The 139,155-nt window shown below is 57.8% G+C and overlaps 3 protein-coding genes across 6 annotated transcripts; 2 read left to right on the forward strand and 1 right to left on the reverse strand.

Moving 5' to 3' along the window:
* Positions 1-6,847: 6,847 nt before the first annotated feature.
* On the forward strand, positions 6,848-27,345 carry DRC7 (dynein regulatory complex subunit 7). The gene is given in 18 exon segments (XM_056136740.1): positions 6,848-6,927; positions 6,929-7,042; positions 7,286-7,460; positions 8,831-8,956; positions 9,739-9,933; positions 12,061-12,219; positions 12,911-13,129; positions 14,275-14,403; positions 16,785-16,857; positions 17,587-17,715; positions 17,893-18,021; positions 20,940-21,160; positions 22,383-22,598; positions 23,829-23,939; positions 24,037-24,147; positions 25,319-25,513; positions 27,018-27,157; positions 27,250-27,345. Coding segments are annotated over 18 exon segments (2,604 nt in total). The 3' UTR covers positions 27,332-27,345.
* A 9,150-nt stretch (positions 27,346-36,495) lies between these two features.
* KATNB1 (katanin regulatory subunit B1) lies at positions 36,496-53,415 on the forward strand. The gene is made up of 20 exons (XM_056136118.1): positions 36,496-36,601; positions 37,647-37,937; positions 41,775-41,905; positions 43,989-44,106; positions 48,469-48,569; positions 48,776-48,817; positions 49,275-49,358; positions 49,456-49,571; positions 49,890-49,961; positions 50,047-50,197; positions 50,309-50,499; positions 50,658-50,788; positions 51,058-51,108; positions 51,367-51,434; positions 51,544-51,663; positions 51,753-51,902; positions 52,341-52,417; positions 52,501-52,575; positions 52,722-52,838; positions 52,977-53,415. The coding sequence occupies exons 2-20, from the start codon at positions 37,898-37,900 to the stop codon at positions 53,107-53,109; spliced, it is 1,968 nt and encodes a 655-aa protein (XP_055992093.1). The 5' UTR covers positions 36,496-36,601; positions 37,647-37,897; the 3' UTR covers positions 53,110-53,415.
* A 524-nt stretch (positions 53,416-53,939) lies between these two features.
* KIFC3 (kinesin family member C3) lies at positions 53,940-82,603 on the reverse strand. Of its 4 annotated transcripts, none has more exons than XM_056137129.1 (21): positions 82,396-82,603; positions 79,533-79,678; positions 75,555-75,690; positions 72,354-72,538; positions 66,807-66,872; positions 66,264-66,407; positions 65,924-66,163; positions 64,806-64,979; positions 64,231-64,378; positions 63,987-64,117; positions 62,547-62,658; positions 60,385-60,566; positions 58,400-58,504; positions 57,072-57,202; positions 56,415-56,538; positions 56,022-56,151; positions 55,607-55,836; positions 55,365-55,499; positions 55,012-55,120; positions 54,688-54,715; positions 53,940-54,507 (listed from the first exon to the last, which is right to left on the reverse strand). In XM_056137129.1, exons 1-20 carry the CDS (start codon positions 82,559-82,561, stop codon positions 54,711-54,713), a joined length of 2,799 nt encoding a protein of 932 aa, XP_055993104.1. In that variant the 5' UTR covers positions 82,562-82,603; the 3' UTR covers positions 53,940-54,507; positions 54,688-54,710. The 4 variants fall into 4 exon arrangements, with proteins under 4 accessions (XP_055993104.1, XP_055993103.1, XP_055993105.1 ...); XM_056137128.1 differs by having other exon boundaries at positions 75,555-75,693; XM_056137130.1 differs by lacking the exons at positions 72,354-72,538; positions 75,555-75,690.
* Positions 82,604-139,155: the final 56,552 nt, after the last annotated feature.

Below are 139,155 nucleotides of genomic sequence, written 5' to 3' on the forward strand. Positions count from 1 at the left end.
TGCACCACCACCCGCAGCCCCCCGGACGGTACATTCAGACGAAAAAGTAGTTTGAGGGAGAGGGAGGGAGAGGGAAGGAGTAGGGAGGAGAAAGAGAGAGACAGAGACAGAGACAGAGATGGACACGGAGGGGGGAGGAAAGAGAAACAGAAAGAAGGGGAGTGAGAGAGAGACAGAGAGAGAGAGGAATTCAGAGAGACAGGGAGAAGGAAGGAGAGAGAGACAGAAAGACAGAGAGGGAGACAGGAGAGAGAGGGAGCGGGAAGGAGAGAGTGACAGAGACACACAGAGAGAGAAGAGAGAGACAGAGACAGAGAGACAGAGAGATAGAGGGAAAGGGAAGAGGAGAGAGACAGAGAAACAGAGAGAGAGAGAGGGAGAAGTGACTGCCATAGAGGCAGACTCTGGGGGGAGGAATTGGGGGTGATGGGAGGGACACTAGGGACACTGATGCTGAGAAATGTACACTAGGGGAGGGATGGGTGTTGGAACACTGTAAGACTCAAACCCAATCATGAACAGTTTTGTAATGAGCTATCTCCCGGAAATTCAATGAAATTTTTTTTAATTAAATTTTTTTTAATTTTAAAATTAAAAAAAAAAAGGAAATACACTTACGAAAATTTTGATTTTTAGAAAATAATTCTAAAATGTATAGGAAAGCTTAGAGTCCCCAAATTGCTATGGATCTTGGAGATTTTTGTTTGTTTGTTTTGGGCCCACCTGGCGTGCTCAGGAGTTCCTCCTGGCTCTGTGGTAAGGATCAGTCCTGGTGGTGCTGGGGGGGGGGGGGGCAGGCATGGAGAACGTGGGGAATCGAACCTGGGTAACCCGCATGCAAGGCAAACACCCACTCACTGTGCTATCCCTTCTGGCCCCAGACAGCTGTGTCAGTGGGCAAACTCATCAGGCGTTGGCCTGCAGAAACAACAAAACAATGGTGGAAATCCAATGTTGGATCATGCAGAGATAGGCAAGAAGACCAGTGGGACAGCACTGAGGGCTCAGGGCATACGCCAAGATACCTAGAGAGCTTGCCACACAGAAAGAGTGTCATCACCAGGAAGGAGTACGTGGTTTCACGCAAGCGGTGGAAACTTGGTTTATTGAGAGAAGATAAATAAAAGTCCCCCGACTGACCAACACCTCATGCAGAGATGGGCTATGTGTGAAAGGTCTGGGGGAAGGCAAAAACCTTTGTGGTTAGTTTAGAAGCATCTATTCAGAACCTCATGAAAGGAAGGAGCTCTAAAAAAAAATTATATGCTCTAAAGATCAGCCCCAAGTGTTGGAATGATAACACCGCAGGGAGAGCATTTGCCTCGCTCACACCCCGGGTTTGATCCCCACATCCCATAATGGTGCCCCGAACATGGTAGGAATGATCCCTGGGTGCAGAGCCAGGACTAAGCCCTGAGCACCTCCAGGTGTGGTCTCCAAACACACACACACACACACACACACACACACACACACACACACACTAAAAATACCAGCATGCCATGAAACACCCATTCACAGATAATGGACACAGGTCAAAATGGCTGTTACTTGGGGCAGGGTCTGGGGTGGGCTCAAAGCTGAAGAGGATAAATGCAGACAAAGGAAGTGAGAGGGGGCTGGGCATGAAGGGAATTACCTGCCTCCCTGCAGGAGCGACCCCTCCCTTCCCCTCCTCTGCCTTCCTGCCCTCACCTGGAGGCTTCCCAAGGGGAGCCGAGGCCACCCCAGCCTCTGACCACACTGTCTCCTGACCTCTCAATATCCTAACTCAACCTCACACATTCTCCTGGTCACTTGCGAGAACTCCAGCCTGAACTTAACATGCCTGTCGCTGAGAAAGGGGGAAACCCCTCCATTCCTGCCAGAAACAGCAGCTCCATAAACCTGGGCTCGCCTGTATCAGGCTTTTGGGGGTGGGCGGCTGCCCTCTTCCCCCCAACAGTAAAAGGAATCATTTCTGTGGCTGGAGAGATAGGGCTGGTAGGGCAGGTAGGGCTCTTCTTTTCGTGCAGCCAACTCGGGTTTAATGCCCAACACCCCATATGGTCCCTTGAGCACTGCCAGGAGTGACCTGAGCACAGAGCCAGGAGCAAGCCCTTAATATTGCATGGTGTAATAAGAAAGAAAGAAAGAAAGAAAGAAAGAAAGAAAGAAAGAAAGAGAGAGAGAGAAAAGGAAGCAAGGAAGGAGAGAGAGAAAGAAAGAGAGGGAAGGAAGGGAGGGAAGAAGGAAGGAAGGAAGGAAGGAAGGAAGGAAGGAAGGAAGGAAGGAAGGAGAAAGAGAGAAAGAAAGAAAGAAAGAAAGAGGGAAGGAAGGAAAGAAGGAAGGAAGGGAAGAAGAGAAAGAAAGGGAGGAAGGAAGAAGAAAGGAAGGAAGGAAAGGGAGAGAAAAAAGAAAGAACGAAAGAAAGAAAGAAAGAAAGAAAGAGAAAGACATAGACAGAAAGGAAAGAAGGATGGAAGGAAGGAAGGAAGGAAGGAAGGAAGGAAGGAAGGAAGGAAAAAGAAAGTGATTATTTCCAAATGCCCAGGTACAAAACTAATCCAGAAGGGCTGAGACATTCGTTGTTGTCTACTCATTTCCCCCCGGAATCTAAAAGACTTACAATCAGGGTCCCTGGGGTTCACTCACCCTCTCCTGGTACGATTCCCTGTCCCTTGAGTTAGTGCCTGAACCAGCCCCAGGACTTCAAACAGTGCCCATGCCCGGGTTGTGCCAGGGTCAAGGCCACACTGTCCGGCGGGACCAGAGGTGACAGCGTCCAGGAACGTCCCTGCGGTGCGGGAAAGCCTTGCTGCGTGGCGCTGGCCAGTTCCCAGATGTCATGAGCCCCGGCCCACTGCGGGGCAGCCAGGGGACACCCTTGGACACCGGCTGGGAGGAGAAGCTGAGGGACTCCCCCTCAGACTCCTCCCGTCACACAAATGACCCCGAGGGCCTGCAACAGAACAGAAGTGTGTGAAAGGCCTTGGGAGGAAGGCTTCGCGTGTTTATGTTCCATTTCTTATTACGTGTCTGTCAAACTTCATTTGTAATAATGTCTGCTCTTCAACTGACTTACAAACATTCCTAAAATTTCAAGAATCAGCTTTTTCTAGCTGGTCCAAGCCGGTTCCAGCTCACTGCCGGCCAAGGGACCCCGAGGAGCCTGGGGTCTTCTGGGCCCAGACAAACTGAGAGAAGACTACATTTCCCAGAAGTCTCCTCTCCCCAGAGGCCCTCCATGCTGACGCTGTTGCCATGGAGACAGGGTAACAGTCCAGACTACAGGGTAACTACTGTCCAGAGAGAGGTGAGGGGGCATCAGGGACGAGGGGTGGGGTGCGGGGGTCCTCAACCCTGTCTGGCAGAAGGAGAGTGGGGTGCTGTTGGTAAGGGGCTTCCGGCTCTTCTCTTTCTGGGGGTATCTGTGTTAGTGTGTATTTGCTTGTATGTGTCTATGTGAGCGCGTGTATACGGGAGTGTGTGAGTGCATGAATGTGTAGAGGGGTGTCCGGGTGTATGGGGTGTGTGTCTCTAGGTGTGAGTGTGAGAGTGTGCGTGTGTGAGGGTGTGAAAGGACAAGTGCTGTGAGAGTGAGTGTATACACACATGGTGTGTGCTGAGAAGGTGTATGTGAGACTGTGCACACATGTGTAGTGATGCATGTATGTGAGTGTGTGCGTGCGGGCATGTGTGGTATGTGCTGTGTGTGTTTGTGAGTGTATGAGTGTATTCTTGTGTGTGCATGAGTGTGTACACACAGTGGTTTGTGTTGTTGAGTGTGTGTGAGAATATGTGTACATGTGAGTGTGTGTTCTTGTGTATGTGTGAGTGTATGTGTGCAAGTGTGGTTGTGTTGTGTGAATGTGTGTGAGTATGTGTGAATATATGAGTGTGCATGTGAGTATATGAGTGTATGTGGATGTGTGTGTGAGTGCATATGAGCATGTGGCGAGTATGAGAGAGTATATATGGGTGTGTGTGTGTGATTGCGTATATGTGCGTGTATATGCGAGTTTGCATGAGTGTGTGAGAGCATGTGTGTATGAGTGTGTGTGACAGTATGTCAACGTATGAGTGTGTGAGTACATGTGAGTGTATGAGTGTGTATATGTGCTGTGTGTGTGAGTGTATGAGTGTATGTGAAACTGAGTGCATATATTGTGTGTACGTGTGTGTACATGTGAGTGTATGAGAAAGGGAGTGTATGAATGTGTGTACATGTGGATGTGTGTACATGTGAGTGTGTGTGCGTGAAAGGGAGTATATGAGTGTGTGTACACCTGCGTGTTCATGTAAGTGTAGGAGTATTGTGAAAGTGAGCGTGCCTGTGTGTACATGAGTGTGCATATGTATGAATGTGTATATACTTGAGAGTTTATGAGTATGTGTACATCTGTGTGTCCGTATGGGTGTATGCGTGTTGTGAAAGTGAGTGTACATATGTGTACGTGAATGTATGTACATGTGAGTGCAGGAGTGTACGTGTGAGTGTGTGAGTGTGTGTACATGAGAGTTTACGAGTGTGTGTGCGTGTGTGAGTGTGAGTGTGTGTGCCAGGCACCTCGCCTTGTGCTGGGGAGCAGGAGGTGCTGCAGGGTAGGTGCGAGGGTCTCTGTCAGGGGTGGGAGCTGGGGGTGAGAGCCGTCCCCAGCCTTCAGGGGCCCCGCCTCTTCCTGGTGGCCGTGCCTGTCCCCATGCTCCGGTATCGCCCACACACACCAGTAGCAGGGCTCAGAGCCACACTGAGGTGCTGCCACCCTGTGCGCTCGCCCTGGGGTTGAGTCTCCTTCCCCCGCCTCCGTCGCCTCCTGCCGAGTGGGCGTCACAGAGGGCAAACACGATGGTCCCTGTGAAAGTGTCAGCAGTGTCGGGGAGCAGAGGCTGGGGAAACCGCGGGTGCCTTGCAGCGGTCAGTGTGGCCTCTCTCGGGGCAGCCTCTCTGGCCCGCGGCAGGCAGGGGGTCTGGGCGCTGGGCTGTGCTTCCTCGGCTGCAAGCATGGGAGTTGTTATTGTTGTTGTTGTTAGCCTGGGGCCTGCCTGGCGGTGCTGCCGCCTGCTCCCTGGGTGCCGAGGTGGAACCCCGGTTTCTGCCCCCCTCCCCAGCCTCTCCTCCAGCTTAGGGGGTGCTGCTCGGACCCCAAGGTATGAGGCCTGTCCACAGAGAAGTGAGGGGCCCGGCAGGGTCTGCAGGGATCCCTGGGGTCTTGGCCTCCAAGAGCAAGATTGTTCCGCTAAGACTCACGTGTCGTCGTTTCCTCTAACAGGGTGGAAACTGAGGCCCCGGGAAGGGGTGGGAGCTTCCAGAGTCCCGGCCGAGACAGAGCTCAGCGCCCTTCCCCGGGGGCCAGACAGAGCCGGGGCGGGCGCCCAGGGGCCCAGCCTTTGCTCTGGGGCCCTTTGGTCCTCTTGCTCCCACCCCATCTGCACCAGGGGTCGGTGAGAATCTGGGGTGGCCCCGTCTTTGTCTCCGCTGCCTTGGGGACCCTCCTCACCCTCTGCCGTCCACAGGGCTGGTTCTGCTGGTCTTTGCCCTGTTTGCTGTAAGAGAACAGATGTGGGTGGTGGGGCGTTCACAGGGCAGGCTGGCTGTGCAGTGGCGTGGGCAGGCTGGTCCCGGGAAGGTGCGGAGCCGTGGGTGCCAGCACCCGACCCTGCCTGCGAATGTGAGGTCGAGTCTCCCCAAGTTTCCCCAGTGGGTGGGCTCTGGGCGCTCAGCTCTGCAGTCACCTGGTCTCCTTGGTGGTCATCCCCTGGCTCTGGGGCGCCCAGCCCACCCTGTGTCCCTGTTCCGGTGGTGAGAGCCCCCTCCCACCCTCCGGAGGCTCCTCCATGCCTCCCCTCACGCTCCGGGGCACCTGCAGCCCACGAGGGCAGCCAGGATCCGGCTCGGCCGGGCACTGGCCGAGTATCCGCGTGGTCAGCCTTGGGGAGCTGGTAACCCGCTCCCCACCCTCTCACCATCAGAGGCTTCTCTGGGCCGCCCCCAAACTGACCTCGGGCCTGGGGGCTGACTGTCCCCCACCCCTGCTGCCCCTTGTCCCGGTGCTGTGGTAGTGGCAGCCCCTGCCTGATCCCACTGCCCCTCCCTACCTCCCCTCCTCTTCCTCTCTTCCTCTTCCCCCCTTTCCTCCCTCCCCTCCTCCTTCCTTTCCTCCTCTCCTCCCCCTTCCCCTCCCCATCCTCCCTATTCCCTCCTCCCCTTTTCCCCCTCCTCCCCTCCTCCTTCCCCTCCCCCTCTTCCTCCTCTCCCTCCCCCTCCTCCCCTCTTCCCCCTCCCCCTCCTCCCCTCTTCCTCCTCCCCCTCCCCCTCCTCCTGCCCCTCCCCTCTCTTCCCCCCCCCTCCTCCTCCTCCCCATTTCCTCCTCTCTCACCCTCATCCCCGCCCCATCTTTCTTCTCCTTTGGGAAAGGCAGGGGTGACTTGTTGGGGGCACACCTGCAGTGCTCAGGGCTGACTCCTGGCTCAGTGCTCAGGAATCCTTCCTGGCGGTCCTGGGGGGACCCAACGGGGATCGAACCAGGGTGATGGCGTGCGAAGCAGCGTCCTGCCCACGGTCCGACGGCGCCAACCCCTCTCTCCTTTCTGCGAACTTCACCTCCTTTTACTATTGCCAACAAAGGCTTTTATTCCAATTCACTGCCGGACCCGAATGCCCAGAGGGGGCTTTGCGACCAGCCAGCCCACCCCCACCCCCCAGCGCCCAGCTGGCCTGCGCTCTGGGCCCAGGGAGACTGGACTCAGTGTCCGGGGGCTGGCGCCTTCTCGGTGGGCCTGAACCCCCGGCATCCTGGGTCCTGCCAGCCCCCAGGCTGACGCTCGACCGTGGTGGGCACGTTTGTCCCAGCACAGAGTCCCCGGGATGGAGGTGCTGAGTGAGAAGGTGGAGGAGGAGGAGCAGGCCGAGCGGGAGGACGCGGCCGAGCGGGCCGAGCGGGGGCGAGAAACCGATGCCGAGACCCCCGGAGCCTCGCTGGGAGGGGACCATCATGTCGCAGGAGACCGTGCGGGAGCTGGAGAAGAAGCTGCAGGATGTGGACGTCCCCACGCCCAGCGAGTGAGCGGGGACCAGGGCGTCAGACTCCCCTTCGTGAGCTGTGTGACCTGGGGCTGCTCCCACAACCTCTCTGTTCCCTCTGGGCCTCTGCCCCAGGAGGAAGCTCCGTCCTGGGCGGGCGCTGTGAGGAGTGAGGGCAGAACAGAGCCAGGGGCAGGGGCGGCTCAGCTGACCCGTGGGGTGGGCTCCACGGGACGGGGCGGGGGGGCACCGTCTGATCCTCCCGTTATCCGGTGGCCACAGGACGCCTCCCAGAGCTGCCCTGGACACCTCCAAGCTGCCGCTCTCCTACCGGAGCAACTCGCCCAAGGAGGAGCGGCTGCTGCAGGTGGCCGACAACTTCTCCAGGCAGTACAGCCACCTGTGCCCCGACCGCGTGCCGCTCTTCCTGCACCCGCTCAACGAGTGCCAAGTGCCCGTAAGGCTCCGGAGGCGGGTGGGCAGGGGGGAGGCGGGGGAGAGGAGTGCGAGGGGCAGGGGAGGGGGAGGGCCAGGGGAGGGGGAGGGGAGGGCCAGGGGAGGGGGAGGGGCAGAGGAGGGGAAGGGCCAGGGAAGGGGGAGGGGTAGATGGGGGGGAGGCAGGGGCACAGGAGGGGGAGGGGCGGAGAGGGCGGGGGGGGGGGCGGGGGGGAGGAGTTGGGGGAAGGGGAGGGGAGGAATCAGAAGCAGGGGAGGGGCAGGGGGAGGGGCAGGGGAAGGGGGGCAGAGGCAAAGGACAAAGCTTAGGGCCGCACAGCTCAAGGCTACAGAACCCCACCTGAGTCCGGCACAGGGCAGGGGCCTAGCAGGACTGGACTCGCCCCCCGAGCCCCTCCCCAGAGCAGTCGGACTCCCACTGCAGTGCCCAACCCAGAGGCCAGCGCTGCCAGGGCAGGGCAGAGACACCAGAGGCAGCTGGCAGGCCCGGGCACCGCCCCGTCCGAGTGTCTCTGAGTGCATCTGCCCATGGCCTGGTGGGCGTGACTCCTGGGCCCTCGGGGTGAGCTTCGGCCGCCTCCTGACAGTGCTCGGGAGCCCAGGGGGGCCTCGCAGCGCCAGGAACCAAACAGGGCCTTGTGCATGTCACACAGGTACCCCACCCGGAGTGGCCTGGGGGCTCCGGCAGTGGGATTTGCTGCCAGCATCTGAAACAGCCCTGCCTGGGCGGGGGAGGGGGGGGCATAGCAGGGAGGCCCCACCTGGCTTCATTCCCGGTATCCCCCCACCACCGGGAGGATTACGGAGCACAGAGGCAGGAGTCAGCCCTGAACACCGCTGCGTGTGGCCCGCGAACAGAGACAGTTAGGGCCGAGATTCCCAGGCAGCCCCCGCCATCTACGGCCTCATTTGCTCTGGAAGCCGCATTTCCCCCATTTCCCCTGCAGGGGGCACTGGGGGCTGTCCGGGTGGGGCCTGCAGGGAGAGAGGCCAAGGAGGCCGTGCTAGGGGACCCTGCCCCTCTGGAACCATCAGAGCCACCCTGGGGGCGCTGGTCTCCACTGAGGGTTTCCACCCGTCTCAAGCCCCTGCCCAGCGGCCACCAACCCCAGAGCCCGGACCCTCGCTCCGTGCACCCAGACATGCCCCCTCCCCTCCCGGACCCGCCCCTCTGCTCTGGGGACCTGCTGCTGGGTTTGGAGGTCCCCCTTGCCAAGTGGGGGGTCCAGCCAGGCTGCCCCCAGGGGGAAGTAGTGATGGCAGGTGGGGGTTTGTGGGGGGCAGCACACGCTCATTCTGCGTGAGGGGCCTGTGGGGTCCGGGCCCTGCGGCACCGGGCAGCTTCCCAGTGTGGCTATGCTCTCCCCACAGAAGTTCGTGAGCACCACGCTCCGGCCCACCCTGATGCCCTTCCCCGAGCTCTATAACTGGGACACCTGCGCCCAGTTCGTCTCCGACTTCCTCTCCATGGAGCCCCTGCCGGACCCCCTCAAGCCGGTGAGTGGCCCGCACCCTCATCCCCCGCTCCCCGGGATCTCCTTCCCTCAGCTCATGGACCCATGAGAGGCAGACAGGGGCCCCACTGGGCTCTGGCTGCAGTCATGAGTGTGCCCCAGAGTCCCACTGGGCTGGTGACAGGGGCCCAGGCCCAGAGAGAGGCTGACACCTGCCTGAGGGCGCACAGCAGGCCTGGTCTCCCACCCCTACCCCTGCCCACCGCTCCTCCTGGCCCCAGAGTCTTCCTCTCCTGATTGCAGGGGGGGAGGATGGAGGAGGAGGTGGAAGGAGGTGACCAGCTTTGTGGCTTCACCTCAAGAAGGGAAGGAGGAGGGGCCGGAGCAATAGCACAGTGGGGAGGGCGGTTGCCTTGCACGCGGCCGACCCAGGTTCGATTCCCAGCATCCAGCATCCCATGTGGTCCCCTGAGCACCGCCAGGAGTAATTCCTGAGTGCAGAGACAGGAGTAACCCCTATGCGTCGCTGGGTGTAACGCAAAAAAAAAAAAAAAAAAAGGAAAGAAGGGAAGGAGGACGGTGGGGGGGTCTGAGACCGGAAAGGGTGGGCTGCAAGGCGGCCCATAAACCAGAGCCAGAGCAGCCTTCCAGAAGCTTCCGCCGCCTACTAGGTCACCCCGTGGGTCCCAGAATATTAAGGGACCAGCCTGGCCCGCCCTTCCCAGACGCCCCACCCACCCACCCAGTGGAGACAAGGAGCCAGCCCCGGGCACGGGGGCCGCGGGGGGCCGCAGGGCCGGCTGTGCTGAGCCGTTGCCTTGGCAGCCCCCGTCCCTGTACTCCTCGACCACAGTGCTCAGAGAGCAGAAGGGGAACTGCTTCGACTTCAGCGTGCTGCTGTGCTCCTTACTCATCGGCGCCGGCTACGACGCGTACTGCGTCAACGGCTACGCCTCCAGGAACCTGTGTGCCATGGACCTCACCCGGGAGGTGTGCCCGCTCACCGTGAAGCCTGAAGAGGTACCAGCCCCGCCATGGCCTGGGGATGGGGGGGGGGGGGTCAGCTGCCACCCTCAGGCAGTGCCTCAGGACCCGGGGTCACTTCCTGTGGCACTCAGCCAGCCAGGCCAGGTGGCTCAGTGCTCAGGCTAGCAGGGCTGTGGGACAGGGGGTGTCCTCTGGGGCCACAGCCTGGTGGGGAGGGGGTCTGGGGAGAGCCTTGGGGTGGGGAAGCTGCTTCTTCCTAGCCAGGGGTTTGAAAGGGCGGCGGGTGGAGTGGTCGAGCCATTTGGTCTTAATGAAACACTTAAACTCTGAAAGGATGGAAGAAGCCGCCAGCAGGTTACACGGAGGGGGAAAGCGGACGGGTGGGCGTATTTAGGGGGTATCCGGGGAGGAAGGTCTCCGAGTTGAACCAGCCCAGCTGGCCCCCTCCTATCATCGCTGTGTCTGTCTGTCTGTTGGCCGAGGGGCATAGAGTGAGCTTAAGCCGTCACAAAGCGTCTCTTTGTCTTTAGCGAAGAGCTGTTCCACAGATAGAAAATACCTTTCCTGAGCCGAATTCAGCCCAGGATTCAGGGGCTGGAGCAATAGCACAGCGGGGAGGGCGCTTGCCTTGCACGCGGCTGACCGGGTCGATCTTTGCACCCTCTATGGTCCCTTGAGCATGCCAGCAGTGACCCCCTGAGCATCACTGGGTGTGGCCAAACCAACCCAACGACAAACCTCGGAGGATTCAGGGTCAAGGCTGGAGGCGCATGTAGTTAAGGGCTGGGCATGGGTGCTGGCGTGGGAGCGCCCTCTGCTGGCGGGAGGAAAGAAAGCGTCTCAAGGTCCGGGTCCTGGAGAGTCACGGGTCACCGTCCTCCTCCGGTTATTCATCGATTTGCTCGAGAGAGCCCAGTAACGTCTCCATCGTGAGACTTGTTGTTACTGTGTTTGGCATATTGAATACGTCACGGGGAGCTTGCCAGGTTTTGCTGTGCGGCCGAGATACTCTCGGTAGCTCTCCGAGAGGGGTGGAGGAATCAAACCTGGCTCGGCCGCCAGGCTGGCTGCGCGCAAGGCAAACGCCCTACCGCTGTGCTATCACTCCAGCCCTGGAGAAAGGGTTAGAAATATGCCTCTCATCACTTTGGACTCCCAAGACTTGTTACTCATACAATGGCCTCTCAGCTCCCCGAGAAGTGCCCCCAGTAGGAATCAGAGGTAGGTGGGCATCTGGCTTTCAGCCCACTGGCCTGGCTAGTCCTCACAGTAGTGCTCTTGGCTGGTAGCCCCCGCGCCCGTAGGGAACGTGGGCACCGGGGAGCAGAGGAAACGTGACCCAGGGTAGACAGCGGGAGCTGGGGTGGAATCTGGAGGCCTCGAAACCCAGAACTCCCCTGCAATTCCCTAAAACCTCCCCAAGCCCCTCATCCCCACCCATTTTTCTTGCCACCTACTGTACATTCATATAACACATGCACACACATGCACACACACGTACATGCATGCACTCACACACAAAGTCACACACAGGCGCACAGAAGCACACAGGCACACACATGTGCACACACACAGGCACACACACACGTACACACATGCACACATGCAAAGGCACACTCAGGCACAAAGCCATGCACACATGTGTGCTCTCTGGATCTCTCTCTTCTTCCTTGTTCCCAGTAATCTTTTTCAGGGAGTGGGACACACCCAGTGGTGCTCAGGGGTTCCTCCTGTCTCTGCACACTCAGGAATTACTCTTGTGCTCAGGGGGCCAAGTGCTCAGGGGGACCATCTGGGATGCCGGAGATCAAACCCCAGTCAGTTGTGGGCGAGGCAAATGCCCTCCCTGCTGTGCTATCACTCTGGCCCACCCCATAATCTTGTTAAGTCAATACAGGAAACCTTGCAATGATCAGACTGGAAACCTCCATGACAATGGTTTGCCTCCATCTGAGGACAGCACCTAGCAGGGTGTGCGGACAGCATGTGGCCAGACGTGGGAACAGCACGTGGCAAGGCGTGCCCCCTTCTCTGAGCAGCACTTGGGGCCCTTTCTGCATCAGGGCCAGGGGGTCCAGGGCTAGAGGAGCAGCAGGGACCACCCTGAATGAGAATCACCCGGCGCCTGGGAACCCTGACCTTCCCCCCTCTCCGGTGCAGGTAGTCCAGGAGAAGGAGAAGGTGCCAACGAAGAAGTACACCATCAAGCCCCCCAAGGACCTGACCAGCAGGTTTGAGCACGACCAGGAGGAGAAGAGGAAGAAGGCGATCCGAGAGGAGGAGGAGAAGCAGAGGAGGATGGAGGAGGAGAAGCTCCTGGTGGGCCCGGGGCCCTTGCTGTAGCCCTGAGTTCAGCTGGCGGTGGGGGCGGGACTCGGAGAGCTCATGCCCCCCTCCCCTGGGCCTGCTGGGCCATGTCGGGACCCGTGGGTGGGAGCTTCTTTCCGTGTCAGGGTGTGTGGTTTACACGTCACTCCCAGAGGAGTTGCTGGCCCACAGTGTCCCGCCACCGTGAAAGGGGTTTCTGGGGTTGGGGCTCACCCCATTCCAACCTGGGGCTGAAGACGTGCCTGTGGCCCTCGCCCCACCATCCTCCAGGCTCCCCAACTCGCTCCATCCCCCCTAACTCCCCCTACTTCCCTCCTTCCTTCCTTCTTCCCTTCCTCCCTCCCTTCCTCCCTCCCGTCCACCCCCAGTTCTCTGTCCTCCCATGCTGCTCCCAACTTTGTCCTTCCATTCCTCCTCCGGAACATCCTTTTATCCTCCCAGCTCATGCCCAGTTTTCAGCTCAGCATCTGGGGGCGGGGGGAGGTCACAGGCACCTAGACCTCCCAGAGCTGAAGTCCAGCCTGGCCTCTTAGGGAGGAGGCTCCATGGGAGAATAACGGCCGGCTCAGCCAGCAGAGTGCCGTCCGGGTCAGACCCCAGCTCTCTCCCTGAACTCGGGGCAGGGGCCCTTGATGCTCCTCCCTCCCCCCACCAGGCCGCCACTGCCCCCTTCCCCGTGCAGGAGCTGGAGAAGGAGGGTGCGGATCCCCTGCACGGCCTGCGGGTGCACTCCTGGGTCCTGGTGCTGTCGGGGAAGCGCGAGGTGCCCGAGACCTTCTTCATCGACCCATTCACGGCTTACAGCTACAGTCCTGAGGACGACAACTTCCTGGGCATCGAGTGCATCTGGAACCACAAGAACTACTGGATCAACATGCAGGACTGCTGGAACGGCTGCAAGGTGCTGGGCAGGGCTGGTGGGGGTGGGGGGGGCGGCGTGGAGAGACGCAGCCACCGTGGGGGCAGGGGGTGGCCGGGGACTGGGGCAGCCACCAGCCACGGTCCCTTCCTGGGCGTCTCTCCAGCGCCCTCACACCCCACTCCCCTTCCGTGGCTGGAACTCAGCCTGGAGGGGACCCTGTAAAAACTACCCTGAGGGAACCACAGGCTGAACAAAGATATGGGGGTCCCCAGAGAGAGTCCCGGGGTGAGAGCCACAGGAGGAGCCCCTGGGCAATGCCGGGTGAGGCTCAGCCCCAGCCCAGGGAAGCTCAGAAGGGCTCTGGGACCCGGGCCACGGCGAGGCAGGAGGCTGTGAGGATGCGCTGTGTTCCGGGCTTTGCTGTTTCATCTTGATCTGGAGAAGAAAGCAGAGCATGGGGGGTGTGGGGGGAGGAGTGATAGTGCAGCAAGGAGGGAGTTTGCCTTGCACATGGCCGACATGGGTTCGATTCCCAGCATCCCATAGGGTCCCCCCCCCCACTTCCCAACCACCGCCAGGAGTGATTCCTGAGTGCAGAGCCAGGAGTAACCCCTGAGCATCGCCAGGTGTGACCAAAAAAATAAAAGAAAAGAAAAGAAAAAAAGAAAACAGAGTGTCTAGCCGGCTCATACCGCTAAGGAGGCCCCAGAAGTGGGCGCACCCTGAGGAAGCCTGCCCACCCCCCACCTCCCAGCCAGAGTCTAGCTCTGAGGGGACCCAACCTCCCCCAGGGTCAGACACACAGTGAGGACCAGGAAGATGCCCTTGGGCTCTGGGCTCTTTCCTGAGTGGGGGAGGGGCGCGCTCTGCCAGGGGCGGTGGATGGGAAATAAGGGGGTTGGGGGTTGGGGGTCCCTCCACAACTGAGAGAGACCTCTTGGCAGGAGAGCCCCAGCTCAGGGGTGCCGAGACGGTCAGACGGCAGCGGCATGGAGGCGTGGCTCCCCTGCACCTCTGCCATCCGCCCTGCACGGCGTGGCCTCTCAGGAGACCACCAACCCAAGGGGCGGGGGGTGTTTCTTGACGGGGACCAGGACCCCACCTCCCCAGCTGCTGGGGCAGAGGGGGCGTGGCGGCTGTGAGAGGGCTACTCAACCAGGCCCCCCGTTTCCCCCTATCCCTAGGACATGGTCTTTGACCTGGGCGACAACGTGCAGTGGGAATACATGCTGGCGGGCACCGACAAGCCCCAGCTGGCCCTGGCCGAGGAGGAGGACGAGACCATGATTGAAGACGAAGACCTCCAGAACCTGGTGCGTCTCCCTCCCCGCCTCCTGCAGGCCAGGTTGGCCTGCGCCCGTGATCCTGGGTCGGGGCCATCGGGCTTGCTATTCGAGACCCCTCAAGGCGGCAGGGTCTGGCCAGGCTGGCATCATTCCATGGTCGGGCACCCCGAGGCCCGGGTGAGAAGGGAGGGCGGGGACAGTCATCCGGGGACCCATTTCCTCTCACCTTAAGCTGAGGCACTGCCTTCACACACCTCGGGGGGCCCTGAGGCCGGAGAGGTCTTGCTTCCAGACCCCCTGCATGCCTGGCCACTGGGGTCCCACTCATGTTCCCAGACCCCTCCCTCCTTGTCCCATCTCTCCTGGCCAGGGGCCTCCCCTAGAGGGCAGAGGCCTTGGCTCTCGGTGAATGCCCTGCTGCTCGAAGTTTTTGTTCCCCCGAGGTTGTGTGTGTGTGTGTGTGTTCATGCCAACCTGAGTCAGTGTGCCCATCTGCTGCTGCCCAAAGTAGCCGGCTACAGACCATGACTAGAAAGACTAAGAATCTGAAATCAAAGGGTCCCTGAAGTTGGGTTTCCTTTTTGCAGGGAGGGTTGGTGGGCCACAGTGCTCACGGGGTTCCTCCTGGCTCTGCACTCAGGAATCACTCCTGGCGTTGCTCCGGGGAACCGTATGGGGTCCCAGGGATTAAACCTGGGTTGGCCACGTGCAAAGCTAGCACCCTCCCCGCTGTACTACCTCTCCAGCCTTCCGCAGGGTCAGTTCTGTCTGAGGTTTCCTGTCCATTTGTGGACGGTCATCTTCCCCTCGATGGCCCCAACTCCTTCTTCCCTCTCTGCCCACATCCTGTTCGTGTGTGCTGTGGTCTGTGGGGCTGAGGCTGAGCTAAGGCCTCCCCGTCTCCACGACCACTAAAAGGGGGCCTGGGTCTCAAGCTGCCCCTGCACAAGGGAAAGGAGCTCGCCCCGGGTGCCCGGCAGCCTGTGGTTGCAGAACTGGGGCTCAAGTCTGCGATTCCAGAGCCCGGCTCCCAAAAGCAGGTTCTGTGCCGCCAGAAGGAGACTCGGCAGAGCCCGGTGGATGTGCTTGGAAACAGTTCCATCTCAGGGTCTCTGGAGATGCCAGAGGGCTGGAGGGGGGGCGGCGCACATCAAAGTCCTTTGGACTGGGCACAGAGCTCTGCTGTAAGACTCACTGGATGCTCAGGCTGCCTGGCTGTGACTAGGGCGCCCCCTGCTGGCCACAAGGTGCATTGTGATGAGATGGGTCAAGGCTGAGAGAAGTTTGGAGAAAAGGGTTTGATGATGATGGTGATGGTGATGGTGATGATGATTATTTTGCTTTTTTGGGTGGTCACACCCGGCAATGCACAGGGGTTACTCCTCACTCTGCACTCAGGAATTACTCCTGGTGGTGCTCAGGGGACCATATGGGATGCTGGGAATCAAACCCGGGTTAGCCGCATGCAAGGCAAATGCCCTACCCGTTGTGCTAATCACCCCAGCCCCGAGCATCCAGTCTTCCTCAGAAGCCAGTGCCACACAATAGCTGCCAGGTTCTCCATACAGGCTCCGGGCAGGGCAGCCTGAGGCCGTGGTGACTTGGCCCCTATGCCAGGGACAGCCTTGTCTTCCGTGGTGGACACCAGACCACAGCCCCCTGGAGAAAAGCTTTACCAAGAGAAAAAAAAAATTTTTTTCTTTCTTTCTTCAACTAGTTTTGTTTTGGGGACCATTAGAAGGGAGTAATGTTTTTCAAAAGAGAACGTGGTTTCTTCAGATGGCAAAGAACCAAGGGCACTGGGCTCAAATTGAGACGCAGACAAATCCCCGAGCGGGGAATGGGCCGGAACTGAGCAGATGTTACCCGGGTCGGTGCCACCACCGAGCCGGAGGGCCCCGTGACGAGATCGGGCCTCCTCTCCCGGGCAGGCGCGAGTGTGCAGAGAGAGGCAGAAGGAGCAGCCACTGAGTCTCCAGAGCCCGGGCTGCTCAGTGTCAGGGAACTGAGGCTCAGAGACACTCAGGCCCCCGGGCCCCGGTGCTGGCTCGCATGCAGGCAGACCCCTCTGGGCTCCAGGAGGACCTGCCCCGTCTCTGCTCTCTGAGCCACATCCAATGGTGCCCACAGGTTAATCCCATCTTGGTGCTCCGGAGTCACTCCTGGTGGTGCTCTGGGGACCGTGTGGAACCGGGGATGGGGCATGGTCCCTCAGGCCCGAAGCCCCTCTCTCAAAGGGTCCAAAGGAGGTTGGGGGGTGGGCAGGCAGGGTCGGGGCACGCTGGGCTGTCCTGAGGCAAGGCTCTGTGTCCAGTCAGAAGGACTACTGATGTGGCCTGCAGCTGCCCGGGGGAAACCGAGGACCCAGCCTGCTGCGGCCTCTGAGCTGTCCTCACCATTCCCAGCAGGGCAAGGAGGAGGAGAGCCTGGGCCTGGACATGCCGCCCTCGTGGGTGGAGCAGATCCAGATCTCCGAGGAGGGTGAGTGTGTGCGGGGGCGGGGGGGATCCTGCCGGCCTGGGATGGGGGCAGGGGGCAGGGGTGGGACTCGGGAGGCCCTGGCCACTCCCCTCCACCTGCCGCCAAGGCAGAGTGAGGGCCGAGCAGGGGTGCGGCTGCTACTGGGTGGGAAGGAGAGCGGTGGCCTGAGAGCCAGGCGTGGGGTTATGGGTGGGGGGAATGGGGTGGGGGGGAGATGAATGGGTACGAAGGGTTGTTTGTGCAGGACGTGGCTCCCAGGCTGAGTTCTCTGAAGAACCGTGTGCAGATAAACACAGAGGAGATGGAGGGTGGGGTGCAGGGGAGGACGTACGAGGCCTGGGGGTGAGGCCGTGGAGTGGCAAGTCCCCTTGGTGTGGGGGCAGGGGTTGGAGAGCTGCTGCCTGGCCCGACATCCCCTCCAGGGCAGGGACCCCTGGGGACTGGGCAGGGCGGGACTTGAAACGGCTTGGCCCACCTGCTTGGGAGTGTGTGGGTGTGGGTGGGTGTGGGAAAGGCAGGCATGCATCTGTGTGCACATGCGTGCATGAGTGCATACGTGATGCGTCTATGTGTGTGCAGTGATGCATCTATGTGCACATGCATCTGTGTCGGTGTGTGCATGTGTGTGCGTGTGCGCAGGCGGGCATGCGTGCAGGTGTGTGCGTGCGTGGACCAGCCCCACGCACCCAAGGGCCAGCTGGGAGGCCCAGCACACTCCTGTGTCCACAGCCTTCGAGACCCGCTGCCCCCAGGGGACGAAGGTGATCCATTACAGGAAAGCCAAGCTGGAGAAGTGGTGCCCGTATCTCAACAGCAACGGGCTGGTGTCCCGCCTCACCACCTACCAGGACCTGGAGTGTAAGGGCAGCTGCCCAGCCATGGCGGCTGGCGGGCAGGGGGGATCCTGGCATGGGGACCCTGGGCCCACCGACTCTGCTGGTGTGTGTGTGTGTGTGTGTGTGTGTGTGTGTTGGGGGGGGTTGGGCTGGAGGTGGGTGCTGCTCCGGACAGCAGTGACCACCCAGGGGCCCCCAGGCACGCAGGTCCTGGAGGTGAAGGAGTGGTTCGAGAACCGTGAGGACAAGCTGGAGCTGAAGCACACGGACCACACCACGGGGCTCATCACCGACTACTTCAAGCCCGGCCACCTCCAGGCCCTGCGAGGTGTGTGTCCATGAGAAGCCGGGTAGGCCTGGAGCCCGCGGGAAGGGAACCTACACCAGAGACCCTCCCAGAGTGGCTTCGGGCGGGGGCGGTGGAGAAGCCGCTCCTGCAAGAGGGAACTGGTCTCCAAGTATCTACTCGGCTCTCCCGTCCCAGCTGCAAAAATGCCCCGCAGGCCTGCAGACCCGGGTGGGTGGGAGTCCGGGGGCTGGGGGAACCCAGGGAGCCAGCAGGTACCAGGAAAGCCTGAGCTGAGCCCCCTGCCCCCACTGAGGCTGGGGCCACATTCAGGCAGGCCCCTTTCCAGGAGTTGGGGCACAGGACAGTCAATCAGAGGTGGAGGCCGGGAGGCCGCCAGGGAGGGCAGGACCTGACTCAGCAGAGAATCAAAGATTCCTACCTAGAGGTCACGTGTTTGCGAGGGTCAGGATGGTTGGTGGGTGGATGAGCAGCCTCACTTGGTGGATGATGTGTTTGGTCAAAACGAGACAGAACCTTAGGGGTGGGACAATAGCACAGTGGTAGGAAACTTCCCTTGCACACAGCCGATCTGGGTTCGATCCCAGAGCCTGCCAGGAGTGATCCCTGAGCTCAGAACCAGGAGCACTGCCGGGCGTGGCTCCAAAATTAAAATAACACAGGGCCGGAGTGGTAGTGCAGCAGGTAAGGGCGTTTGCCTTGCACAAGGTTGACCTGGGTTTGGTTCTTGGCATCCCATAATGGTCCCCCGAGCCTCACCAGGACTAGTCCCTGAGCACAGAGTCTGGAGTAACCCCTGCACATCGCTGGGTGTGGGCCAAAAACAGAACAGCAAGAACAAAAAAAGCACGCATGGAGCATGAGTTAGCATGACAGGGCGGTGCCAAAGATGTCCGTGTGTGTAAGGACGACATGTGACATGCTTGCTGATATACAATGCAGGTATCACTAGCCTCTAAGGATGTGGCCAGGGGCTGGGCTAAGAAGCATTTGGGCTTAGGGGAAAATAGGGCTAGGGTTCCGGGTTCGAAGCATGCTTCAGTAACTGGTTGGAGCCTGGTTTTCCAAAGTCCTTACCTTATCAGGAAGCTGATAGCCATGAGGCTGGGGTGGGGTGGGGGTCTCCAGGCCCCTTCTGTTCCCTTCAGTCACGTGAGAGAGGTCTTCGGTTTCTGAGTTTTCCATTCTTCACTCCAACAGTAGAGCCTTTTCGGGAAGTCTAAGGTCTGTGGGAAGAGGCTGGAATGACAGTTGAGCAAAATATATCAATATGAGTCTTTTAAAATGCATGCTTGGGACTGGAGCAATAGCACAGCGGGTAGGGCGTTTGCCTTGCACGCGGCAGACCCGGGTTCGATCCCCTGCATCCCATATGGTCTCCCAAGAACCACCAGGAGTAATTCCTGAATGCAGAGCTAGGAGTAACCCCTGGGCATTGCTGGGTATAACCCAAAAAGCAAAAAAAAAAAAGCATGCTTGGGACTGGAGCAATAGCACAGCAGGTAGGGCGTTTGCCTTGCATGCGGCAGACCCGGGTTCGATCCCTGGCATCCCATATGGTCCCCCAAGAACCACCAGGAGTAATTCCTGAGTGCAGAGCCAGGAGTAACCCCTGAGCATCACCAGGTGTGATCCAAAGAGCAAATAAATAAATAAAATAATACAAATGCATGCTTGATGCCAGAGTAACAATTTTTGTGCAGCAGGGATAGCGTTTGCTTTGCATGTAGCCAACTCGGGTTGGATCACTGGCGTCTTATATGGTCCCCCAGCACCACCAGGAGTGATTCCTGAGTGCAGAGCCAGGAGTAAACCCTGAGCATCACTGGGTGTGACCTAAAAAAATTAACAAACTGACTGGAGCGATAGCACAGTGGGTAGGGCGTTTCCCTTGCACACAGCCAACATGGTCGACCCGGGTTCGATTCCCAGCATCCGATATGGTCCCCCGAGCACCGCCAGGAGTAATTCCTGAGTGCATAGGCCAGGAGTAACCCCTGAGCATTGCTGGGTGTGACCCAAAAAAGCAAAAAAAAAAAAATGTCTTGAGCAAAAGCCAGGCAAGGATGAAAAAAAAAATGCATGCGACATCTCTTCCCTTTAGTACTGTCTTTGCCAGAGGTTCTCAGCCAGGAGACCCAGGCTCTCTGTGGGCACCCCAGGATATGCCAAGGGTCCACAGGCGGAAACTGGAATCATGAGGGGCCACAGCATGAAACTCGAGGCCTGCCCTGTACATCAGGAGGCCTGAGGAAGGAAACTAGCCAGAAAGAGGCCACAATCTGACAAAGGTGGCTGACGCATGCTCTCAATCAGACACAGAGTGAGGCTGGAACCTGGGGACCAAACCAATAGTACAGCGGGGAGGGCACTTGCCTTGCACACAGCTGGCCAAGGTTCGATTCCCATCATCCCCTATGGTTCCCTGAGAATCCAGGAGTGATTTGGAGCCAGGAGTAAGCCCTGAGCATGGTCAGATGTAGCACTGTAGCACTGTCTTCCCGTTGTTCATCAATTTGCTCGAGCGGGCACCAATAACACCTCCATTGTGAGACTTGCTGTTACTGTTTTTGGCATATTGAATATGCCACAGGAAGCCTGCCAGGCTTTGCCATGAGGGCGGGATACTCTCGGTAGCTTGCCGGGCTCTCCGAGAGGGATGGAGGAATCGAACCCGGGTTGGCTCCATGCAAGGCAAATGCCCTACCCGCTGTGCTATCGCTCCAGATGTATCCCCCCCCTCACACACACACACACACACACACACACACACACACACACAAAAACAGAACAATAAGGTTGGAACCCACTTCCGTACCCAGCTAGTCGGGGACTAGTCACAAATCTGATTATCGCTCCCAGGTTGCTTGGGGTGGTGGGGCAGTGGGGTTCTGGGTGCCCACCGTCCCTCTCCAGACCCCCTTCTCCGCCCCCCGCAGTGCACGCTTACAAGTCGCTGCAGCCCGAGATGGACCGTGTCATGGAGTTTCATGTGTCGGCCCGTGTGGACGGCCTGGTGAGGCGGGAGGAGACACCCAGGACCATGACGGAGCACTACCAGGGCCGGTCCGACTTCCTCACCTACCGTCACGTCACCTTTGGGCCCCGGACCAAGAAACCGCCGGGGAACAGCTCTGAGTCGAACCCCCGGTTCGTAGTGGTACGCACTATCTGTCGGGGGCTCAGCTTCCCAGGCTCCCAACCGGTAACAGCACCCGAGTGCTCTACTCAGCACCTAGCCTCCCAGGGCTGCCTCGAGTCTGACGGGCCTCCCGGTCCCTGGACCCAGGCAGAGCGTCTCATGTCCTCACGGTGCTACAAAGCACCCACTTGTGACTGAACATTTAGGAAACACAGAAAAATACCAAGGGGAAAACAGTTGTAACTTAGAATGGCATCTCTTGGCTATTTCACATTTGAGTTTCGCAGGGTTAGCTTTCTCATTTAGTTTTTGTTTTTTTTTGGGGGGGGGCAGGGGACACGTGGATGATGCTCAGGGTTTTATTTCTGGCTCTGCATTCAGGGATCACTCCTGGCAAGCTCGGGGGACCATATGGGAGGCCTGGGACCGAACCCGGGTCGGCTGCGTGCTAGGTAAATACCCTACCCACTGTACCATCTCTCTGGCCCCACACAGGTTTGGTTTTTAAGAGCCTTTTCGAATTTGATCAAAAAGATGTGTGCAGGGCTGGAGAGATAGTCCAGAGAGTAGGGTGCTGCTTGCCTTGTCTGCAGCCCACCTGGGTTTGGTTCCCGTCATCCCATATGGTACAACAAGGAGTCATTCCTGAGAGCAGAGTGAGGAGTAAGCCCTGAGCATAGCCAGGTGTGCCTCCTTCCTGGGGGGGGGGGGCCGGGGAAGGTGTATGGGGGCTGGAGTGATAGCACAGCGGGTAGGGCGTTTGCTCTGCACGTGGCTGACCCGGGTTCAATCCTCAGCATCCCATATGGTCCCCCGAGCATCGCCAGGAGTAATTCCTGAGTGCAGACCCAGGTGCAACCCCTGAGCATTGCTGGATGTGACCCCCCCCCCAAAAAAAAGAAAAGAAAAAAAAAAAAGAGAAAAAAACAGTGTGGGTGGGTGTGGGGGGTGTAGTGTGTGTGTGTGTGTGTGTGTGTGTGTGTGTGTGTGTGTGTGACCCTCGATGAATACAGAGTCCTGGGGAGGTAGGGGGCCCCGGTGCCTGGAAGAGAGCAGGCAGAATCTGGGGGGAGCGAGAGAGGAAGATTCTGGGGGCCAGGAGCAGCCGCTGGTGGGTGGGCTAGGAGGACCTGCCTTGTGTGAGCCCTGGGTCGTCCATCCCACCCTGGGGGTCGGGACTGGGCACACTCACGCAGGAATCTCCCTCTCCCATCCTCCGTGTGTCCCGGTCCCCCCCCAGAAAATCACGGAGCGCTTCTCCCGCAACCCCGCCGTGCCGGCCGACGAGGACGTGCAGGAGCGCACCTTCTTCATCCCGGAGGAGCGCATCCAGCTGCGCTTCCACTGCCGCGACGACCACATCACCACGTCCAAGCGCGAGTACCTGCGGCGCCTGGACGTGGACAGCAAAGGCAACAAGATCATCATGACGCCCGAGATGTGCGTGAGCTACGAGGTGAGGAGCCGCGCCCCCATCCCCAACTCCAGATGGAAGCTCGGGGTTGCCGCCCAGAAATTCATCTCTGGATTTCTCGGGGCGGGGGGCGGGGGAAAAATCCAGAGCTCCAGCCGGGGTTCCCATCTCTTTGCAGCCCCTGGGTAGGTTGGGGGGGGGGGAAGCACCTCCCTCCCCCACGACCCCCTCCCACTTTTCCACCCAGAAAGCCAATCTTGTAGGCCGAGACGCCGCTGCATTTCCCCGACCTGCCAGCAGGGGGCGAGGCTGCCTCCCTTCCCCGCCACACACACCTGGACCAATAGGCTCACTCCTTGGGTCTGCTTTCAAACCCTCACTCGCTCTCCCTGCTCCTCCTCAGGCCCTCTGGTTCCTCTTTTCATAGTATCAGTAGCTGCTGTGTTTGGGGCCACATACCAGTCGGGCTACTCCTGGCTTAGTGCTCAGAGGGTATTCCTGGCTTAGTGCTCAGAGGGGGTCCCCTGGCAGTGCTAAGTATTGGGCTAACCCAAGCACCTGTGTGTTGAGAAGGCCCTCTCTGGCCTATGACACTTTCTCTTTGGTGCCTGATCACTGTTTCCTTGCCTGAGGAAACTGAGACCCAGAGAGTTGAAGTGACTTCCCTGAGCTCCCATGGCTCAAACTTGGGCCAAGGGACCAGAGCGAGAGTATGGGGTGGGGAGTGTACTTTTTTTTTTTTTAATTTTTAATAGTGAAACACCATGAGGTACAGTTGTAGACTTACAAATTTTTGTGCTTGGGTTTCAGTTATACAATGATCAAGTACCCTCCACCATCCCTCCACCAGTGCCCATTTTCCACCACCACGGATCCCAGTATCCCTCCCCCCCCCATCCCACCCTCCCTCTGTGGCAGGGCATTCCCTTTTGTTCTCTCTCTCCTTTGGGGTGCTGTGGTTTGCAAAAGAGGCATTGAGTGGCCAACATGTTCGGTCTATAGACTACTTTCAGCATGCTTCTCCCATCCTGGGAGGATCCTCCCAACAGGGGAGGGCACTTTTTTGGCACACGGCTGATGCAGGTTCAATCCCAGCCCCCCAGATGGTCCTCTGAGCCCTGCCCCGGTGGTGATTCCTGAGTGCAGAGCAGGGATAACCGCTGAGCACTGCCAGGGGTGGCCCCCAAACCACCACCACAAAGCTCAGACCTGGGCTGAGGTTTGGCCCCTGGCCCCGGCTGCCTCTGCATCGTGTGGCATCTGGGGTCCCAGGTGGAGCCCCTGGAGCACACCAAGAAGCTCCTGTACCAGTACGAGACCATGATGCAGCTCAAGAAGGAGGAGAAGCAGTCCCGGCACCAGGCCTGGGAGTCCGAGGTGGAGGTGCGTGTGGGCGCACACCCGGCCGGGGGCCGGGGGGCGGGGTGCTGCCTCCCTCTCACTGGAAAGCCCCCCCATGCCGCCTGGCCTCCCCACACAGGTGCTGGAGATCCTGAAGCTCCGTGAGGAAGAGGAGGAGGAGCACAAACTGACCGTCTCCATCTACGACAACAAGCGGAACGGCAAGAGCAAGGAGTACCGGGAGGCCATGGTGAGCACCTCTGCCTGCTCCCGCCGGCCTGGCGCTGCCCGGGCATCCCCACCCCCCACCCCCTGCCCTGCCCAGGCCAGGACTCGGCCGGAAGCAGTGTTATGGGGCCCCATTATGGTCCTTCTCGCTGTAGTTCGACCCAGAGAGCCCTCAGGATCTAGGCCAGCTGTCCATGGCCCTCCTGGGGCCGTGGCCAAGCTCGGGTCTCAACTCTGTGTGTGTGTGTGTGTATGTGTGTGTGTGTGTGTGTGTGTGTCTGTTGGGGTTGTGGAAGGTGAAGAAGGGGGAGAATTAAAATTGTGACCACGGGACCGGAGCAATAGCACAGCGGGTACAGCGTTTGCCTTGCATGCAGCCGACCCAGGTTTGATTCCCAGTATCCCATATAGTCTCCCAAGCACCGTCAGGAGTAATTCCTGAGTGCAGAGCCAGGAGTAACCCCTGTGCATCACTGGGTGTGACCCAAAAGCAGAAAAAAATAGAATAAAATAAAATTGTGACCATGTCCCCCTGGGAAGCTCTTCCAGGGCCTGCAGCCCAGCAAACCAGCTCTGCCCTGAGGCCTGGAGCATGAAAACTCAGGGACCCCATCTACCTACTCTCTCTTGGCCCCTTCTGAACCCTCTTCCTGGCAAGAGGAGATTATTGAGAAGAGCTGGAGGGGGGAGAGGGAGCAGGAAATTAGATGTTGGGGTCTCGGGGCCAGAAAAATAGCACAGTGGGTAGGGAGTGCGGCTGACTCAGGTTCAATTCCCGGCATCCCATATGGTCCTTCGAGCACCGCCAGGAGTAATTCCTGAGTGCAGAGCCAGGAGTAAGCCCCTTAGCATTGCTAGGTGTGACCTAAAATGTTCCCCCCCCCAAAAAAAGGTGTTATGGTCTCAGACCCCCTGGACACAGGTCCCGACTTCACATCGTCACAGGTTCACGGACCTGTGTCCTAATTCCCAAAGGACACGAGGTTCCGGGGTGAATGAGGGAAAGGAACGGGTGCCGGCAGTTCCGTTTTGTGCGTGTGGCATTGGGGTGGGAAGCCAGGGTCGCACCTGGGGACAGGCAGATGCAGACACCCTGAGTCTTGCTTTTGCGGGATACGGCAGCGGGCTGAGAGCCACGGCAGCACCCCCGGTCGATCTCACCACTTCTTCCTCCCCCCCAACCCCCCCACCAGGAGCGCGTGATGCACGAGGAGCACCTGCGGCAGGTGGAGACCCAGTTGGACTACCTGGCCCCGTTCCTGGCCCAGCTGCCCCCCGGGGAGAAGCTGACTCGCTGGCAGGCCCTGCACGTCAAGGACGAGTGCCTCAGTGACTTCAAGGAGCGGCTCATCGAGAAGGCCAACCTCATCCAGGCGCGTTTCGAGAAGGTGAGTGTGTCTGCCGGGCAGGGCAGCCTTGGGACCGCCCTCTGAATAGCTTCTCTCCATCTCACGGGCCTGCGGGGGACCAACCGGGGGTCCGTCGGGCTGTGCTTGGGGCTTGCAATGGACTGAGCTGTTCTTTCTCTTATTCATCAGGCGGAAATATACGGGTGGGAGAGAGCAGGATGGAGTGATGGAGGGAGGGATGCGTGGAAGGATGATGTTCCTCCCAACCACCCAGGGGACAGGAGGATGGATGGATAATGAAGAGACAGAGGGGTAGAAGGCTGGCAGGATGTGCGAAATAGGTGGAGAAATAGCAGATGGGTGATAGGAGGGAGGAAAAGATGGACAGAGACCTGGAGGATAGGATGGAGGGTGAACAGATCTATGCGGTGGAGAGGAAGCTGGATCATTGGATGATAGGGAGCTAGGATGGTGGGATGGAGGGAGGGTGCATGGAGAGATGGACAGATGAGTGCCTGGAAGGAGAGAGGGAGGGAGGGCAAAGGAATAGAAGGAGAGGTGGAGAGAGAGACGGCAGATGGATAGGGCCAAAGCAGGAAGAGTTCTTTCCTTGCATGTGGCCGACCCAAGTTCAATCCCTGTACTCCATGTGGTCCCCTATACCTGCCCGGAGTAATCCCTGAGTGCAGAGCCAGGAGTAAGCCCTGAACACTGCTGGGAGTGGAACAAAAATGAAAAAGATGGATACAAGAATGGATGGTTGATGGAGAGATGGATGGATGGAATGATGGATGGATGGATAAATGGATGGATGATAGATGGATTATGGAAAGATGAATGGATGATTAGACTATGGAGATATGGGTAGATGATGGATGGATGATGGAGAGATGAATGGATGTATGATAGAGAGATGGATGAATGGATAGATAATGGATGGATGATGGATAGATGGTGGGGAGATGAATGGATGAATAGATGATGGAGGGATGGGTGGATGATGGGTGGATGATGGAGAGATGGACGGAGAAATGATGGAGAAATGGATGATGGATGGATGAAAGATGGATACCTAGAGATACCAGAATGTGGGTGGATGATTGGATGTGTCAAAGACAGAGGAAGGGATTAACAGTGATGGAGGGTGGGCGGGGGCAGTGGTGGGAGGGGAGAAAGCAGGTGGTTTATGACATCTTAGTCATCGCTTTTCTTGGTCTCTCTCTCTCTCTCTCTCTCTCTCTCTCTCTCACACACACACACACACACACACACACACACACATCTTCCTGAGCATCATCTCACCCTCTCTTTACAAAGGAGGAGGGAGGGCTGTGTATGTGCCTCATGCTGACAAGAGATTGGAGGCTTTGGAAATATCAGTGACCTGTCCAGGTGTCCATGGAACGGTCTCCACCTTGGTCCCTGCCTGCCCTGAGCATGATTTCAGATTTCAGAGTGACCCCCACCCCCAGGGCGGGGCAGTGGCCGCTGGGTGGGGGCATGAGCCCCCCTCAGTACTCCTCTCCCCTCCCTGGGCCCGCAGGAGACCCAGGAGCTCCAGAAGAAGCAGCTGTGGTACCAGGAGAACCAGATGACGCTGACGACCGAGGACGAGGACATGTACCTGAGTTACTGTTCCCAGGCCATGTTCCGCATCCGCATCCTGGAGCAGCGGCTGAACCGGTGAGGGGCCGGGCTGGCCGGGTGGACCTCTGGGGACCCGGGGACCCTCTACTTGGCAACCCCACCCCACCACTTGTCTTTCCCCGGCCCAGGCACAAGGAGCTGGCCCCGCTCAAGTACATGGCCCTGGAGGAGAAGCTGTGCAAGGACCCCCGCCTGCTGGAGTTCCTGTGACCCTCCGGCGCGTGTTCCCTGCTGGGCGGGGCTGGGGGATGTGTCTGCTCCAGCCACTGGCCTCTCAGGCACCCGCCTCACTGCCATGCCACCAGCCACAACTGTTCCTGCTGCTCCCCATTCCCGGACAAATAAACACGTCCTGACTTGGCGTTTCCCTGTCGGTCTCACGCGCTCGGGCATCTGCTCTCTCTCCCACCTGCCCACTCCATCGCGGGCACCTCATCCGCACCACCACAGGGACCACCTTCCTCCCCTGCTCCCAGGCCTCTCAGTGGGGGGGAGGTGGTTGTGTGGGCAGCGCCTCCCCTAGTCCCTGACACACCCGCTAGATCTCTGTGTGGCTCGAGCATTCCAGCTCCCACTCCGGACCTGGCGAGTGTGTGCCCTGGAGGACCCGTTAGATTGCACGTCAGCAGTCCTCCTCCTCAGTCTCTATGTAACCATCTTTGAAAGGGGACATTTGATTATTAAGATTTGTAGAGCAGCGGGGCTGGAGCAATAGCACAGCGGGTAGGGCGTTTGCCCTGCACACGGCCGACCCGGGTTCCATTCCCAGCATCCCATATGGTCCCCCGAGCACTGTCAGGAGTAATTCCTGAGTGCAGAGCCAGGAGTAACCCCTGTGTATCACTGGGTATGACCCCCAAACCTCTCCCCCCCCAAAAAAAAAACCCCAAACAAACAAACACAAATATTTGCAGAGCAGCAAGAGGGTTCAAAGGGCTAGAAATTGCTGGTTTTGTGTTTGTTTGTTTGTTTTTGTTTGTTTGGTTTTTTGGGGGAACACACCCAGAGATGCTTAGAGGTTGCTTCTGGCTCTGTGCTCAGGAATTACTCCTGTCGGTGCTCAGGGGATTGTATGAGAAGCTGGGGACCAAGCCCAGGTCTGCCTCATGCAAGGCAAGTGCCGTATCTGCTGTATTATCTCTCTGGCTCCTGGAGCTCATGTTTTGCAGGAGAGAGGCCTGGTCTAGATCGGCAGCACTGCATGGTCCCCTGAGTACCGTAGGTGAATGACCTTTGAGCACCAAGCCAGGAGTAGCTTTTGAGAAACAGAGGGTGTCACCCCAAAGACTGAAAGCAAATAAAGGATTTGTAAGGCAGAAAGAAAGTAGTCACTAAGGTTAGCTTTAAAAAATAAATTAACAAAATAAAATAAACTCTTTGAAATAAGACACTTAAATTATCTAATTACTTGAAATATATCATTTTTCTTCAATAAAGATGATACCTTCTCTTTATTTTTTTTTTATGTAGGAGTACTGCTATTTATTCAGCCACTGATTAGGCTGATTGAATTGTCCATGAACTCCACGATACCTTCTCTTTCATGATAAATGATCATGTTTGCTATCAACAAACAAATAGTAAGAAATAACAAGTACTATATTATTTGAGACTATTAAAGTGTTGTGACACTTTTACAATGATTTCACATTGACTGATATAACAAATATACCACAAAACACCATGCTGCATGTTCTAAATGGATGAATTGCACAGTATGTGAATAATATCAATGAATTTACCAAATTAAAGTCAATACATTATGCTAACAAATAACAATAATAATAGACAAAACAGAGGAGGGAAATTTTCCAGCCATCTAGCAGTATGTCTAAAATGAGTGAATGGAACACAGAATCTCCCGCACCCGTGCCAGGCTGTCTTCACTGGGGTCCCTCGGAGGGGGGGGCGGGTTGAATTTCCCTCTCCACCCCAAGCAGAACCCCGGCAGCCAAAAACCTCCAGAACCCGGCACAGTCATGCTCAAGGCCACTCTCCACATACTCAGAAGAGCCTCACACATGAAGGAACTAGCAGAGGAACCCAGGTATGCGAGATCCGTGGCTGAGATCTCCAAGCCTGCTCGGATCAAGACTGGGCCTCCTCCACCAAGCTCCCCCGTTTTCCAGTAGCTTGGCAATCACACCCACAAATTGCCGCCAGCACCATGTAATCTCATCAACGGCCAAGATCCAGAGACTATAAAAGAAAGCTCCCGGAAGAGAGTGATGCAGTATTTCCTGAAGCACAGGCTGCATTTGTGGCCGCGTGACCTCTTATACTCTAGCCCACTGATGTACCTAAAGCAGCACACATGTGTTTGGTTTTAACATACTTGCTTGTATTCTCTTATATACGGGCTTAAATTGCCCCAGAATAAAATATAACAACCTTCACACACCTCCCTCTTACTGTGGTGGGAAGACACTCGCTGGTTGGGTGGGTGTTTGAATGCTATCTGTAATGAACTATCGTGAACTACTTTATGAAAATAAAATGTATAAAAATCGCAATAAAATAAAATAATGAATGAATGCTGGATAGAGGAGAAGCAAGTGGGAACCCTGCCCGCAGCTTTGGGAATGCTGGTTGGCAGAATCTGCTCAAAGGACATGATGACCCAGGGTTGGCACAGCCCAAGGGGAGCATAGAATGCTCGCAGCACCGCTATGAACACTGCAGCAAACTGAAAACAGCCCAAATGCCCTTCCGGAGTGGGTCGGATGTGGACATGAGAAGTGAGTCAGTCTTGTCCCAGGGAGGGATGAGTGTAGGACACAGAGGGTGAGGCGGGCAGGGCGGGGCGGGTGGGGGATGTTGTCATCCTGTGCACAGGGCCTGGCACACTGGAGAAGAACAATGCCGCAGTGTGATACCCAGACTAAAGCACCAGACACCAAGACTGGGCCTCTCGAGGGTTTGTGCGCCCGTGACTGCTCCGTGGAAAAAGGGAGTACGGCTGTAATGACAGGGATGGACTGCCAGCAGAGGGGAGTGGGGCGGGGGGCGGGGGGTTGCTGGTTATGCATATGAGGGACAGCACAGCCCCAAAGCACGAAGGCCTTTGAGGTTTAAGCCCCATCCACAGTGTCTAATCACTGCAGGCCCAAACCTGACTGTCAAGTGGCCTCTGGAGGATGGTGGCCACCGAGCCGTCTAGGGGGAGCAGGCGGAGGGACAACATCCTTTCCCATCTGGGGTGGCTCAGCGACAGTAACCAACTGCAGGGTCTGGATGCATTTCTGCCAAAAGCCACTGGGTTCTGAGACTTGTTTCTGAGTCTCTGGGATCATGGCCGTTAAGCAGCTTGATCAGGAGCCATAGAGGCTGTTCGTAGGTGGACACTCGGGGTCTCATTGGGGTGGGGAGGAAAGGACCGGTTCCACCCCCATCCCGTAGGCCCCACATGTCTCGTCACTGAAGGCCCAAACCTGACTGTCCAATGGCCTCTGGAGGATGGTGGCCACTGAGCCGCCTAGGGGGAGCAGGCGGAGGGACAGCACCCTTTCTCCCCTGAGATGGCCCAGCGACAGTAACCTACTGCAGGAACTGGACGCATTTCTGCCAAAAGCCACTGGGTTTTGAGATTTGTTTCTGAGTCTCTGGGATCATGGCCGTTAAGCAGCTTGATCAGGAGCCATAGAAGCCGTACATGGGTGGCAACTTGGGGTCTCGTTGGGGTGGGGAGGAAAGGACCAGATCCACCCCCATCCCGTGAGGCCCCGCGTGTCTCATCACTGCGGGCCCTAACCTGACTGTCCAGTGGCCTCTGGAGGATGATGGCCACTGTGTCGCCAGGGGGAACAGGCCAAGGCACGAAATCTATTCCCACCTGGGGTGGCCCAGCGCCGGTAACCTACTGCAGGAACTGGACGCATTTCTGCCAAAAGCCATTGGGTTTCGAGATTTGTTTCTGAGTTTCTGGGATCATGGCCGTTAAGATCAGGAACCAGAGAGGCCATGCCTCCAATTATATAGCTGAGCCTGAGGTGGTTTATGGGTGTGTCTCCCACATACCTAATTTTTGGCCGTCTACTTTCTTGGTAAACTTTGCCCCAAGTTTTTGGGGTCTGGCCAAAGGCACAGCAGCAATTTTGGGGTATCTGGAAGTCTGAAAGTGCCATCAGGCTGCTGATGCACTCGCCTCACAGGTACAAATTGACCTGCTGACGGCGTAACTTTTATTTTTCTACAAGGAGCAATTCCTCGCCCTAGCCTGAGTCCATGGCTCCCCGCAGACTTGGTGGCTGGGTCGTTTCCCGTAGCAAGCTGACCACAGGGAATTCAGGGCCAGTTTGCTGACTGCCGTGTGGGCCACATGCATCTATGCCATGCAGGGGTTCATAGCAGACTGTCTTCATTAGTCCAAACTTCCTCGGGCACTGCCCCAGGTGTCTGAGGTGGACAGAGGGCAGCAAGAGACTCCCCCTCCAGGCGACTGCTCTGTGCCCCTTCACAGTGAGAAATAGAGAAAGCAAAGGCAGCGCCATGACAGGCTCATAAAGGAGCCAGAGGAAGCCTGAGAATTATGAGAATTCCTGAAATTGAGTGCAGAGACCTGGAACTGAGTCATGATTTCCCCGACGTGAGATAGCCATGGTGAGGTTAACTAAGGGTTACCAATCGGCTAGAGCGATAGCACAGCGGTAGGGTGTTTGCCTTGCACGCAGCCAACACGGCCGACCCGAGTTCGATTCCTCCCCCCCTCTCGGAGAGTCCGGCAAGCTACTGAGAGTATCTCGCCCGCACGGCACAGAGCCTGGCAAGCTCACCGTGACGTATTCGATATGCCAAACACAGTAACAACAAAGTCTCCAATGGAGACGTTACTGGGCCCGCCTGAGCAAGTCCATGATCAATGGGAGGGCCTTTACCTTTTTACCTTTTTACCAATCGGATGCAGGTAGGAAAGCCTCCCCCCCCCCCCCCCATAACCCTTATGTATCTCTTAGGCAACCCCTATGTAACTCCAACTTATAACCAAGCAGCTAAGTACAAGTAATGGAAAGCCTCTAAGACTGCGGCCAAAAGGGTGGTCTGCAAAAAGTCCCTGTTATATAATGCTATGGTATAAAAGCCCCTCACTTTGGAGACTCGGGGCCGCTTGTTCTGAGCAGGCTGCCACTGTGTCGGTGAGCCGGACAAGGGTCCTAGCTCGAGCTAGCCAATAAAGACCCTCTGTTATTGCATCGCAATTTGTCTTTGTGTCATTCCTCTGGGGAGATCTCGGCCTGGTTTAACACCCCACTTCACTTCTGTTATCCACACCAGATGGATTTCTCAAACATAGTATCAAGTCCAGATGTAAAAACAATTATATTTGTATGATTTCATTTATATCAAGAACAAAAACACACCAAGCTAAGCAGTATTAGAAGTCAGGACAGTAGGGTGTGAGGGTTAGTGGGAGAAGGGAGCGTCAGACTAACCTCTGCGCTCCTGATTGATTTTTTTTAGGGCTGTGGGAGACCTTGTGATGCCGGGGATGAAACCTGGACCTCCTACATACTCATCTCACTGGCCCTTGGTCATGTTCTTCTTCACCTGAGTATGCCCAGTTTGTGAAAACTCATCATCTTTATATACTTAAGAGAGCCCTTTGGGATGTGCGTATGTGTGTATGTGCTTAAAAGCACAGCAAAGTGCTTCTAAGAAGCTGTCATGAATCTAATCAGACTTTAACTTCCACTTACCAAGACATACAGGGGAAGAGGAACAGGATCAAAATAAGAATTTTTTTTTTTAAAAAAGAAAGGAAGAAATACAAGAACTGAAGAGTAAGCAAAACTAGATGGTCATTATCAGACCAGATCATCACATGCTTGGGTCAACTTCTTGATCTTTTCAGAATATCAATGTTATTAAAAAAAAAATGGGGTCCGGATTAATAGTTCAGAGTAAGATGCTTGTCTTGCATGTGGCCAACATGGGTTCAATCCTCTACAACACATATAGTCCCCCAAGCCCACCAGGAGTAATCCCTGAGCACTGATCCAGGAGTAACCCTGTGCTCGACTGGGTGCAGCCCAAACAAAACCAAAAATAAATGGTTTAGAACCAGAAAGAGTACTGTTGGCAAGGCACTTGCTCTGCATGCAGCCAACCCTGATTTGAGTCCCAATAGTGCATATGGAGCCCCTCCAGTCCCCAAAAGGAGTGATTCCTGTGGCCAAAAACCTTCCCCACCTACAACCCCCCCCCCCAAAAAAAAAGACTGGAATAAATTTAAGAGCCAAATATATTGAATCTGACTGTTTCCTGTGCGAATTGAGGAACCATTTTAAAAATGGAGCCAAGCTGCCATTACAGAAAACCTACGTGATCTGTCTGGTTGAACGACATCAGATGCCTTTGGACTGTGCCCAGACCCAGGCTGTTTTAAGCAACCATCCAGCAAATCACTGGTTGGATTTTTGCTGGAGGTATGACTCTATAACCAACTAAACTCTTTTCTCTGCCCACTTGAAACCTTTGGGACACATTTTAGATTTGAGGGCGTGTGCCCCAAATTGCAGTTCCTTGGTCTCAAGCAAGCACCATTTGTCTTTTACTGGCTTCCTTGGATTTTAGGCAGATACCTTAGTGAGGCGTGGGAAGGATGGGCGGGGATCACCAGAGGGCTGGAAATGTAAGAAAGCACAAGCCACAGCAATAAAAAGGAAAATAAGAGCAGCAGCAAAAACAAAAGCGTTTCAAGATCATTGAGTATATCTCTGGGTTGGGGCCAGAACCATAATACAGCGGTTAAGGCGCTTTCTTTGCATGCAGCCAACCTGGGTCCAACCCCTGGCACCCCATATGGTGCCCCCGAGTCCCTCCAGGAATGATTCCTGAGCACAGAGCCAGCAGCAAGCCTTGGACACCACCAGGTATGGCTAAAAAACAAACAAACAAACAAAGAAACAAACAAAAAAACCCTAAAAAGATGTTCCGGTTGACAGAGAGAATCTGAACACAGATTGGCTGGTAGGCAAAGATTTGTTTTGTTGCAGTGTCCTACCAGAAGGCAGGATAGGGGCTTGCAAATTCTGTTGCAGGCTCCTGATGCCCACTGCCAGGGGATGCATGTGACTTGGGTGAAGTGTGAAGCAGGGGAGGGAGGCTTAAGAACACAGCCACTGGACATGAGGCTGACACCTAAGGATAGTAGATATATGGGGCAGGAAGATTGCTCGATAGCTGGAAGCCTGCCTCATGAGCAAAAGGGAGAAGGCAGCTGGAATAGAGAAGGGATCACTAAGAAAATGATGGCTTGAGGAACCGGTTGGGATGGGAAATGTGTGCAGAAAATAGATAAAGGACCAAACATGATAACCTCTCAGTGTCTGTATTGCAAACCATAATGCTCAAAAGTAGAGAGAGAGTATGCGAAATATTGTCTGCCATGGAGGCAGAGGAAGGGTGGGAAAGGGGGGGATATTGGTGGTAGGGAACGTGCACTGGTGGAGGGATGGGTGTTTGATCATTGTGTGATTGTAACCCAAACATGAAAGCTTGTAACTATCTCATGGTAATTCAATAAAATTAAAAAAAAAAAGAAGAAAAGAAAGAAAACAGGCCATCCAGGAAAATGCCAGGCGTGGAGCATCCATGCAGCAGCAGGGCGCTCATGTCCCACCAGCCCTCCAAGCTGTGTCTGAAACCCTTTCCATCTACACAGCATTGGAATGTGCCCACTACCCAAGCCCTCAAGGAGCCGTGGACACAGGCTGGAGGGAGGGATTATTCTTGGTAGGAAAAGGAAAGTTGGTCTTCACATTAGCACAGATGGTCCAGGTCTGTCTCGACGGGGAAAAAGCCTCCAGTAGCTTTGGGGAGGTTGTATATACTTCCTCCAACTTGTCTTGGCCAGGACTTTTTCCTGCTTACAGAAAAATTAATCTGTAATCTGGCTGTTGTCACAAGGCAACCGTTGGACTCTTAAGGGCCTTGAACATTCTCATCTTGAGCTTCAGATTCTTCTGTAGCTTCTTCCTTTCTGAGGGGTCCACTGTTGGGGCCTTGGATTTCTGCATTGGGTGGTATCCCCCATTTCTCCGCTCCCAGCAGCTCAGGATTTGCATGTCAAAGGGTTGTGGTCGGGACTGGAGTGATAGTACAGTGGGTAGGGCGTTTGCTTTGCACGCGGCCAACCCAGGTTTGATCCCCAGCATCCCATATGGTTTCCCAAGCACTGCCAGGAGTAATTCCTGAGTGCATGAGCCAGAAGTAACTCCTGAGCATTGCAGGATGTCACCCAAAAAAAGCAAAAAAAAAAAGGGGGGGGGGTTGTGGTCTTCGTGCCTTTGGGCTACTTCGGGGCTGTCAGATTTAAGTTTTATTTCCCCGAAAATACATCACCTTGGGCCGGCTACACAGGCTGGAGGAGGGGTTGTTGGAAAAATGGGAACAAAGGTGGAGGGAAGGTGACAGTGGTGGTGGGGCGGGGGCATAACTACCTTCCTAGGGCCCCTCCTGATCTGCCTGAAGTTCCTACTGTGACCGCCAACGTGAGCGTTGGGTGCGAGGCCGGGATCTCGACCTGCAGAGGGCTGTCCTGTGCAGGGCACTGGGGTGTAGAGGGGCTGGTGTCCAGGGTCCTGGCCCAGAGGGTCAAGGCCTGACCCCAGAGGCGGCGTCCGTGGACCCCAGACTCTGGGCGATGCGAGTCCTTCCCTGAGCTCTAACCCATCCTCCGACGAAGTAGGGTACCCCGGGGCGGGGCCACGAGGCAGCCGACTCATTCATCTGCCCAGCCGAAATCAAGGCGGACAAAGACCCGGGACCAGGCTCTCCCGTGCCCCGCGAGTCATCCCCGCGTTCCACTCCCGGGCGGCGCAGCCCGAGAGGGAGAGCAAAGTCCTCACGCCAAGGGGGCTCCACCGCGAGCAAAGGGGAAACCGGCAAATCGCTGACTAAGGGCGCGTCCTCGTTTCGCCCCACTCCAAGATGGCGAACGCGGCTTCGCGCTGCTCCCCACGTCCCCTTCCCATTGGGTCGCTGGCAAGTGGGGTTTCAATAAGACGGACGCTGATTGGTCAAGCCAGCACGGTTCTGGACGTGATTGGTGCAGCCTCATTGGAGGGCGTCTCGCAAATTCTTTTGAAGCGCCGAGTTAGCTCCAGGGAGGGACGAAAAAGAGGAGGAAAGGGAAAGCTTTGGGGCGAAGGCGGGACCCGGAAAAAACGTAGCCCGCATTGGTTCTTCAGAGACCGAGGGGCGGTGCTTGACGGCTCCTGTCTCCTGATTCGTTCAATTCAGGACGAGGGGGCGGGTACTTTAGAAAAGCGGCACAAGAGCCTGCATCGATTGGCCAAGCCTGGCGGGAGGCGGGGCGCCCACGGCTGGTAATTGGCGGAGAAGGTGAAGGGGCGGGTCTCTAGGCCGGAGGTTTTGTTGTGAGGGTTCGGTTGTCAAGCAGCGGCCAATCAGGGCCGGGGATGGAGGCAAGTGGGGGTCGCGTCTGGAGCTGAGCCTCGGCCTCCGGAGCCGCCGCTGCAGGTGGAGTGGGCAAGGGGCGAGGAAGGGACGCGAGGATGGGCTGGGCCGGGCCGAGCCCGGCGGAGGGCGACCGGTCTGGGCCGGAGAGGGCGCCGGGCGTGGGAAGGCTGGAGCCTGTGCCCCACAGGCTGCGGCTTGGGAGGGTCCGGCGAGGCCGGGAGCTCAGCGCCAGCCTCGGGACGGGACGGGTGGGCGGGCGTGGGGGCTGGAGGGGGGCCAGCCCGGAGGCCGGAAGTGGAGCCGGGTGGTCTGCAGGGGGCACGGCTGATGGACACCGGGAGCAGGAGGGCGAATGAATGGGGATGCTGATTCCAGAAAGGGGGCTCGCAGGGGCCAGCCGAGGGAGCCCAGAGGTGCAGGAACGGGGGGCGCTGGCGACTGCGAGAAGGGAAAGGGGACGCAGAAGAGGGGCGCTGGGAAGAGAGGAGAAGGCCGGGAGTGGGGGGTGGGAAGCGGCTTGTGGGGGACGCAGGAAGGCGGCCCCGCCAGTGGCCCTTGGAAGGAGGCAGCCCTCCCAGGCAGCCTGGGGACCCGTTCCCAGCACAGGGAACTGCGGGGACCACCCCGGACGAGCTGCCCTGCCACATGCTGGAGGGGGGCTGGGTCCTGAGAGCTCTAATCTTAGAGACTCTCCTCCTGGAGAGGCTTTAGTTGCCTGTTCCTGGGATGCCTCTCATGGGTCCCTGAGCCCCGGACTCCACCCCGTTCCCTTACGTCATGCAAAACAGTGACTCCCAGAAATCTGAACTGCAGACACGAGGCCTCCCCGGGCTGCTGCGTCTACTGCACTGATGATGACAAGCCGGCTTCCGGGACCCTGCTTCCTGGCCCTCGGGGACGCTGCTTTCCCCCCGGGCCAGTGGTGGCCTTTCTCCAGATTTGCAGACCAGCTTATAATGCCGCCCCTGGATCCCGTCCGGGGGTAGGGTGGAGTCTCTCTTTTGCTCATGGTATCATGGGGACCTCAGGAGGGGCAACTGCAGCCCCCCTACCCCCAGGTTGTGGGGACTGTCCGCTGACAAGCCCCTCTTCTTGTGCATTCCAGCCCCGTGGAACTGACATGGCTCAAGCCTGACATCCCATGATCTGAGACTCTGGACCGACGCACATCGGCTGCTGCTGTGGCCGGTCTAGGACCACGAGGTGGTCCACGGGCGGGAGACAAGCCGAGGCATTTCCTCTGCCTGAATGTGTGACAACTCCCTACCAACTTGATTGGAGGATCTGGGGGGGACCCGCCCCCACCCCAGGAGGAAAGCACCGTCTACTTTGCAGGGGGCTCCGGCCAGCTGAAGGATGGCCACCCCTGTGGTCACCAAGACAGCGTGGAAGTTGCGTGAGTGTTTTTTTCCCCCCGGTGTTTTTCTCTCTCCACTCACTGTTCCCTTAGGCTGTCTCCTGTCTGCGGCTCTGGGGCGGGCTTCAGAGATGGAGCAAGAGGCACGGCAGGTCTTTCCTTGCTGGGTGACCTGGGGAGGGTGACTTAACCTCCCTGACCTGATTCCCGTCTGCACTGTGAGATCATCACACACGCGCGTTCTCGAGTGGCTGGGTGGTGCCAGCGAGGTGTCAGGCTGAGTGCAGGACACAGTGTGCTTATCGATGCACAGGGGGACTGGGACAGCAGCCCCGAAGGGTGTCCCAGCATCTTGTATTTACCAGTTTGGGGGCCACATACGGCAGAGCTTGGAGCTGACTCCAGCTGGTGCTTGGGAGACCAGAGGCGGGGCTGGGGGTTTAACTAGGCCAGTGCCCTAACACCCCCCCCCCCCCACCACGCCACCCCTCCCATCCCAATGCCTCCGGCCCATGTCCTGTGAAAACGTCATGTTTCACCCTCAGTAGAGGACCTTCCAGGACTGGGACGAGGGCAGAGGGATGTAGAGGAATCAGAGCGTGGAATGCGAGGGGGCATGGACACCCCTACCTCCCTCCGCACTCTGAGCTGAGGGTCACTCTGTCCTGTTAGAAAGTGTGGGCACCCTCCAAGGCTTTGTGCTGAGGGGAGTTGGTCCACTCAGTGTGTCCCCTGTTAGGAATGAAGACTACCACTCTTTTTTTCTTTGTTTGTTTGGGGGTCACACCGGTGATGCTCAGGGCTGGCTCTGCACCCAGGGATCACTCCTTGGCGGTGCTGGGGGGAGACCATAGGGGATGCCGGGGATCGAACCCGGCTCAGCCACGTGCAAGGCAAAGCACTCTGCTTGCTCTACTATGACCCCGGCCCAATACTGGTGCTCTTAATACCCGAGGCCATGCAAGCATGCCACCGGTGGTGATGGCATCGCATGCCACGTGTCCTCTGGGCAGCCCTATGTGCTGTGAGCCCGGGAGAGAACGAAAGGAAGGCTCAGCCGCCTCTACAGTCTCCTGAGAACAGTCTCAATCTCTTGGGCCCCTGAGGGGACCCAGGGGATGACCCCAAGGGGGTCTACCTGGTCGCCTATTTGAGAACTGCTGTCCCGCATGTTGTGGGGGTCTCTGAAGCCTCACCTCAGCGTGTCTCACACTGGCTACCCTCTTGCCCATGTATCCCCGAGCTGTTTGCAGGAGCAGGGAGCGGCAGGGGGCGGCCACACCACCTTCAGCTGTGACTCTCTGCTGGGCCTTGGGGTTGTGAAAAGTGAGAGGTTTGGGCCATTTCACATTGTTCCTAAGAGCTCTGTACCTTGTAGTTCCGGGAGGCCCATTGTAAGTTCTTTCTTTCTTTCTTTCTTTCTTTCTTTCTTTCTTTTTTGCTTTTTGGGTCACACCCAGCAATGCACAGGGATTACTCCTGGTTCTGCAAGGCAAACACCCTACCCGCTGTGCTATCTCCCTAGCCCCTCATTGTAAGTTCTCATGGAGGGGATACTTTATTTTTTGGTCTTTGGGCCACTCCCTGCAGCCCTCAGAGCTGACTCTTGGCTCTGGGCTCAGGGATCACTCCTGAGTGGGCTCTGGGGACCGCGTGGGGTGTCGGGGGTCAGCCTACCTGCCCCTGCTGTATCATTGCTGCAGCCCCAGAACGGGTGTTTGGAGAGTGACTTTGCGCTTTGATGTGGGGTTGGGGGGTTTGTTACGGGCCTGTCCATTCAACAGTGGGTTCTTTCCTGAGCGTAGAACCAGGGTGGTGCTGCCTTGGAGAAAATGTGGGAGGGGTGTGCGGGGTGGGGGTGGGGGTGCAGGCAAGATGTACCGTGGGCTGACTTCAGGGAGGGAAGGAGCTAGGTAATCTTGTTCCCTGCATCTCCCACCGAGGCGGGGCGTGTGCTTGAACCCGGCAACTGGCTACTGCACCCGGCGAGGGGCATGCAAAGGCCCTGGAGTCGAGCCGGCAGTTGGGTGTGGGAAGGCTCGAGAGAGGCCAGACTTAGGAGCCAGCAGTGAGAGACTGTCCTGCCTCACGGGGCTGTGGAGGTCGTGGGGGGTGCTTGCCCATAGCTACCCGGCCCCTCTGGCGCTTCTGGCCTGGCCACTAGGGGACTGATTGAATCAGACATCTGCTGACCACGCCTGCAGTATGGTAGCTTCTGGCTGCTGCTCTCTGCAGCTGGGCCCCTGCACCTCCGAGGGCGATGCTGGTCCTCAGTGTCCCTTCTGGAACCTCCTCGGCTCGGGCTGGCACATGGGGCCCGAGATGAGTCTTCTGAGCCTGGGGAACTGATGTGGGGCGGACTGATGTTGGCATTGGACCAGGTGTGGGGGACTCTGGGACTAGCACCCACGGTGTCCGGCCTCTGCCAGCTCTTTCCCTCCCATTCCTCGCCAGCCCCAGTGAGCCCCTTGCCTGGGGGTGACCTGGGGCTCGCCTCCAGATCCTTCTCACCCTACCCCAGGCCCCGGGCCTTGGGCTGAAGTGTGAGGGACTTTTCCCCTTTCCCTCCTTCTCATCCTGTGTGTCACGGAGTAATGGCTGACCCCAGGTGCGGTGGTCCTCTGAGGCCCCAGGAGGCAGGTGTGCGTGCGGGGATGCTTGGGTGGAGAGCTGAACCCCAGAGCACCCCAAACCATGCCCCTGCCATGCCCAGAGGACGGATGGGCCGTTCCTCGGTTGAGATGCGGATGGGACAGGGCCCGGCCCCTGAATGCGGGCGGTGGGGTCCTGGTTGAGCACTCCCGCTGGGAGCTCCCAGCCTTGCGGGGACGGGTGGTGCTGAGCATCTGCCTGGGCAGGATCCCCTCTGGGCCAGGCTGCTGGCTACATTGCTTCCTGGGCTGCCCTGGGCCCGCGGGCAAGGGGGCTTCCTCTGCCCTTCCCCCAGGCTGTTTACGGGGGACTGACTGCCCTGACTGCCTCTTGGTGCCTTCTTTTTTTTTTGGCTTTTTGGGTCATACCTGGCAATAGTCAGGGTTACTCCTGGCTCTGCACTCAGGAATTGCTTCTGGTGGTGCTCAGGGGACCATATGGGAAGCCAGGGATCGCACCCGGGTTGGCTACGTGCAAGACAAATGCCCTCCCAGCTGCACTGTCACTCCGGCCCCTCTCAGTGCCTCCTTGTCCACCTTTGTGCCCTCAGGAGCACTGACGTTGCTCCTCCCGGCCAGGCACCCAAGCTGGTGGCTGCCCACAATGGCCTTTGTCTCATCTGTGCTCTCACTTAGAAATAGGGTTTCCGCCTCTGGTCCCTCCCCAGCCACCTCCCGGGCACTGGGTCCCTGTCTCCATGGCAGCCAACCCTGAGTTACCTCCCCGGGGCACCCAGCCCACACTGCGACCCCGTGGGCCGGTGCTCTGGGCCCCTTTCCAGACAGAACACAGCCTGCAGTGACAGACCATGGCCAGGAAAGCTCCCGTGCCCGGACAGCGGGTTCTACCTTGACGCGCCTGGTCCCCAAAGATGGCAGGGGGCCCACTCAGCTGGTCCGTGGGTTACTTTCTTTATTTTAGCGATTGTTTTCATTTCTCTTTGCATCATAGGAAAATTATGATGTGCTTTTCAGACCTGTTGGCTCTGCCCCCTCCCCCCAAAAAAAACTAACAGGAGTGACCATGTTGAGAGGGTCATTTCCGTCCCGAGCACCACCCTGTCTGTGGCCCTGCAGCCCACCAGGGGCGTCTGGGCACCAGCGGGCAGCTGGAGGGTCAGCGGCCGTTGCTGAGCGGGGTGTGAGCGGGCGAGGCCTACCCCTCTGCCTGTGCCCCACTTAGCCCCCCTAACGCCTCTCTCTCTCTGCCCTTCTTTCCCCACAGAGGAGATCGTTGCCCACGCCAGCAATGTGTCCTCGTTGGTGCTGGGCAAGGCGTCCGGGCGGCTGCTGGCCACGGGCGGAGATGACTGCCGGGTCAACCTCTGGTCCATCAACAAACCCAATTGCATCATGGTGAGCCGTGCCACAGCAGTGGCTGGGGACGGGGTGGGGGTGACGGCTGGGTCTGGTGGGCCCGGGACTCCCTGCTCCCTGGGGGCCTGGCTTGGGGGCGGGGGCGGGGGGCACCGAGCACAGCATCAGTGCCGCCGCCCCCAGGGTAGTGGGGAGAGCGCCCAGCCCTCAGGAGGAGTCGGGTACCACCTGGCCGTGGGCAGAAGTCCCGGGCTTCCAGTGAGCTATATATACAGGGAGGTTTATTTCCATCCCTTCCCACCTCGTTCTACCAAAGGACCGAGCTTGCCTGGTGCTGGCGAGCTGCGCTCCGGGTGCCCTCCCCCGCCACGCCCCTGCGTGCAGTGCGCAGAGCTGCTTTACCGAGCCAAGACAGAGAGGAAGGAAAACAGAACACAGCCATGCAGGGTTCCAGGTCTGGGCCACAGCCGGGTCCCTGCACGGCGCTGCTGCTGAGACAGCTGTACGCACACGTGTGCACGCCCAGATGCGCCTGCAGACGCGGGCACACGCTTGGGGGGCACACAGCTCGTGATTGCCGGAGACTCATGCTTCTGGAGCCTGGCGTTCCAGGGCCTCGGGGCTGTGAGCGCTGCTCCCGTGCTGGTGCTCGACCCTGCCTGTCCGCCGGGCCTGTGACGCCGGCCCTCGAGCCGGAAGTTGGGGCTCTGCTGAGGCATGGCAGTGAATAGCCGGCCCTGCATCCCAGAGCAGATCCCCGCTCATCCCGTGAGCTCTGAGTGCTCCTCCCCTGAGAGCTCTGCGGACACGCTGCCAAAAGGGCCCTCCGGATATCGATCAGCCTCCGCCCTCCCTCCAGCCTCGCGGCGGAAGGAATGGCCAGTCTCTGGGTCCTGGACTGAGCAAAGATGAGAATAATTAAAACTTAGCCCCCCACCACAGTGTTTTCGGGGGACCCAGCCAAGAACTGAGCTCTGGCCTGAACCACAGCTGATGCCAAGAACAGGCTAGAGAGCCAGGGAGACGCAGGGAGGCCTAGTGAGACCGGGTCTCACACGTGGGAGCCCCAGCTTCCATCCACGGCACCACACGGGCCCCCAGCACCATCAGGAGTGACCCCGAAGCACTGAGCGGGGGCCTTCCAAATGCCCCCTGCTAAAAGTGCGATGGAGTTTTTTGTTTTGTTTTGTTTAGGGGATGGGGGCACACCTGGTGATGCTCACAGCTTACCCGTGGCTCTGCACTCAGGAATTATTCCTGGAAGGCCCCAGGGACCATATGGGATGCTGGGGACCATATGGGATGCTGGGAATCACACCATGGGCAAGGGAAGCACCCTACCCACTATACTATTGCTCAGGTCCCACGTAGCATTTTTTTTTTTAAATCTTGTTTCACTCCTTTTTTATTTGTTTGTTTTAGTTTGGGGGCCTTACACAGCCCTGCTCATGGCTTACTCCTGCTCCGCACTCAGGAATTACTCCTGGTGGTGCTCAGGGGACCCTATGGGATGCTTGGGATCGAACCCAGGTTGGCCACGTGCAGGGCAAATGCCCTACCTGCTGTACTATCCTGCCACATTCATTGATTCCTTACCTTTTCGCCCTCTCCCAGTGCCCTTGGGCAACTCAAGGACAGGAATTCCGTTTTGCTCACAGCTTTTCTCTCTTTTTGGTGGTCTGCAGTGGGCCACACAGTGGCACAGTGCTCAGGATGCTCAGGAATTTCTCCTGGCTCGGCACTCAGATGATTTATGCTTGGCGTGCTTGGGCCTGGTCTCTCCAGAGAGCCTGAAATGAAATGCCTCCGGGGGTCTGCGGGGCTGACTCTGAGCTGGTGACCTGCCTGGGAGAAGGAGGCCAGGCCCGCCCCCCCCCCCCCCCCCAGTGGCAGCAGCTCTAATTCTGCACCCAGAGCCGTGGCTGTGTCTCCGTCCACCCCTGTTTCCCCTCCTGAGGGACGGGAGCCGGCGAGTGGGGGTCGGTGAGGGTGTCCCTGGTCAGGAGCACGGTGGGAAGTGGTCAGGGCCCGTAGGAGGTGGGGGAGGGGTGAGACTGCCTCTGCAGGAGACCCCCGGGGGCCGGGAACACCGAGCACTGCAGCCGCCGCCCTCTGTCCGCAGAGCCTGACAGGCCACACGTCCCCCGTGGAGAGTGTCCGCCTCAACACCCCCGAGGAGCTGGTCGTGGCCGGCTCCCAGTCAGGGTCCATCCGCGTCTGGGACCTGGAAGCTGCCAAAAGTAGGTGCCTGCTGTCCCCTGACCCCCGACACTGGTCTGAGATGCCCAGGAGAGACCCCCCTGCCCCCTCCCCGAGGCCCCCGCCTCCCACGTCCCGACCTTATCCTGTGGCCCAGCTCCATCTGGGCCTCGTCTCCTGGTGTGGCTTTGCCACCGTTTCGTGGCTTCTCTTCCTCACCCACCTTATTTCCTTCCTCCTCATCACCTGGTTTCCCTGCGGCTATAATTGTTCTTTTCTCACCTGCACCTTTTTATTTTTATTTTTAATCTCTCTCTCTCTCTCTCTCTCTCTCTCTCTCTCTCTCTCTCTCTCTCTCTCTCTCTTTTAAACTCACTTAACCCTGAGTTCTCTCAGCCAGAGGGGGACTGAGCGTCCCAGGCTGAGGTGTGGGTGTTCCAAGCTTCTGCCTGAACGCACCTTTATGCGACCCCTTCCAGTTTTCTTTGCTTTTTTTTGAGTCCAGATCTAGAACCCTTTTCCTCAGCCGTTGGAAGCTGCAGCAGCCCTGGCTTGTGTGTCTAGGCCCACTGGACACCGGCCTGGCCCCTCCAATGCCTCCCCTTCCTTGTCCCTGCCCCCGCCCTCGCAGCCTTGTGGGCTCTTTGTCCCCACGTCCAAAGTTCCCTCGGCTCGAGCTCGGGGTGAGTCGACCGTTTTCCTTCATCTCGGGCCTGGCTGGGTTTTGCCGTTTGTAAACTCATGAGCTCAGCAGCCGGCAGATGTGGAGTCTCACCGTGGGGGGACCCTTCTCAGCCCCCACGGGTGTTCCCCGTCGCCGCAGTCCCGGGCGACTTCCTGTCTGGGCCCCCGGCACACCCCAGAGGCTCCTCAGGAGAGGGCCTGGGGTCCTGCCGAGTCGCCTTTTCCCGGCATGTGTCCGCCGGTCTCTCTGCCATTGCCACAGGACATCAGCCACAGATGTGTGGCTCCACGCTGTTCTCGTGCAACAGCGGTCTTGGGCCGGAGTGATAGTGCAGTGGGTAGGATGCCTTCCTGGCTTTGGCGGATCCGGGCTCGGTCCCCAGCATCCCCTCTGGTCCCCCATGGCATCCCATATGGCCATGGAGCTGTTCAGTGATCCTTGAACACAGAGCCAGGAGTAGCCCCTGAGCACGGCCGGGTGTGGCCCAAACCAGAACAAAACACGTGGTCTCAGGCAACAGAGAATACAGGGACCCCGGTCCCCTCCCTGGGTAGTACCTAATGGGACCCTGGAGGTCCACCACCAGGGTGGCCTGGTTGCCCTTGGCCCTGCAGTGCCCAAGCACAGAACCTTTGGGTCTAGTTGTCCAAGAGTTGCCAGCAGTGGCCACTAGGTCCCTCAGGCACTCTGGAGACCTTCCCCCCCCCCCAAAAAAAAAAAAAAAAACAGGACTGAGCAAAAAGAAACAAGAAGAAGAGTGTCATTTGGGCAGGGGGTGGGTCTCAGGAGAGTGGTACCTGGGGCCTGTTGGGTGTTGTCTGCCCAGGCAGGGATGGAGCCTGAGGGGACTGGCCTCTGGATACCTGTGATGGCAGACACAGCCCTGCACTGGACCCCACGGGAAACCCAGACCAGCTGAAGAGGCCCCAGGCGGCCAGGGCGGGGCGGGGCAGGGCAGGGTGGGAGGCTGTGTGCTGGCCCAGAGGCAGGCCGGGGCCTGAGGAGCAAGGGGCCCGAGAGCGAAGTCCCAGCCCTTCGGGAAATGCAAGGAATTCCCCGAGGTGGGCGGCAAAGGCAGCCCCATGGCTCCAGACGCCCCAGGCCTGGCCACAGTTCCGGGAGCTCGTTACAGGCATATGGCCGAGGCCCAGTGCTCAGAGAACTGGGTTCCCTCGAGACATGGTCCCCAAACTGGCTGCCGACAGGCTCCCAGGGGTTCAGGGCAGAGCAGGTGGGCAGGACCCCCCCTCCCCCGTATGTGATGGCCTGTGTTGGGCAGAGACCAGACTGCTGTCCAGGGTGATCTAGGCTTGGTTCCCGGTGGCCAGTACCCCCTGCACTCCCCCCCCTACACACACAGTGCTCTTGAGTTTGGAGGGTTTTCCGACGGGAGAGAAACTCGCCCTTGGCGCCTTGGCAGGAAGTGCTCGGCCCTGCCGCCCCCACCTGCCGCAGCCTGGGTGGAGGGCCTGGGCACGCCGCCGCCTGCCCAGCAGCACCGGGGCACCTTGGGAGTGTTGAGGTGCCCAAGGGCCAGACACATACCGAGGTCCCCTGCCACAGATGCCCTGATGACCTCCTGCACCAGAAGGCTCCCCAGGGCCCTGCTGGGTCACAGGACACCGGGCACGAGCGGAAGTCACGCCTGAAGAATGCGGTCCTGCGGCTCTGGGCGGCCGGGGGCGGGCTGGGCTTCCTGAGGCTGGGCCCACGCTGGGTGCGACTGCCCCAGCATCCTCCTGGGCAGGGCAGCGCAGGCACGCTCCCCAGGGGTTTTAGGACCCATGGGCCGGGCCGGCGTGGACCGAGTGGACAGCAGGGTCTGGCTGCACTGGCCCTGGCCCTGGCCCTGGCCTGGCCTGGCCTGGCCTGGCCTGGCCTCCTTGGCTAGCAGCCAGTGCTGTGTCAGGGGCAGCAGCTTAGGGTTCAGGGTGGGAGAGTCACGCTCACTGAGCAGACAGGCCAGTGTCTCGTCCCCTCCGTGGACGGCGTAAAGGGCGCCCAGCAGGGCCTGCCACCCGAAGGGTCTCGGGTAGGCAGGGTCGGAGTGGGCATGGGGACAACCTTTGCCCTCCAGGCATGGTGGGCAGCTTCGATCCTGTGCGGAGCTGGGCCTGGCCCGCCTGGGGAGCCTTCAGGAGCTGACCCCAGAAAAGGCACACGGGGAAAGGCCGTCCAGATCCCAACTCTGAGCCTCAGCCCTCGTGGGCCCTGGCACTGCTGGGGTGCGTGGGGGGGCTGAGGTACACGTCACATTCTGGGAAGCCCGGGAGCTGGGCTCAGAGTTGGGGAGGCCACTCGCCTGCTGGCTTCCGTTCCTGGTCCGGCAGGGACACGCTGCGCCAGAGGCTTGCAGCTCACACTCAGGTGCCCCGTGGCGCCCGCTGGGGCTGTCTTGAGCAATTCTCTCTGTGTTCCAGCTGAGTCCTAACTGCCTGCGACTCGGTGTCACAGAGCCCCCGACCCTTTAGCTCATCCAGTGCTCGTAGCCACTGACCTCAGACGCACAGTGGGCTCGTATGCTGCCTCCTCCGGGGAGCCCCCTCCCGCAACCCGGCTCCTTTCTCGTTCAGACAGTGGGGCTCTGAGTTCTTGAAAAAGTAAGACAGGGACCACGGAGCTGTCGGCAAATCCTTGGGGGTCTGTGGGGTCCTCGGTATCTGGCAGTGACTAGCCCCTAACCCATGCTGTCAGAAGCCCCAGACCTGCCATCCCTGAGTTCCCTTGGTCCTCAGAGGATCTCACTTGTCCTCACCACCATCCTGAAGATCCCTTGTCCAGGGTCTGGGTGAGCACCTGTCCTCTGCCTGGTGCCTGGTCTCTTCGGCCACCCTTTGACTGCCTTCTTGCATGTCACCTCCATAAAGCCCTCCTGGATTCCTCTCTAACCAAACACCTCCCCCAGGTTGAAGCTCTCCGCCATCCCTCTCCTGATGTGGCAGGTGCCAGTCCCCGGAGCCCGCCCCTGATGCCGGGGTGACCTGGCTCTACTGGTTCTGGGGCTTCGCCCTTGGGAAAGCACTGGCATGAGTCCAGGGGCAGAAGCTGGGTGCAAGTTTGGGGACTGGGATTATGACCCAAATGGCTGTTTGTCCCCTAGGAGAAAAAGGGGTGTTGGTTGTTGGAATGAGGACCCTGGTTGATTCCTGCGTTCACTGCATCATCATCACAGATTCTAGGCAATTTTTTTTGTGTGTGCAAAAGAAGTAGGTTGCATCCACATGCCATCGTGTACCTTTTCTTTCTTGTTTAGGGGCCACACCTGGCGATGCTCAGGGCTGGCTCCTGGCTCTGTGCTTAGGGATCACTCCTAATGGGGCTGGGGTCCACGTGGGATGCCGGGGATCGAACCCGAATCAGCTGTGTGCAAGGCAAACACCCTCCCCGCTGTACTGTCACTCCGACTCCTCTATGTACCTCCTTTTTCTCTCTTTGGTTTTTTTTTCTTTTGTTTTTCTTCATTACTTTTTCCTTCTCCTGTGTACCTTTTTAGCGCTCTGACGGTCAGAATTAAACTGTGCGCTGATGACCCCCTGTCAGCCAGTCTGGGGGCTGGAAAGGCAGGTCAGGATGGTTGCTCCGGGAGACGTGGTTCCCGGTGTGAGGAGTCTGGGCTGATGCATGTCGCTGGACCTTCCCTGTTGACTCTTGCACGGGGTCACCGGGCCGTGCTCCCCCGCCCTCCCCTCCCCTGCCGACTTGCTCATTTTCTTGCCAGTCCTCCGCACGCTCATGGGCCACAAAGCCAACATCTGCAGCCTGGACTTCCACCCCTATGGCGAGTTCGTGGCCTCAGGCTCCCAGGACACCAACATCAAGGTGAGCCCCAACTCCCAGGTCAGCGGGGACAGCGCTGTGTCCACGGCCTCTCGGGGCCAGAAGACAGGGAGGTGCTAGCCGGATGCTTCTGCTCAAAACGTCTGGCTTCAGAGAACGTGTCTGGGCTCTGGTGTTGTGGGTGTGTGTCCCTGAGGTGCCCATGGGCATGACCTCCCCTGAGCACCCCTGCTCCTCTCTCCCTGCAGCTCTGGGACATCCGAAGGAAAGGTTGTGTCTTCCGCTACCGGGTAAGGACGCCCCGGCCAGCCCTTCCCAGAGCCCCCCAGGTGGGGGTGCCCAGACCCTGACTGGAAGCCAAGGGGTTTCTTTCTTTCCAGCTGGGGAGAAACGGGAGTCCCGGTGGGAAAGAGGAGGATGGGAGGGAGGGTCCTAGGCAGCCGTACCTGGGGGGTCCACCCCGCTTTCCAAGGAGTCCCCCCGAGCCGCATCTGCTGCCCTGTGCTCTGTCCTCTGGGTCAGTGGGCTGGAAGCGGGACCCTCTGCTGGGACGGGGCTCCTGACCCTGAGTTTACAGGGAATTGTGTGTGGGGGTGTTTGGATCCTTTGTCATGGACAGGATCAAACTGATCAGAGTCATCAGTGATGCCTGTGGCCTAGCCCCGGCCCTGCTGTGGGGCACAGGGGGAGGAGCAGGCTGGGGGCGAGGGGAACCCCAGGTATAAGTGGGTGCTCTGCCTTCCTCAGGGACACAGCCAGGCCGTGCGCTGTCTCCGCTTCAGCCCCGATGGGAAGTGGTTGGCATCGGCCGCTGACGACCACACGGTGAAGGTAGCTCCCGGGCTGGGCAGGGAGCTGGTCGGCCGGGTCCTGTGTCAAACCCTGGGTCGCCCTGGCCTGGCCCTGACCCCCGCCCGCCCCGCCCCAGCTCTGGGATCTCACTGCCGGCAAGATGATGTCCGAGTTCCCCGGGCACACGGGGCCCGTCACTGTGGTGGAGTTTCACCCCAACGAGTACCTCCTGGCCTCCGGCAGCGCTGACCGGTGAGCGCGGGCAGCGGCCATGCCCCCCGCTGTCCCTGGACCTGTGTGCGAGCGTGCGGGTGTGTGTGTGTGTGCGTGCGCACAAGGACCCACCTGGCCCTCCTGACAGCATCTGCCCAGTAGCCTGTGTCCACATGGCTCGGCCACCCCAGCCTTTTAAGACCTGTGTGAGGCCAGGGCCTCTCTCTGCTCTGGCTGTGTGTGTGTCGCCTGGGAGGCAGGGGACAGGGGTGTAGCAGGGGGACGCTGGCCTCTCAGAGGGTGGGCGGGGGATGGGGGGCTGGGGGTTCTGCAGGCGGACACTGGCCGTGTTTGCAGGACGATTCGTTTCTGGGATCTGGAGAAGTTCCAGGTGGTGAGCTGCATCGAAGGGGAGCCCGGCCCTGTCAGGTAGGAGGCGGCCGGGCAGGAGGGGTCCCGAGCACCCCTCAGCCTGCTGTCCGGGGAGCTGCAGCAGCCACTCTCGCCCAACCAGGAGCGTCCTGTTCAACCCGGACGGCTGCTGCCTGTACAGCGGCTGCCAGGACTCACTGCGGGTGTACGGCTGGGAGCCGGAGCGCTGCTTCGACGTGGTCCTGGTCAGCTGGGGCAAGGTGGCCGACCTGGCCATCTGCAACGACCAGCTGGTGAGAGTGGCCTGACCCCCCTGCCCACCCCGCCCCCCTCGGCCCCGCCCCATTTCTCCCTCTCTCCTTCCCGGCCCCTGACAGCCCGCACCCACGCTTTCCCCTCCGCAGATTGGCGTGGCCTTCTCCCAGAGCAACGTGTCCTCATACGTGGTGGACCTGACTCGGGTCACCAGGACGGGCACGGTGGCCTCAGACCCCGTACAGGACAGCAGGCCCCCGGTGCCGCAGCCGCCCCAGCCCAGCGCCCCGCTGCGGCGCATCTATGAGCGGCCCAGCACCACCTGCAGCAAACCTCAGAGGTGGGGGCGGGGCTTCAGGGCCGCAGGGCGGGGCTGTAGGGCCAGGGGCGGGGCCTCGGAGCTGGGGGCGGGGCCTCGGTGCCTTGAGGGCGGAGCCATAGGGTCCAGGTGAGGGGCTCAACCCCGGCCCTCCTTCCCACCTGGGTCTGCCCCTGCAGGGTGAAGCGGAACTCGGAGAGCGAGCGCCGCAGCCCCAGCAGCGAGGAGGAGCGGGAGGAGCGGGAGTCGCGGGCCGAGATCCGGAATACGGAGGACTACAATGAGATCTTCCAGCCCAAGAAGAGCATCAGTGAGCTGGGCCCACTCCCGGCCCTGCCCGAGCCCGCCCCCGTCATGCTTCCCCAGCCCTGCTCCCTGGGCCTTGAGGCCCCTCTCCGTCCTCCCCACCCCCCAGCCCCAAGCCAAGGGCAAAGTCGCAAGGCAGAGGGACAGGCCCAGGACGTCATGGGGCCTCAGGCCTGCAGCCGAGCATCATCGGGGAGCCCCCATCCTGACTGCGCCCTGGGCCCCAGCCTGGGTCTCATCATGCTGGGTCCCTCAGCCCCTTTCCCCCCACAGGTCGGACCCCACCCCGAAGGACTGAGCCCTTCCCAGCACCCCCCGAGGAGGGTGAGTGACGGGCAATCCAGCATCTCCCCCCCCCCCCCCCCCGCCCCAGCATGCAGCCTGCACCCATGCTTTCAGCCAGGCCTGCGTGTGAGTGGGGAGGGGGACACTGCACTCCAACCTCAGACCTCCCCAGGACTCTGCTGAGCAGCCACTTCTCTTGGCCACTCCCAGTGCCTGCCCCACCCTGACCCCAACCCCGACCCCGACCCTGAACCTGAACCTGAACTCACTGCCATGTCCCTCTCCTTGCGCCCCCAGACGTGGCCCCAGCAAAGGAGGCTGCCAAGCCCAACCCTGCCCTGGACCCGGAGCTTCCTGTGCCAAACGTAGGTGGGGCAGGGGCAGGGGGCTGGCCCGGGAGGCAGGAGGGCCTCTCGGTCAGGAACAGAGGGGGAGCCTCCGGTTGACCATCCACAGAGCCCCGGACGCCTCCAGCTCGAGGTCCTGCCCCAGCCCTTAGAGGCGGCCACCACCCCTGCACCCAAGGCCCAGCCCCCCGTCATCCCTGCCGCCCGCAGTGAGCCCATCGGGCTGAAGGCCTCCGACTTCCTGCCCGTGAGTGGGGGCCGCGGGCGGAGCCGGGGTGTGGGCCCACTCCCGGAGGGCAAGCGCGGCCGCCAGCATGAGGACCCTCCCCTCAGCAGGCCGTGAAGGGCCCCCAGCAGGCGGAGCTGGTGGACGAGGACGCCATGTCCCAGATCCGCAAAGGCCACGACACCATGTGTGTGGTGCTCACCAGCCGCCACAAGAACCTGGACACCGTGCGGGCCGTGTGGACCACAGGCGACATCAAGGCGAGTGCCCGGGCTGCCCAGGAGCGTTCGTCCCTGCCCCTTGCCCTGCTGCAGTTGTTGGGGCTCCGGGGGGCTGCACAGATGGGGGGATGAGACTCGTGGGCAAGGCTGACTTCCCAGCTGTGGCCGTAGCTCCGGTGCGGTGTCGCTTCCTGGACACAGTGCACTGTGGTGACCTGGGACCTTCCTTGGCGCACATGGGTGGCACCAGGGATCAAGCTCAGTTTTGCACAGCAAGGCGGGCGCTCGGCTGCTGTGCCGTCTCCTGGACCCCTTGTCTTCATCTTGCTTCTTCCACCAGCACCTTCACGGGTACCTAGTTCCCGTGGCTTGGGGCTCAGTTATAGGTGCTCGGTCATTACGCCCCCCCGCCCCCAAAGCCCAAATGCAGCCTGGCCGGGCCCTGTGCCAGCCCCTCTGAGTCTGCTGTCTGCACAGACGTCGGTGGACTCAGCCGTGGCCATCAACGACCTGTCGGTGATGGTGGACCTCCTCAACATCGTCAACCAGAAAGCGTAAGTGGAGGTGGCCGGTGCTGGGCCTGGGCACGGCGGGCAGGGCTGGGCGCTGAGGACACGTCTCGGACCCTCTCCCCCAGCTCCTTGTGGAAACTGGACCTGTGTACCACAGTCCTGCCACAGATCGAGAAACTCCTACAGAGCAAATACGAAAGGTAGGCATGGGGAAACACGAGTCCGCGTGGGTCTGGGTGGGCAGCCGGGGTCCCGGAGGCTGGCAGGAGAATCCTGGGCTGCCCGGACCCAGCCTCTGCTATCTTTGTGCCCCTGGCTCTGTCTGCTACGCCATCTGCCCCTGAAGCTACGTGCAGACGGGCTGCACCTCCCTGAAGCTCATCCTGCAGCGGTTCCTGCCTCTGATAACCGACATCCTGGCGGCCCCGCCTTCTGTGGGCGTGGACATCAGCCGGGAGGAGAGGTGAGGCCCAGAGACCCCCGATGGTGGCTCGGTGGGGCAGCGGGGCTCAGGGGTGGGGCGGGAGGGAGTCTGGGTTCCGAGGACTGGCCGGGTCGGACCCAGCGGCTGGCCAGCTCGGTAACCCCGCTCTGCCCACAGACTACACAAGTGCCGGCTCTGCTACAAGCAGCTCAAGAGCATCAGCGGCCTGGTCAGGAGCAAGTCGGTCTTGAGCGGCCGCCACGGCAGTGCCTTCCGCGAGCTGCACCTGCTCATGGCCAGCCTGGACTGACTGAGTCGCCCGGTGGCTGTGCCCGGTGTGCCCGCCAGCTCACCAGCCACTGCCCAGTTCCCACTGCTGCCCCGCGGCCAGCCTGGAGGCGGTGCAGTGCTGGCCCACTGGTCACCTCCACAGTCCCCCAAGCTCAGGCCGCGGTTGCAGCGGCGGCTGCCTGACTTGAACCAACTCTTTGCTTGTGGGGCAGCCGAGAGAGCCCCAGGGTTGCTGCTGTAATTTATAAGGTGAACTTTATTAAATTTCTAACTATTCCCTGTTCTCCCTGCCTGGCTGGGCCGGCAGGGCCTTACTCGGGGCTGAGTGGCCAGCAGAGTGGAAGCGGGTTCCCACTTCCCAGGAGGAAAGAGTAGGGCTGCCTAGGGGGTAGCTGTCCCAAGGGTGGGTGCTGTTGGGGGTCCCCAGCAGCCCTGCAAAGCCGGATGGCAGAGCCCCACACCTTCCAAACCCCCAAAGGGTCCCAAGCTGCCTTCCGCCCTATTGGCTAGACGCCCCTGGATCCTGGGGGTCTGCCCCAAGAGGTGGTGGACCCTACATGAGGCCACAGCTTTGGAGTTCAGCCCCGATTGTAGGGGGACCCCTGTCCTGGGCCCACTGCAGGCTCCCCAGAAGGCGGGGGTCAGCTGCTGTGCTGATGGTTGGGGTCCCGCAGGCACCAGTTCTTGGCCCACTGTGGTCTGGGCATGAAAGGCAGGATGCACTGACCCTTCCTGGCCAGGGACACTGATGTCCAGGGGTGTGACCAGCCATCAGTGGATGGGGAGGGCCGTGTCTCCCACCTATGATCGGCCCTCAGGGCTCCGGGGTTCACAAAACCGAGACTATGCTTGTGTAAAAAGGCTTTTATTTTAACAAGTAAAAATGGCTAAGCTTCCAAAAGGTCTTAAATAGGATTTCAGAGGGAGGAAAAATGCCAGGAGGCCCGTGGGCATGGAGAGCCTGAGCCAGGCAGGGGGAGCAGCAGAAGCTGCCCACCGGCCTCCTGCAGCCATAAATACCCGTTGGCGGGGGGCCACGCTCCACACCTCCCACACGACATGACACACACCCGCCCGCTTCCCACGGTTCCTGCCGGCGGGCAGAGCCGGGCCCACCCACGCTCCTCCCACCCCAAGGGCCCACTCCGATGGCCCGGGGCCCGCCTGGCTGAACTGGCCCTTCCTGCCGTCCCAGCCTGTGCCGCGTGCACCCAGAGCCCCAGCCACAAGCCGGCCCTTTCTTCTGAAGGTGTTGCTCCTCTCCGCGGGGAGCTGGCACCAGAGTGTCCTCCACTCCCGCCCAGCCGGCCCCCCAGGCTTCGGACACTGCAGCAGAGCAGCCTGGCCAGGCCTGGAACCTGCCCTGCGGCGCGGTCACCTCTGTCTGTCCATCACACAGGCACGGGTCTCAACTTCCCTGCAGAGGGGGGTGGAAAGAGGGTCTCAGCAGCGGCTGGGGGTGGTCTGAGGGTGGGCCGGGTCTCAGCAGAAGCGCACATAGAAGCGGGGAGGCGAGCCCCAGCCCTGAGCAGCCCTGCAGCCCCGGCGGCCAGGCAGGCGGCCAGCGAGCAGTCCTGGGCCACTGGGCCCCACTCACCTGGAGACGCGCAGCCCCAGCCGTCAGGCTGAAATCAAAGTGACAGGGGTCTGACTGATGGGCCTGTCTCAGGGCCCAAGACCCTGCTGCCCCCACCCCTCTGGATGCCCCTGGCCTGCAGTCTGCACGTCCAACAAGCAGGAGCTATCCACTGCCCCTCAGGCCTTTCTGACTGGCAGTGGCGCTCCCCACCCGAGTATTTCTTCCCAGGCCAGGCACTGGGGCAAAATCCACTTTGAGGTCATCAAAAGTCTTCCCAAGAGGGAAGGACATGTGAGGGGCTGCTGGACGGCCCGTGGGGAGACCCTGCCCCACTCCCCTCACCTGACGGCTGCAGCTTCCTCCTCATGGAGCCTGGGCGGCTGCTGGAGACCGAGCCAGGGGCTGAGTGAGCGCGGGCTGCAGACGGGGCCACCTGGGACGCGGACTCCCACTGTGGGCAGCAAGGGCAGGCGGTTGGGGCCCCTCATGCTTTCTGCCCCACCGCCCCTCCTGCCATGTGAAGCCCCCTTCCTTGGCACAAGTGGACACCCCCCCTTACAGCAAGAAGGAATGAGTGGTGTGCAGAAGGAGCAGGAATAGTGACCCGAGCCCCCCACCACCACTCTTGCCCCCTACTCCCCCACCCCCCTTGCTGGAAGTCTGCAGCCAGAATCGCCAGGGACCCGGTCCCGTACCTCCAGATGCTCCTGGCTGGACCAGGACCCCAGCTCTGCCCGGCGGGACACGGGGCCCAGCTCCACGGAGCGCACCCTCTCGGCGAACTTGAGGGAGTACAGTGTCTCGCTGGTGTTTTTCTCCACTGGGGACACCTAGTGGACACGAGAGCTCACTCCCCTGACTTCACCCAGGCCTGGGGCCCGCCCGCCCCTCCCCTCCACACCGCTGCCCCACCCCGCACATGCTGCCGGGCCCTCACCTGCACCACCATGAGGGTCTTGCTGTCCCCGCTGAGCGAGTCCTGCAGCAGGTACGTGAGCTTGGAGTTGCGGAAGGGCACGTGGCCCTGGCGGGAGCGCAGCGCCGCGATGACGTCCCCCAGGGCCGACAGGGACTTGTTGATGTGCTGGGCCTCCCGCAGGCGGCTGCCCTCGGCGCCCGACTTGCCCACGCGCTCCGAGCCCGCCAGGTCCACCAGGTTGAGCTTCCCTGTGGGGAGGGCGCGGCGGTGAGGGCGCGCGCACGGGGACAAGGCGGCCCGCGGGGACCGGGCAAGCGCTGGGACAGGGCGGCGCGCGGGGACCAGGAGTGCGCGCGCGGGGACCGGGCGTGCACGGAGGGGGGGGGGCTGGGGGGGTGGGGAACAGGGCGTGTGTCCGGCCGTCCCCGCTCACCCGTGGTGCGCAGGCCGGTGCTGCAGTCCACGCCGCGCACCGTGACGATGAGCAGCGCGTGCGAGCGCGAGCTGTGCTCGTTCAGGTTGGTGAACTCCGTGGTGCGGTTGGTGTGGCCGAACTCAAAGACCTGGGGCGGGGGGCGGGGTTTAGGAGTGCGGCCTGGGGGAGGGAGTCACACCCTCCCGAGAACCCGCTGAGTGTCACCCTCTGCGCTATGGAGGGAAGAAGGAGGCGCGAAGGCTGCGGAGACGCAGAGATCCCGAAGCCGGTGGCTGCGCGGAGGGGGGGGGGGGCGGCGGGGGAGCCTCCCAGGCCACGCCCACCACCCACGCCACGCCCACCACAAGCCACGCCCTCGGCAGGCACGCCACGCCCCCCACGGCCCCACACCTTGTTGATGTCGTCCACGCTCTGCACTTGAAACTCGGTCAGCCCGGGCACGTACAGCTGCCCGCTGCCGTCTGGGCACAGCCGGATCTCTAATTTCTCCTGGGGCTCCTGTCCCAGCAGGTCCCTGGAGGGCCAGACAGACCTGGTCGTCCCTCCCTCCTCCACCGCTGCCTGCACCCCGCCCGCAGCCTGGAACTCCGTGCCTGCCCCGCCCCTGTCTCTGCCCAGAGGCCTTCCCTGACCTTCGCCTAAAGACCCTCCTGCTCCTCCTCCCCCGCTCGCAGGTCCTCTCTGTGCCCCCAAATCCCCCTGTGTCTGCTGCTCCTGCCCCACTCACCGCTCTGAGTTCCTATGGGCAGGACCTCCGCCCAACCCCCCCACCTTCTCGCTTACTACCACCTGCTGTGGACCCAGGGTGGGGGCCACACTCTGAAAGTTAAGTTGCATGGGGCTCCCCAGGGGGCTGGGGACACCTCCCTCTCCACCTCTGAATGTCAGGACCCTCAGTGCAGCTGTCTGAGTCAGACCCCCGTGGGCATGGGTTCTCACTGCTCATGCCCCTTCTGAGACCCCCGACCGGGTACCCTGCCCCTGGGGGGGTGGGGGGCCAGCTCTGCTCTCCCTGCCCCCGATGACCCCCGGGGGCCGCGCACCCACCGGAGCAGCTCATTGTAGATCTCGGCGGCGCTGACAGTGATGGTGTACTCCCAGTCAGACGCCTTGTCCTGCACCTCCGAGAAGAGCAGCTGCAGTGCCCGCTGGTTGATGCCCGGGTTGTCCGGGGTCCCCTATGGCAGAGATGAGGCCCCGTGAGCCGGGCCCCAACCCACCAGCTGCTCACGCTCCCGGGGAGTCTGGCCATGTCCCAGTAACCCTCCCGGTCAGCCTTCCGACACAGAGTACCCACTGCAGGCCACCCACCCCTTCCCCGACGCCTTGTATAGACACCAAGTAACTTCACTTCTTGGGCCTGGAGGCCCCCAGTGAAAATGGAAGAAGCACCCACCCCCACGCCCCAGACTGCCCTCAGACTGGGATTATGCACGAGGCACACAGTGCCTGGGAGTCACTGTCACTGGTCACTGCTGGCCACTGCCGAGGGGCTCCACATGCCAAGGGCTGTGTGCAGGCTGCCCACGGCAGTGTTAGGGGCCGAGACAATCTGGAGACCTCATCAGGGTGACTGCAGCACGCCCCTCTCCTCTGCATGGTGTCTCCTTGGGGGGTCTACTCCCACCTCCCCCCACTGCTGGGCCCTCCCCGAGTGACCCCCACAGGGGCTGAGGCCACAGTGTTGCCGGGGGGCCTGACACATGGATGGCCCTGGTGGTCTGCCCAAGCCCCCGTACCCTGTGCACACCCCAGACCTTTCAGCTCTTCTCCCATCCCCGCCCCAAACCAGGGTCTACCTGGGATAGGAGTCTGGGGCCAGCAGGGCCTGTTCAGGGCTCTTCCCCACCAGAGAAGCCCCACAGCGCCCCCTCCCCCAAGACCTAGAGAAGTGTAGCAGCAAAGACACCCCCAGGGACCAGCTTGGCATCTATACCCACAGCTCCGAGTCCTCCTCAACACCCCCATATTCACCATCACGAGCCCTGGGGAGGGGCTGGCCACCACTAGGGAGCTGCTGGGTGCCCCGAAAGGCCTTCACTGGCCAGTTTCTCCTGCTGGCCAGAGCCCCTCCTGAGGTCTGCACTAACCCCCCACTACTGTTCGCTTGTAGTCAGTGAGCCTGCCCGTCCCCCACCCCCACGGGACCCAAGGCACTTCTGCCTTAGGGTTCACATGAAAAACTAAGGGTCCTTGGGGGCTGTGAAGACCAAGAGAGGCCAACGTCCACCGATGAAGAGAGCCCCCCACAACTGTAGCAAGAGGGGAGCTGATGGCCTGACTGCTTCCCCACCACCACACACACACGCACACCATGCTGTCTCTCCAACCCGAGGGACATGAGTCTTTCTCCACACTCCCAAGCAAGCACCCACCTCCATAGTGTAGGTCTTGCCGGCGCCCGTCTGCCCGTAGGCGAAGATGCAGACATTGAAGCCGTCGATGCAGGAGGTGATGAGCGCCTGCACCTCCTGGAACACCTGGGGTGGGAGCACGGGGTGGAGGGTGAGGGGCTGCCCAGGGCCGCCCCCACCCGCCAGCTCCAGCCCAGGCCTTTTTACGGCCGCTCCCCCCCTTCCCAACTGCAACATGGCAGCACGCGCTACTCTGGCAAGTGGCTTGCGTGGAGGCACTCGCGGACTCAGAATCCTGTCTCAGGGAACCGAGCATCGGTGGCAGCCAGTGGCCATGTGCAAACCGAGGGCCAGTGAGTGATTCTGCCGGCAAGCACCCAGGGAGGGTCTGCCCCGACCTTGGGCCCAGGACACCCCCAGCCCCAGTCTCTCCTGCTCTTTGGAAGTCAGGAAACAGAGGCAGACCTCCCTGTCTGCTGGGGCTCGGGGCAGGGGCAGAGACGAAGCCAGGCTTGGGAAGGCAGGGGCACCTGGGGCCTGGCAGGAGGCTGCAGCACAGAGCGCCAAAGAGCAGAGAGAGGGCCGAGTGAGAGCACAGCGGGGAGGGAGTTTGCCTTGCACGCGGCCGACCCGGGTTCAATTCCTAGTATTTCACTTGGTCCCCCTGAGCACCGCCAGGAGTAATTCCTGAGTGCAGAGCCAGCAGTAACCCCTTGAGCATCACTGGGTGTGACCCCAAAAGAAAATAAATAAATAAATAAAGCACTGTTGCACTGTCCTCCCGTTGTTCTTCGACTTGCTCGAGCAGGTCCACTAACGTCTCCATTGTGAGACTTGTTGTTACTGTGTTTGGCATATCGAATACACCATGAGGTGCTTGCTGTGTGGGCGAGATACTCTCAGTAGCTTGCTGGGCTCTCCAAGAGGGCCGGAGGAATCGAACTCAGGACGGTCTGGTCTGGTTGTGTGCAAGGAAGATGCCCTACCCTCTGTGCTATCACTCCAGCCGAAAGAAAGGAAAGGAAGAAAGAAAGAAAGAAAGAAGGAAAGAGTTTCTTTAAAGAAAAAAATAAAGAGCAGGGGCTGGAGCGATAGCACAGCGGGTAGGGCGTTTGCCTTGCACACGGCCAACCCAGGTTCGACTCCCAGCATCCCATAGGGTCCCCCGAGCACCGCCAGGAGTAACTCCTGAGTGCAGAGCCAGGAGTAACCCCTGTGCATTGCCGGGTGTGACCCAAAAAGCAAAAAATAAATAAAATAAAATAAATTTAAAAAAAAGAGCAGATACAGAGTTTCACAGACTGGGGGGCTGCAGGCCAGAAAGGGGCCTCACTACTGGTCAGGGGCGGCCACAAGGGTGGGGCCAAGTGGGCAAGCGGGACCTGAGAGTGGGTACACACAATGGGGGGGGGGGCTCATGGGGTCGTGGCTACTGTGGTGGGCGGGGCAGAGGTGGGGTTTGGGGGGGAATCCCCAGGGTGGGTGGGGCATGCGGATAGGCAGAGTCACTAGGGCAGGTGAGGCGGTGGTGGGTGAGAGGGGCCTCGTGGGTGCTAGAAGAATCTCTCCCAGGAGGCTTTTAAGGCCCTTGACTTTTCTGTTTGTTTGGGGGCCACACCTGACCGTGCTCAGGGGTCATTCCTGGTGGTGCTCAGGGAACCAGATGGGATGCTGGGATCAAAACCGGCCATGCTGCGTTTTAGGCAAGTGCCCTGCCTGTGGTTTTATGGCTCCGGCCCTGGCCCTTGTCCTTCTCCCAGGTTTTAGGGCTGCTCTCCTCAGTGCTCGGGAGGGTGCCCTGGCAGTCAGTGGCGGGGACCATCTGCAGCGTGGGGGGTCAGGGGGCCGCTGCGTGCCAGGCAGACACTGCAGCTCCTGTGCACGCCCCACCCAAGGCCTCCAGCCTCAGCTTCCCGCCTCCTCTCACGCCCAGAGGAAACAGGCAGGGACCCTTCTGTCCACTCTGGCCCTGTCTCTCGGTTTCCTCCCCAGCCGGCGGCACTCACGTCCTGCTGCGAGGCCCGCGGGGAGAACACCTTGTCCAGCTCGAAGGACACTGGCTTCCCTTTATGCAGCAGGTGGAGGATGGAGTCGTCGTCCGGATCGAAGGTCACGGCATTGGTGGCCTCCGGTCCTTCCCCGTCCTCTTTAGTGACCGGCCGGACTCGAGCAATCACCCGGATGTTGCCTGGGTGCAGTGGGGCAGAGATGGGGTCAAGACAGATGCCCCAGGGGGCTGGAGCGATATAGCACAGTGGGTAGAGCGTTTGCCTTGCATGCGGCGGACACAGGTTCGATTCCCAGCATCCCACATGGTCCCCGGAGCACTGCCAGGAGTAATTAATTCCTGAGTGCAGAGCCAGGAGTAATCCCTGAGCATCTCCGGGTGTGACCCAAAAAGCAAAAAAAAAAAAAAAAAAAAAAATGCCTCGTGGGTGCCGGAGCCCCCCCCCCCACCAGCTGAGCAGGGTCCCAGGGGCAAAGTGAGCCCCCCCAGTTGCTCCAAGCCCACTCGCCCTCGGGGCTGAGCAAGAGGAAGTTCTGCCTTGGGGACAAGGAAGAAAGGCTGACACAGGGCTGTGCCCCCCAGGCAGGAACCGAGATGCTCCCCCCTCACATCTCGAGTTCCCGTCTCCTCATCCCCGCAATGAGGGGCTCAGGCCAGAGAGTCGGGGGCCCTGGGTTCTGACATTCGCTAAGGATGCCCTGCCAGGAAACAGGACTGAGGGGGGGTGGCAGAGCCAGACGGCAGGTGGAGGACAGGTCGGTGGCACTGAACGGGTACAGACCCTGGGGCAGCCTGGGGGAGTCATGACCCCCACCCACGCTTCAAGCTCTCTGGCAGGATGGCGAAGATGCAGAGAAAGCTGTCGCCCTCTGCCAGCGGGGCAGCACCATCCATCTTCATCTCCTCATGGCCCTCCTCACTGTACCTCAACCTCTCCTCACGCCCTTCACCTCCTCTCATGTTCCTCCTCACCGTCCCTCACCTCACATCCCTCCTCACTGTCCCTCACTTTCTCTCATGTCTCTCACCTTCTCTCCTTCTGTCCTTCACCTTCTCTCCTCTCATCCCTCACCTTCTTTCCTATCCCTCACCTCTCTTCACATTCCCTCCTCACACCCCTCACCTTCTCTCCTCACGTCCCTCACTTTCTCTCCTCAACATCCTTCGCCTTCTCTCATGTCCCTTCTCACTGTCCCTCACCTCTCAATACCCTCACCACTCTCCTCATGCTCCTCCTCACCATCCCTCACCTTCTCACGTCCCTCCTCACTGTCCCTCACTTTCTCTCCTCATGTCTCTCACCTTCTCTCCTTATGTCCTTCATCTTCTCTCCTCAACATCCTTCACCTCCTCTCATGTCCCTCCTCACTGTCCCTCACCTTCTCCCCTCACCTTTTCTCCTCACATCCATCACCTTCTCTACTCAGGTCCCTCCTCACCATCCCTCACCTTCTCTCCTCACATCTCTCCCCACAGTCCATCACCTTCTCTCTTCACGTCCCTCCCCACAGTCCATCACCTTCTCTCCTCATGTCCTTCACCATCCCTCACCTCCTCTCCTCATGTTCCTCCTCACCGTCCCTCACCTTCTCACGTCCCTCCTCACTGTCCCTCACTTTCTCTCCTCATGTCTCTCACCTTCTCTCCTTACGTCCTTCACCTTCTCTCCTCAACATCCTTCACCTCCTCTCATGTCCCTCCTCACTGTCCCTCACCTTCTCCCCTCACCTTTTCTCCTCACATCCATCACCTTCTCTCCTCACGTCCCTCCTCACCATCCCTCACCTTCTCTCCTCACATCTCTCCCCACAGTCCATCACCTTCTCTCCTCACATTCCTCATCACCCTCTGCTCCACCCCAAGGCTCAGACTCCAGGAAGCGCCCAGGAGCCCGGTTGTTGAATCCCAGAGACTCCCCAGCCTGCTCTGGGCGCTGCGGGGGGCTCTTTGGGGGGGGTGAGGAGCTCGTCTGTTCTCCCCCCCAACCTGGGAACAGCCCTGCGCTGCCCCTTCGCCTGCTCTGAGCATGCGCGAGGCCCCCACTCCCCCAGTTCCGCATGGGCTCTAGACAGGGAATGCACAGGTCCTGGGTGGCCCGTTTCCTGGCCTCTGGGGGCCTGGTCCTCTGCAGCCCCCGAGAGGCGGGGCTCAGGCGCCCACCTTTCAGCCGCACCAGCTCGTTGTGGCACTTCTTCCGCAGCTGGAGCTCCCGGCGGTACTTGCGTAGCAGCTCCTGGTTGTGGCTGTTGACCTCCTCGATGGCCTGGCCGATCTGCAGGGGACACGGGCAGGGGCTGCGGCCAGCTGGTTCCCACCACCACTAGCCGGGGCCAAGGTTGGGGGGCTGCCCTAGGGCTGTGCTTCACAGAGGAAGGAAGTGAGCCCCCAGGAGCCATCCCGCCAGGGCCTGAGGTCAGAGCTGGGTCCCAGCCCTCACAGCCTGGCACCAGTCACTGTCAGCTGTACCCGCATCACGGGGGGCCCCTCTGAGGCGACCGGCTCTCTGCCAGCCTCGGTGGGGAACACGGGTCATGGGACACGGGCGAAAACAAGCGACAGAACACAGCACATGGGGTCCCCTTTGCTCGGCTGTGCAAGGGCGCATGCAGAGATGCTCAGGATGCCCATTGGACGGGGGGCAGAAATGCCAAGGCCAGCTACTTCTGGGGAGCAGCATGGGGTGAGGGGTGAGGGGCGGGGGCCAGAGAGGAGCCTTACCCTTTCTCTCTCCCTCTCCGCCCCGCTGCAGTTTGAACTTGCTACCAGGCCCCTGGGCGACTGGCTTACTCCTGGCTCTGTGGTGCTCAGGGGCCACATGTGGTGTTGGGGATAGAAGCCAGGCTGGCCACGTGCTCTGCCCACTGTACTATCTCTGCGGCCCCTACTGGCCCCATACTGACATACTTTAGAAAGCAGAACTGGGGTTGGAGCGATAGCACAGCAGGTAGGGTATTTGCCTTGCACATGGCCGACCCAGGTTTGATTCCCAACGTCCCATATGGTTCCCTGAGCATGGCCAGGAGTAATTCCTGAGTGCAAAGTCAGGAGTCACATTGCCGGGTGTGACCCAAAAAGTGGAAAAAAATAAAAAGCAGAACTGTTGGTTTTGGTTTTGGTTTTGGGGCCACACTGGCGATGCTCAGGGCTTAACACCTGGCTCTGCACTCAGGAATCCCTCCTGCTGGTGCTCAGGGTCGAACCCGGGTTGTCCACAAGCAAGGCCAGCACCCTCCCAGCTGTGCTCTCTCTCGGGCCCCAGAACCCGTCTCTCTTCCTCAGTGCCCGTCCCCTTCAGAGTCCTGTCTCCAGGCACTCAAGATGTTGCGGCCACAAAAGGCTGCGCATGCAGGAGGCTCTCGGCAGAGGCCGGCTGTGCCCCCACTGCACACGCACAGCCGGGGGATGGCGCCGTGGAACCCTGCAGACCCCAGGCTCCCGGAGCCTGTCTGAGGCGGACGCAGGAAGGCTCCTGCTTGCTCCCCGGCCGGGCCATCTTTCAGACTGTGCTGCACACGAGGGACCCTGTGGTCCTGGGGGGCTGCACCTGCCTTGGGGAGGGGCCCTGTCCCCCAGCCCATCCACCTGCCTGCCCGCACACACCTCGGCCTTGACGCTCTGCAGCGCCTCCTGCAGCAGCAGCGGGAAGCCGCGCACCTGCCGCTTGAGCCCGTTGTAGTCGTGGGTGAGGGTCCGCAGGGCCGGCTGCAGGGTCAGCAGGTTGGTCCTGACGCCTGCGGGGGCAGGACAGGGGCGGGGGGGGGGGGTTGGTGGTGCTCAGGGGGATGGGCAGGTGGCACGTGGCGGCGGGGTGGGGGCACCCAACCCACCCGGCCCGCTGGCTCACCTGCCAGGTTCTCGTGCACCGCCTTCATCTCCACCTGGGCGCGGGCAAAGGCCTCCTCCACCGCTCGGTTCTTGTCCTCCTCCAGGGACTGCAGCTCCTCTAGCATCTGCCCGTGCGCCCGCTCCAGCTCCGACTCGTACATGGCGATCTGGGCCGGGAACCAGGCGCTCAGTGCTCGGGGAGCAGAAGGGAGAGAGGGTGGGGGGCTCCCCCTGTCCCGGCCACGTACACGGACACACACATGCGCACACACACACGAGGGCTGGGAGGACGGGGAGATCTGAGGTGACGCCTTCCCTGCCCACCTGCACCCCTGCACACACCCAGTGCTGGAGCCAGGAGCCCCGGAGCAAGGGGGCAACGTGGGGGACCCAAGGGCATGTGTGCTGGGCCGTGGGTGGGGGTCCCTGGGAAGGTGGTCCCAGGCGCCACCGCCAGGTGGGTTCTGGGACCAGATCATCTCCCATAAGCAGAGACTTGGAGGAAACCTGCTCATGTGGCCAGTGAGCCCCACCCCCAGGTGGGCTGCAGCCCCCTGGGCCACCTGCCTCGGCCCCGCCCGGCCCCACACACACCTGCGCCCGGAGCTGTGTGGTCAGCTGGTGTGAGCTCTGTAGCTGCTGCTCCATCTCCTTCAGCACCTGCCTCTGCATGGACACCTGCTCCTGCAGCTGCTGGGTCCGGGCCTGCGACTCGCTCAGTGCCTGCTTGGTCTTGGGGGACTCCACCTCCACCGTCTTGATGACGTACTGAGAGGGCAGGGGAGACGGTGATGGAGGTGGTGGCGTCGGGGGAGGGCCTGGACCGCACCCCGGGGCCCAGAGGGTGACACTCCACCAGGAGTTCCCAGAGGAAAACTAAGAGGTGCCGCCGGAACGATAGTCCAGTAGGGAGGGCGCTTGCCTTGCACGCAGCTGACCCAGGTTCGATTCCCGGCACTCTACATATGGTGCCCCCCAAGCCCCGCCAGGAGTGACTCCTGAGTGCAGAGCCAGGAGTTAGCCTGAGCATTGCCAGCTGGGGGCACCCCCCAAAATAAAACCAAAAAACTAAGATTCCCCGCAAGGTTTTGGCCTTCTAGGACGATACAAGGCCTCAAGGGACTTTCTCCAATATGACACAGGCATGTTTGTCTGTCTTGTATATACATGTGTACACACATGTGAGTTCAGTTTTCACAGGGGTCTCCCTAGTGGTGCTTGGGGACCCTGGGGGCACTCCTAGCAACACTTGGTCTGGGCTGCTGGAGTGGCCTGGACGGTTCCATCTGGGGCTGGTGAATCTGTGCTGCCTGGGCCCAGTCCTGGGCCACCGGGGCTCCACCCGGCGGTGCAGGGCTGGGTGGTCATGCGGGGGCCAGGGACAGAGCTCGGGGATCACTCCAGCCCTCGGAGCGCTCTGCTGGCCCCTGGAATCTCCCACCTGGAGGCATGTGCCAAGAGAGGCCGGAGTTGGGGGCTGGAGCTATGATAGCACAGCGGGTAGGGCGTTTTGCCTTGCACACGGTTGACCCGGGTTCGATCCCCAGCCTCCCATATGGTCCCCCAAGCACGAGTGATTTCAGAGTGCAGAGCCAGGAGGAACCCCTGAGCAACACCAGGTGTGACCCAAAAAGCAAAAAAAAAAAAAAAAAAAAGAGAGAGAGAGAGAGGCTGGCCCGGAGAGATGGGAAAGGCGAGGGTCAGGGGCTCACCTTGACGGGCGGCGACTGCGCCCGCAGGCTGGCGATGGTCTCGTGGCTGTCGCGCAGGCGGCGGCTGAGCCGCTCCTCCTCCTGCGCCTTCTCGGCCAGGCAGTCCTTCAGGCGCAGCTCCACCTCGGCCAGCCGGTCCGTCTTCTGCTGCACCTCCAGGTTCAGCTCCGACACCATGCCCTTGTTCTCCGTCACCTCCAGCTGCAGCTGGCACAGCTGCTCGCGGAGCTGGGCGCTCTCCTGGGGGCGGGCCGGGGGTCAGGCGGGCTGGCGAGGGCCCCCCTCCCCCCCCCAGGATGCCGCGCCCCTCCCCCGCAGGCAGGCAGGATGCTGGGCTCACCTGGCTGTGCTCGCAGCCGGCGCACGGGGCGCCCGGCCTGGCCCGCAGCTCCTGCAGCTCCGCCTCACAGCGCCGCATGTCCTGCCTCAGCCGCTCGTTCTCCACCATCAGCAGGTCCCGGTGCTTCTCCAAGTCGGTGCCGCCCTGGGGAGAGCCGGGGGCCAGAGCTGGCATTGGGAGGGGTGGGAGAGGGGACGCACGGGGGCCGGAGTGCGAGGGCAGAGACTGGGTAGGAGACAGCGGCAGGGGCAGGGGGCAGAGAGGAAGCCGGCGGGAGCAGCGCCCTGGGAAGGAAGGAGGGAAGAAGGGGACCCGCTCCCGGCGGCGCCCGCCCCTTGCCTTCTATTTCCTGAGTGTGAAAGTGACGAGAGAAAAGTCCTATTTATCCACAGGGTTCACACTCCGGCTCTACGTCAGCCCGGCGAGCAGGAGAGGGAGGGTCACACGGCCTCCCGGGGACTGGGCCTGGGAGTGTTTCCCAGCCGGACAGTGGCCTCCCCCCAACCCGGGGGCACACCCCCCCGGGCCACCCCTGGCACTCACCAGCTCCGATCGAAGCCGGCTCACTTCCTGTGCCTGACTGATGAGCTTCTCCTTCAGGCTCTCCACCTGCGGGCACAGAGTCGGGCTGTGACCCTCTCACCCCCGTCCTGACCTGACGTCCATCAACACCCGCTCCCACTGCCCGATGGGCCGGGCCAGGGTCAAGGGCGCTGTGGGAGTCCAGAGGCACCCCCAGGACAGTTGGTCCATCACCAGTCCCAGCCAAGGCACAGACCCGCGCCTGTCTTTCTGTTCTTCATGGCTGCTTAAGGGCCCCTAGTTTCATGCCCTTCGTGTACCGACAAACTGGACTCAACCTGGTTCAGTCTCTGACCCCTTCCGCTGCCCGTGCCAAGCTCATGGACACGGTTCCACCTGTATCTGCCTGGCTTCCAGTGGCCTGGACCAGGCTGGGAGCAAGGGAAGGGGGCTCGGCCGGAGCACATCCCTGAGAGCAGACCCCCCTGTTGACAGCAGCTCCACCAAGACCTCATCCCTGGGTTCCACAGCAGCCGAGAAGTTCCCAAGAAACGTCCCCACAGCATTGGAGGAGGCAGGGCACCTGCCTTGCACAGTCCCGAGTTCAGATCCCCGGTACTCCCGTGCCTGCGGCTCTCCTATGAATTCTCTGCCACCCCACAGCCAGGTGTGTGTGAGCACCCTGGGGTGCCACTCCTGCCAAGTGCCCCACCACAGGCTGTGCCCACGCTGTGGCCGGGAAAGCCTGACAAGTGCCTGTAGCCCTCCCTGAGCACCCCTGCCGCCATCCATGTCTCAAGTGCGACCGCCCTGCCTCCCCTACGTGCAAACCTAGCCACTATAAAGGGATGCAAACCTGGGGAGTGCCAGGCGTGAGGACCAGAGCGAGGTGAGGGTACCACCCTGGTCACCGCCATGACACACAATGACCAAGACAAGAAGTGACGGAGGATCAGATAGAGAAGGGAGCACCAAGTAAAGGGTGTTGGGAGGACCCTCCCAGGATGGGAGAAGCATGCTGAAAGTAGACTATGGGAACATGATAGCCACTCAATGCCTCTTTTGCAAACCACAGCACCCAAAAGGAGAGAGAGAACAAAAGGGAATGCCCTGCCACAGAGGCAGGGTGGGACGGGGGGTGGGGGGGATCGGGGGTAGGAGAGATACTGGGATCCGTGGTGGTGGAAAATGGGCACTGGTGGAGAGATGGGTACTCAATCATTGTATAACTGAAACCCAAGCACAACAATTTGTAAATCTACAACTGTACTTCATGGTGTCTCACTAATTAAAAAAAAAAAATCTAATAAAAAATAAAAAGAAGTGACGGAGGAGTCAGAGGCTAGCACGTCACGGAGGACGTCTGCCTTGCACGCAGTCGACCCAGGCTCGACCCCCGGCACCCCGTGTGGCACCCCAAGCCCTGCCAGGAATGATCCCTGAGTGCAGAGCCAGGAGGAAGCCCTGAGCCCTACCAGGTGTGGTCCCCAAAACAGAATAAATAAAATAGAAAAGAGAAATAACGGGAGAAAAACGGGAGAAAGTCAAGTGTGGCCGCAGAGCTTTCTTGGGTCGCCTCGCACTGAGCATCCTTTCCCTGGGCAAGGGGGCAGTGTGTGTGTGGGGGCGGAATGAGCGTGCACCAGGCGACTGGGGGGGGGGGGGGCGCTCTGTTCATTCAGGGGCGGCCTGGGGGTGGGAGACTGCAGGGAAGGTGGGTCTGGATGCCCAGGGTCCTGGGAGAGACAGTACAGGGCACTGGCCTTGCCAGATCCCAGCGGAAGCCCCGGGGGACTCCCTGGGGGCAGCATCAGGGAGGGTCCCCCTCCCAGCGCTTCCAAACTTCCCAGGGTCCAAGGGCGGGCACGGGGGTTCTCAGGGGCGTGTGTAAGTTTCCCCAGTTTCTAGGATGAGATGCTGCCATCGGGCTCTGGGCAGCATGACACGCAGGCCCGCCTCTGTCGCCACCTCCCCCGAAACCTTCCATCCCAGCAGGCATGGGGCAGCGGCTCTGCACCCCCCAGCACAGGAACCGGGGCTGATGATGTTTGGGGTCACACCCGGCAGTGCTCAGGGACTACTCCCGGCGGGGTCAGGGGACCCAGTGGGATGCTGGGGGTTGAACGCGGGTCAGGTGTGGTGGGCAAGTGCCCTCCCCGGGGTGCCATCTCCCCGGCCCTCCACATCCAGGGGTTCTAAGCTCCAGAGAACACGCCTTCCTCGCCTGGTCCTCTCTCCCGGACCAGGGGGTGAGGGTGGAGGGGGTCTACCGCATCCCCACCTTCCTCACTCAGCAGCCGTCCCCAGAAGATCCCCGTGCACTGACTGAGCCGGCACCCCCTCGCCTCCTCAGATGGGGCCTAGAGGGTGCTGACCTGGCTCCTGGGCGGAGATGGGGGGTGCAGTGGGCCAGGTCTCCACTGAGCCCACCTGCTATGTGGCCAGCTGTGCTCCAGGGTGATTACAGGGCCCTGAGCTGCTCCGGGGGGGATGGCGGGGGGGGGGGGTGCTCAGGAGGGGCTATCTGAGATCCCTTTAGCCAGAGGCCTAGGGCTCTGATGGCCCAGAGCGAGGGGCGAGAGGGATACGGATGCAGGAACTGCTGTGGGACCCAAAGGAGAGCGGCTGCCTGGGAGGGAGCAGGACCCTGGCCCCCACTGGGAGGGCTGTCCTGGGGGAGGGCTCTGGGGAAGGTTCTGGAAGAAGGGAACAGAAGTGCGGAGGCTCCAACAGCCAGAGTGGGAGATGGGCTCGGAGCTCTCGGAGGAATGAACAGGAGCAGGGTGGGGTGAGGGGGGTGTCAGTGGACAGGAGAGGAGGGAGTGGACAGGGGCAGGGGGGAATGGGGGAGAGGACAGGGGCGGGGTAGACGGGAGTGGGGCAGACAGGAGCAGGCAGGACTCAGAGTCTGGGAGACACCCCACCCCAATCTGAATCAAGCCCCCCACCAGCCCCACCGGCCCAGACCAGCCCAGGGCAGCGGGCGCAGAGTTGGGAGGTGCCCCTTGACGTGCTGCGTGGAGAGCCCAGGACTGGAGGGTGCCCCGGGTTGGCGGGACAACCCCTCCTCCCCTCTCCAGTCAGAGGACTGCGTCTGGGGGGTGCCGAGGTCTCGGGAGCCGGGGTCTACCTGCCAAGCGGCACCCCTCGCGTTCCCTCCCTCGCGGATGCTCAGTGGCTGTCAGTTCTGGGCTCCACGCAAACCGCCTCAGTCCCAGCCGCCCGCCAGCACCAGCCCCTCGAGCGTGTCCCTGCTGAGGGCAGCACTGGTGGTCTGGCCGGGTCCCAGCGAGCAGCCCCTTTGCAGCCCCTCCCGGCTGCCTTGCTCGAGACAGGCCTGCCTGGCTCTGTCCACCCGGTTCCGCATCCCCCGTACCCCGGAGTCCTCCCATCTGCCCAGTGCCTCATGGAGAGGCGAGGCGGCCGGCGAACATGGGTTCTCGGGCCACACCCCGGAACAGAGAACCACCACAAGGAGAATACCCCCCGCCTGGGAAAGAACAGCACAGCCACAACCCCATTGGTTTGTCTCAGCGGAGGAGGTGGGCGGGGAGAGAGTGGGCACACCAGATTGTGCGCAGAGGCGACTCCTGGCTCTGTGCTCAGGGATCACGCCCAGCGGTGCAGGGGGGACCAGCTGGGGTGCCAGGGATCAGACCCGAGCTGACCAGCACACGCAAAGGTGAGAGCGTTCGTCCCCACCGCATCTCTGGCCCTTAGCCACAAACACGACCCAGGGCCCAGAAGACATGTCCAGGCCGCCTGGGAGCTGCTGGGTGTCCATGGCCGGGGCCTCGAAATCCAGAGGCTGCACCGGGCCACGGAGAGTACAGTACTGGGCCACCAGACAGCCAACATCGCTTCACGTCTAAAAACGTCGTTGGTTGGGGCTGGAGCAATAGCACAGCGGGCAGGGCGTTTGCCTTGCACTCGGCCGACCCGGGTTCGATTCCCAGCTTCCCATATGGTCCCCTGAGCACCGCCAGGAGTGGTTCTGGAGTGCAGAGCCAGGAGTAAGCCCTGTGCATCGCCAGGTGTGACCCCAAAAAGTGAAAATAAATAAATAAATAAATAAAAATAAAGCCGTCACTGGCGCCTCCTTGAAATGCCGCCCTGAGACAGTCCTGGAGCTCCCGCAGCCGGGAAAACTCCGGCTTCTCTTGGTGAAACTCACCACCTGGGCGCGGGGGCAGACCCAGCAGAGGGGCCAGGAGCAGGAAAGAACATGAGGCCCCAGGAGGGTCAGCCCACTCAGAGTCCGGCCCCTCCGCGGCAGACTGAGGGACCCCGTTGTTTTGGACGGTGCAGGGGTGCCCCCGCCCTGAGCTCACTCATTGCCCTCACCCCTCACAGCTCAGCCATGCTCCATCCCAGAAGCAGCAGAGCCCCCCGGGAGGAAGGTGGGTGTGTCCCACCGGGTGAGGTGCCCCCCCAGAACAGCCTGACAGGTGAGCCTGACCCCTGGAGAGGCACCACGCCCCGTGTCCCATCTGCTCCCGGGAAGACCCCAGGATGAAGGCTCTGCGCTGAGACCCCCTGCGGTGGGGGCAGCATGGCGGGCACAGGGCACTGCTCCGGGAGCCCAGACCCGAACACAGACCCCACTCAGAGATGGGCATCTTGTCCCTCCTACAGGATGCAGCAGGGCGCGGCAAGGGGCAGTGGGGCCACTGGCCAGCCCCAGGTCCCCCAGCCCGAGTGGGGCCAGAGTGAGGGTCTCACCCCCACAACACCCACTCAGGGCTGCACTCACCGGACTGGGGCAGGTGCGGGGGAGAGCTTTGGGCTCAGCCCCACAGACACACTTGGGGAAGATCTAAGCAGCCGGAAGTCCACCAGCAAGGACCAGGAAACCAGGTGTGTGTGTGGCGTGGGGGTGGGGGAGGGGCGGGCAGGGCAGGGAATGGTGGTGTTGGGAGAGGGGTGCGCACTTTCACCTTCCTGCCTCAGCGGCTGACTCTGGCTGATGGAAGGGAGCCTGCTTTGGACGGGGAGAAGCACAGCAGGCTGGTGATGGTTTTGCACTCCAAGGACCTGGGCTCCATTCCCAAGACCACACAGTTCCCCGGAGCATCACAGGGAGTGACACAGTGTCCAAACCACAGGCTCCCCAGAGCCAGAGACCCATGCACCAGGCAGGCTCCGGGTGGTGTCCAAGGCCCGAATCCCACATGGGGACCTTTGGGTGGGGCAGGCCCAGGGGAGACACAGACGCTGAGCCCAGCAGGGAGCGAGGAGACCCTACAAGGCCAGGCCGGGGGGTTTCAGCGTCACACGGGCCCTCACGTGTCCTCCTGGCCGTGAGGGGTATGAGCGTTCCCTTCACTCACTCCGGGAGGGGGTGGGTGGGTAGGTGGCCTCTGTGAAGGGGTCAGGTTAGTCTACCAGGGGGGAAGAGGGTGAGGAGCCAGCACCCACCTCAGAGCAGAGAGCACGGCATTGGCTGACCATCCCCCTCCCCCGTCCCCTCGAGGTCACGTGTGCTAAGTGACAGGGCGGGATGAGGGCAGGCGCCTACCTCTCCCTCTGCCTGGGGCCTCGTGGCCTGCAGAGCCCCCACCCTGGTACCTGGCTCTGCAGCTGGGTGGCTGTGGCCTGCTGGTCAGGGTCCCGCAGGGCTGCCAGCTCGTCCTGCAGCCGGGCCTTCTCCTCCTGCAGCTGGGCCATGGCCTCCACCATCCTGTGCACCACGGGGGCTGCCCGGGGTGACCCCGACAGGTTGGCGCACCGCCCGCTGCCAAAGAGCCTCCCACCTGCGGGCAGAGGAGGGGCCAGTCAGGGAGCAGCCGCGTTTCTACCCTGGGTGGCGGGGCGGGGTGGGCAGTGGGGCGGCTGGGGCCAGGGGCGAGCCGGGCGCCTCTGGGGGCTACCTCGGAGGAAGCCACTTGGGGTGTGTGTGTGTGTGTGTGTGTGTGCGCGCGCGCGCGTGGGTGTGTGTGTATGTGTGTTGGGGGGGGTGTCTGGGGCCGGGGAGAGGCCGGATCTGGACTCTGAGCTGCATGCTCCCGGGGACCTATGATAGGAGAGACCCCCAAGCCAATAGATAGGCCTCTGCCCATGGCTGAGGAGTCAGAAGACTCTCCTTGGGGGGGCGCTTAAAGCCCCCCTACACCTTCTTTTTGAGGGGCAGGAGCTCCCAAGCAGTGTTCAGGGGTTCCTGGAATCCCGTCCAGCAATTTTCGGCCAACCACGCCAGTATTGGGTTCACTCCCACTGCCGGGCCACACCCTGGGGTGCTCCTGGGGACCCCGGGCTGCAGCTGGCAGAGCTCAGCGGACCATGTGGTGCCAGGGTGTAAATCAGACTGGGGTCGGCTGTGCACTAGGCTTGCGCCTTAACCCAGAGGACCTCCCCAGCCCAGAAAGGGGACCTCGGTATCTTCCTTCCTCAGACCCTCTTGGAGTCCAGAGGAAAGGAGGAGGGTCCTGGCCTGCTCCCCGGCCTGCACCCAGCACGAGAGGCAGAGCCCAGGGAGCATGTGCGTGTGCAAAGGGACAGATGGACAGGGATGCGGTGACAGAGAGAGCACGGCGGGGGAAGCGAGGGCTGCCCTTGGCAGAACAGCCCAGGAGGGGTGTAGTCCGGGCAGGAGGGGGGTGTAGTCCGGGCAGGAGGAAGGAGCAAGGGGTCACCAGGAGTAAGCCAGAGGCAACAGATGGGTGGATGGACGAAGACCCCAACTCAAGGCCTGCGCCCTGCCCTGTGAATGGGCCTGGGATGCCCGAGAAGGAACGTCCCGGGGGTCTCTGAGGAGGGGCCGGCCAGGAGTGGGGGGGGGGGAAGAGGGTGCACAGACAAGGTCCTTCCCTCTGCCCCAGGCTGCCCAATCTGGGTCCTGGCCAAACCAGATGTCTGATCGGCCTCTGCTGACCGGAGGCCTCCCCCGCTCTGCCTCGGGGTCCCTGTGGAGCTGGGCCCCATGCGGGTGCAGCCTGGAGGGCATCTGGACTCTGAAGGAGGTGGCAGCCCTGCGGGAAGCTGCACCCCCGCCCAGCCCCCAGGATCCAGGAGGCAGTGGTGGAGGGGCCGGGCTGCAAGGTGGGGCGGTGAGGGCAGTCGGCAGAGCTCCCAGATGCACAGTGAGGTGCTGGGTCCCGAGCCACCACGGGCCGGCCAGCCCCTCTGCAGGGCCGAGCCGTGTCCCGTCCCTGCGGGCTACGTGTGGCTGTGTGCATGACCCGACACGCTGCTGCTCTCTGCTCTAGAGCCCCTGAGGTCAGAGGGAGGCTTCCACACCTGCAGCTGCCAGGGGACCAGAGCGGTGGCCCTCTGCAGACAGCCACGCTTGCTAAGGACCTTCCGGGCTCCATGCCCAGGAGCTGGCTCTGCCGCTCAGACATGGGGGAGGGTCCCCTCAGGGTCTTCCTGCGTGAAATGGGTCAAGGGTCCTCGCTCCGCTCTAATCTTGGGCAAGAGGCCTAGAACCTGCGAGAAATCCATGGGTATGTGTGCGTGTGAGTGCATGTGTGTGTGCATGTGTGAGCACGCGTGTGCGTGTGTATGCGTGTGCATGTGCGTGAGTACATGTGAGTGCATGTGTGTCGGCGTGTGTGTGCATGTGCCTGCATGTCGTGTGTGTATGTGTGTGCATATGTGTGCATGAGTACATGTGAGCGCAAGTGTGTAGGTGAGTGTGTGCACATGCGTGTGCCTGTGTGTGTGTGTGCATACGTGTGCATGCGTGTCCATGCATGTGTGTGCATGTGTGTGTGTGAGCTCCTGGGTTGAAAACGAGCCAAGGAACAGCCCTTCCAGCCCTGCAGGGAAACAGCTCATCCTGCAGAAGGTTCTGGAGGCCCTCAGCACCTGTACCCTGAGGGGCTCCTGCTGACGTCAGCACGGTGAGGCACCGCTGGACAGAGCTGGCTGTGGCCTGGAGAGGTCAGCGGAGAAGGCGGGGACAAGGAGGTCAGAGCAGGTTGAACAGTGAGCAGCATGGGGTCCCTGATGGCACCCAGGGACTCTCAGGCCTCAGTCTTAAAGGGAACTGGCCTTTGTCCTCTTAGTAATGAGAGCTGGAGGGGCAGTGGACAAGGCCCTGGGGACAGCCCCTTCCTCCTGCCTCCAGGTCTACCGCCCAGGGCCAGTTAGACGCAGAGTGGGAAGGAGGGCACACTCCTGGGTTCCTCCACCGTCTCTCCCAGTGACACCTGGGCTCAGGTTCCCCACCCTGAGGAGCCCCATAGAGAAGGTCCCATAGCATCTTCCAGAACCACGGTCCTGGAGTGATAGTACAGCAAGGAGGGCGCTTGCCTTGCATGCGACCGGCCTGGGTTCAACACCCAACACTCCATATGGTCCCCTGAGCTCCGCCAAGAGTGATCCCTGAGCACAGAGCCAGGAGTCACCCCTGATTACCACCGGGTGAATTTTCCAGAACCAGTGGGCCTGGCCTAGTGAGGGAATAGAGCCCTAGGCAACTCCCCTTCTGGGTCGGGGCAGGAGACAGGAGAGGGAGCTCAGGGCTATGGCCTGGAGCTCACAGAGCTCTGGTGGGGTGTGGGGGGGGGGGTCCCGCTGGCGTCTTTGAGGCTGCCACCCCTGCCAGGCACTGGGAAAAGACAAAAAAAAGTCAGGAAATTCAAGCCCAGCCCCTGCCGGCCTAAAAAGCCTCTTCTCAGAGCAGAAGAAGGGAGTCACCGGAACGGGGACCAGCTGGGGTCTCTCTGTCCCCTCTGGAGGAGGACCACAGCAGTGACAGCTCAGTCACCACCAAGTCCCCCTTGGGCGCCTGAGTGGGGGGGGGTGGCCGGTGGGAACCCCCGTTACCTGTTTTCTCTACATTCATGGCACCACCAGCTTCCGGGGTGTCCCGGTCCCGCCTGGCGGCTGGCGCCGGCTTCTTCGGGACCTTCTCTTCTCTCGGCCCCTGACTCTTGCTCTCGCACCCCTTGTCCCGCAGGGCCTGCTGCCAAGACACAACCAGAATCCTCAGTGAAGGGGGCTGCAGAGGCCGGGGTGGGGCGGGGGGAGGGGAAGCCAGGGCGGGGGCTGGTGAGGGTCCCCCAGGGGCCCGTAGGTCTGGGGGCGGGACAGCAGAAGGCTCAGGTCCTGCTGGACGACAGGGCCAGTGAGCTGTGAGGAAGGTTCCTGGGCTGTCCTGAGGGCACAGCGGCCTCCACGGGCCTGTCCAGCTAGGCTGGACACACATACAACGTCTGAGGGGCTGCTTCCTGGGATGGCCGGCGGCCCTCTCCACTGGCCACCAGCCCCGCCGTCGAAGAGGACGCTCACAGGTCCAGCCAGAGAGGGCCTGGTCCTGGCCCACCCCCCTATCCTCCACCCCTGTCTCCTGGAAGAAGAGCAAAGGCCTCAGGACGGGTCACCAGCCACGAGTGGGGGGGCTGAGGGGGGAAACACGCTCTCACTGGAGAAATCACCTGCAGCTCACACAGGATGTGAGAAGTGAAACGGGGCCTCGGGGAGGAAGATCTAAGCCCTGGACTGGCTCTCTGGGAGGTGGGGGGTGGTGTGGTGGCAGGGAGAGAGGCCCTGCCCTCAGGGGCTGCAGGGATGAACGAAGCCAGAATCGGGGATTGAGAAGGGAATGGGGAGGGGTGTGTGTGTGGGGGGGGGGTCTATATTCCACTTTGAACCATTCCAGTGTTAGGTCTGTCATTGTGCAAAGCTTTTCGGCGTTCTGGTTTCATTTACGTACTTATTAGGTTTTTCTTTTTTTTTTTTTTTTTTTTTTTTTTTTGCTTTTTGGGTCACACCCGGCGATGCACAGGGGTTACTCCTGGCTGTGCACTCAGGAATCATCCCTGGCGGTGCTCAGGAGACCATATGGGATGCTGGGAATCGAACCCGGGTTGGCTGTGTGCAAGGCAAAGGTCTTACCCGCTGTGCTATTGCTCCAGCCCCAGGTTTTTCTTTTTTTTTTGGGGGGGGGTTACAGCTGGCAATGCTGAGGGGTGACTCCTGGCTCAGTGCTCAGCGATCACTCCTGGCAGTGTTTGGGGGGGAACCATACTGGGATGCCCAGGATCGCACCTGGGTCGGCCATGTGCAAAACATGCAAGCGCCCTCCCCGCCGTACTATGGCCCCCAGCCCCCACGTTCTGATCTTAAATTCAAAGGGAAGTGAGCTGGGGTCGAGAGGAGAGGCCAAATTCTTGTATATCCCTGTGGCCGTGCGGCCGTATTCAACACACGAGGACAAGGGCTACGCTGGAAAGACTGGCCTGGGTCTGGAGCTGGAGTGGGCCAGGTGCCCCCCTGGCTCTGCCAGGCTCTCACGCCGCTGACCCTCCCGGGGACCCGCGCGAAGGTGGGCAGGGTCCTGTCCCTCTGGAAGCGTCACTGTCCTCATCTGGAAGCAGGAAGGCCAAGAGCCGCCCCTGCGAGCAGCTGCTACAGAGCTCGGCAACCGCAACCTCTCCAGGTCCCAGACGGCGTCTGGCACATGGCAGACACTCTACCGCAAGCAGTCAGGGGTGCTGGATTATTTCTAGAATCTTCCATGCAACAACAACAACAACAACATCAGGAGAGAGCCAGAGGTGTGGCTCAGCGGTGGAGCATCGGCCTCGAGTGTGGGTTCGATTCCTAGCTGGTCACAGTGCACCTCGGGACCTGCTTCGACTTGAGAAGGGAGGGAAGGTCTCTGTGTGTGAGCAGGCTTTCACACTCAGGGAACATTCCTGCCAACCAGATTTCTGTCCCCGCCCTTCCACGGCTGCCACCACACACTCCGTCACAAGCGCAGGCCGCTCAGTGGTGGTACCGTGACAGTGGCCGCTGGAAGTTTCCACTGGCCGGGCCAGGGCAAAGTTTACACTATTCCTGGCCAAGCCACAGGAAGGGCAGACGGGCCCCAGGGGGCTGGGAATTTCTGCCCCTGCTGGCTTCTGGGACATCCTGGACTTCAGTGGAGGAGCGGGGAGGAGGGTGTCGAAAGCCACTTGTCACTCACTGTTTCAGGTCCCTCTTCCTTGGGTCCCTCCCCTCAATCCTCAAAGCACCCAAAAAAACCACAATGGTGCTGCCTGGGGGGGTGGGGGGGGGGGACCAGAAGGACTCAGACAGGGAAGGTTGGATGCAGGCAGGGGCGACTCAGATCTGCTGAGCCGGGCACTTGGCTGCAACCGCAGCCCAGCAACACCCTCAATCAAGTCCAGACCCTGAGCTGAAGACGCCCGCCCAGCCCAGTGCAGGGTTCCGACCAACTCTACATTTAACCACCAGTGCAGAGTCAGGGGAAAAAAAAAAAACCCTCGGTTTCTTTAACCCTGTATGCTCCAGCCTCGCAGGCCTCGCGAAGAGATGAAAGGGAGGAGGGAACGTCTGGTTCTGGCTGCAACGGAGCCACACAAGAAGGGCCGAGACCAACCCCGAGCTGCCAGGACTGTCCCCGGAGCAACAGCAGAATGGGCCACGCTCAGATCAGGACTCAGGGCCACGGGTCACCCCGTCTGTCCAGGTTTTCCTCTGCCAGCAAGGAAATGCGACCCCTTTAAGGGGGGGCCAACTCCCATGCCATCTTGGGGGGTTGGATGGGGGGAATGGCAACACCCCCCCAGGTAATCCTGACCCTCCAATTTCTGCCACGCTTGCCCCCATATGCCCCAATGTGCACCCCGATACCTGTGACCCTTCAACCCCTCCTGTCCGATCCCTTTCCTTCCCAGGACACCCTTCAGAGCCGTGACGAAGGTGCAGAGCCAGCGCTCTCCTGAGCGGACGCCAACCCACAGTATGAGCGCAGCGATCTGTTGGGGCTCCCTGGATTCCCAGAGAACGCGGGGGACCAGGTGGGATCTGGCGGGGAAGCCTGAGCAGAGTACCACGCGGCCGTTCGAGGTGACGAGATGGTTCTCGTCCACGGCCACGCGCGTGGGGGACCCCCCCAACCCCCCCCCCCGCCAATTTACTGTCCATCAGGAGGGACAGAGGCTAAAAATAAACTGTCAACACCATGAAGTGGGGTGGGAAGGGCCAGGATCTACCCCTCTCTGAGCTCTCTCACAGATGGGTTCCCCCCAGGGGGCTTGCCACACCTGCTCTGTGAGCTCTCTACCACGTCTCAGATTTCCCAGCTGAGACCACCGGCTCACTCTGTGGCCTTCAGCCAGCTCCCGGGCCTCTCTGAGTCCAGAGAACTTGGATGGGACAGTCACTGTCCCAAGAGGCGTCAGGACGGCGAGCAGTGAGGTGGGAGATGGGACATGGGGGGCCCCCAGCCTGCCTGGCCCAAAGCCTGCGGTCAGCGGATCGTGGCTGAGACCCCTTCCACCGTTCTCCATCCACCACCCAACAGAGGCCCAGAGGAGCGGCGGTCTTGATGACTTCCGAAAATCACCTGGGATTTTTTTCAAGGCCCCAAAAGTTCTGCCTGGCCGGCCTTGGATTTGCGCTGAGAGGCGCAGTGCAGGAAGGCGAGGGTGGCGTGGGCCCGTGGGGGACGCGCCACGGCTGCCCTGAAACCGGTCTGGATTTTGCCTCCCGGTGAGAGCCCCGGTCTCACGGGACGGCCCGGGCGCGGCAGGCACCTGTCATCTCCCGGGAGATCCCCGCCCCGATAACTTAATAAAGCAAATTGCTCCATCCACTGCGACAAGCTCCCGGGGGCCCAGTGGAGCAATTCTGCTCCGGGGAGCTTGGCAAAGAGGCGTGAGGCAGGGCCCCGGTTCTCTGCGCAACTTCCGCCCCCTGGGGAAGTCCGTGGGGGACACTAGGCTAATGGGGTGCGGGGGAGAGGGGGAGGGCGGGCCAAGCCCTCGAGTTCCGGGAGGCCCTGGTGCTTACCTGCACGGTCAGGTAGAGTCTGTGGGGGCTCCCGGAGCCGGCCCAGTCCACGCTGAGGGCCCGGCAGTGGGCAAGGGCTGGGCGAGCTGCCCCTCGGGGCCCCGAGTCTTCGTCCCCGCCGCTAGCCGAGGTGTCCTTTCCACGCCCTGTCCCGGGAAGAGAGACAGGTGTGACCCCTAAGCCAGGCCCCCACATGCCTGCTTTCTGCGGAGGGGAGGCCCGCAGGCCTGGCCCCTGAACCCCCAAACACAGACACACAGGCCGGGCTTCCTCCTTACCCCAAGACTCTCTTTCTAAGGCACTGACACTCAGCCAGGGGGCTCCCCTCCGTCCAGCGTTTATTTTGGGGGGAAACCGCTAATGTGCTGGTGAGTTCCCGCGACAGACAGACAGCAGCAACCGCACCCCACTGGCCGGCACTAATCTTCAGAGGCGCTGCACCCCATCTCCATTACCCTGCCTGCCTCTAGGTGGCAATTTCTCCCCGGCCCTGGCCCTCATGGCCTCACCGTCAGCACAGGCTCAAGTGTCGGGCCCTGAGACAACACAGAGCACTGAGGGGCTGAGCACAGACTCCCCTGCCCACCCCCCACCCCCGCCCTGAGAGCAGGGATGACCCTCACGGGGCCAGCTGCAGGGCTGCTGCCCAAGGAGGTATGATGTCCTGAGTGCCCGCTGCGGCCCGAGCTCTTCTGGAACCTCGACCCTCAGTTTCCTGGTCCATGAAATGGGACTGTGGAGCCAAGCTCACAGGGCCATGTGGAGGGGACACACACGAGCTGCTCACGCGGGGCCAGCACTCAGGAAGTGGCCGCTGACCCCACCCGCTGTCCTCAGCTCTGGGCCGGCCCTCAGACAGGGGCGGCCGACCCAGACAGACAGCAACACGCCTGGGCTTCCCAAGGGCCACGACTCCAGCTGCAAGTGCTCCCTCTTCCTCTTAGCTCCTTTGCAGACAACAGGAAGCAAGGGGGGGGGTAAGGGGGGAGGGCAGAGGGGGCCCTGGGGGCACCCAGCCGGCTGAGGCCTCTTCATAGCAGACCCGGCACTCACTACTCCACCCTGAGGATTTCATCCGGCCTATACCTCACAGGTCACAGGTGGATAAAAATCGGGGGTGGGGTGGGGGGCAGAGCAGAGAGATGGCCCAGCTGTCTGAACGATCATCCCTGGTAGCCCATACAGCCCCCAGAGACTGCCAGGAGTGATTCCTGAGCACAGAGCTCGGAGTAAGCCCCGAGCACTGCTGGGTGTGGCCCCCAAACAAAAACAAACCAATCAAACAACAATCCTCAAGTCCCCAAAAACAAAAAAACAGAGAAATGTGGTCCTCTGACTCCCAAAACAAACACAAACAAACAAACAAACTAGAGTTCTATAGTCCTCATAATTCTTATCCAACAGACACCCGCCCCCCCCCCCCAGACTGGGAGGCGCTATCTCCCAAGTCCATTGACAGGGCCCCCGACGGGGGAGGGGGGGGCGCGGGGGTTAAGGCGCTTGCCTTGCCCTCAGCTGACCCCAATTCAAGCCCTGGCGACCCCCTATGGTTCCCCCGCACCATCAGGAGTGTCCCTGACAGCCCTTATGGGGCCCCAAGCCCCCACCTCCAAATAATAAAACAATCAGTCAGTGACAAGCTGGTGGGAGATTTCAGTTTTACAAAGAGATACGTTTTTGCTTCTTTTCTTTGGTTTTGTTAACCAGGAAAGCAACAGCCATTCATACTAAACCTGTCACCCTTAGAACAACAACGGGGCGGGGGGGGGGGGGGGGGCAGAGAACACCTACCAGAGCAGCCACTCCACCTCCCCCTTCCAGAAAACCAGGGTGATGGGACCCCAAAGTCCAAGCTTTTTTCTGGAGGCACCCGGGGTCGGAATCCAGCCAGTCTCTTAGGGAGACCTGAAGGTGACAGGGGTTGGGATGCGGAGAGGCAGCACCGGCTGGGAGGTGGGGGGGGGGGGCCAACAGGAGATGCCAGAGTCCCCTCTGCGCCTCCGCGTGTCCCCTACAGGCGCTGGGAGCTGACAGCACCCCCCCTCCCCCAGGGTGTCTGCCAGTGCTGACAGCCCAGTCTAAGCCCTTCCACTCAGTTCGGAAGGTAGGTCGGGAGTAGCAGAGATCACTTGGTGCCCCAGACCTCCCAGGACCTGCCCACGGGGAGCTGGGGCACAGCCTTGGGCAGTTGGACGCGGGGACACTGCAGTCCTCACACTCGTGGCCTCCGGAGGCATCAGGGGACATGACCCAGAAAGGAGAGCCTGGAGTTGACAGCTCTGGGGAGCAGCCCAGCCCAGCCTTGGGACTCCCTCACCGGCCCTCCACTGCCCACCTGCCGCCGGCGGACTCGGGGCGCCCCAGAAGCCGCCCTGGCACCCAAACTCCCTCCAGCCCGCGCGCCCTGGGAGCCTCGGGTCCACGCCTCCAGGGCCACCGCGGCAGCCAGCGACGGCCCGGCGGTGGCCCGGCGGTGGCCAGGCCGGTCGCGGGCCGCCGGCTGGGCTGGCCGGGGCGGCCACTCCACCTACCTGGCTTACGGGACGGGGGGCGCGGGGGACCCCGGTGGCGGCGGCGCGCGGGGGTTGCCCGAGAGAGCGCGCGCGCGCGCGGGGGGACGCAGCCGCGCGGGCCGGGCGCTCGCGTCTCCTCTCCGGGGCGCGCGGCAGGGGCTCCCCCACCGCCCGAGCTGGACGCCCGGCCCCCTGGCCCTGCCGTCCACGCCCCCCACGCGCGCCCTGTAATTACCTGACAGCGCCCGGCCGGCCGAGCCTAGGCACCCGCGCGCAAGCCGGGTCTCGGGGCGGGCACGGGGCGGCAGGAAGGCAGCGCGCGGGGAGGCATTTTAAAAATGCGGACTCACCAGTTCTCAACCTCCCCGGGCCGTTGTGTGGGAAAGGGCGGGCAGCCGGGCCGGCTGGGGCGGGGCGAGCCATGCCCGGCGCGGGCTCCCCGGCCCGGCCCACTGTCCACAGGCCGCGCAGCGAGGGCGTGGCTCCCAGGGTCCACGTCCTGCGCGACGGCACCATGGCCCGGGGCGCAGCAGCTCCGTCGTTGGGGCGCCGGGCAGCCTGCGGAGAGATCAGAGGGGGCGGGGAGGGGAGAGCCAGGTGAGATGGACCCGCGCGCCCAGACCCCAAGCCCACCTCCTGGAAGGGTCCGCAGCGACTGGCCACCCCGTCGGTCCCCAGTTACACGAAGTATTAGTCCCCGGTGCAATGACACAGACGGGTGGACATGGGGTCTGGAGAGGAGAATGGGCAGGGGGTCGTGGGGGGCGGGGGGTGGGCGGGTGTGGAGGGGTTTGGGGTCAGGTTGGCGGCGCTCCTGCTGAGACTCACACTTTTGGGCATTCCTAGGTTCACCCCGGTTTCACCCTTGGCTCCCTGGCACCAGGCTTGGGAGAACACAGCTCATTCCTCTCCTGCCTCATTTCCCAGGGTTTATTCCAGCAGAGGGCAGAGGGCTGCAGACAGGTGTTGTACCGGGTGTAGACCCAACCATCCCAGCCTCAGGGGGCATCAGACCGGGTCCCAGAAGCTGGGTGGAGGCATCTCTGAACGCCATCCCAAGATCACCTGGCTCCCAGCACTCAGGCACGGTGAGCCTCGGCCCTCAGACCCAGGCTCCTCTGCGCCTGCCAGGGGCTCAGAATATTAACATTTGACCCCGAGGGGCCTGGACCCTGCCTGGGACGCGCGTTAGCTGCCTGCCCGGTCACCCTCCGGAAGGTCAGCTCGTTCAGGGATTCGACTCGCCTCCACGGAGTTGGCAACGTGGCGGGCCCCCTGCTGGGCGCTGCCAGCCAAGGAGCGGCTCGTTCTTTATTTAATCACTATTTATCCAGCGCCCTGCTGTGTGCCAGTCACGTGTCAGGGGTCCTCTTTGATCATCAGAATTGTGGTCTCAGAGAGAGAGCTCTGTGCTGGGCGAGAAACGCTCTCATCCTCGGCCTTCCAATGAGGACAGGAGGTACGCCAGGTGGTGTGGGGGTTGGGGGTCTGGGGGATGGGGCGAGCTCTGCTTGGAAAACCCTCTAGGTAGGTCCCTGCGGAATGGAGCAAATGCACAGAGCAAACTCCAAACAAGCACTTCCCGAGACTTTATTGAGCGCGTACTGCGTGCCAGGCAGCCTAGGGGGCGTTTAAGGTGACCAAGCTTCCGTCCCAGACGCAGACTCTGAACAGTGGTGCCTTTGACAGAAGTCGGCTCAGAGGCAGTGGGGAGTTGGTTCCTGCCTTAAAATGGACTTGGAGGAACCGGGAGTGTGTGTGTGTGTGTGTGTGTGTGTGTGTGTGTGTGTGTGTGTCGTGCCTTGCACAAGCCAAGCTCTGGGTTCAATCCCCAGCACCCACTGCTTATTGTACCCTTTCTTGGTACCGTCAGATGTGCCCCCCCACACACACACAAAATAAAGAAAAATAAGGTAGAATGGAGTTGGATGCACCGAGGGCCGTCCTCACAGTGCTCCCTGGGCTGCAGACCCGTGTTTCCCGGCCCCTCTGCTCTCTCGAATCTTCTTGACACCCAGCCTGCAGCTGCAGCACCCTCCACAGCGCCCTCCACTGTGGTCCCCAGGCCAGCTCTGCCCTGGCTGGCTCGGGTGACCGGCCCGAGAGCAACTGCTGGGAGTGAAGCTGGAGAGCGGGGGAGGGGGAGGGAGCCTCCAGGCTGGAGGCCAAAGGTCATTGACAGCACAGGTGAGGATGCAATCACCAAAGGTCAGAGAAGAGGGAGCAGGAGGCAGGTTGGGGTGGGAAAGTCCACCTTAGCTAGGCTGGTCAGTGACCCCAGAGAGAGAAGTCAGCCCCAGAAGAAAGCAGGAAGAAAGTGTGTGTGTGTGTGTGTGTGTGTGTGTGTGTGTGTGTGTGTGTGTGTCTAGGGATGTTTTCTCTTTAAAGAGAAAGTCGGACCTTGGAAGGACCAAGGCGGGCGGGGGAAGGGGGGGCAGTGGAAGCTAGTCACTTCCTTCCCTTTGGGGAAGTCAGGCCAGGACGGGGAGGAAGGGCTGTGGTTTCTAGAAAATTCGCCATCTGCCGATGCTGGGTGGGCCAAGGGGCAGCAGAGAGGACAAGGGCAGGGATGGGCGGCCTAAGACAGGTTGGCACAGCTGAGCCCTGGGACAGAGCCAGGCTCCTGGCTTGCAGTTTGGCCTCTGCCTTCCCCGGCCGGCCGGGAGAAAGAGGTCTTGGAGAGAGAAGAGGCAGGGCTGTGGGCGGAAGGCCGGGCGGAGGCTGATCCCCTATGCGGGAGGAAACCCACGGGATGCCCACATGGCGCTGAAAGGCATCAGGGGGCGGCTACACACCCCCTTGGGCACCAGAGCCCGGCACATCACCCAGCCGCAGGAGCGCTGCCCACTGAGCGAGTCGGGAAGCCACAGGAGAGGGCCCAGGCCTGCCCTGGGCTCTGGAGGAGTCAGAAGGGTAGGGAACCGGGGGAGGCAGCCAGGAAGATAACAAGGAAGAAAGAGGAAGGGCGTGTGCGAGATCCCGAAAGAGGAAAAAGCAGCTCAGTTTAGCAACCGGAGGGCATGAAGGTCAAAAGTAACAAGGACAGTCCGAAGCCCAGGCGTGAAGGGTCAGGATGCCAAAGCCAGCCAGAGGCAGGGGCAGGGCCTTCTCCCAGCCTCCTGGGTCTGCCACACCAAGAGTGGGCACAGACCCCCCCACGGCTGTGCAGTTACCAAGCGGCTGGCCTCTCTGGGCCTCATCTTCTCCCTCTATAAAATGGGAGCAGCTCCACCAAAGGAGCAGACAGGGAGAGTCACCTGTATAGGAAGCGCTCCCAGGAGTGGATCCTACAAAGAACCACCCCCCACACTCACACACACACACAAACACACACATACCACCAGCACCATCCTCTGCCTCTCCAGTGGAAGGTGAAGATTGAGGGGTTGGTGCAGGAAGGGGGGACTGGCTAGGGGCCAGCATGCCTCCTGCCCCCTGCAATAACAAGAAACTCCACAACTGCCCACAGAGGGCTCCCTGGGTGAGTGGGCAGAAGGTGTGTGTATGTGTAGGGGGTGCCCCTGGGAGGGATCCCGACTGGGTGCTCCCCTGCTGAGACTGACACTTTCTGGGACTTCCAGGGTCACTGGGTTTAACCCCCTGCTCCCCGGAGCACATCCCCATGCGGCCCTGACATGCTGCAGAGGCAGGCCGTTGGGTGGCTGCATTCCTTGCAGATGACTCTCCAGGCCAAGGACATGGGGAATGCACTGGACAAGGAGGGGTGCCCCGCCCCCTCTCTGGAACAGTGAGAAAGCCAGGAAAGGGGAAAGCCCCCCACCCCAACACACACACACACACACACACACACACACACAACCACCACCACCTTGCGACAGATGTGCCTGCGCCAGTGGGAGAGGCGGCAAAAAAAATGCACTCCAGATTTGAAACACAGGCTTCCTCTGCAAAATCTTCCAGGCCCTTCTTTGGCTGCGCCGGAGTTGTTCTGCGCTAACTCACCACCGGGGCTGCTGCGGAGGGCGGCCGCGGGGCTCACCCGCCCAGCTGGGACCCCACCCCCACGCCGGCCCCCGGGCTGCAGCTGTCAGCGGCGGCGGCTTGCCAACGGCGGCGGTCCCGGCGCGCGTGGGCCTGGGCCTTTCCCCGCCCCCCCACGACCCCACCTCGTTTAGGCTGGCGGTTCACCCCAACGCCGGCCCGCGAGGGGACAGCCAACAGCCGGGGGGGGGGGGGGGGGGAGAGGGGGGCCAGACTGGAGCGTGGAGCGAGGCTGCAACTGCAACCAGGCGGGGACCCCCCTGCATGGGGAGGGGGCGGCGCAGGGCCGGCAGGCAGCGGTCGGGCAGATGAAAGGGGGTCTCAGGGCTGATCCCCCTGCCCGGAGGAGGGGGGGGCAGGACGAGCTCCGCCCCACCCCCGCCCCCGCCCCCCATGCACGCCCATCTCGGGGCCAGATGTTTTCGGCTGGCGCTGGAGGGCGCGGAGGGTGGAGGCGTCCACGGGGCGCCCCCCCTCCCCCTCCCCCGGCCCGCCCGGCCGACGGACCCCCCGGACTCACCGGCCTGGCGGAGGCAGGGTCCCCGCGTCGCCGCGGCGCTCGGGGCTCGGCCCGGCCCGGCCCGCCGGCGGGAGGCAGCTCCCCGCCACCCGCTGCCGGCTCGGCCCGCCCCGCGCCCGCCCCTCCCGCACACTTTCCACAGGAAATGATGAACTCGGGCCGCGGCGCGTTTCCATAGCGACAGCCCAGGCGAGGGGCGCGCGCGCGCGCACGGGCGCTCACGCGCACCATCCGGGCGCGCACGCGCTCGCGGGACCCCCCCCCCCACGCCCCGCACCCCATCCCCCAGGTCCCTATCCTGCCCGGTCTCGCGGGGTCCCGCTGCCGCCCCGCACACGTGCGCGCCCCCGCCCCCCACCGGCGCCCCCCGGCCCGCGCGCCTCCCCACCCGGGAGCCGCAGCCCCGCCGACCGCGCGCCCGCACGCGCCTCTCACCCGCGCCCCGAGCCACGGTTCCAGCCCCGGCTGCACAATGAAGACGCGCCGCTGCACAAGGCACGCCCCGCACGGCCCCCGCGCGCGGCGCTCCGCACGGAGGGCCCCTCGCACCTGGTTTCCTTCCCGTGCTCCTACCTGCTGGGGCCCCGAGACTCCTGCCCTGCACCCCCACCCCCATGTCCCGTTACCCAAATTTTTCCTATGGACCCTCCCCCCCCCCCCCCCCCCGCTACCCGCTAGAATATCCTGGGGAGCCCCAGGGAGCTTCATGGCCCTGGTTGAGAAACACTGGTGTAGGACCCCGTCGTCTCCTTCGTCCCCTTCGTCCCCCCCCCCCCCCCCCGTGCCCTTGTGCAGGGGATCCTAGGCTGTCACCTCTTCTCTCGGCGTCTAGCAGCCCCACGCTTCATGCCCCTCCTGGTAAGCTCCCTGCGACCCCTCCTTAGCCCGCACACAGGCACCTTCCCAGGGTACCTGTTCTTCCACACTGTTCTCAGGAGCTCTGCTGGGAACCTCCCTTGTGCCCAGCCCAGCCCAGCAAACGAACCTTTCCCTGGTGGTGGTGGTGGTGGTTCGGGAGGGGGAGGGGTTTGGGGTGATCGAGGGTAACAGTTCTGGAGACTCAGGGAATCAAGGCACCCAGTGCACCCCCTCACCCACTGCCCAGTCTTTCCCCACCCCTCCAGTCCCTTCCAAGCCCTCCTCCCAGACGCCCCTGTGGAGTCCTGGAGGAGGCCAGGGAGCCAGCCAAGGAGGGACAGCTGACCGGAGGAGCCACTCTGTTCTTTGTCTAGCAAACAGAGGCGGCATTTTACTCCAGTCAGCAGCCCTGGCCCCTCCAGGGCGCGGAAGGAGGAGAAAGAAGCTCCTGCCACAGCCCAGTACTGTTGATGGACCGTCCGATAATCCCAGGAGGACGGAGGATGGGGTGCACTGCCCCTTCCTGCTTGGCAGGGCTGCCCAGAGCAGCAAGGCGGCTGGCAGGGTTCTGGGCCTTCACCAGAGACCCAGCCAAGACGCTGGACCTTAGATGGTCCTGGGTGCCAGACAGGGGGTTATAATCCCCTACGGGAAGCTGCATTCCTTTCCCCCTTTTTTTGGGGGGGGGTCGGGAGGGGGGTGCACACCTATCAGTGCTCAGGAATTACTCCTGGCTCTGAGTTCAAGGATCAATCCCCGTGGTGCCCAAGGGACCATATGGGATGCTGGGGGTTGAACTTGGGTTGGCTTATGCAAGGCAAACGCTCGGCCTGCTGTGCTATCGCTTCTGCCCCAGAGTTTTCTCTTCTAATGAAGATGTCCAGTGAAGGCCCATGGACGGTTAATGGACCTCTCCTTGAGAGGCTCCCAGAGAGCTAGAAGTTTCCCAGGCTTGGGACAGACAGCTATGATTTTAGGGTTCCCTTCTCTGAATTCCCTCCCCCTGCCCTGCTGACATTGGCGGTGGGGGGCAGGGGAGGGCACCCAGGTTGGGAGAGGGTGACGGGGGCTCTAGATTCCCTACGAGTCTGTTCCTCTGTGACTCCTTCTTATTTCCCGCCAGGGTTAGTGTCCGGCCGCCGGGCCTGCTGCGTTGATATGAACTGCAGGTTCCTTCCGACATAGCCAGAGCCAAGTTTTATAATTAAGAATAACATTTGTTGTTCTTCCTCGCCGATGACAAAAGTGATAGATGTCATTGTAACCATAATCCCACCCACTAGATTTAAAAGCTGCCAACATTTTAACCACAGCCTCCCCCCCCACACCCCATGCATATAATAGCTATCATTTATTCCCTCCTCACACTGTGCCAGGCACTGCCTAAGCCTTTTGTAAACGAGATCCTATTTAACCGGACACCCCCAGGAGGAAGGAGGGATCCCAGGGGTGACAGCGGAGGCACAAAACCCATGCACTGGCCCAAGCGAAGAGCACTATCCCGTGAGTCTCCTGCAAATGTTTATTTCTATCAGGGTTCCCCCAAAAAGGGCCAGCATGCGCTCCAGGGGGCGCTGGAATGATGGGGGGAACAGTCTGCATTCTCTGGATTCTCTGGGTTCCCTGAAAGAAAGTGATTTCCAGGGAGCTGCTGAGTCATTTTCTTTCTGAAAAGGGGGAAGTATGTCAAATCAGACTGAGAATCAGGGACTTGGATCAAAGGACTAGTGCTAGCACGGGGAGAAAATTGAGGCTGTCAGAAGAGGCGGTTTAAGAATCGTAGCAAAGCTTTGACTTAAAGTATAAACAACGAATTGCTTCTCAGGGCCAGAGTAACAGTACAGCAGGGAGGGCATTTGCCTTGCACATGGCCGACCCGGGTTCGATCCCGGGCATCCATATGGTTCCCTGAGCCCGCCAGGATTAATTTCTGAGTGTAGAGCTGGGAAAAACTCCTGAGCATGGCTGGGTATAAAAACTAAAAAGCCAAAAAAAAAAAATTGCTTTTTCCCAGCTGTTGGAATTTAGTTTGGGCAGGTTCCATGTCAGTGAGTTCAAGGTCGTTTCTATTCCAGAAACTTCCCTGGAGGCTGATGTGGGAGCTGCCAACACAGCCCTGGCTACAGGAAGGTGCTTTTGGACAAAAACCTGGCCACTCCATGCTCAGTTAGAAGTCAGGGGCTCAGCCTCGGGCTGGGACTTCCAGGACCCCTCCGGTAACACCTGGCTGCCAGGAAGACCAGGCTCCCCTCCCCCCCCAGGCAACCCCACACCCGGATAGGCAACGCCCACCCAGACTGGCACCCCCACACCCAGACAGGCACCCCCACACCCAGACAGGCACCCCCACACCCAGACTGGCATTGCCACCCCGAGGTTGGCTCCTTGTGTCCAAAGAGCCTGAAGCCACTTATTCTCAGACTTCTAACCCAGGTATCAAAGACACTGAGGAGGGGGGTGGGGGGGTGGGGGGGTAGACTAAAGACTAAAGAAAAGAGAGGGAGGGAGGGGGGGGGGAGGGAGATCTGCCCAGAGGGAATCAAGAAAGAGGAATCAAAAGGCGGATTGTTCTTGAAGTGATTCTCATAGTAGCTCAAATAAAAAGAGCAGGTCAATGGGATGGGCTGAGCTCCCGGGGAGGGTCCCCTTTCCCAAAGGGTTTCTGAGCCTCAGGCCCACCTTGCTGAGCTCCTGGTCAAAGGGCCGCTCTCCAACCCCCTCCTCACTTCTGCTTCTGCCCACCTTTACCTGGCCTACCTGGCCAGACCCTGCTTGTCCCTCAAATCCTTCAAGCTTAGAGGTCATTTTCCTGGGTCCACCCAGTGCCTCACTGCTGCCCATGGGACCACTATGCCCTAGTTCCCCTCCATAGGTGCTGCCCTCTACGCACACACACACACACACACACACACACACACACACCATTGCTTAGACCTCCTGTCTACGCAGGGCCCTTATTATTATTAACTTTTTTAAATTTTTGAGCCACACCCAATGATGCTCAGGGGTTACTCCAGGCTCTGCACTCAGGGATCACTCCTTGTGGTACTTGGAGGACCATGTGGGATGCCGAGGATTGAACCCAGGTCAACCTTGTGCAAGGCAAGCACCCTTCCCACTATATTATCTCTCCGGCCCAAGGGCTCACATATCTTTTGACTGAATAAACAGATCATATGTAATTCAGAGAGGTAGAACAGGGTGCCTTAAGTAGATCCCAAAAGACCTTTTTCCTGCAGGGATCAGTGAGGATTCCTACCCAGAAGAAGGAGGAGGGGGAGTCTTGAGCTTGAATTCAGTGTAAATGAATAGGGTGCCTGAGGGCCGACCTGGGTTCGATCTCTGGCACCCCCTAAGATTCTCCAAGCCTGCCTGGGTGCAAAGAGAAGGAGGAGGAGGAGGAGGAGGAGGAGGAGGAGAAGAAGAAATAAGTCAGCAACTGAAAACTGTGCCCCTAGGAGTGAACCCCTCACAATTTGTAGCAACCTTTTCTTGTTTTCTGAGGTTTGGGAATAGTCAGGAGGGGGTCAGAGGAGAGATAGTATAGTGGGGAGGGCACTTGCCTTGCATGTGGCTGACCCAGGTTCCATCCCCAGCATCCTCTATGGTCCCCTGAGCCTGCCAGGAGTGATCCCTGAACATAGAGCCAGGAGAAAGACCCGAGCACCAAGTACCGCTGGGTGTGGCCTCGAAACCAAAAGCAAAGAACAGCCAGGAGCTCAGTCAGCTATGAAACCATCGGAACTTAATTAACAACTGGGTGGGGTTGGGTTGGGGGGGGGCAGAGGGGGAGCCTTGCAGTGCCCAGGGCTTCCTCCTGACTCTTTGTTTACGGATGGCTCCCGATGGTGTTCAGAGGACCACAGGCAGTGCTGGGCATAGAATTTGGGCTGACCACGTGGAAGGTGTTCCTCTGTATTATCTCACTGGTCCCCTAAGCACTATTCTGAATCCTTATCTACCACCACCCCCCCCCCCCCCCACAGAGAGAGCATCACACACCCGCCAGGACGCTGGGTGGGAAGGGCAGGTGGGAGTCACCCCCTAGGTGCAGGGTTTAGCTGCAGAGAAGCCACAGCCCTCCTGCTCTCGGGGCCCCTCAGCCCTGCACACTGTCAGGAAGTCGAGAAGCCTCTCTCCTCAGCCCGCATGCAGGGGTGAGGTCTTGGACTGTGCTCAAGAGATACTTGGACAGGGGCTGAAGCGATAATACAGTGGGTAGGGCACTTTCCCTGCGCACAGCTGGCTGGGTTTGGTCCCTGGCATCCCTGAGCACCGCCTGGAGTGATTTCTGAGTGCATGGCCAGGAGTGACCACTAAACTCTGCTGGGTGTGACCCCCACCCCTGCCAAAAAAAAAAAAAGACATTTAAAAAAAAGAGACATTTGCCTTTTCAGCAATTCTGATTGTAGGTGGGGGAGGGGGAAAATTCTAAACAATAATGGTGCATCTTTTGTCGAAATAATGAATGTAATCAATGTAGAGAAGAGTTAAGTAGAAATCATCTGCCTCACAGGCATTGGGAGGGGTGGGAGGGGGGTATATTGGGGTTCTTGATGGTGAAAAATGAGTACTGGTGAAGGGAGAGGTGTTTGATCATTGTGTGACCCAGACTTAAACCTGAAAGCTTAGTAACTTTTCCCACAGTGATTCAGTAAATAAATATAAGAAGAAAAAATAAATAAATAAAATTATGAAAAAAAAGGTAAGGTGGAGTTCATGCCCAATTCGATCAGCTAATCAGTGGCTGAATAAATAGCAGTACTCCTACATTAAAAAAAAAGAGAGAGAGACATTTGGACAAATGCTTCTTTTCTTGTCTTCCTCCCTTCAGACTTGGTTCCCTGCCTCTATGCCCAGGACACCTTCTCTTAACGCTCCTCTTAACGGGGAAACACATCTCCCCTTTCCAAAGCTCTCCAGGGAACAAGGAGAGCATGACCCCTAATAAGCCCACCCTGCACCCTGCTTTCCAATCCCTAGACAGACAGAGAGAGGGAAAGGGAGACAGAGAGAGAGAGAGAGAGAGAGAGAGAGAGACAGACAGACAGACAGATAGAGAGACAGACAGACAGAGAGACAGAGAGACAGACAGACAGAGACAGAGAGAGACAGACACAGACACAGAGAGACAGACACAGACACAGAGAGACAGACACAGACACAGAGAGACAGAGAGCAAGGGCTCTGTAGAGTTCTGGGCAGAGCTGGCAGCGGGGGCGACCTCTGACCACCTGGCAGAGGATTTGGCCAAGATGCCTCATTCCTCCTGGCCCTCCTGCGTGGGAAGCAAACAGAGAGTTTCCTGCCCCCCACCCCCACCCCAGCCCTTATCACTTCTTGCAGTCTGAAAAATGAAAGGAATGCAAACACCGGGGAAGAGCATGCATTTAAGTACCAGGTAATAAAAAGATTTAGCAACAGGGCCTGGGAGGTGAGTCGACAGCCCCTCCTCCCTCTGACTCACTTTTTCCCATAGATCCAGAAGCTTCTGAGCAACTTTACCACCCCTACCCCCACCCCCACCCCCTTCACTTCTTGGTCCTAAATGATTCTCTCTCCTTATTCCAAGCCAGGGCATGCATTCTTTGTATTAGGCCTACTTGTTTTCAAGTTCCCTGTACATGTCTTTGTTTGCTACAAATTCTACCTGATGTTTCTTTTTATTTGTTTTCTTTTTTTTTTTTGGAGGGGGTGCATGTTTGGGCGGTTCCAGCTGTGCTCAGGGACTATTCCTGGCTCTGCATTCCGGGATCACTTCTGGAGAGCTCAGGGGACCAATAGAGTGCCTGGGATTGAACCTGGGTTGATCACGGGCAAGATAAGAGCTCTACCCACTGCACTATCTCTTTGGCCCCTGAAGTCTTTCTTTTTTTCTTTTTTTTTTCTTTTTGGGTCACACCTGGCGATGCACAGGGGCTACTCCTGGCTCTGCACTCAAGAATTACTACTGGCGGTACTGGGGGACCATATGGGATGCTGGGAATCGAACCCAGGTCGGTCACGTGCAAGGCAAATGCCCTGCCCGCTGGGCTATTGCTCCAGCCCCCTGAAGTCTTTCTTTCTTTCTTTTTTTTTTCTTTTTGGGTCACACCTGGCGATGCACAGGGGTTACTCCTGGCTCTGCACTCAGGAGTTACTCCTGGCGGTGCCCAGGGAACCATATGGGATGCTGGGAATCGAAACCCGGTCGGCCATGTGCAAGGCAAACGCCCTACCCGCTGTGCTATCTCTCCAGCCCCCTGAAGTCTTTCTTTTTAAACCTTTTTTTTTTCCCTTCACAAAAGTAACTAAAACCAAGAGAGAAAAAAAGGGCCCCCAAATCCTACCCTTAACCCAGATTGGTTTCTGCCCATTTAAATAGATGTACTGTATCTCACCACATAATCATTGTTTCCTGCTTTTTCTTTTTTCCAGTATGCCAGCAAACTTTGGGCCGTGGCTGAGGAGAGAAGCACCCCAGAATGTCGCAACCCACTTTGGGGCCAAAATGTGTCATTAACTCCCTGAGGAGGTCAGTGATCTGGGTGTTTCTGAGATTAGTACAGGACAATGGTCAAGATTGGGCTTAGAGGTTAGATGACCGTGGTGTGGACCCTGACTCAGTCACTTTCTCTGTGCCTCAGTTTCCTCCTGTGATATCTGAAGGAAAGCTGAGCCCAGCCTTGTGAGTTGTTGTGGAGAATAATTCGGAGCAGGAAGCACCCGGAGTCCCACAAACCTTCGTACTATGAAGGTGGGGTACAAGGAAAGGGGACCATCCTACTCTGCCTCTTCTCTGTCTCTGTCTGTCTGTCTGTCTCCCTCTCCCTCTCTCTCTCTTGTTTTTGGCAACATAATGTCTGCAGCCCACTTTGGCGTTACTCCTGGTTCTGCGCTCAGGGGTCACTCCTGGCGATGATCAGGGGACCATAAGGGATGCCAGGGATCGAACCTGGGTCGGCCACATGCAAGGAGAGTGCCCTTCCCACTGTACTATCTCTATGGTCCCTCTGCCTCTGCTCATTCATCCATGGACCCCAGAGAAGCCTGTTCCAAGCTCCACTTTCTCAAAGACCTGCTCCCTTCTGAACTGCAAGCCCGGATGGAGGTTGAGGCACAGATGCCCCATCCAGCCGGAGGGGTACCAGGACCTGGGTGGGGATGACACTCAGCCAACAACGGTTCTACATGGCTGCAGACCGTGGTGGTGCAGGGCGATCCCTGACATCCGCCTGGGGTCCCTCTGTGAGCTCCCACCCTGCCACTTCCTAAGAGAGCTGGCTGGCAGCATCCCTGCACACAGCCCCATATCCCTGGGAAGGGGGTGCGGGGGGGGGTCCGAGGGGAGAGGGGGCGCTGCAGAGTCCCAGCTCTCTCTGCACAGAGGCTGAGCGTTCTTTCCTGCACGTTCCAGGAAATGCTCTGCCAGATTGCCAACACAAGAGCGGCACGGAATTTACACTTTCCACAGCGCTGGCAGCTGGAGCGAGTGGGACAGCCCTCTCACACTCATTTACAGCTTCCCTCTCAGAGCAGGAATTCTCACCCCAGCTGTGCCCTGAGAGGCAGGAGACAGATGCCCGCAGCTACCAGCGATGGCTGTCGGGAGGGGAGAGACTGGTGCCTGGGCCTCGGCTCTGTCCGCCGGGAGCCCTGAGTCCGCCTTCAGCCCCCAGACACCTTCCCCGGGGGTAGAGTGGAGGGTGTCCCAGAGCGCCCCACACCCTGGAAGGTTCTGGCTGGGCAGCCGTTGGCATGACTGACGTTAGGTTTGTGGGACAGCAGCCTGGTACTTCATTCTGTCCATCACCAGTGCTAGAAGGACAGTCTGTCCAGAGCGCCGAGTGGTTCCATGGGGGCCAGGGGCTGGCGGGTGGCAGGAAACACACAGCACTCTTGGGAACTACAGCCAGCCTCTGCCTTCCTGCCAGGCTGCCCTCAAACTAACTGCAGAGCCCCCTGGCACCCCGGAGCTCAGGGCAGCTCCTCCCCACCCACCCCTCCCCCTTCCTCCCTCCCTCCTGACCCTCCTGGGGGTGGCCCTTGTTTGCAAACAGCCAGGGGAAGTTTTGACATGGTTGCTTCTCCAGCCTCCCACGGCAATGAGCTTAGTCATCCAGACAAGCCTCAACCTCGCTCCCGACACCGACACCGCCACCCTCCAGGTGATGAGATGAGCCCGGGAGAACATTCTGTCAGTGGCTTTTATCTGTCATCTTCAGGGGGCGGGGTGCGACGGACCTTGGCAGGGCCCAGCAGGCCAAGGAGATAATTTTGTCAAATTCCATCCATCCTGACCCTGGTGCTACACCCCGGGCTACCCCTGCCCACTGCATTTCACAGCAAGCAGTGAATGGGTGTGTGTGGGGTAAGCCACAAGTTCTTTTCACAGATGGGGAGACTGAGGCACCAGGGCCCATGGGGGCTAGAAGGGGGCCTGTGACTGAGTGGGGGTTACGGTGCCGAGAGAGCTTGGGGCTGAGGAAAGTGGGTGCTTCAGGGAGGGGCTGACTTTCTGATTTCTGGGAGATCTTCCCAGCTCTCCCATCCCCACCTGGGCCTCGTGCCCTTTGTGGGGTATGAGGGAGCGAGGGGACCAATGACCCATGGTCGGGGTGACTGTCGCTCTGGAAGACTCCTGGAGGCTGGGTCCAGTCCTGCACAGGGCTTCTCTCCACTGCTTCCAGACATTTCGCAAGTGAATGTTAGCCAGAAACCAAACCAAAACAAATATCGGAAAACAGCAGGGGGTGGGGAGTGGTTTCCAGGTGCCTGGAGGAGGCGGCAGGAGAAGTGGGGAGTGACCGCTAATGGGTTTCTTTCTCAGGTGACCAAATGTTCTAAAATTAGATTATGGTGATGGTTGCACAATTCTGTAAATACACCAAAACCACTGAATAGTATGTGCTTTAAATCATGGATTTTATGGAATGTTAATTATACTTCAGTAGAGATGTTTAATGGAGAGAGAGGGAAGAAAGAGATGGAGGGAGGGAAGGAAGAAGGAAGGAAGAAAGGAGGAAGGAAGGAAGAAAGAAGGAGGAAGGAAGAAGGAAGGAAGGAGGAAGGAAGAAAGGAAGGAAGGAGGGAGGAAGGAAAGAAGGAAGAAAGGAAGGAAGGAGGGAGGAAGGAAAGAAGGAAGGACTTATTTTTGCTTTTTGGGTCATACCCGGCGATGCACAGGGGCTACTCCTAGCTCTGCACTCAGAAATTACTCCTGGCGGTGCTCAGGGGACCATATGGAATGCTGGGAATCGAACTCGGGTCGGTCACTTGCAAGGCAAACGCCCTACCCGCTGTGCTATTGCTCCAGCCCCAAGGAAGGAAGAAGAAAGGAAGGAGGAAGGGAGGAAGGAAGGAAAAGGGCAGGAAAGGAAAGGAAAGGAAGAGGGGAGGAAGGGAGAGAAGAGAGATGGAGAGGTGGGGGGGTGGTGGGTGTGCCCAGACTAGCCCCTGACCCCCAGTCATCCCCCGACACCTGCATCCCTGCTTCCAAGCTTGGAAGACATCCAAGGGGCAAGTGAAGGCTCCAGCTTCCCGCCGAGAAGAGCAAGTGGAGGTGGACAGCACCAGGGGATTCACACTTATCCCCACACCCCCGGAGTCCCACTGAGCAACGGTGAGGACATGGCCAGACCCAGCCCCCCAGAGCGAAGATGTGACTTGAGGGCCAGGTTCTGGGGACCCACCATGAGGGGCAGAGCTGGCCAGTGAAGACCAGAGCTCTGCATGAGGGAGGGATGTTGGAAGCCCACCCCCAGAAGGGCCCATCTACATCCCTGAATGCAAGCCCCCTGCTCACAGGTGCTCCGTGGACCACTCCCCACAGGCTTCTCGTGGCTTGTTCTTGCCTCTTCTCGGCACCGCCACCATGTGGGGGCCCCCAGTCCAGGGAAGGGAGAAGGAAAATGTCCCTTCTCTCTTGGCCAAGGTCACATATAGCTCCAGGGTGGCAGGCCTGCCGACCGGAGCCCAAACCTTTTCAAGCAGGGGTCAGGCCTAAGGGCTGGGTGCTGGCCTTGCACACGGCTGACCTGGGTTTGATCCCCGGCACCCCACCTGGTCCCCCGAGCACCGCCAGGAGTGATCCCTGAATGCAGAGCCAGGAGTAACCCTGGAGCATGGCTGGGTGTCGCCCCCAAACCAAACCCAAACCAAACCAAGTGTGTGTGTGTGTGTGTGTGTGTGTGGGCGGGGGGTGTCTAACAGGAACCTGCCGATGCTTTGCCAAGACCGTGGTGGAGGATTTTCACCCAGCAGCCGCGATCAATAACGGCGCTGTGTTTTCTGATAACACCCACCCGGACTCCACCTGCCAAGCTCATAAACAAGCACTGTAAATCTGCGGCTTCAACTCACCTGCTCGGGTTTCAGCTCTGAGGCCCTCTGCCAGCAGCCAGCCCAGCTGCTGGCCTGGAGAGGAAGCGCAGAGCGCCAGGCCAAGAATCTGCCGGGCCCCTCCAGCCTCCGCAGGGGGCCCCGAGCTGGGTAGCTGGTAGGAACAGAGTAACCACCCGTCCTCCCCGGCGACTCAGGCCACGCACGGCTCCAGATGCCAGCCAGCAGTTTCTGCTTCTCCGCATGTGAAGTCGCTAGTCGCGCCCCCCAGTCCTTGAGGAGGGCACCGAGGTCCCCCCGGAAGGTCACTCTGCAGGCAGGTGGCCGAGTCGGGGTCTGGTGCCCCATCGGCGGTCATGGGCCCTGTGGGAAGGGCGTCCACGGAGGGCAGGCGGGACGCTGTAGGCAGCATGAGGGTTGGGGAGGGGGGAGGGGAGTGTGGGAGCAGAGCAGAGACAGGCAGAAACAAGGGCGGTTTCAGAGCTGGAGAGATAGGACAGCGGGTGAGGCACTCGCTGTCTTGCACGTGGTTTGATCCCTGGCACCCCACGTTGGTCCCCCAAGCCCACCAGGAGCGACTCCTGAGCTCAGAGCCAGGAGTATGTCCTGAGCACTCATAGGTATCCCTGCCCCACCTCACCCCTACCTCCCACAATAAATAAATAAATAAATAAATAAATAAATAAATAACAGGAGGCTGTTTTCTCAGAAGCAGAGCAGCCAAGAACTGGTGGTCACCCTGTGGGTATGTGAGACTTTGGAGAAGCTGGGAGAAACAAGGCACCCCGTGCCCACTTGTCCATTCATTCATTCTTGGGCCTCAAACATTGACTTTGGCAGTGTTGGAGTCAGGAGGACTTCCTGGAGGAGAGGCATCACACCACAGGAGAGGTTGCACTGTCTCAAGCTCTCCCAGGGGCAAGTTAGGAAGAGACTCCAGGGGCCTGTTGCTTCAGCCATTAGCCCCAGAGTGGCCAGGGGTGGCCAGGGAGGCCTCCTTCACCTGAGAAATGGCTCACGGCAGAAACTCCAGACCCTGGCCAAGAGGTTTTCTTTCTTTCTTTTTTTTTTTTTTTTGTGCCACACCTGGTGATCTGGTGATGCTCAGGGGTTACTCCTGGTTCTGCACTCAGGAATCACTCCTGGCAGTATTTGGGGGACTATATGGGATGCCGGGGATTGAACCCTGGGCTCTCCATGTGTGAGGCAAATGCCCTCCCCACTGTGCCACGGCTCCGCCCCCAGGCAGGAATTTGTAGATGTGAACTTTCACCCTGCAGTTCCCAGCACCCCTCTGCTCATAATCTCTCCCAGCCTGTGAAAGCTAATTGTCCCCTTGTTTCTGGAAGGCTGGTGAAAGTGCAAGGGTCAGCTGTTTATCTCACGCCTGGGCAGGGGGCGGTCCCAGGACTGCGAAGGACCTTGACCATGGTCTGCTGTCTGCAGAGTTTTAGACATATAAAGAAACAACAATGGCAGATGCAACCCTGAGCGAATCCTCTGGGATTTAGTGACCTTCTGGCAGAAACACACCCTTCTCCACACACAGAGGCACTTCCTGAACACCGACAGGAGAGACCTCCACAAACTGCTGGTGACATAAAACAATGAAGGTGAGCCCAGCCCACCTTTCCCTGGTTGCCGACCTCAGCAAGCCCCTAAACCTCCCTCATTGGGGATTGTCCAAGTCCTGGAATGGCAACAAGAAGGAGTGTGCAGTTCTGCCTGGGTCTTATAGGAGACACGTACCAGGAACCAGTGATGTGCCAAGTGGTGCTGAGGCTCCTTCATTCTACACAACAACTGCCCTGTTCTCTTCAAATGCCCTTGTCAGGGCTTGAGAGAGCTCAGTGGGCTGAGCGCCTGCTTTGGGTGTGCGAGGCCTGGGTTCAATCCCCAGCAACAGTGGTCTCCAAGCAAGCCCTCGGAACAAGACCCGATAACTGGACTGGTAGTAGCTCCCAAGCACCACTGGGTGTGGGCCCCCCCCCCCCAATCCTACAACACAGACAGCTATGTCTTTCTTTAAAAAAAAAATCTTTTTTTTTCTTTTTGGGTCACACCCTGCGATGCTCAGGGGTCACTCTTGGCTTTGCACTCAGGAATTATCCCTGGCGGTGCTCAGGGGACCATATGGGATGCTGGGAATCAAACCCAGGTCGGCCGTGTATATAAGGCAAACACCCTACCCACTATGTTATCACTCCAGCCCCAGCTATGTCTTTTTGAACATACAAAAAGAGCTCAAGAACTTTCCAGGTGGAAGACCAAGGCGACAAGAAGAATAAGAAGCAAGCGCTGGGCATGGAGGTCCTTGCCCTGGAACGTCCACTAGAATCACAGAGGAGATACTGAGGGGACTTCTGGGATTCAGGTGGCCAAGGAAAGATTTAGGGGACAAGACACATTGTGCCTCAAAAAAATAGGGGTTGGAGTGATAGTACAGCGGGTAGGGCATTTGCCTTGCATGCGGCCGACCCTGGTTTGATTCCTAGCATCCCATATGGTCCCCTGAGCACCGCCAGGAGTGATTCCTGAGTGTAGAGCCAGGAGTAACTCCTGAGCATCACCGGGTGTGACCCTAAAAGGAAAAAAAAAGAAAAAGACACATCATGCCTGTAATTGACCCTTAACGTTCAAGGATAGAGAAGGACAGAGTAAGTGCTGATAGGTAGGAGACCAAGCTGGAGGGCGTTGGGCTCTTTTGCGTGTTCTCACGACTTCCCATGAATCATGCAGTTACTAACAGGTGTCGGGCTCTTTTGCATTATTTTTGACAACTTCCATGAATCATGCAGTTACTAACTGGTGGGCCTCTCAGTCTGCTGGTGCCAGGTTCCCAGGGACTGTGACCGTCCTTAGGATTCGCCTGGGGGCTGATCTGCCTTTAGTATAACCAAAGCCCACAATGGACATGGTGATCCACCCCGGAAGATCTCTGGATCACCCCCTGGGCACCTGAGGAGTTAGTAGGGTTCCCGCGAATCTGCCCCCGGGCGTCCCGAGGCTGCTTGTCCAGCAGGGGCAGGACTGCTGTGATGGGCAGAGCTCAAGCACCCAAGAAGAGCGTGGTCAGTGACTTCCTGGCCAGAGAAGGTCTGCACGGCCCCACCGAGAGCCAGCCGTCAGGGCTGCCAGGCAGCCCTCCCCGGGCTCAGCAGGAAGGAAGCAGGGAGGCAGAGGCTCCGCCCCAAAGCCATGTCTCAGGCAGTTCCTCACTGGGCCTCCGGCAAATCGTTAACCTGCTTCTGCAGCCTCCTACTCACAGCACCCAGCCAGGATTCAGGGACCGGATGAGGAGGCTGGACCGACAGACAGACAGACAGAAGACGTCAGAGGCAGCATTTCACAGCCCAGGAATGTGGCCCGGGGCCCAGGGCCCAGGCCAGCCTGACTGGCAGAGTGGGAGGCGGCTGGCCTTGGGCCAGCCCAGGCTGCAGAGGGGGCCTCCTTGCCGGGTGGGGGGCAGGGGTCACCCTGGATCCAGGCCAGGCCCAGAAACCCTGTCCACCCGCCTCTCCAGTGGGTCTGTCCACGAGCCTCGAGTGCCGTGGGAATGAGCGTGCCTGCAGCAGGCTGCTAACCACCGCCTCGGACGCCGCCACTGGCCGCTCTGACTCAGGCTTTGGCCTCGGCACCTTCTTAATTTAGAGGAGTGGCAGCTGCCCACCCAAATTAGCTGCCTGGACTCAGTGCAGTTCCGCCTCCCGCATGCTTCTCTGCTCGGGTTCTGTCATGGCCCCCGCAAGGGGTGGCGGGGGGCGCGGGGGAATTCGTCTGATTTTTGACCCCCCAAACAAGTTACAACGGTCCCATCTCCCCCCATCCCCGATCTCCGTCCCCCATCTGCCTGCTCTTGGGTCAGCCCTGCAAGGCAGCGCCCGGGGTGGCACCTTCTCAGAAGGAATCCACACAGGCTCGTGCGAAGAGAAATCCCACCCCGCCCTGATATGGGGGGCATGCACGCCTATTCTGTCCTTTGATTTTCTGACTTCGAGAAAGGCCCCCCCACCCCATTGACACAGAGACTTTCCCACACAAATGCCCCCTCCCCTCCACACACAGTGTGTCTCTTGCGAAGGGTGCCGGGAACCAGTTCCTGTCGTTCAATTAAACCAGAGGCTTTTACTCCCACAGCTAATGCTTCTGGGGCCGTTCTCCTCCCTGGATCCTTGTTCTGGGACTGTTAGCTTTATCGTCTCTAGCTCTGAGTAGGAGCTGCTGATACCTTGGAGAAGCGACTGGAAAATAAGAGTCCTCCCCCTCTCCCCCCCGAAAAAAAAATACCCATGCAAAGGAGCCAGAGCCTCAGTGGTTGGAGCCCATGCCATGCATGTGTGAGCCCTGAGTTCGATCCCCGCCACCTCTCACGTGGACTCCTGAGCACCAAAACACCGCCCCTCCACCCCCTCTGCAGGCAGGGCGCACAACAGAGGGACGAATAACAAAGTTTAAAAACAAAACAAAGCACATCTGCACTTAGCAGTTTCTCTAGCGCAGGCCCCCAGACTGGACCTCAGAACACCCGGGTGTCAAGGAAACAACAGGTATCAGAAAGCTGCACCTGGCTGCCACAGAGTGAGCGGGTTTGGATTCGGCCGTTGCACAGGAAGTGTGCGGTTTGCTCCAAGGAAGGTCATGGAGACAGCGAGCGGCGCTGGCTTCAGATTCTAGAAGTCACATTCGCTGTCACACTCTGTCCGCCACAGTACGTACCTCCCGGGGGCGCGCCGTGCTCCTCGATCTCAGATCCCCGGCCGTGGCTGCCGTGGGCACGAGCTGGTCTGGGGTGACTGGTCACAGTGTGGGGTCCGGGGCCTGCTGGAGACCTGCCTGCAGCTGCTGCCTGCCTCAGCACTGTGAAACCCGAGCCCGTGCCAGGAAGGCCCCACCGCTTGGTTAGGCGTTAATATTTTATGCGGGCAGCCAATGAGGACTCGGGGTAACCAAAGGCTCTTCAGGAGAGACCCAGGGAAGAAGGCGGGTCGTGCTGCCTCGCCTGGTGGAAGGGGTGCCACAGAAGAATGGAGAGGAGCCTGACATTGGTGGCCCCGGGATCTGGTCACAATGCCTGTGGAAGCCAGGAGTTCCCTCTGGGCGATGGCCAGAGACCGATCTTGATGTTGGTTGACTCTAAGTTCAAGAGCACTGAGCACAGTGAAGACATGGGAAGAGGCGAGCCAGAGAGCCCAGGGCCCTGAACATGGGTCTGCAGTTCGACCACTCCTGACAGGACAACCTTCTCTTGTCAGGACAAACTTCACCTGACAGGCCAAACTTCTCTTGACAGGACAATCTTCTCTTGATAGGACAAACTTTACCTGACAGGCCTACCTTCTCTTAACAGGCTGACCTTTTCCTGACAGGCCAAACTTCTCTTGACAGGGTGACCTTCTCCTGACAGGGCGACCCTCTCCTGACAGGCAAACCTTGTCCTGACAGGTTGACCTTGACAGGCCAACTTTGTCCTGAGACAATGACTTTCTCTTGACAGGATAACTTGTTCTTGATAGGATGACCTTCTCCTGACAAGTTGACCTTTCGAAACTGACAGGATGACCTTTTTCTGACAAGGCAACCTTCTCCTGACTGGTCAACCTTGTCCTGACAGGCTGACCTCCTTGATAGGCCAAACTTGTCCTGAGAAGATGACACTTTCTTGACAGGATAACCTGTTCCTGACAGGATGACCTTCTCCTGACAAGTTGACCTACTCCTGACAGGATGACCTTCTTCTGACAAGGCAATCTTCTCCTGACTAGCCAACCTTCTCCATAAACCTGGGACTGAGCCAATGCTGCCAACAGCCAGGCACTGAGTGGTGCATGAGCTCTGTGATTCCTTCTCTTTCTGGCCCGTTTTCCTTCAAATTCCCAGAACTCCTCTCTCCACTGCCTTGTGCTACTTGTGTGAGATGTGCTGAGATTTCCCCTGTCACCACAGCTGCCTTCTGAAGCAGAGAAGTTGCTAGCTTGGGTCTCAGCAACCATGAGACTGCTGATCACTGAGCTACACGCCTTCCAGGGGCAGAGAGTGAGTCTCTCAGACTTTGGAGAGGAAGGAACTGAGGAGTTCCCATTTCCAGAAATCCCTGTCTTTTCTAGAACCTTCCATTTGGAGGGTGAATAGCATTTTACCATCTGTGGTTTGTGCACCAAGGGAGTTGGGTGGTGGTGAAACCCGCTACCACCCAGGCACCAAGGCAAGCATATCAGGTGGACTTATACATTCCTACTAAGAACCCTTAAAGTGAGTCTAGGAGTCTCCCATTTTTCAGGGGAGGAAACTGAGGCTCAGAAAGGAGAAATACTTGCTCCTGCCACAGTGCTGGGCAGCAGTCAGGCTGGGAATGGGAATGTACGGGCTTTGTTCATGACCTTTCTGGAGCTTCTCCCTGACCATTTCCTCATCGCCTCATTCCTCATGATGGAGCCCCTGTGTGCCTGGCTTTACCTATGACATCTCATGTCACCTCTGCAATGGCCAGGAAGGAAAGGAGTGTGATCGTGTCCATTTCCCTGGCCAGGAAGCAACAAGAAGCTTTCTTCATGGCAGCTGAGCAACAGAGCAGTCTGTCTCTCTCTGTCTCTGTCTCTCTCTCTCTTGCCCTGAGGGTTGGGTCTTGCTGGGCCTTGCACCGTGGACATAAGAGCTGGTGTTGGGTGATGGCCGAGGAGGAAGATGAGCAGCACATGGCAGAGTCCTGTCCACTGTCTGCCCAGAGACCTGCTTGCTGCTATTTGTTTGTTTGTTTGGGTCACAACTGGTTGTACTCAGGGCTTACTCCTGGTTCTATGCTCAGAGATCACTCAGATCTGAGACCAGGCGGTGCTCAGAGGACCATAAGGGTGCCGAGGTTGCACCTTGTGGGCCGTGTCAAGGCAGGCACCCTTTGTATAGGAACCACCCGGGGTGCTGGCGATTGAACCAGGTGGATCAGCTGCATGCAAGGCAAGCACCCTGCCGTGTGTGGGCGCTCCAGGTTTCCCCCGGGGCCAGATGGCGGAGGTCAGACAGGACGGGTGACCCAGCTGAGGCCCAGGCTCACCCTGCCCCCAGGCGGCCCCATGACAGCAGCTCCACAGCCTTGCGAGTCCGTGATTACACAAGCTTGGGCAGAAAGCCTGAGAGCCCCTCCCCGGGCTGAGTCACAGGCCGACCCCAGGGGCTCCTGGCCGTGTGACCTCAGCCCAGGTGCCCCTGCCCTGGGAGCAGCCCCTGTGTCCTCCCTCCCCCTGCCAGACACGGAGGTTTCTCCAGACAGCGCTGGGCAGTGCCCCGCAGGGTGCCCTGAGCAAGCACACAGACACCAGGGATCCATGTAACTGTGGGGTCAGGGGGTCTCCCACCCTGCAGCCCCCCACTTCCGGGGGCTGCCACTGCCACACGCAGGCACTAAGACCTCACTTTCCCCACAAGCATCCGGGTACCCTCCTCCACAGGGGTGCCCAGGGAGGCCCAGGCAGATAGCTTTCTGAATGTGGGGTACAGCACTCCCCCTGTAAACTAGATCTCTTGTTATCTTGGCAGTGAGCAGGGGCCTCTGGTGCTGTCCTGACATGGAGATTGAAAGTGACAGAGGCCTCAGAGCTTATTGAACAGCCAGGTATGAGCCAGAGGTGACAGAGCAACTGCAGCCTCATGGGATGGGGGGGTGAAACTGGCACTTCCTTCCCGCCCCACTGAGGCCGCGAGTTGCCCCCCACGAGTGGCTCTCCAGCATGGCCATGGCCCCAGAGGCACACAAACCAAGCTCGTAACTATGCGGCTTTTGGCAGAAATTCCCACAGACTTAAACCACGGTCCACGGTCCTCCCGTTGTTCATCGATTTGCTCGAGCGGACCCAGTAACGTCTCCATCATGAAACTTGTTGTTACTGTGTTTGGCATATCGAATACGTCACGGGTAGCTTGCCAGGCTCTGCCGTGCGGGCGAGATACTCTCGGTAGCTTGCTGGGCTCTCGGAGAGGGGCGGAGGAATCGAACTCGGGTCAGCCATGTTGGCCGCTGGTAAGGCAAACGCCCTACCGCTGTGCTATTGCTTAGTAAAATACCAGAAATCCAAAACTGCATGGCCGCGACTGTGGCTGCGTGACATCATATGGTCTTCATCACCAGCAATAGAAAACAAATTATTTCACGATTCCTTTTCAGCAGGTCTGATTGTTGGGGGAAAATTCCAAATAATAATGGTGCATCTTTTGTGGAAATAATGAGTTTAATCAAAATAGAGAGAGAGTTAAGTGGAAATCATCTGCCTCACAGGCATCGGGAGAGGTGGGATGGGGGGTATATTGGGGTTCTTGGTGGTGGAAAATATGCACTGGTGAAGGGATGGGTGTTTGATCATTGTATGACCAAGAATTAAACCTGAAAGTTTTGTAACTTTTCTCACGGTGATTCAATAAATAAATTAATTAAAAAAAGTGACAGCTTGTGGCTTTCCTTTTGGAAAACCATGTGGCTTTAGAGCACCTGCCTGGCACGGGTGAGGCACTGGGGTCCAGCCCCAGCACCACAATCAATCATTAAAACAATCAATCAATAAAAACAGAGCTCAGAAAATGCTGGAACTGACTGGAGGTTAGCATAGCAGGTAGAGCATTTACTATGCACGTGGTGGACCAGGTTTGATCCCTGGCATCCCATATGGTCCCTGATGACCACCAGGAGTAATTCCTGAGTGCAGGGCCAGGAATAACCCCTGAATACCACTGGGAAAGAAGAAGAAGGAGAAGGAGAAGAAGAAAGAAAATGCTGGGAGGTTCTGGATAAAGCCCAGACCTCTCCCATCACACCTTCTCCAAACACTTTCCACCTTAGCACTCGCTGGTGCTTCTGAAAAGTATTGCGTGGGGGGCTATCCTCCTCAGGGGTCCCAGGGGTTGTCACTCCTAGACATAATAAGCAGGCACGACGGTTCAATACTGAGGCCCAGCAGTGCAGTACTGGAGAGCCAGGTGGGGCTGCGATCAGACTCTGGTGCAAGCAGCAAACATGACCCTGCCCCCGAACTGTCTTCCTCGCCCCTGGAAAAGTATTGCATTTCATTTTCTGTTTTTCTTTTGGGGTCATTGCCAGTGGTGCTCAGGGCTGATTCCTGGTTCTGTGCTTAAGGATAACTCCTAGCAGGGCTCAGGAACCATATGGGGTATCAGGGATGAAACCCGGGTCAGCTGAATGCAGGGCAAGTGCCCTACCCACTGCACCATCTCTGTGGCCCCTGGGAAATTATTTTTAAAAGAGAGATTTTTTCAGAACCACCTTGAGTGGCTCCTCTTTTCCAAAAACACAAGCTTAGGGAGGGCTGCGATGAGGTGTGGAAAGCGTTTCCTCCGCCCCCTGCACTATTCCACAGGACGATGGCAACAATGATGGTGCCAAAGGGGTGAGGGGGGACACCCACAGCACGAGCACCCCTCCCTAATTCTAGAACAGAGTGGAGGCACCAAGCTCTGGAGCTGCAGCTCTAATGCTCTAGGGGCCCCTTGACGTGGAAGTTAGGATGCTAAACAGGATAAAACTCTGGCGATGAACTTCCAGGCAATTCCCAGGCTCTGGTCCCCAAGCTGGCTCCAATTGGAACACCCCCCACCAGGCAGGACCCCCCTGATGTCAGCAGTAGAGACCATGCCATTGAAGCAGGAAGTCGCTACCCCTGGTCCTGTGGGCTCCCCACCCAGGTGGCGGCTGGGAGCAGCTGGGCCCCCCATTACTAAGAAGGCCGCAGAACTTGAGGACATGGGAGCAAGTTTTAAAGTGATGTTACTCACTGCGTAGACTTGATTCCAAAGACTTGGTTCCTCACCATTGAGGAGTGCATTGACCATTCTACTCTTTTTGGGTGAGGCATTTGGGACAGGGGAGCAAACCCCATGATTTCAGATCAGCCGGAGTTGACTCTGAAAGCAGTTTGGTAAAAAACACATGCCCTGCACGTATGCAGCAGCTCTGGGTTTGTTCCTCAGCACACACCCCTCCCCCCCCAAAAAAGAAGAATATATTATCAAATAAATTGATTTTTTAAATTGCTAAAGGTTACCATCTGCTAAAATAATCTCCGAGCTGTTTCTCAGCTGAGCGCTCCTTGCCTCAACTGTTCTAGACCTAGGACACAGCATTCTGTCCTTGAGAAAACCACCCTTTCTGGCATTTTTTCAAACATTAAAATATATATATTATATTGCAAATACATATATATATAGCAAAGGTTATAGATATTATACAACACATTCATTATCTAGAAAACCTTTCCCTTCTGGCTAGAGTGATAGCACAGCGAGTAGGGCGTTTGCCTTGCATGCGGTCGACCCGGGTTCGAATCCCAGCATCTCATATGGTCCCCTGAGCACCGCCAGGAGTAATTCCTGAGTGCAAAGCCAGGAGTAACCCTGAGCACCGCCAGGAGTGACCCCAAAAGCAAAAAAAAAAAAAACCAAAAAAACAGAAAACCTTTCCCTTTGATCCTTTTGTAGGCGGCATTAACTTCAGAAATATCTCTCAAAGACCGATTCCTCTCAGTGCCTGCTAGGAGCTGGCCCTTGGTGTCTCTCCGCACCCGCAGCTGTCTCTGCCTCAGGCCACGTAGGGGCCCTCGGGTTCGGTCCCAGGATGAAGCTCTAGGAAACAGTGGCAGATCCCTGCCAGGGATAGGAAAGCTGCAGAGGATTAGAAAACAACAAAGCGAAGTTTCCTTCCCTGGCTTCGCTCTTTGCCAAGACCGGGCTGACTCCCTGCAGGCCCCTGGGGCCCCGGGTGAGTAAGAAGAGGCTGGTTCTTCCCTTTGTTCTGGGCGCCCAGTCATGGGAGAAACACAGTCAGGGCCTCCGGGCACTTCGGCATGGAGTTCTGAACCCTGGATTGGAGAGTTCACCAGAAGGTTCTGGCAACAGCAGAACAAAACTTCTCTTAAAAAAAAAAAAAAAGAGTATCAAACCAGCTCATTTCTCAGCAAAGGAGAAGGGAGGAGGAACAGGTATGTATTCCCAAAAGCAACCAAGACACACCTATGGAGGGTCACAAGATTTAGCCATGATCCGATTCTTTCTTTGGGGTGGGGTTGGGCCACACCCACAGTTACTGGGGTGGGGCGGGGGTGGGCTGCTCCTGGCTCTGTGCTCAGGAGTGACCCCTGGAGGTGCTGGGGGGGGATCATATTGTGGTACCAGGGCCAGTCACGTGCAAGGCAGGAACCTTAACCTCCGTGCTCTCTCTGGCCCTCTTGTATTGGGAGGGGGAGAGGGCATCCCCAGTGATGCTCAGGGGTTACCCCTGGTTCTCAGGAGTCACTCCTGATGGCGCCTGGAGTCTATCTGCGATGCTGGGATGGGATTGGGATTGACAGTGTGCAAGGCAAGCGTCTCCCTGCCTTCCTATCGCTCCCGCCCCTCCCACCCAGATCTTACAGTGGAGATTTGCCACTATTATGTTCCTTTCTTGGATTTCCCATAGTGGCCCACATGAAAATCTTAGCAGCTGTCATCTGTCGGGTCCTAAGCGACACGCCTGTGTTTTTATGGCATTTCAGGTCATTATCCAAGCTGCCCAGCGGATAAGCATTATTCTTGTCTGCTCCGCTTGTATGCCACAGAGGCATTAATTGACTTACTCAAAGCTTCCTATCCAGTAAAACTCCATTCCAACCCAGGCTTGTATTCCTTATCCTGGCTATGATCCACATGCCGGTCACTGCTTCTAGACCCTGTGGGGGTCTGGCATCTCCTCTCAGTCTTCCCCGGGCCCCGACAAGGACCAGAGCTTCCTTTTTCCTGGTGGGAAAGAGCTGGAACGCTCGCCCAAGGTCAGGAAGGGAATTTGGGGTAGAGCTTGCTGAGCTCAGGATGAAAATTGCTGTCGCTCATTGAACTGCTCCCCTCTACCTCCCAGCCCCCCAAAGCACCAAAAGAGCACCAAAAAAATTTACACTCTTGGGCACAGGAGGCAGGACACTTGCTTTGCAGGTGACAGACCGACCCAGGTTTGATCCCTGGTATCTCATTGGTTCCCTGAGAACAGCCCGGAGTAATCTCTGCGCATGCCCTCCCATCCCATTCTGCAAAACAAAACAAAACAAAGCAGAAACAAAACCAAAAGTACGCTCTTGACCTCAACCTCTCTCCTGGCTTCCTTTCAGCATGGCAGGCTCCATGAGTGTGAGCAAGTGGGAACACTTACGAGCGTGTGCGTGTTTGTTGGGGGAAAAAGGTGATGGAGTTGGGAACGGAGGAACAATGAAGAGATCCGATCAACTCAGCGTGGGCTGGGGGGAAGCCATCATAACACTGAAATTGTGATAGCGAACAGAAGATGGGGCTGCCATGGCAACAGCTTAATTGACATGCTCACTTCATCAGCATCTGTTCCAGGCAGGTGTGACAGACTCGTGTCCTCAGGGAGGTGAGAGGATGAGGGTGAGCCCAATTTCCACTCTCAGTGTTGATCGGAAGCTGGGGGGGTTGTCCCTTGGAACCGGAGTCTTGGACAATCAGAACCCAAAGGACCACTAATGGAGGGTAATCCACACCAGCAGGGCACCATTCATTGAACTGTGTTAGGAGGTGGGATGATGCCTGAACTTCCTCCTGGCGTGGCTAGTAGACTGAGACTCTACAGAGGGACAAGCAGAGTGGGTGGCTGTGGCAGCGCCCAGCTCAGCCCTAGGGTCAGACTCCTGGTGGCTTTCAAACTATCTCTCTCGGAATGAGGGGGTTGGGCAGAAGGGTGGTACCGAGCTGGGGAAATGATCAGAGAGCCTCATTTATCCCTAGAGCAGCCCCTCTGAGCTTCCCAAGCCACAGATGACTGCCAGCCAACCTTGCCGGCAAGGGATCAAGAAGAGAGGAAAAAGGGTGAGGAGCGACATCCCCCCGGGGATGGAAATAAACTCAGATCTACCTGCCAAGAGCAGCCTTGCTTTAGCTACGGTTTTGTAGTTAAAACAACACACTAAGAATTGAGAAGGCTGTGCGCAAAAAAAAAAAAAAAAAAAATCCTCGAGGCAGCCCGAACTCAGTGTCTGCACCCCCTCCCCGCTCCGCCCCATGCACACAGAATACTAAGCGCGCCCACCCGAGCTCAGAGCCGCCGCGGGCTTGGAGGGAGCCCAGCCGCGCGCTCTGCAGAGGCTGCATCAGCAGCATCAGCATCAGCACCAGCACCAACATCAGCATCTCTCCACAGCGGCTGCCGGCGGGTCTGTCCTGCGCGTGCGCAGACAGTTTAGGGTGGGGGGTGGGAAAGCGCGTCCGTCTGTGAGTCCGACTCCAGAAAGCGGGGTGGGAGCATCGTAAGTGGAAAAGATTGCTCTGTGACTATTCCCTGGCAATGAATGGAACTGAGGCCAGCCCAAAGCTCAGGCTAATGCTCCACATCCCCTCCCCCGTCCTCCCCAACTCTGCTGGGCCACATCCCTCCCCAGCCTTAACGCCTTGCTTCGTGTTTTCTGCAGCCTCGCCTGCATCCGAGCCACCGCACAAGTCTCCTTGTACTGCGGGGGTGTGGGATGCAAATCTCGAAAAAGCACCGCGCGGAAGAAGGGGACACCCTGGGAAGCGGAAAGGATGGGAAGGCCGGTCCTCAAACCCAGGATGGTGGCAGGGGTTGGGTGCCAGTCTCCCCTCTAACAGGAAAGTGCATTCGCTGTGGTCTCTGCCCACTGGAAAGGGGGCAGGAGTGGGGAGAAGAAAAAGGAAGGAAAACTCAGGATGGAGGGAGAGAGAAACGGGTGAATCCTCTTGCCGAACTCGCAGCCGACCTGCTTCCGTTCCCAACATCATCGGGTCCCCCAAGCACCACCAGGACCGTCCAGGTAATTCCTGGCGCCCAGGGCTCAAACAGCAGCGTATTCTTCGGTCCTGGTTGGACAAATGTCCCTGGGAGGGGTTCCCAGGCCTCCAAAGTACGACTTACGAGAGTTCTTCCCACCACTCCCAACACTTTTCAAAGAAAAAGAGAAATTGGATCCAGGGAGACAACTCCAGATTGTGCATGTTGGAGGCCCTGTGTTTGAGCCCCAACACTGCCTTCCCTCCCGTCCCATTCTGCAAAGTGTGTCCCTGTTTAAAAAAAAAATACCCCCCCCCAAAAAAAAAAGAAAGAAAAGGAAAGACAGGGCTGGAGAAAGAGTACAGCGGGTAAAGTGCTGATCCTCAGCCCCTCAGATGCCCCCACTTCAACCCAGCCCTGCCAGGAGTGATCCCTGAGTGCAGCACCAAGGGTATGTCTTAAGTACTACCAGGGGTTGCCCAAAAACAAAAGAGAGAAGGAAGGAAGGAAGGAGGAAGGAAGGAAAGGGAGGAAAGAGAAGGGGAAGGGAAAAAAAGGAAGAAGGAAGGAAAGAAAGAAACAAAAGAAAGAAGAAAGAAAGAAAGAAAGAAAGAAGTCCTATACATTGGCGACCTCCTCCCATTGTTCCCTTCTTTTCATTTCGAATTCTGCTGAGATTCATTTCACACCCTCCTGGGACTGGAAAGGCGGGCCTGTGGCCAATGCTATTGTGTGTGTGTGCCTGAACCAACTCACACTCTAGGGTGGTTTCGTTGTAGTTTAGTGATGCTCAGGGCTGACTCCTGTCCTGCACTCAGGGATCACTCCTGGCTGGTCTCAGGGAACCAGGTGGGATTTTGAGGACTGAACCTGGGCCAGACATGAGCAAGACAAACATCCTACCCACCATGCTGTCCTCCCGTTGTTCATCGATTTGCTCGAGCGGGCTCAGTAATGTCTCCATTGGAGACTTTTGTTGTTACTGTGTTTGGCATATCGAATACATCACGGGGAGCTTGCCAGGCTCTGCTGTGCGGGTGAGATACTGTTGGTAGCTTGCCGGGCTCTCCAAGAGGGGCGGAGGAATCGAACTCGGGTCGGCCATGTTGGCTGCTTGCAAGGCAAACGCCCTACCGCTGTGCTATTGCTCCAGCCCACCATACAATCTCTTTAATTTTTTTTTTTTTTTTTTTTTTGCTTTTTGGGTCACACCCGGCGATGCTCAGGGGTTACTCCTGGCTCATGCACTCAGGAATTGCTCCTGGCAGTGCTCAGGGGATCATATGGGTGCTGGGAATCGAACCTGTGTCGGTCATGTTGGCTGCATGCAAGGCAAATGCCCTACCCGCTGTGCTATCACTCCAGCCCCGAATCTCTTTAATTTTTAATTTAATTTTATTTCACACTGTGGTTAGTGAGTCACCTTACTCAGATCTAGAGTTTGGATTTTTTTTTTTTCCCTAGATCTAAAATTCCCTGATACTTATGATACTTGGGCTGGAGCGATAGCACAGCGGGTAGAGCATTTGCCTTGCATGAGGCCCATCCGGGTTCAATTCCTCTGCCCCTCTCGGAGAACCCGGCAAGCTACTGAGAGTATCCTGCCTGCACGGCAGAGCCTGGCAAGCTACTGTGGCATATTAAATATGCCAAAAACAGTAACAACAAGTCTCATAATGGAGACGTTACTGGTGCCCGCTCGAGCAAATCGATGAACAATGGGACGACAGTGCTATAGGACAGACAGTGCTACTTATGATACTTATGAATTGGGGCGATAGTACAGCAGCTTAGGTATGTGTCCCACACACTGGCTCAATCCCCAGCACCCCGATGATCCCTGGAGCTTGCCAGGAGTGATCCCTGAGTGCAGACCCAGGAGTAAACCCTGAGCACTGCTGGATGTGGCCCAGAAACAAATATAAATGGAATAAAACGTCATGATCCTCGGAATTCGGGTGAGTTTAGGTGATTTCCCACTGCTTTCAGCCCTTTCTTGTCCTTCGGCATCTTTTTCCAGACTATCCCAGCTTTGGGCAGGGAGAGCTCACAGCCTCCCCCATGGGACCCTCCCGTCCCCTGCTCACTTCAGACCAGAGCAAGTTGCCAGTGGGAGTTGGGTGAAGGCAGAGGAATAGCCCTTGAGTATTAGCAAGGCCATGGGGCCCACAAGCAAGATGGATGCTAAGCCCCCCGCCTCCCGCCACCCTTGTCCTATAGAAGCACCTCAATGGTATCCTAATCTCTCCTCAACAGGAACGAATCACGAATCACGACCATCCTGTTATTCGTCGATTGCCTTGAGCAGGCCCCAGTAACGTCTCCTTCATCCTAGCTCTGAGATTATATTCAAGGCTCTTTAGGAGAATGAGACCCATCATTGTTACTGGTATTTGGCATATTGGGTACGCCACGGGGAGTTTGCCAGACTCTGCCGTGTGGGCAGGCTACATTCTCCTCCACAGGCAATCAGAGGTAAAATCCCGACCCACAATGTGTGACTTGAGTTTGGCACTGAACAAAGGCTTGTGTGTCTGTCAGATCAGCACATTCTAGTACTTTCTAGACCTTGCTAAACCTCGCCTTCTCATCCAAGAGAGGACGACTGATAAAAATGAAGAGAGCTGGAGGGTAAAAAGAGCTGGGGATGAGGCCAGAGAGTTAGTCCACGGTGTTGCATGCGGCTGACCCTGGTTAGATCCTTGGCCCAGCATCTGACTCCCTGAGCACTGGCAGGGCTCACTCCTGAACACAATGAAGAACAGCCCCTGAGACTCCACCACAGGGAGGGGCCAAAAACAAACAAAAATCACTCAAAACAAACAAGCCAAAGCACTGTGGAAACCACAACATAGGGAAGGAGGACACAGGGGGGTGCAGAGTGATTGGACTTATTCCAGTCCTTGAAATAGTGGGATGCAGGGGCCGGAGCCATAGGACAGAGGGCACGGTTGGCCTTGCATGTGACCAACCTGGATTCTATCCCTAGCATTTCTAGGGTCCCCTGAGCCCGCCAGGGGAGATCCCTGAGTTCAGAACCAGCAGTAACCCCTGAACGCTGCTGGGTGTGGCCCCCAAACCAAGTAAACTAAAATAATTTAATTAATGAACTAACTGGGCTGAAGCGATAGCACAATGGGTAGGGCGTTTGCCTTGCAAGTATCCTACACGGCTGACCTGAGTTCGATTCCTCCACCCCTCTCAGAGAGCCTGGCAAGCTACCAAGAGTATCTCGCCTGCATGGCAAAGCTTGCAAGCTCCCCGTGACAACATGACAAACACAGTAACAACAAGTCTCACAAAGGAGATGTTACTGGGCCCACTCAAGCAAATCGATGAACAACGGGAGGACAGTGACAGTGACAGTGAATGAACTAACTAGCAGGGGGCAGCTTTTGGTGGGTGCCAGGGAAGGCTCTGTGGAAGGGGCGTTTGAGGTCTGGGGGAGCAGGAGAGCGAGCTGGGATGCCACAGCCTTTAACGGGTCCCCGTGCAGCTATGATCAGACCCAGGGCCCGGTGCAGGCTCTGAGGCAGGAGTCCTGAGGTCAGTCCTTAGTGACACCCCCCCCCCCCCCCCGAGCACAGAGCTGGCAGTATCCTCCAGCACCGGCCCCTCACCAAACAAATGGAATATGATGAAACACCCCCCGCCCCAAATGCCTCCCGAGCTCACGAGTCCTGAGGACCTGGCCCCCCTGCCCTCTGCAGCCACTTGCCCTCTGTTCTCGGCCTCTGGGGCCTCTCTGCCAGTCGCCAGGACAGGCCAGGGCCTTTGCTCTGGGTGTGCCTGGCTGCTCCCCGCCCCAGGCTCTTTTTTGTTTTGAAGGAGAAGGGGGCACACTGGCGATGCTCAGGGGTTACTTCTGACTCTGCACTCAGGAATCACTCCTGGAGGTGATCGGGGGACCCTATGGGATGCTGGGAATCGAACCCGGGTCAGCCGCGTGCAAGGCAAACTCTCTCCCCGCGGCACTACTGCTCCAGCTGCCCTGCCCGGACTTTTCACCCCTCATCCCATCCCCTCTCCCTCAAGGCCACTGTCTGTCCACCCCCAGCCTCCCTTCACCCACAATTCTGTGCCTCATTCTCATCCGAGTCTTATCAGTATCGAAAAACGCTGTTGTTTCTGTCTGCAAGGCCAAGAATGCAGGCCCCGGGAGAGAGGCCCGTGTGGGTTTGAGCATGGCCTGGTACAGTGCAAACATTCATGACATATTTATCCAGGGAAGAAATCAATCAACCCAGAAGCCCCAGCTCAATGAGCTTGTAAATAATTAACACGATTCAGGGTTAGGGAACAGGAATCTCTGAAAAAACAAATCAGCCCCCACCTCAGGTACCACCATAGCGTAGCAAGTACAGGAACAATAGCCACCAAAGCGATTCGATCCTAATTCCATTATTCAGTTGCGTGATTCCAGCAACACCCGAAACTTCAGCGTGTGTTCAGAGTCACTGGCTCTCCTGGCTTTTTCCACTCTCAGAGAGAAGGTCCCTCATTCCCGTGTCAGCCGGGCCCCAACTTAGGGTTCTGTGCTTCTATCTTTGCCTCCGTTTGCTCAGCCAGTAGTGGACAGAGTCATTGGGATTTTATTTTATTTTATTTTATTTTGGATCACACCCCGCGGTGCTTGGGAGTCACTCCTGGCTCTGCATTCAGGATCACTCCTGGTGGGCTTGTGGGATCCCGTGGGACACTAGGGATGGAATCTGGGTTGGCCACGTGCAAGGCTGGTGCTCTCCCCGCTGTGCTCTGGCTCAGAATTTTAATAACAGACCACAAGGTGGAATTCATATTTCTCTAAAGAGACCCTATGGAGTACGTGCCATGTGCAAAGAGCTGGAAAGAATTTCCTTTAACTCGCCTGCCAGAGAGGAGACAGGCAGGGGGTGGGGGTGGGGGGTGGGGGATGATGGAAGGGAACCTGGGGACACGGGTGCTGGGAAATGTGCACTGGTGGAGGGATGGGTGTTGGAACACTGTATGACTGAAAGCCAATTATGAACAACTTTGTAAGGGTCTATCTCACAGTGAGTCAATAAAAAATTGTTTAAAAATTGCTTTAACTTGGGGCTGGAGAGATAGTACAGTGGGTAGGGCGTTTGCTTTGCACATGGCCGACCCGGGTTCGATTCCCAGCATCCCATATGGTCCCCTGAGCACCGCCAGGAGCAACTCCTGAGAGCAGAGCCAGGAGTAATCCCTGTGTATCGTCAGGTGTGAGCCAAAAAGCAAAAAAAAAAAAAAATTGCTTTGTTTGTTCGGGGGCTACATCCAATGGTGCTGGGGGTGGGGGGACCCCAAGCTCAGTGCTGGGGGTGGGGGTGCCCCCAGCAGTGCTTGGGCATCTCACAGGCAAGTTAAAGATCTTTATTTTGTCCTGAATGACTGGGTAGAAGTTGAACCAAGGGTTAACAAAACGGTTCCCTATTTGTTAATCCCTGGGTCATGCCCCACACACCTCATTAGTGTGGATTACTCCTGCTTGACAAATGAGGAAACTGAGGCCCGGAGAGATTGGCCCGGGGCCAGGGAGTAATGGTGTTCGGGACTGAACCTCTCCCAAGCTGGTGCTCTGAAAGACAGATATGAACTAGAGAACATACTAGAAATGCCTGAGTCTAGCCCCCCGTCAGGCGTGTTTGCAGGAACGCCCCCACCTGCCATCCTGGAGATGGTTCTCACCCTCATCTGGAGGTTGGGAACCTGCTTGGCCAGGGTCCCTGCTCCTCACCTGGGAACCATGGACCATGGTCTCTGAGTCCGGAGAGCTTGGGGCCGAGACTTGAAGTTGAACCAGAACAGCTTCAGGGGGGTTGCTGGGGCCCGGCCAGTGGCAGCTGGGGACTTGCTCGGGGCCAGTGCTGTGGTCTCTCTCTCCCTGCTCCCTCTGTCCCTTCCACAGGACCCGGCTGTTGGAGCTCAGCCACACCAGGGCCGGGACCACGAACATGACAGGCTTGGCTTGGCTCCGGCTGCCAGGGCGAAATCTTCCAGCTGGAGGAAGCCGGGGCCCCGCAACGTCCGGCCCTGCTCACCAATGCCTCGCCAGCCCGGCAGTGACTTTGGGGTAGAGCAAGGTGGGCACCCGGGCACGCCACCGGCTTGAGGGATGGGTTCAGAGAGAGCCCCGGGCGCAGGCCAGCGTCCTCCTCCACCTCTACCTCCTCCTCCTCCTCCTCCTCCTCCTCCTCCTCCGTGGTGCCCAGCTGCGTGTCCTCCGCGACTCAGCAATCTTGAGAATTGGATGTTTCATGGAGGGGACAGAAGTGGGTGGGCTGGGGAGGGAGCAAACATGGGGCGGGTCAGGGGTCCGCGGTGCAAGTTGGTCCCGGGGGTCTGATGCTTGATTTCACACCCCAGCCCTGCTCCCCAAGCCCCAGGCTCCCCCAGCCTCATCCTTGCACCCCCTAGCCGTGGGGCGCCCCCTTGGATACTCCCCACGTTCCCCCCTCCAGCCCCACCCACACTCCTCCAAGGCTTCTCAAGCCCCCTCCCCATTCCAGACTGCACAGCTGGAGACACTTCTCAGAGCAGTAGAGCAAATACTCAGGGCTCCAATGCCCCTTCCTGCTCCAGCCCTTTGTACCCGAGACCCCAACTCAGAGGACAAGCCCAGGTATTACTCTGCTTCAGACCTCCTGCTCTCCCTACTTCCTCCCTGCAACCTGGAACCTCAGGGCCTTTGCACAAACTGCTTCCTCCCTGCTCTCCCCACCCCACCCCACCTCATCGCCCCCCGCCACACACGTCGCCTTTGCCCAGATATCCATTTGGCTTCCTCGCTGCCTCCTCCCTACCCAGATGACTTTTCCTCAAGGGGGCCACTCCATGGCATCCACCCCAATCGGAAAAGACGGATGATCACTTCTCCTTCCAGCAATGTGTCTCCAACTATGCCCCCAAGGCTGCCTCCTCTCCTTCCTCCCCTCTCCCACCCCTCTTCCTGCTTCTGCTTTTGGCTCTCTTGCTCACCATCTGCCTTCCTGGGAGAGGTGGGCTGTGGACTTTGCCTAGCCTGTTTTAGAGCGACCACTCTGGGAGACGCTGGGTGGGAAGGAGAGGGTCAGGACCACTCCTGCTGGCGGCCCAGCGGTCCAGTGCTCATGGCCACCCATGACTGCTTGGGTGGGGGCTACACCCAGCGTTGCTCAGGGGCCTATGCGGTGCCAGGAGTCCAACTCGGGGCCTCACACATGCTCCGTGTGTGCTCTGGCTCCCGACCCACATCCCCAGCCCCGCTTGGCCTGCTGTGTTTTGTGCAGAACCTGGCCGTGGAAGGGGCTTGGGAAGGAGGCCCAGAGTTTCCCCGGGGACCCCCGCCCATGAGGTCCCGCCTTGACAGCAGTGGGGACCAGACACAGCGGGTGGGCACAACCTACCTGTGGCCTTCCCATTGCTCTGACCCATGCGGGGCCTGCTGGGCGCTGGGCTCGGTCAGTGAAAACGCTGACGGTGAAGAAGCAAAGCTTCATGAGCGATGCTGACGGAGGAGGCTCTCTGGAGAGGCAGGAAACCAGAGTGGTGGACCCTCCGGCAGGCAGGGGAGGGCGGCCCGCAGCCCGGACAGGTGCCACTCTGGCCAGCCCAGCCCGGTCGCCTCTTGAAGGCCTGTGGTCAGCTGGCCTGTCCTTCCCCTCTTGCCCTCTAAAGCAGATTAGCCAGGCCCCTCCCGGGCCGGGCCAGGTTGCTTCCATTACGGCAGGTCTGATTTCCTTCCTAGGCAGACTCTGGGGTGTTGGGTTTTGAGAAAAGCTGCTTATAGGAATAACACCGAGTCCCATAAGACCCAGGAAACTCCTTCCCCAAGCAAGACAAAGAAATGACCCACGTGAAGGAGAGAGCGTGAGAGTATCAAGAACCTTTGTTTGTCTCAAACTTTCTGTTGTGAACTGGGTGGGGGGTGTTCTGGAAGGACCCCCGCCTCCGCCTTTCATTCCGACACCAAAAGAGGCCTCTGTAGAGCCATTCAAAAATACTCTGGGGAAAGAAAAAAGATTCTCGGAGCACCATCGTTGTTAATTAAAATATAAATCAGAAGCCAAGGGCCAATGAATGTTGGGTTATTAAATCGTTATTTTCCGTCTTGTAATTGCCATCCATGGGGTGGGGGCCTGGGGGTTGAATCTTGGCGCAAGCCTGAGCTCCTCTGGGCCAGATGTTTTATGGAGCCCGCCGTATCGCATCCGTGCTTGAGTCATTGTTTTCCGTAGCGCAGAGCTGGAAGCCAGCTCGAAACCGTGTCCCTGACTGGAGGAGGCCCCACGCAGAGTGGAACAGAGTGGAATTCAGGACCTGCGTGAAGAAGCCGTGAGAATCTCGTCACAGACCAGGCACTCGACTCTCCCTCCACTGACCCCCCTGTCTGTTCACACCACATTCCCCTCAAAAAGATCTCCCCGCTTCTGAGGATTTTCATCCTCAGGATAGCTCCAGGCTGTCAAAAAAAAAAAAAAAAAAGAAAAGAAAAAAACTATAAAAGTTTTTAGATCTGTTTTTCCAAGGTGGTAAAGATTCTGTTAGCAAGGGGGAATTTAGATTCCCCGGAGTTAGTGACCTCAAGTCCTGTTGGGTTTACAAGGTGGAAAATATTCACATCAATGGGAGCTCTGTGGGAGATTCCTGGGGTGACTCACATCTTCCCTCTTGTTCTGCCCTCAGTGAAGCATTAATCCCAGAGTCCTGCAAACCATCTCCCCTTAGATGTCAGGGTGAATAACACCCGTTTGATGCATTTTTTAACAAGCAGAAAACAATGGCTCCGCAAGAGCAGATGGCACAAGGATTAGCAGAGGGGTTAGGACTAAGCCAACGAGGCTTCCACCTGTAGCTCCATTAATCTGGGAGACTAAACCCCTGTTCACCAGCACAAAGCAGCAACAGCCAGACCAGTTTCTGGGTAACTGGTAGTATCAAGGTAAATTTCGATCAAGCACTAGGCACCGGGGTGGAAGTCGGTTTCACACACGCATCTGCTCCCCGAGACCAGTGAATGTGGAAAAATTCCCTTGTACATAAAAGCAGTGCAAACTTACATAGCCCCATTCATCTAAGAGAAACTCTGTGTGTGTGTGTGTGTGTGTGTGTGTGTGTGTGTGTGTGTGCTTGCACATGCATGCATGAAGACTTATATTTGGTCCTTACTCATTAAGTTATTTTCTTTGGGGGGCCGTACCTGGCAGAGCTCAAGGGCTGCTCCTGCTTCTGCTTCCTGGGACCATGTGGTGCTGGGGATCAAATCCAGAGCCTCCAGCATGCAGAGCGCCCAGCCCAGCCCAATGAGCTATCATCTCTCTGGCCTCTCATAAAATTATGACAAAGCACTTCAAGGTGTTTGGCGGGTGCATTGTGGCTCTTCTCCAAGTCTCTGAAAGCCTTTAAACTAGGTACCCAGAAATACCCAGACTTATTTGGCCTGTGACCCCATCCTTTACAGGGAAAAAAGGAAAAAGACTCAGCACTGCACCACACCCCAGAAATCTACCTGTTCAAACCAATTAGCAGAAAGTGTTCCCCCAGTTGCTCCTGAGACTACGATCATCCCCTTCTGGATCATTCATTCCAGTGGCCCCTGGGGGCGGTGTGGCCCTTTTCCTGGGAGTGGGGGGCAGCTGCTCTGAGTCAGGCCCCCACTCATCCCTGCACTGGGTTCGCTGCCTTTCGGTGCCCTGCTCAGACCTTCAGTGCAGGCCCTTGGCAGCTTGAGTCTGTGGTGGTTTCCTCTCCCATATCTTCATCCTGCCGGGTTTTACTTTTGAAATCCTTCGAGGCCATTCATCTGGGCTCAGCAGGGGAGGAACAAGAAGTCATGTGCTCAAGCTAACAGAAGTCCCACACGTTCCTATTGGTACACTTAAAGGGATTTAGCGCAAAGCACATTGACATTCGAAGCAATAGTGATTCCCTAAGCTCGATCTTCCCAACTGGGGAAAGTAAAAGATACCACAGGTAGGGCTTTAGCCATAGTACAGAGGAGAAGGCGGCTTGCCTTGTACAAGACTGACCCGGGTTCGATTCCTGGCATCCCACGTGGTCCCCCAAGTGCCATCAGGAGAATCACCGAGTGCAAAGCCAGGAGTTACCCCACATCATCACCGGGTGTGGTCCCTAAAAGCGAAACAAAGCAGAGACCAAGGTGGAGAGATCTCCACTTCCCACTTGGAGTGAAGGAATATCTCATCTTGATGGAAGTCAGATTGCATACTGTATGCCACCATTCCTCCACCAATACGTATACTGTGGTTTCCAGAAAAGTCGTAAGCCTTTTAAAAATGACTTTGCGGGGCTGGAGCAATAGCACAGCGGGTAGGGCGCTTGCCCTGCACGCGGCTGACCCGGATTCGATTCCCAGCATCCCATATGGTCCCCTGAGCACCGCCAGGGGTGATTCCTGAGTGCAGAGCCAGGAGTAACCCCTGTGCATCGCCAGGTGTGACCCCCCCCAAAATTACTTTGCAAGGGGGACTTGAATTCACTCCCAGCTGAGCTCAGGGATCACTCCTCCCAGTGCTCAGGAATCATGTGGGGTCTGAGGATCAAACCTGGGTCAGCAGTGTGCGAAGCAAGTGACTTTCCCCTATCTCTCCAGCCCAGCAACTGAAATAGTTTCACTATAGAATATTTATTTGTGGAGAATAGTGAGACCATATTTTTAGTAAGGCACAAAAGCATACTAGTGGTGCACTAGTATAGATAGAAAATGCAAATTAAAAAAATAAACTAGAAATTTTCCTTCTATACAAAAAAACTTGCACAAAAATTAGAATTTAAAGTTCACTAGGTAGACAGCATTCAACCGAAGAGAAGGACAACATGGAGGGCGGGATCCACAGATCCCGAAGGAAAAAAAAAAACAGGTTCCAAAAAGAGCCGAGATCATCGGGAAGCCCCAGATGGGGTAGGTACCGCATCCCGCCTCCCCCAGATGGAACCGGGTGACCAGAAGCCTCTACAACCACAGCTCGAGTATGCGGGAACTAGGACTTTTCCTCAAAACCGCGCGGCCACTTATGCGGCCGCGTGACATCTCTCTATATACAAAGTGATCCATGGGAAGTAAACCACCCAACGTTTCTCTCTGAAAATCATAGTTAAGTTTGGAGCACGGCCACAGCCCCAGAAACACAAGGACTTAATGCATAACCCAGCAGCTTGGAGCAGAAAAGTGAACGGGCTATGCGTTAATCCAGGCCATCATGACTGTCCGGAGGGGAAAGGGTGTTGCCCCATTCGCCCTCTCCTCTCTGGAAAGAAAGATGGCGGCCACATGGGAGCTTTGTGGACAGCAGGTATGAGCCGGGGGTGTGGGGGCGACTAAAACCTCATGGGAAAGGGGGCGTTCCGGTCCGTCCTTCACGCCCTAACGAGGTCACCAGCTGCCCCCCGCGAGCAGCTCTCCAGCATGGCCACAGCCCCAGAAGCACAAGGACTTAATGCAGAACCCAGCAGCTTGGAGCAGAAAAGTGAACGGGCTATGCGTTAATCCAGGCCATCAGGTCTGTCCGGAGGGGAAAGGGTGTTGCCCCAGTCGCCTTCTCCTCTCTGGAAAGAAAGATGGCAGCCGCATGGGAGCCTTGTGGACAGCAGGTATGAGCTGGGGGACTGGGGGCGACTAAAACCTCATGGGAAGGGGGGTGTTTCGGTCCGCCCTTCACGCCCTACCGAGGCCACCAGTTGCCCCCCACGAGCGGCTCTCCAGCACGGCCACGACTCCAGAGCACAGAAACCAATTTCTTAACTATCTGACTTTCAGTAGAAATACTTCCAGGGTCAATAAGTAAAATAGCAGAAATCCAAAACCAACATATAATTCTTGAACCCAGCTGTAGAAAGCAAATCACTTCACAATGCTTTGTCAGCATGTCTGATTGGGGCGGGGGGAACTCTAAATAATAGTGGTGAATCTTTTATTGAAACAATGAATCTAATCAAAGCAGATAGAGTGTTAACTAGAATTCATCTGCCCCACAGGGACTGGGAGGGGTGGGGGTGGGGTTTTATTGGGGTTCTTCATGGTAAAAAATAAGTTTTGGTAAAGGGAAATGTGCTTGATATTTGCATGACTGAGACCTAAACCTGAAAGCTTTGTAACCTTTCCCATGGTGATTCAATAAATAAATAAATTAATTAAAAAAAATAAAGTTCACTAGGTAAACTAAAATGGACACTAAAAATATTCAAACAACCTAAAAGGAGGTGAAGAAGGGCAAACAGACCACCAAAAATGGAAGGGAAAAAGAGAAAACAATTTTTTGAGTGTGTGGCTTTTGGGTCCTACCCGGTGATGCTCAATGGTTACTCCTTCTCTGCACTCAGGAATTATTCCTGGAAGTGCCTGGGGACCATATGGGATGCTGAGGATCCAATCCAGGTCAGCCTCATGCAAGGCAAAAGTCCTCCCATTGTACCATCGCTCTGGCCCCAAGAAAAGAAAATTTTTTAAAGGTGGATTAAATTAAAACATTTTAACATTAAACCAAGTATAAATAGTCCAAGCACAACAATTGAAAGACAGAGATTGTTTAATTGGATTGAAGTAAAAACAAATTATATGCTGTCTATAAGAAAACTCCATGTTACAGGAGAGCTAAGTTAAAAGTAGAAAGATGGAAAAATGTGTACAGTGCAAAAAGCTGAAGTGGCTACATTGGGATCTGATAAAGAAAATTTCAGAGTAAGAAAAATTATTGGGGTGGCTGGAGCAATAGCACAGCGGGGAGGGCGTTTGCCTTGCATGTGGTCAACCTGGGTTCGATTCCCAGCATCCCATATGGTCCCCTGAGCACCGCCAGGACTAATTCCTGAGCGTTGATCCAGGAGTAACCTCTGTGCATCGCTGGGTGTGACCCCCCCAAAAAATTATTAGGGATAAAGAAAGAAATTACCTAATGAGAATGGCTAAAGTCAACCAAGAAGACATAATAATCTTAAATGTGTATATACACCTAACAGGGCTTCAAAATCTACACAGCAAAACTCATCAATCTAATGGAAGAAATGGATAAATCCACAGTCAGAATCTGGGCTTTCAACAGAGCTCTCTCAGTGATTGAAACAAATAGGCAGAGAATTACCAAGGATCTAGAAAAGAACAGCACAAATAAACTGTGTCTGACTGACATTTGTAAAATTTCATTTTTATCCCTTTGTTTTGTTTTAATTATTGACATTTTAATTTAGGCAACACTTAATAAGAACCTTTCAGGAATACCATATTCCCATTCCACACCTGTCACTAGAGGCCCACTATCCCTCCACCAATTTTTTTTCTTTTTTGGCTTTTTGGGTCACACCCGGCGATGCTCAGGGATTACTCCTGGCTCTGCACTCAGGAATCACTCCTGGCAGTGCTCAGGGGATCATATGGGATGCTGGGAATTGAACCCGGGTTGGCCGCATGCAAGGCAAACGCTCTACCCTCTGTGCTATTGCTCCAGCCCCCCTCCACCAATTTTAATTTTTAAGAATGTAGGGGTAGGAGAGATAGTACAGTGGGTGGGCACTTGCCTGCTTGCAGCCAGCTTGCAGTAGACTAGGTTCTATCCCCAGGATCCCATATGGTCCCCAGAGCTCTGCTAGGAGTGACCCCTGAGCACAGAGCCAGGAGTAAACCTTGAGCACTGCCATATATGACCCCCAAACAGAGAAAAATTCTTATTCACCTGTAATTTACAAAGCTTTTGATAACAGAGTTACAGGGTTTTTGTTTTTTTTGGTTTTTTTTGGGGGGGTCACACCCAGCGATACTCAGGAGTTACTCCTGGCTCTGCACTCAGGAATCACTCCTGGCGGTGCCCGGGGGACCACATGGGATGCTGGGAACTGAACCCGGGTCAGCCGCGTCCAAGGCAAACGCCCTACCCGCTGTGCTATTGCTCCAGCCCCAGAGTTACAGGTTTTTAATGTTCCAGTTCCAACCCCACCACTTAGTGTCAGCGTCCATCCACCAATGGCCCAAGTGTCCCCTCCCTCATTCCCAGTAACAGAGAATTTTTTTTTTCAAATCCACATTAAACATTCACTGAACTGAAGTATAAGAGAACCAGAGAGGCAGTATAGCGGGCAGGGCACTTGCCTTGCATGTGGCCAACCGGGGTTTGATTCCCGGCAACCCCATGGTCTCCTGCCAGGAGTGATCCCTGAGTTCTGAGCCAGGAGCAAGTGCTAAGCACCGCTGCGTGTGACCAAAGTGGGGGAAAGGGATAGACTATAAGAAAGACTGGGTTAAAATACAGATTTCCGGGGCTGGAGAGATAGCACAGCAGGTAGGGCGTTTGCCTTGCACACAGCCGACCCGGGTTCGATTCCCAGCATCCCATATGGTCCCCTGAGCACCGCCAGGAGTAACTCCTGAGTGCAGAGCCAGGAGTAACCCCTGCGCATCACCAGGTGTGACCCAAAAAGCAAAAAAAAAAAAAAAAAAATTACAGATTTCCCCCACACGCATGAAAGGGATAACAAAGAAATATAACTACTTCTACATACTTAGACTTAACAATTTAGGAGGAAGGGAGCAATTCCTTAAGTCAGTAACAAAAATCATGTAAGAAGATATAGACTCAATAGTTCTGTACCTTTTGTTTTGTTTTGCTTCGGGGCCACACCCAACAATGCTCCTGGTTCTGCACTCAGGAGTTCCTCTTGGCGATGCTTGGGGGACCATACAGGATGCCAGGGATGGAACCCAGGCTAGCCATGTGCAAGGCAAGTGCCCTACCTGCTGTATTATCACTCTGGCCCCATGAGTCCTGTGTCTGCTTAAAAAGAAAAGAGAAAGAAAAAGAAAAGGATTCTTATCAGTTCCCTTCAATAGAGAACACGCTCTCTGGGGTCTGTGTGAAATCTACCAAACATTTATGGATGAGATGGTCAGTCCTTCACAGCCTTTCCCAGAAAACAGACACACTTGTTTGTTCTCAGGAGCTCCAATCCTGGCTGTAGCCAACCTCGGGAGGACAGCACTGAAGTACTTCAAGGTCCAGTCTCCCTGGCCAGTGAGGCCAGTCCTTCCCTTTGGAGAAGCCTCTGTTGAAACCTAAATCTTTGCTCCGGGTCCCCTGGCTCCAGCCGGCCCTTCTGAGACATCACTCACCACCCCTTACTGAGTCTCCTGGGACCCATCCCGCCAACTTTCTTTCTCCCTCTTTTCAGAAGTCCTGATAACTAAGCAGGAAAGTTTATGCTTGTTCACTCACAGAACCTGATTGCCTGACCCAAAAGTCCATCAGTAAAGTCTCTGCAGGACAGCTGAAGCCAGGTCGTATTTTGCTTTATTTGTTTTTTTATTTGCTTTTTATTTGTTTTTCCTGGTTCCTGCCTGCCTGCCAGCCACACTTGGGTCCCCACAGGCACTTCTGGGTTTGCCTCATTGGGAAGCCACAGCCCACGCCAGTCGGCCCTTCCTGCCTTCCTCATGCTTTCTGTGCCCAGGTCTAATGAAATGCTGTTTGCCTCCTGTGAGTCACTGATTTTCGAGCAGTCCTTTATTTGATCCTCTCTTCCCTGGTCAAATCAGCAGAGCAGACCTCACGCAGCAGAGTTCGTTTCCTTAAGCACGGGATGCAGAGAAAAGTGTTCTTGGAAATAGACTTGGTTTTATGACAACATGAAAAGGGACTCTTATTTACATTCTCTTCCTTTGCTTGTTTTGGGATCACACCCAAGGAGCTCAGGGCTCACTCCTGGCTCTGTGCTGAGGGATTGATGTAGGCAGGTAGATTAGGGACCCCCCCCCCAACCATATGGCGATGGAATTCTGGGGAATCGTAAAAACCACCTAGTCCTTTCCGCCCTCTCCTCTCTGGAAAGAAAGATGGTGGCCGCATGGGAGCCTTGTGGAGAGCAGGTATGAGCCGGGGGTGAAGGGGCAACTAAAACCTCATGGGAAGGGGGGTGTTCCGGCCCTCCTTCACACCCTACCGAGGTTGCCCCCCACGAGCGGCTCTCTGGCACGGCCATGACTCCAGAGCACAGAAACCAATCTCTTAATTATCTGACTCTCAGTAGAAATACTTCGAGGGTTAATAAGTAAAATAGCAGAAATCCAAAACCGCGCGGCCGCAATAGCGGCCGCTTGACATCATTTAACTCTTGAACCCAGCTGTAGAAAGCAAATCATTTCACAATGCTTTTTCAGCATGTCTGATCTGGCGGGGTGGGGGGGGGTAAGGGGGTGGGGGGGGCTAAACTCTAAATAATAACAGTGCATCTTTTATCAAAACAATGAATCTAGTCAAAGTAGATAGAGTGTTAACTAGAATTCATCTGCCTCACAGGCATTGGGGGGCTGGGGGGTGGGTGGGGGGGTTTATTGGGGTTCTTCGTGGTGAAAAATAAGTATTGGTAAAGGGAAATGTGTTTGATACTTGCATGACTGAGATCTAAACCTGAAAGCTTTGTAACTTTTCCCACAGTGATTCAATAAATAAATAAATTATATATAAAAAAAACCACCTAGTCCTAAGGCTGTCAGGGCCCACCTGTGGCTACAGCAACCAAGACCTGATAAGACCTTTACCTGGGGGCCGGAGCAATAGTACAACAGGCAGGGCACCTGGTTTGGCATCCCATGTGGTTCCCCTAAGCAATGCCAGGAGGAGTAATTCTTGAGCATCTCAGGGTGTGACCCCAAAAGCCAGAAGAAGAGAAAAAAAAAGACCTTTACCTGGGGATAGCCCAAGCCAGAGAAGGCTGGACCCACCCTCTGAGAGAAGATCCAGTAGGAACAAAGCTCAGAAAAGGAGTTTCAAGGCTGGAGCGATAGCACAGCGGGTAGGGTGTCTGCCTTCCATGTGGCCGACCCGGGTTCGATTTTCAGCATCCCATATGGCCCCCTGAGTGCCGCCAGGAGTGATTCCTGAGTGCAGAGCCAGGAGTAACCCGGAGTATCGCCGGGTATGACCCAAAAAGCAAAAAGAAAAAGAAAAAGTAAAGGAATTTCAAAGAAGACCAGTCCAACTCTAGCCCCCGCTTGGCAACCACCCTAGCAGCTGGCTCTTCCCTAGGTAGAAAGCAAGCCCCACGTGGGACACCTGGGGAAAACCCTATAAAGCCACCTTCAACGCATATGCTGCCCGAGCTCATGTGCTGCTTTGTGTCCACGTGGCCGAGCACATGTGATGCCTGCGTCTCCCCTCTTGAGATGTGGACTGGGGCTCTCTCTGTCTCTGGAGAAGCTTCTGTTCTCTCCTGAGCACACTACTCTCTCTCTCCCTCTTTCTCTCTCTCTCTCTTTCTCTCCCTCCCTCTCTTTCTGTCTGTCTCTCTCTCCTCCTCCTCTTCCTCCTCCCTCCCTTTCTCTCCCTCCTGCCCCTTCCTAAAAGCCTCCAAATAAAATAAATCTCTTTTACTTCACTGCTCTTCTACTCCTGAAATTCCTTCCCGTGAGAAAGACAAGAACCCGGATGCCCTGGCTACGGCCTGGGATTGACTTTCCTGCAGAGCAACGTCTTGCTCCAGCCTGAGTCTGCAGTGCCCTGAGAAGCCGGGGCGGGCGGTGGGGATTAACGCCTGTGCTGAGGAGACTAAGCAGAGGTCAGGTGTGACCTGAAGGCCGTGCTGCGGGGCAGGCAGGGCTCATCGAAGACTTCATCTTTCCTGGCCTGCCCAGTTGGTCCTGGGGTGGCAGAGGCAGATCAAAAGAAAGTGGCCATCTTTCTCCTGTCCGCCTCACATGAGCCACCTTGGGGACCCACCATTGTCAGGATCACTCCCTATGGGCTCAGGGGACTGGGCTCAGGGTGCCAGAGATCAAACCCAGATCGACTGTGGACAGACACTCACACCGTCACCCCCACCCCCCCGCCACCCGCCCCGCTAACTCTCAACTCCTTACACGCTGACGGCCTTAATGCATGAGACCATGGTCACTCTTTTATTTCAGGAAGGACTTCAATAGCTTCTATTAAGGGCAAATCAGTAGACTTTCTCAAAAAATTTCCCAAATTCTGTACATTTCCTTCAAGAGTTAGATTGTTTGAAAGTTGGTCATACTAGAATTTCACCCAGCACCTCCGGGGGCCCCAAAGATCAAATCAGCCTGACCAGGGACCAGAGAGATAGGATAGCAGGTAAGGCTTCTACACCACAATAGGTAGGACAAGGCAAGATAGGACGCTTGCCCTGCACGCCACCCACCCGGGTTTGATTCCCGGCATCCCATATGGTCTCACGAGCACCTCCAGGAGTAATTCCTGAGTGCCAGGAGTAACACCTGAGCATCGCCAGATGTGGCCCTAAAACAAACAAACAAACAAAATTGGCCTGATGCCAAAGAGGAGAGAAAAGCCTCTCTCACATATCTGTCGCCGCTGAAAGCCTTTATTTCACACACACCAAAGACACAGATTGTTTATGAATACTTATTCCTCGCTGGCCTCTTTTCTCTGCTTCTCCTTCGAACGTTCAGAAAAGGATGTTTCCTCCCATCACTTTTCCAAAAGTTTCTTCAGAGCATGAATGGCTTTAGTTGGGAGTAAAAAAAAAAGAAGTTCTATTCAAGAGATCCTATTTATAGCTATTTTCACCAAACTCTCAAACACTCCACCAGGCGGGCTGAGGAGCTGCCAGAGACCCCCCAATTAAACTGTCTACACTGCCTTCCAACCCTCCCTCCCACTCCCCTGCTAACCCCGCCCCTCTATTTACAAAGCGAGGCAAAGGGGAACCAGAAATGTGGAATGCTTGCTTTTCATTTCCAAACATATTCCGTAGGAAAATAAAGAAATAAAAACAGGGTGACCAGTGAACGTGCCCGAGGAACTCATGTCAGGGCAGAGCGGAGCTTGGAAAATTAAAGTGGACGAGCTGATGAAATGAATGCCCGGCAGCCTGGCAGGGCGGGCTGTGTCTCTGTCTCCTCCGCACTCCCTCTGATTCTATCTCTGGGAAACTTTTGATCATAACCTGGTCCAGCTCAGCAGCCGATAGAGCTGGTCGGGACAGAAGCCCAGCCTGGCAGCTCCCGAGGAAACCCTGCAGGTGGCAGGCAGAACTGGGTCCAAGCAGCCGCTCTTTGCTGGAACGCTTCTGGAGGCCTCCCGGTGGTGCCCTGGGACAGGGCACAGGAGGGTGCCTTCCCTGCAGGGGAACCGAAGGAGGCATTCAGGCACCATCCCAGAGGTAGCTCTGAGGAGCCTGGGTACCACTCCCAGCAGGATGGGCTCTCTCATGCCACCTGCCACCCATGCCACGGAGCTCCGCCACTCTTTCTTCCATAGTGGGTCCCTCCTGCCCTTCCTTCAGCTCAGGGATCACCTTCCTGGGGACGCCTCCCGGAACGTTGCTGTCTGGACTAAGGACTACACGCACGCGTGGACAGAGAGACGAGCTCTCCACGGGACACACTTCCCTCCTTGGCTCTAGGGATTCTCAGAGCTCAGCAGCAAACTGGCTGCAAGCCCCCGTCCTGCAAGGGTACAGAGCGAGTCTCAGGACTGAGCGGAGCTGTGCTGCTCTGGCCGGAAAGGAGCACCGGGTCAGAGACAAAGCGCAAAACACAGCAGCACACAGATGCCCTTCATCAATGGAGCTTTGAGGACCTTTTATGGGGGCGCGGGGGGAGTGAGCCACAATCCACAGTATTTCATAGGGATCATGTCAGTTTTGAGGGATAGGACCCGGGACTCCCGCGTGCAAAGCCTGTGTTCTAGTCCTTTGCGCTGTCTCTCTGGCTTTAATGACTCTTTAAAGGAAGCACCAGAGGAGGCCAAGAGCCAGGGCTGGGCCACTTGACTTGCTCCCAAACGCTCTTGAGCGAGATCCCAGTGGTCTGTGATCCCCGGCACTACACATGACTTCCTCCCACACTGCAGCGGAAACCTCGTGTGTGTGTCTGTGTGTGTGAGCACCAAGGCTGGGGCTGTCCAGCTGTTCGGCCTCTCGTGTACAAATGCAGCCAGGAGAAGGCCAAACGTGTGAGCGTCACAGCCAAGTGTGTGTGCGAGCCCTATCCTTGCACCAGAGAGATGAGCAGGGGAATAGAGTCAGCTTGGAGGAACATTCCACGACCACGCTGCAAATACATGGTCACAAGTTCAAATCCCCAGTGTCCCAGATGCACCCAGCACAACGGTGACGCCTCAGTCTACGTGAGCATGCCAATCATCCACGCACTGGCACTCCAAGTCGGGGTCCAGCCCCAATAGGACACCCAACCCCGTGTCCAAGCAAAAAGGATCACGAGGCCCCTCCATATCTCTCTCTCCTTGCACCAGGTCCAGGAAGAAAGACACCCCTCCTTGCCACTGTCCCCTCTTCTGCCCCTTCCCAGACCACCCACCCACTTCTTGTCATTATTACACCAATGGCCCAGCCGAGCCCTGGTCTTCAGGCTGCCCCCAGCCATCAGGGCTGAGGACAAACTTTCTCTTTCCTGAACATCAAGGCCAGAGCTGCGGTTCTTCCCTTTTCTCCAATCTCGAGAGAGAACAGCAGGGATGGTGCTGGCCTTGCACACAGCCACCCTGGGTTCGAGCTCAGGTATCACAGGCAGTCCCCGACCACCACCGGGAGTGACCCCTGAGCACAGAGCCCTGTGATCCCTCAGAGTAAGCCCTGTGCCCAGTCAGGTGTGGTCCCCTAAACCAAAACACAGCACTCTGTCCAATGGGCCGCCAATTCCATGAAGTAACCAGCAGAGGCTACTATGGAAATCAATTCCAGCCTCTTCTCTCTTCCCACTTCTTTGGTGTAGGGTGTGATCCCCGCCCTCATTTCTGTATTTCCTAAGAGAATGTGAGCTTCTCCCCAGCGACTGCATTGCACCAAGCAAAAAGTAAGTCTGTGCTCAGTAACGGCTTGGTGGATAAAGCTGCAAATGAGGGGCTGGAGCGATAGCACAGCGGGTAGGGCGTTTGCCTTGCATGAGGCTGACCTAGGTTCGATTCCCAGCATCCCATATGGTCCCTTGAGCACGGCCAGGAGTGATTCCTGAGTGCATGAGTCAGGAGTAACCCCTGAGCATCGCCAGGTGTGACCCAAGAAGAAGAAAAAAAAAAACTGCAAATGAGTGGTTCCCTGCCGGCGGGCCTGTCCTTCTGCAGGATTCCGTCCTTTCCCATTGCTGAATTCTTCTTCGTCTTCCCTAAGGAGGCTACCCCGGGAGCTGCCAGCCACCGTGGAAAGGAGGAGGCAGGAAGAACGGAGGGAAGAAAGAAGGAGAAAAATAGAGGGCTGTGCGACGACTCACTTTTCTTCGCCAAGTTTCTATTTCCTCATTTGTAAAACATAAGTGCACACCGACGTGCTTCAGAGGGATCTTCCAAGGCCAGTTCCCGGCCCAGACCCAGGGCAAGTTTCGCAGATGCTCTGCAGCTGTCACGGGAACCCGAGCGCCACCTAGCGACAACAGGCGCAGTAGCAGCGGGGGAATGGGCGCGCGCCGGCAGCCGGTAACCCCCCTCCTCCTCACGCCCCCTGCCCCAGGCTCATTTCTATTAGGTGGCAGTCAAAAATGAGATATATATATATATATATATATATATATATATATATATATATATATATAGAAGAAAAAAATAAATGAGGTCAAATGGGAAATCCAACCGAGAGACCCGACTCCAGTGACTCTGAGCCCTTCTCGCTGGTGATAGAATCACGCAGCTGATCTCAGGGTGCCTGAAACGTGAGAACGACAGAGCAAGCCTGGGCTGGGTCCTTCTGGCTCTAGCAATTTCCTGGCCAATGGAGACCTTTCACTGGTGGTGGTGGTGGAGGGGGAGAGCGTACTTTTGAGGAATTGATGGCCTAGAACGCCAATACACCAATAAAACCACAAAGAAGCATTAATGAAAAGTGTGACGGCATTTCTCAAATTCCTTTTGGTTTTTGAGTTACTCCTGGCTCAGTGTTCAGGGTTTACGTCATTCATATCAGGAGCCGGGATACTGCCAAGGATCAAATCCAGCCCTCCCACAGAGACCCTCCACTCTTAGCTACCGAGCTGTTCTCCTGCCCTCAGGTTTCTTTTCTCGGTCTTTATCAGACTATGGGAAGAAATAGGGGCCGGAGACAGAGTACAGCAGGTAAGATGCCTGCCTTGCCTGGGGCTGCCCCAGCTCTACCAGGAGTGATCCATGAGCACAGAGGCAGGAGTAATCCCTGAGCACTGCCAAGTGTGGCACCAGACCCTGCACCTCCACACATATGCACATCAGGCCCACACCATTGAACCAAAAAAAAATTTTTTTAATCTATCTAAGACCAGGGCTGGAGCGATAGCACAGCGGTAGGGTGTTTGCCTTGCATGCAGCCAACATGGCCGACCCGAGTTCGATTCCTCCGCCCCTCTCGGAGAGCCCAGCAAGCTACCGAGAGTATCTCACCCACACGGCAAAGCCTGGCCAGCTCCCCATGATGTATTCGGTATGCCAGACACAGTAACAACAAAGTCTCCAATGGAGATGTTACTGGGCCCGCTCGAGCAAATCGATGATCAACGGGAGGGCCTTTACCTTTACCTTTTACCTAAGACCTGGTTTCTAAATGACTTTCTGGCCTCCACAACCAAGAATCAAGTGATCAGAACAACCGAACAAATGAAGTGTTCTAGAGGCAGGGTCACAGGCCACCGGACCAGGGCTCCATTCGGGGTTCACATAGGCCCTCTCCTTGGCCCTAGAACTTTGTGTTGACTCGAGCAGTTATTGAAGGGAAAGACCCCATAGTTATGCTCTCATCTGTCCCCAGGGTCTCAAAGGTCCTGAAGCCACGAAAGCAAACACTTCGAAAGAAGGTACTTTACAGCCATTAGGGAAAATGACGTTAGGCCTTGGAATGGGGAGAGACAAAGCAGACCTGCCTCCAATGCCTGTTTGAAGGAGATTGCATCACAGAGGATAAACCCAGCCCCGATAGTGACCACCCCCATCTTTGAGCACCCCTCCTTTTTTGTGTTTGTGTGTGTGTTATTTTGTTGTTGTTGTTTGGAGTATGCCAAACAACAATGCCCAGTGGTTATTCCTGGCTCTGCAATCAGAAATTATTCCTGATGGTACTCGGGGAACCATATGGGATGCCGGGAATCGAACCTGGGTTGACAGCAAGCGAGGAAAGAGCCCTCCCCATATACTATCGCTCCAGCACTTTGAGTTCCTTTTTTTTTTTGTCTTTTTTGAATATTCCCCCCCCCCCCTCATACTTTCTTGTTTGGGGCCACACTCAGAGGTGCTCAGGGCTTACTCCTGGCTTTGCACCCAGGGATCACTCGCGGCAGGGTTCAGAGACCTTGTGCACCCAAACATTTCTTACAAATCTGCTCCAATACATCATCACTTGTGAGGGTCTTGTCACATGTGCTGATTGACACAAATCTACTGTCATCATATTGCAAGGAACACATAAAAACACAGCTGGAACCTGGACGGTTTCACCGAGGAGTCTCCAAACTGAAGACATTTTTCTTGACCAGAAGGGGAATTGCATAGAAACAAAGGGTGATGGATAAAACCAGTATCTCTTCTGATTCATTCTCAGGACCTAAGAACAACCCAGAAGTGTTTGAAAAAGGGAGAAAAAAAAAAGGCAGCAGGAGCATAAGCGGACCTTTCTGAGTGGGAATGGAAGGAAGGGGTGGGTTTGTGAGACAGCTTTGAAGGAAGGGCTGAGGGGCTGAGCTCAGTCAGAGACTCGGGCACTAACAACATGAAAGAATGTGGCGAGTTCTCCCCGTGGCCCACTCAGGCAGGTCTGTGCCTGATTTGTACATTTTACTTGCCATGAAATATTTGCCTCAACTTGTACACTTTGGAGACGGAGCTCTTTGATGTGTAAGTGAGTTACATAAAGAGTGATATGTACCATGGGGGCCAGCCTCATTTTATCTAAACAGCTTCAGAAAGAGTTTCGAACACACTGACAAGAAAATTTAAAATTCTAACAGCGCTGGGGGTTGGAGCAATAGCACAGCGGGTAGGGTGTTTGCCTTGCACGTGGCCGACCTGGGTTCAATTCCCAGCATCCCATATGGTCCCCCGAGCACCGCCAGGAGTGATTCCTGAGTGCAAAGCCAGGAGTAACCCCTGAGCATTGCCTGGTGTGATCCAAAACACAAAAATAAATAAATAAAATAAAATAAAATTCTAACAGCTCTTAAAGAGGTAACCTGGAGATAGGGTGGTGCTGGAATTATGTCTCCGGAACAGTCATTCATACTATTCTTTTGCTTTGTGTTGTTTTGTTTTGTTTGGGGACCACACCTGGCGATGCTCTGGCGTTACTCCTGGCTCTGTACTCAGGGATCACTCCTGGCGGTCCTCAGGGGATTACAGGGATTGAACCCGGGTTGACTGCATAAAACGCAAGTGCCTTTCCTGCCATACTATCTCTCGGTGCCTCATTAACAGTATTCTAAATCACAGAACCTCAATCAATAAAAGGGTTAAAATAAATAAGGTACACAAAAATAAAATAATGAGCTAACCTAGGAGGAGGTCTGAAATCCTGGGCAAAGCCACCAGCTTCTCAAGGCAAAAACACAAAAACAAAAACACAACAAACCCAGATGCGAAAACACCTACAGTGAATTTTCTGGTGATTTCAAATATATTAGGTCCTTGTGAAAAATTACCTTCTCACTGGGCTCCCATTGAAATGTAAATGTGATTTTTTTCCTGCACACTGCCCCGTTCCATTCGGAAATTCTGGGTCTTTGTTGAGGCCCAGGGTCATTGCCTTGGTTTTGTGGGTGAGTGTGTTCTGCAGAGAGATTTTTAGGAGGTATTTACCCCATAATGAATCCACAGCAATGCTAGCCTGTCTTTTCAGCTTGCTGGGTTATACAGAATGGACCCTTGATTAATGGCCCTGTCAACTCGCGGAGCTGATATTACCCAACACAGGCTCTGCTGAAAAATGTCACTTCTTATCTTGGTTGTCCAAACCCTTCTGGTTTTCCAGCTTTTGCAAGTCTACCTCGACAGTACCGAGCAGTTCCTGAGGGATTTTGTTCATAATAAGGAAAGTTCCATCCAAGTAGCTAATAGAATTCTTCAATGAAACAGAAATAATACCTTTTATTCAAATCCTGGGCTTCCTAACATTGGAAGCGCTCATTTTCCTTCTGCTTCTCGCTCCTGTCAGCTGAACTGATACATAGCCATTGGAATCGATACGGATACATTGATTTCTTTGTCTAGCTTCTACCTGGAGGTAAAGCCTTGCAAGAACAGAGCAGTATGGGAGGTGGGGAAAAAAATTAAGTTCTCAGACCTGCATTTGCTCCTGAACCACCTGGTTCCTCGGAGCACTGCCAGGAGCAACCCCAGAGCACAGAGCTAGGAGTAGTTATTGAACACTGATGAGTGTGGGCCAACCCCCACCTCCCCCCAGAGAAAAGACAAAAAGAAAAAAAATCAGAGAGCCCAGAAGGGCCTGCCCTTGGCTGTGTGCACTGAGGAGAGGCCACAGAGGGTCAGGAGCATGAACCACTCCTTGAATTCCAAGTCTGAACCTGAAATGCCATCTGTGAGGATCAGAATCCAATTTTGTCCTGCTTTGTTGAAGTACAACTGGCAATTAAAATAGATCTTTTAAATGCCTATTGTAATTTGATATCCATACGTGTGATAACAAGATTCCTCCCATCTAGTTTATTTATTTATTTATTTATTTTGCTCTTTTGAGTCACACCCGGTAATTCTCAGGAGTTACTCCTGGTAGTGCTTGGGGGACCATATGGGGATGCCTGGGATTGAACTTGGGTTGGCCTTGTGCAAGGCAAACACCCTACCGTACTATCTCTCGCTGCCTCATTAACAGTATTCTGAATCACAGAAACTCAATTAATAAAAAGGTTAAAATAAATAAGGTGCACAAAAATAAAATTATGAGCTAACCTAGGAGGAGGTCTGGAATCCTGGGCAAAGCCACCAGCTTCTGAAGTCACTACACTATCGCTCTAGTGCCTCTCTCCCGCCTTGCATCTGGTTTATTAACATAGGTATTGGCTCACCTACTAACCTGTATGAGGACACTTATTTATTTTTCCATTTATTACTTTTTGGCTTTTGTAAACCACCCCTGGGGTTCGGGGACCATATGCAGTGCCCAGGATCGAATCCAGGTCAGCCACGTGTCAGGAAGCACCCTACCCGTTCCCACCCTGAACATTTAAATTCATCTTTCCTGGCTCTTTTAAGCAGGAGAAGACAGTGTTTACCAGACCAGGGCAGTACTGAGCATGTCAACAGACCCTTTCCTAAGCCACCTTGCTCAATGAGTCTGGAGAGGAAGTTGTTGGAATCCAGAAAGGGAGGTCAGACGGCGTGATTCAGATTTGGGTGACCCAGGGCAGATGGGGTGATTCCCCCACCCGTGAGTAATGCCCCGAAGACAATAAACTGAAACAAAGAGCAAGGTTCGTTGAATCACAGAACTTCTTAGACTGACTTTAAGGAAATCCCCGGGCACCGCCTGCCTTGGACGGGAGGGCCCAGTCAGTATCTGTCAAGCTTTGCTAGCGCACACCCGAATTTCTCTATTTCTCTTTGTTTGTCATCAAAGGATTCACCCCCTGGATGTCACAACGCCCTACAGGCTGTCCCGCGTGGGAATTTGGAGCTGTTCTACTTGGCAGTTTCGCTTAAGTCGGCAGTGAATCTAGCAGAGGCGACATTGACTCACGAAGAACAAAATAAGACACGGCCCCTCTAGCCATCCAGAGCCTTCCTTAATGATCTGTTTCCTCAGAAGTGTTGGCTTCTGCTGGAACCTTGCTTTAAATTTTATATTCTGGGTCTAAAGAGATAGGATAGTGGGTAGGGTACTTGTCTTGTGCACAGCGTACCTGGATTTGATCCTCAGCATCCCATATGGTCGCCAGGAGTAAGCCCTGTGCATCACCAGGTATGAAAGAGCCCCTCTCCCCCAAAAAAACCCCTATATTCTATGTACTAGCAAGCTTTAGATTTGTGGTATCTTTGATGAATATTTTTCCTTCTTATATTTAGAAAGGGACAGTTTCTTCTTCTTCTTCTTCTTCTTCTTCTTCTTCTTCTTCTTCTTCTTCTTCTTCTTCTTCTTCTTCTTCTTCTTCTTCTTCCTCCTCCTCCTCCTCCTCCTCCTCCTCCTCGTCCTCCTCTTCTTCCTCTTCTTCCTCTCCTCCTCCTCCTTTTTCTCTTTTTTTGGATTTTGAGGTCATGCTCAGCGATGCTCCAAGCCTGCTCAGATCGGGGCTGAGCATCCTTCACCCAGAACCTCCATATTCCAGTAGGCAGGGGTCACACCCACCAACTGGCCCCCTGGCCCCGTGTAATCACATCAACTGCCAAGACCCAGAGACTATAAAACCCAGCTCCCGGAAGTGACACCTTATTATCTCATCCTTACTTTGGACAAACTGGCTACTGAATGTAACCTGCTCACACGGCAGACTCTGGCAAACTCCCTGTGGCGTACCCAATATGCCAAATACCAGTAACAACGGTAGGTCTCATTCTCCTAACCCTGAAAGAGCCTTGAATATGGCACTTTAAAAAAAAAATCTCAGGGCTAGGACGAAGGAGAGGTTACTGGGGCCTGCTTGAGGCAATTGACGAACAACAGGATGGTCGTGATTGTGATCGTGACTCAGCGATGCTCAGGGGTTACCCCTCCCTCTGCACTCAGAAATTACTCCTGGTGGTGCTGGGGGGGGGCATATGGGAT

The sequence above is a fragment of the Sorex fumeus genome, unplaced genomic scaffold (assembly GCF_029834395.1).
Source record: "Sorex fumeus unplaced genomic scaffold, SorFum_2.1 ptg000122l, whole genome shotgun sequence".
In the NCBI taxonomy this organism is placed as follows: Eukaryota; Metazoa; Chordata; class Mammalia; order Eulipotyphla; family Soricidae; genus Sorex; species Sorex fumeus.

Excerpts from the sequence above, each read along its gene's own strand:
- KATNB1 (XM_056136118.1), top strand. The coding sequence starts at position 37,898 with ATGGCCACCCCTGTGGTCACCAAGACAGCGTGGAAGTTGC. Across the intron at positions 41,906-43,988 it reads ACAAACCCAATTGCATCATG|AGCCTGACAGGCCACACGTC; the intron begins GTGAGCCGTGCC and ends CTCTGTCCGCAG. Across the intron at positions 48,570-48,775 it reads CCCAGGACACCAACATCAAG|CTCTGGGACATCCGAAGGAA; the intron begins GTGAGCCCCAAC and ends CTCTCCCTGCAG.
- KIFC3 (XM_056137128.1), bottom strand. The coding sequence starts at position 82,561 with ATGGTGCCGTCGCGCAGGACGTGGACCCTGGGAGCCACGCCCTCGCTG. Across the intron at positions 66,408-66,806 it reads GCCGGCTTCGATCGGAGCTG|GGCGGCACCGACTTGGAGAA; the intron begins GTGAGTGCCAGG and ends GGCTCTCCCCAG. Across the intron at positions 56,539-57,071 it reads ATCTACAATGAGCTGCTCCG|GGACCTGCTGGGACAGGAGC; the intron begins GTGGGTGCGCGG and ends CTGGCCCTCCAG.